Source organism: Neoarius graeffei, chromosome 18, assembly GCF_027579695.1.
Source record: "Neoarius graeffei isolate fNeoGra1 chromosome 18, fNeoGra1.pri, whole genome shotgun sequence".
NCBI classification, from domain to species: domain Eukaryota; kingdom Metazoa; phylum Chordata; class Actinopteri; order Siluriformes; family Ariidae; genus Neoarius; species Neoarius graeffei.
Window position 1 is genome coordinate 5,881,404 of NC_083586.1, and position 144,179 is coordinate 6,025,582.

The 144,179-nt window shown below is 44.1% G+C and overlaps 10 protein-coding genes across 10 annotated transcripts; 5 read left to right on the plus strand and 5 right to left on the minus strand.

The window, feature by feature from the left end:
- Positions 1-21,798: 21,798 nt before the first annotated feature.
- Positions 21,799-23,202, minus strand: LOC132866586 (zinc finger BED domain-containing protein 5-like). Its single transcript, XM_060899394.1, has one exon. It carries the CDS (start codon positions 23,200-23,202, stop codon positions 21,799-21,801), a length of 1,404 nt encoding a protein of 467 aa, XP_060755377.1.
- Positions 23,203-45,748: 22,546 nt separating this feature from the next.
- LOC132866587 (uncharacterized) lies at positions 45,749-46,828 on the minus strand. Its single transcript, XM_060899395.1, has one exon. It carries the CDS (start codon positions 46,826-46,828, stop codon positions 45,749-45,751), a length of 1,080 nt encoding a protein of 359 aa, XP_060755378.1.
- Positions 46,829-56,739: 9,911 nt separating this feature from the next.
- On the plus strand, positions 56,740-57,209 carry LOC132865921 (histone H4). The gene has a single exon (XM_060898426.1). It carries the CDS (start codon positions 56,759-56,761, stop codon positions 57,068-57,070), a length of 312 nt encoding a protein of 103 aa, XP_060754409.1. The 5' UTR covers positions 56,740-56,758; the 3' UTR covers positions 57,071-57,209.
- A 200-nt stretch (positions 57,210-57,409) lies between these two features.
- Positions 57,410-58,126, plus strand: LOC132865908 (histone H2B-like). Its single transcript, XM_060898416.1, has one exon. The coding sequence runs from the start codon at positions 57,694-57,696 to the stop codon at positions 58,066-58,068; it is 375 nt and encodes a 124-aa protein (XP_060754399.1). The 5' UTR covers positions 57,410-57,693; the 3' UTR covers positions 58,069-58,126.
- A 364-nt stretch (positions 58,127-58,490) lies between these two features.
- LOC132866588 (uncharacterized) lies at positions 58,491-59,162 on the minus strand. Its single transcript, XM_060899396.1, has 2 exons — positions 59,152-59,162; positions 58,491-59,070 (listed from the first exon to the last, which is right to left on the minus strand). The coding sequence occupies exons 1-2, from the start codon at positions 59,160-59,162 to the stop codon at positions 58,788-58,790; spliced, it is 294 nt and encodes a 97-aa protein (XP_060755379.1). The 3' UTR covers positions 58,491-58,787.
- Positions 59,163-59,417: 255 nt separating this feature from the next.
- Positions 59,418-59,892, minus strand: LOC132865899 (histone H2A-like). Its single transcript, XM_060898407.1, has one exon. The coding sequence runs from the start codon at positions 59,802-59,804 to the stop codon at positions 59,418-59,420; it is 387 nt and encodes a 128-aa protein (XP_060754390.1). The 5' UTR covers positions 59,805-59,892.
- A 23,876-nt stretch (positions 59,893-83,768) lies between these two features.
- Positions 83,769-84,633, plus strand: LOC132865882 (histone H1-like). Its single transcript, XM_060898395.1, has one exon. It carries the CDS (start codon positions 83,814-83,816, stop codon positions 84,396-84,398), a length of 585 nt encoding a protein of 194 aa, XP_060754378.1. The 5' UTR covers positions 83,769-83,813; the 3' UTR covers positions 84,399-84,633.
- A 181-nt stretch (positions 84,634-84,814) lies between these two features.
- LOC132865904 (histone H2A-like) lies at positions 84,815-85,445 on the plus strand. Its single transcript, XM_060898413.1, has one exon. The coding sequence runs from the start codon at positions 84,870-84,872 to the stop codon at positions 85,251-85,253; it is 384 nt and encodes a 127-aa protein (XP_060754396.1). The 5' UTR covers positions 84,815-84,869; the 3' UTR covers positions 85,254-85,445.
- A 40-nt stretch (positions 85,446-85,485) lies between these two features.
- LOC132865895 (histone H3) lies at positions 85,486-86,320 on the plus strand. The gene has a single exon (XM_060898405.1). It carries the CDS (start codon positions 85,803-85,805, stop codon positions 86,211-86,213), a length of 411 nt encoding a protein of 136 aa, XP_060754388.1. The 5' UTR covers positions 85,486-85,802; the 3' UTR covers positions 86,214-86,320.
- Positions 86,321-86,907: 587 nt separating this feature from the next.
- On the minus strand, positions 86,908-87,871 carry LOC132865911 (histone H2B-like). Its single transcript, XM_060898419.1, has one exon. The coding sequence runs from the start codon at positions 87,399-87,401 to the stop codon at positions 87,027-87,029; it is 375 nt and encodes a 124-aa protein (XP_060754402.1). The 5' UTR covers positions 87,402-87,871; the 3' UTR covers positions 86,908-87,026.
- Positions 87,872-144,179: the final 56,308 nt, after the last annotated feature.

Sequence of the window (144,179 nt, forward strand, 5' to 3'; positions counted from 1 at the left end):
AGTGGGGCAACAATCAGCCACCTGCTCTACATGGATGATATCAAGCTGTATGCCAGGAACGAGTGAGAAATAGACTCGCTGATCCACACCACCCGGATCTACAGCGATGACATAGGGATGTCATTCGGATTGGACAAGTGTGGCCGGATGGTCTCAAAGAGAGGCAAGATGATCCGGACTGAGGGGATTGACCTACCAGAGGGCAACATAGATGATATCCAAGACAGCTACAAGTACCTTGGCATCCCACAGGCTAATGGAAACCATGAAGAGGCCACAAGGAAGTCAACCACAGCCAAATACCCCCAGAGAGTAAGGCAGGTCCTGAAAAGTCAGCTGAATGGTAAGAACAAGGTCCGAGCCATCAACATGTATGCACTACCAGTCATCAGATACCCCGCTGGTATCATAAACTGGCCAAAGGAGGAGATAGAAGCCACGGATATCAAGACTAGAAAGCTCCTCACCATGCATGGAGGGTTCCACCCCAAGTCCAGCACCCTGAGACTATACACTAAGCGGAAAGAGGGAGGCCGAGGGCTAGTGAGCATCAAGACCACAGTCCAGGATGAAACATCGAAAATCCGAGAATACATCAGAAAGATGGCCCCAAAGGATGAACTGCTAAGTGAATGTCTCAGGCAGCAGAACCCTGATGAGAGTGCAGAGGAGGAGGAGGAACAGACAACCTGGAGGGACAAACCCCTACATGGCATGTACCACCATCAGATAGAGGAAGTTGCTGATATCAAGAAATCCTACCAGTGGCTGGATAATGCAGGACTGACAGACAGCACAGAGGCACTAATCATGGCAGCACAAGAACAGGCCATAAGCACAAGAGCCATAGAGCCCAGGATCTACCAGAGTAGATCAGACCCAAGATGCAGACTGTGCAAAGAAGCCCCTGAAACAGTCCAGCACATAGTAGCAGGGTGTAAGATGCTAGCTGGATCAGCGTACATGGAGAGGCACAACCAAGTGGCTGGGATAGTATACAGGAACATCTGCAACCAGTATGGAATAGAAGTACCCAAGTCCCAATGGGCCATATCACAGAAGGTGGCTGAGAACAACAGGGCCAAGGTTCTGTGGGACTTCAGCTTCCAGACTGACAAACAGATCCTGGCTAACCAACCGGACATAGTGGTGGTGGACAAAGAGCAGAAGAGGGTGGTGGTGATAGATGTAGCAATCCCAGCTGACGCCAACATCAGGAAGAAGGAACATGAGAAACTTGAGAAGTATCAAGGGTTGAAAGAGCAGCTGGAACGGATGTGGAAGGTCAAGGGTTGCTTGGTCCCCGTGGTAGTGGGGGCACTTGGGGCAGTAACCCCCAAACTGGGAGAGTGGCTCCAGCAAATCCCAGGAACAACATCTGAAGCCTCAGTCCAGAAGAGCACAGTCCTAGGAACATCGAAGATACTGCGCAGAACCCTCAAACTCCCAGGCCTCTGGTAGAGGACCCGAGCTTGAGGATGACATGGATACCACCCCCCGCCGGGGGTGAGAAGGAGATTATTATATATACAACCCCGATTCCAAAAAAGTTGGGACAAAGTACAAATTGTAAATAAAACAGAATGCAATGATGTGGAAGTTTCAAAATTCCATGTTTTATTTAGAATAGAACATAGATGACATATCAAATGTTTAAACTGAGAAAATGTATCATTTAAAGAGAAAAATTAGGTGTTTTTAAATTTCATGACAACACCACATCTCAAAAAAGTTGGGACAAGGCCATGTTTACCACTGTGAGACATCCCCTTTTCTCTTTACAACAGTCTGTAAACGTCTGGAGACTGAGGAGACAAGCTGCTCAAGTTTAGGGATAGGAATGTTAACCCATTCTTGTCTAATGTAGGATTCTAGTTGCTCAACTGCCTTAGGTCTTTTTTGTCATATCTTCCGTTTTATGATCCGCCAAATGTTTTCTATAGGTGAAAGATCTGGACTGCAGGCTGGCCAGTTCAGTACCCAGACTCTTCTTCTATGCAGCCATGATGCTGTAATTGATGCAGTATATGGTTTGGCATTGTCATGTTGGAAAACTCAAGGTCTTCCCTGAAAGAGACATCATCTGGATGGGAGCATATGTTGCTCTAGAACCTGGATATACCTTTCAGCATGGATGGTGTCTTTCCAGATGTGTAAGCTGCCCATGCCACACACGCTAATGCAACCCCATACAATCAGAGATGCAGGCTTCTGAACTGAGCGCTGATAACAACTTGGGTCGTCCTTCTCCTCTTTAGTCCGAATGACACGGTGTCCCTGATTTCCATAAAGAATTTCAAATTTTGATTCCTCTGACCACAGAACAGTTTTCCACTTTGTCACAGTCCATTTTAAATGAGCCTTGGCCCAGAGAAGACGTCTGCGCTTCTGGATCATGTTTAGATATGGCTTCTTTGTTGAACTATAGAGTTTTAGCTGGCAACGGCAGATGACACGGTGAATTGTGTTCACAGATAATGTTCTCTGGAAATATTCCTGAGCCCATTTTGTGATTTCCAATACAGAAGCATGCCTGTATGTGATGCAGTGCCGTCTAAGGGCCTGAAGATCACAGGCACCCAGTATGGTTTTCCGGCCTTGACCCTTACGCACAGAGATTCTTCCAGGTTCTCTGAATCTTTTGATGATATTATGCACTGTAGATGATGATATGTTCAAACTCTTTGCAATTTTACACTGTCGAACTCCTTTCTGATATTGCTCCATTATTTGTCGGCACAGAATTAGGGGGATTGGTGATCCTCTTCCCATCTTTACTTCTGAGGGCCACTGCCACTTCAAGATGCTCTTTTTATACCCAGTCATGTTAATGACCTATTGCCAATTGACCTAATGAGTTGCAATTTGGTCCTCCAGCTGTTCCTTTTTTGTACCTTTAACTTTTCCAGCCTCTTATTGCCCCTGTCCCAACTTTTTTGAGATGTGTTGCTGTCACGAAATTTGAAATGAGCCAATATTTGGCATGAAATTTCAAAGTGTCTCACTTTTGACATTTGATATGTTGTCTATGTTCTATTGTGAATACAATATCAGTTTTTGAGATTTGTAAATTATTGCATTCTGTTTTTATTTACAATTTGTACTTTGTCCCAACTTTTTTGGAATCGGGGTTTGTAAACAGAGTCTTGAGATATGTTGGTGAGATGTAAATGGAGTCTTGCGATATCTTGATAAACATGTGATGTTGGCTATGGAGTGCTCAATCTCCTTTTGGAATGACAACCAGTCAGCTTTCCGTAGGTTAAACCTTCTGCAGGTAGGGATGGTTGTTGCTTGGAGTGCAGATCTGACTTTGATGGCAATTGGTTGGTGCTGGGTATGAGGGATGGGATCCAGGACTTCCTTCACACTTCTGGAAGTGATTTTGCTGCTCACACAGGCAAGGTCTGGGTTATATCCCCATTTCCATCTGGTGCTGTGGAAATACTTGGATAGTTTGGCATTGTGGATTAGTGTCAGGTGTTTAGACTCAAGCCAGGTTTCAGCTCCATCTTGGTTGTTGCTCTCATAGTCCCATGATGTGCTGTGGGCATTGAAGCCGCTGATGTGGAATCTCCTTTTGCATCTTTCTGGTAGTTCTGTGTGAATAAAGGGGGTTGGGGGTGGATTGTACACAGATGTAACAGAGACGTTTGGGAGGGCAACTGTGATGGTTTCCATGTGCCCCTCTGTGGTGTGGGTACAGACTTCCTCAATCTTGAGGTTTGGTCAGCTGAAAACGGCTGATCCGTGCTGTCTGTATCAGATCTCTGCAACCAGTTTCATTCGAGGGATGACAGGTCGATGTTGTGCAGGGCCGATGTGGGTTTCCTGCATGCACAGTATATCAAAACGGTTGGCCATTGTTGCCAGTATGTCTGCCTTGCATCTGGAGAAACCTTTGATGTTGGTTGAGATGATTGACAGTGCAGGCCCGGTGAGGGGCAGGTGCTTGTGGGCTGTCGGGATTTAGCATGTGTCTTCATCATTTGATTGTGTGGGTAAGTATACAGAGATTGGCCTACTGGCAGTATCAGATTAGAAATTCCTGCTGAGTCCTTCCATCTCATTCAGCCAGCGTTTCCCAGGCTGCACCGCGGGGAGGTTTCTGTATCCGCAGCCCAATTCGGAACTGGCCAAGCACCTCCATAATTCCCTGTGGCTAGCTTCCTTGTCATATTTGGTCAACATATTTGACAGACTGAATAGTTTGAATCTGTCTTTGCAAGGCCAAGATTCCAATATGTTGGTCCTTGCTGACAAAGTGGAAACTTTCATCCAAAAACTTTTCCTGTGGCATGACTGCATAATTGTCTGAAATTGTGATGTTTCCCAGCCTCACAGACTTCATCACTGAGGCATGCAGCAGTGATTTCTCCTCTATTTTTCAATCAGCTGCAGATCACCTGTCTGAGCTTAAAGTGCATATCACAGGTAAATTCAGGAGCAAGATCAATGTAATTCTCCTATTTTATATTAAACTTTGGTCAAATATCTGTAACATTCTGCATTCTCTGCAATATTTTTACCTTGCACAATGCCAGAAAAATTCAGTTGAAATCAAGCCATTTGAGGCAAATTGGTCCGCCTCTGAAAAAACTTGGCATTTGAATTTCCTGGCAAATACTGACTTTTGTGATGCCATCTGTGGGACACCTCCCTCTGAATCCTACGTCAGCGCTGGTTTGTTTATGAGAAAATGACCTGGTGGTTTTCTGCAAATTTCTTCAACATTATCACGTAATTATTAAAATGGTTAACAGATGTATCGTAGGAGGGTGTAGCAACACCAATCTTGATGGGCTTAGTACTCATCGTTTTACAAAAGACTGGGCAATGAGAGAGAAATGGGAGTGCTTGGTCTACACAGGCTGTGCACTTAAACCGTGCAAAGCTCGCGCATCCTGCTTGTGCTTCTGCAGATAACATCATGAATCTGGCTCCAGACTCCCTTGGGATTTTTCCAGGTGCGTTTTGTTATTTATTTTTTTTTCTGCTGTTGACAGATGGCCTTGTGCAAAATTACCCTTCTGGATGAGTGTGTAAAGGGGCATGCTTTCATATAAAAAACACGAAATTGGTCCAGAATATGCCCTTTGAGCAGCAGTTAGTTTCTTATTTCAAGGAGGACTACCGGTCATTTTCATGGATTCGGTACTCATTCGTTTCCACCGCAAACGATTTGTCACTGCAAATGCAACAGCAGCTTAATGAGCTGAAGAGTGACAGCAGGCTGAAGCACCTTTTTAGCACCTGTTCTCTTACATCCTTCTGGGTAACACTGATGCAGGAGTACCCCCAGCTCTGTGACGTTGCCTTAAAAATTCTCCTACCTTTCATGTCAACATACTTGTGTGATGCAGGCTTTTCAAAACTGACCACACTCAAAACTAAGTACTGCAATCATGCACAGATTGAGGATGACCTGAGGCTGTATTTAACTAAAATTGAGCCGAGAATTCGAGAACTCTGCCAAACAAAGTAGGCTCATATGTCACACTGAGACGTTTGTTAACATTACCTCTGGTACTCTGGTAGAGTGTGTTTGTTCGTTCATGTATTTGTTAGCAACTTTGCCGAACAAAATGTACAGACCAATTTTCATGAAAATTTTATGAGATATGTGTCTTGGCCCAGTGAAGAACTTAAATTTTGGAGGTGATCCAGAACCGCATCTGGATCCATACATTTTTAAAAGGATATAGGGCAAAATTGAACATTTTCAGTCTCAGACTGTTGTCTAACATTGTAATAATACAATAATACACAACAATAAAAAAACAGCCCAATAATAATAGCTTATCTATTTTTTTTTGGGGGGGGCTCAAAGTATACTTGGGCGGCATGGTCGTGTAGTGGTTAGCACAGTCGCCTCACAGCAAGAAGGTTCCGGGTTCGAACCCAGCAGCTGGCGAGGGCCTTTCTGTGTGGAGTTTGCATGTTCTCCCCGTGTCTGCGTGGGTTTCCTCCAGGTGCTCTGGTTTCCCCCACAATCCAAAGACATGCAGTTAGGTTGACATGGGGCAGCCTTGGGCTGAGGTGCCCTTACGCAAGGTACCTGACCCCTGACTGCTCCCCAGGTGCTCTGGTGTGGCTGCCCACTGCTCTGAGTGTGTGCATGTGTTCACTGCTTCAGATGGGTTAAATGCAGAGGATGAATTTCACTGTGCTTGAAGTGTGCATATGATGAATAAAGGTTTCTTCTTCTTGCTACAGTCGGGGGGGGGGGGTGTCAAAGTACGCTTGCTACAGTCAGGGGGGCCAAGATCGCAAATGTTTGAGAACCCCGTCTAGACTATTCAGTTCTTTATTTTCCAAGTGTCTGGAAAGTGTGAAAACATTTGTGGGTATTATGATGAGTGTTAAATGCAGAGAAACATATTAGTGAACATAAGAAATCTGCTTTAATTATGCAGCTGACAGAAGCTTGCTTTAGCTGGCACAATCTAGCCTCATCTATGTGTAGACCTTTTCTGAACACACTGTGAATGCACTGTTGCTTTTTGGCAGCTGGCAGTGACAGCAGACCATTACAGATATCACTCACATGCTGTATATTCACAACTTGTCACTATTGCAAATATATTTGTAGTTAATACAAGTATTTTAAATATATTTTATATAAAGCGCATCATAATTTCTGTAATTTTAACCAAGGTAGTTTACAATTCTGTATTGTATACTTTTAAATGATGACCATGCAGAATTATAAATTGTAAAACACAGTTTTGATTCTTCATGATATACATATCCTAGTTTATGTCCTTTACAAACATACAAAGGAACTTACAGCTGCTGTTACACTATTACAATATTTAAATAGTTATATCTCTATTTTAGTGTTGTTTTCAAGTATCTATATCTCTCATTATCTGTAGCTGCTTTATCCTGTTCTACAGGGTCGCAGGCAAGCTGGATCCTATCCCAGCTGACTATGGGCGAAAGGCAGGGTACACCCTGGACAAGTCGCCAGGTCATCACAGGGCTGACACATAGACAACCATTCACACCTATGGTCAATTTAGAGTCACCAGTTAACCTAACCTGCATGTCTTTGGACTGTGGGGGAAACCAGAGCACCCGGAGGAAACCCATGCAGAGAACATACAAACTCCACACAGAAAGGCCCTTGCTGGCCATGGGGCTCGAACCCAGACCATCTTGCTGTGAGGCAACAGCGCTAACCACTACACCACCGTGCCGCCCCCAAGTATCTATATTTCTTTTTAACTATTTTTCTATTGACTTTACTCACTACATTTCAAAATTCTATGATATACATATTTTTTCAAAACTTTACCTAATTTTTTCTCTTCTGATCGCTTCAATCAAATTTTTTAGCTTATGTGAAATCATAAATAAAAGGGTGAAATATTTATATGTACATTTTACATGTGTAAGTAGAGTGTTTACCCTAAATAGCAATATTTTTCTCTCCCAAAAATGCAGCATTGTTTCAAATATATGTTGTGAGCTGTATTTTAAATTTGTATCAGCAAATTTGTATTATAACTGCTTATTACTAGCATGTAAACAAGGCTGTATTGTCAGAATTATTAACAGGCTAGCTAACATTTGAGAGATTACACATCTAGCTTCAGTTTGTTAGTTACTGTTACCCAAAATCTCGGGTAACAAGCTTTCTTTATTCTTGCACTTCAAGGTAATTTAAGGAATTCTTTTTTTATTCTTTAACTGAAGGATTTTTTTTTTTTAAACACAAGACTTAGCACTTTTACTTGGGTATAAAATTGGTCTGCTTCTACCACTTCTGGTCACATGCATGCCACAGAATGAGAATAAATCAGTTGTGTTATAATAATGAATAATACATGCATGCTTACCTTTGGCCCAGGCTCACCAGGGGGTCCTTGTTCACCTTTGTCACCCTGAGATTGCTTTTGAAAATATGTTGAATGATTTATCAGTGAATTGCTTCAATATGTTTGAAGATTCTGGGGTTGTTTCTTTCTCAATAATAATAATAATTATTATTATTATTAGTAGTAGTAGGCGGCATGGTGGCGTAGTGGTTAGCGCTGTCGCCTCACAGCAAGAAGGTCTGGGTTCAAGCCCCGTGGCCGGCGAGGGCCTTTCTGTGTGGAGTTTGCATATTGTCCGTGTGGGTTTCCTCTGGGTGCTCCGGTTTCCCCCACAGTCCAAAGACATGCAGGTTAGGTTAATTGGTGACTGTAAATTGACTGCAGGTGTGAGTGTGAATGGTTGTCTGTGTCTATGTGTCAGCACTGTGATGACCTGGCGACTTGTCCAGGGTGTACCCCGCCTTTCGCCTGTAGTCAGCTGGGATAGGCTCCAGCTTGCCTGCGACCCTGTAGAAGGATAAAGCGGCTAGAGATAATGAGATTATTATTTATTGGGGTGGGGGTTGAGAAAAAGCACATTGGTGTTTAATTATTTCACCATCTGGCATCTACTTGGTTAAAATAAACAGCAACTGTAATGTGCACAGAGTGTATAAAGCACTCCATAGTGTCCTTTTTTTTCTGCCGTTACTCCCAATAGCATTTTTTGAATATGCCACACAATAAAGCAAAATGCCCATTTCCTCTCCATGTTTTTTGAAAGAGGACAGACATTCTGCTTTGAACTGCCCTGAGTCAACAGGAAATGTTTCTGTGAATTATGTGTTATGTGTTTTTATATTTTGTGCTTAAGAACAACATGGTGAAATATGTTAGAAAACCATGAACTCGACTCTGATATTTCCTTATTCACTTACCAGAATCTTTGATACTGAAAATGCTCTGAGTTGGGAGTCTGAGACGAGTAACATACTGTGACAACAAATGGTACTGAGGGTGGGCATTATTTAATTACGATAATGTCTATGTGCTTGTCTATGTGATAGACAGACACTGATCAATGCTAAACTAGTGACAGAGCACTGAAAATCAGGCCTCTTATGGACAATTTTTGAGGTCAGGGAATGGTAAGCCAATGAGCTGCCTTCAGCGAATAAATTTATAGTAAGATAGATAGATGAATTTTATTGCCTCTGCTGGGAATTTTGGGAAGATAACTGGAGAGAAAAAGCAACAGATGGTTTTGATCTCTGGGTTCTGGGCCCAGTGTGTTTCCGGTGCGGCACTCTGTTCACCTCACACCTGAGATAGGACTTGAGCCCACAATCTGTGGCTCATGGAAAACATTGGTGTAAAATCTCTCAGAACTAGCAGAAGACAGTTTCAATCCCTCAACCTCTGGGTTATGGGCCCAGCATGCTTCCACTGTGCCACTCTACTCATCTTACAGCTTACCTGGGACTTGAACCCATAATGCCTGGCTCATGGAAAACACTGGCATAAAAGACATCAGAACTAGCAGAAGATGGTTTTGATTCATCAACTGTTGGGTTATAGGCCCAGCACACTTGTGCTGCACCACTCTGCTAACCTCATACCCCACAAGAGACTTGAGTCCCTACTGCCTGACTCAAGGAAATCATTGACAGAAAAGACCTCAGAACAAGCAGAGAAAGGTTTCGATCCATCAACTTATGGGTCCAGCATGCTCCCACTGCACCACTCTGGTGACCTCACACCTCAGGTGGGACATGAACCCACAATGCCTGGCTCATGGAAAACATTGGCATTAAAGACCTCAGAACTAGCAAATTATGTTTTCAAGCTCTCAACCTCTGGGTAATTGGCCCAGCACACTCTCACTGCACCACTCAGCCCCTGTGGGACTAAAAGGCACAATTCCTGGTTTAAGAGGCTAGTGCCTTATCCATTCGTTCACCACTGTACCCTACTGAAATAGTACAGTCACTCAGAAACTGCTAGGATTGTTCTTCAGATGTTTCTCATCTCGGCTACAGAATCTTCTTTTATGTGTACTCGATTTGCTCAGTTGAAACGACTGTGGGATTTTGATTTGTGTAAAGCTGACTAAGTTTATATTGCAGGGCTTGGTTGGGATTGGGTCACCTTGTGAGAGCCATGTGTCAGAGATGGTGGTGAAGACTGTAGCACACGTGAGAGGTGCATTTTGTGTGTTTGCCTTCGCCACCAGGGGGGGGCCCTACATCCTGACCCTCACCTGCTGTTTCAGAGGGATCTCCTCCCCCTTTCATGAGATCTACTCATGGTTCCTGGCCTAGTCATGCCAGTGGGTAGCTTTTGTCATTTTTCTTGGGCTCTTTGGTTTTATCGGTTGAGGAATTTGACTGTTCCTGTAACAGTTTCCTAAATTCAGCCAAGCAGGCCTTCAAAGAGTCCAGTTCTGAGTGGGACTCATCAGGTTGGTCCGAGTCACTGTGTTGTTCATTTCTACCTCTACGTTTAGTGTTACGGTCAGAACGCTCCTGCCATCTCTGGCCAGAGCGGGGATGATGGTCTTGCTGCCAACCGCTTTGTTCCTTATGACCCTGTTTACATGATGGGCAGTTGCCATAGTTACTATGACCTTGCCATCAGTCTCTCCTGGCCTTACCTTGCTGATTCTCCCACTCACCTTGGTGATGGCTCGGCAAGGATCGGGCTGGACCGGGATTTTTCCAGGTGGGTCCCCCTTTCGGTGCTTCACCTCCTTCTAAGGTTAGCGGGGGCTTGTCCTCACCCTGGAGGCTAAGGACTCTGGGTTCATCATCGTTTCCGTTTACGGTTTTGACAGTGGTCTCCCAGGTCATTTGGGCTCGCTGCCTAGTTTCCTTCATTGAGTAGCAATTTTGTCGACACGTCAGTGTGACTTGATTCCGCACGCATGGGTGGAGGTTATGTAAGAAAAGGGATTTGAAGCCCCTATCTTCTTCTAAACCTGGTGTGTTGCTACCCTGAAAGTAGGCGGTACGTAGCCGTCTATAATACTCACGAGGTGCCTCAGACCGTTTCTGCCTAATTTGTATTGCACACAATGTCGCGGAGGTTTCATCCGTGTACGGCGCATATTCTTCCCGCATGTAATTGCGAAGTTTCGAATAACTATCGCGAACATTTGGTGGTAGTCTCTCTAAAAAGGCATGGACGCTACTACTGAAGGTCTTCCAGACCAGTTTAAGCTTCTCTCGTTGTGGCTCACAGTAGGTCCATCAGGCATCGGTCAATTTCTCGTAAATAATCATTTACGTTGGATCTTTTATTATCGGGATTGAATCGCTCGATATCTTTGGCAAGTAGGTCAATTTGCCATATGTGGAGGTTGATGGAGGTTGGCGGGGCGCCTGGTGCTCGACCAGGTAATCCTCGGTGTCCAGTTCGGACGCCTCTTCCCACTCTAAACTTTGATGCATGGTTGGGGGTCTCTCACACCCCTCGTGCCCTTCTTTGGGGTTCTGCTACTTGGCAGCCCTTACGGCGCCTTTCTCGGCTTTCTCTAGCCTTTCGGTGCACTCATCGAGGGAGTCCTTCAAGAGGCTATGCTCCCTAGATAAATCATTGACCTCGGCTGTCAGCTCGGCGTTGCTGGTTGTCAGCCTGTCAACCTCTCTGTGCAGGGATCTGATCTCTTGATCAGCATCTTGGAAGTGTAACAAGAATAGTTTACTTAGTGCATCTTGGACACTGATTGTTGTTCTCTTTGGATCTCTCATTTGTGTTATTGAGTTGATTATGCTAGCTTGGCACTCATGCCTACTCATGCCCCTAATGGTTGCCCTATCGGAGTCAGAGCAGTGAATGAGGTCTGCAATGACCTCAAAAAGGGACACGTCTTGCTCATTGTCTTCAGTCTCTGAGACACGAGGGGATGCCATTTTACTTAGATTGGATATTGGGTAATTAATCAATCAATGAGTTAATTATTAATCAATTAGGATTAATTAATATTAACTATGTAATTAATTAGTTAACAAGGTTTAATTGTTTGGAGATGTTCTCTTATCCTAAGTTATCAATAGGTTGTTAGAATTTGTGATATGGTTATCACACTCCTGTTTTAACACACCTGGGGATGTACTTTAGCAGTACTGAATCAGTTGGTAGCTGATCTGCTGTAACAATACTCAAGAAGTCGACAAACCAATCGCCTCACACGGGGCATGAATTATGTAGGTGTAATTAATGATTTTGTGTATTCAAGACTGGATAAGTGATCAATCTTTAATAATTACATGAAATCAGTCTCATTAAAATTTGAAGGTTAATAATTAAAATGAATCAATCCTGGCGGCACGGTGGTGTAGTGGTTAGCACTGTCGCCTCACAGCAAGAAGGTCCTGGGTTCGAGCCCTGGGGCCGGCGAGGGCCTTTCTGTGCGGAGTTTGCATGTTCTCCCCGTGTCCGCGTGGGTTTCCTCCGGGTGCTCCGGTTTCCCCCACAGTCCAAAGACATGCAGGTTAGGTTAACTGGTGACTCTAAATTGACCGTAGGTGTGAATGGTTGTCTGTGTCTATGTGTCAGCCCTGTGATGACCTGGCGACTTGTCCAGGGTGTACCCCGCCTTTTGCCCATAGTCAGCTGGGATAGGTTCCAGCTTGCCTGCGACCCTGTAGAAGGATAAAGCAGCTAGAGATGATGAGATGAGATGAATCGATCCTTTAATTTAACTCATTTGAATTGAATCATATCATAGAATCAGTCTCATTTGAATCGTTTGAAGTGAATCATTCAATGAATCGTTCAATGAATCATTTAGTGAATCAGTGAATCATTTAGTGAATCATACCATTGATCCTGGGTAAATTACCAGACACCTAAAAATGGTATCTTCAAATTATTATTGATCACTTACCATATTACAACTTTTCTACACCTTTCCTTGAATTCTTTGCGATTGGGCAACTTCAAAAGTATTAGAACAGCAGATAGACACCACACAATTTCAATAATAATGGAGTTTATTATAAAAAAGATAATAAAAATTTTAATATAAAGAAAAGGAAAAATTGAACAATTTAATAGCAACAGAATTGAAATCTTCTGTAAACAGAGTGTGTGTGTGTGTGTGGGGTGTGTGTGTGCATAAGCAGTTTTAGCTTGTGAGCTATGTGAGACACAGGAATTTTGTTATCTGCAATCTTGGTATGCGTGTGTGCGTGGGGGAAGGCATTAAGTTCAAAGAATTTGGTCCGTGCCAGGACGGGCCAGGGTGTGTTATCTGCAATCTTGGGCTACATCCACACGATAACGGCAATGAGATGTTATTTAAAAATATATCGCGTCCAAATGGGCAACAATCAGTAAAATATCAGGTCCATATGGCAACGCAACGCTTGCTGAAAATGATGCAATACACATGCCACACCTCTAGGGGCGCTGTAAGACGGTCCCTTCAGAGACACCAGAACAATAGAAGTAGTAAGGACGCATGCGCATAAACTATTATGCGTGAGACTTCATATTAGCCACAAAGTCAGGAAAATCTGTTCGTAAAATTACATTATAATGACCAAATACAATGAAAAGTATTTTTCCAGTCTCACCTGTGAAAGGTAATCCCATGTGATCTCGTTTGGACGGCAAACCTGTTGGTACAGTTAAACGCAGCTAATCTTTATTCTCCGCTTTGACCTATCCAATATGTCGGCGAGGATGACGTATGATTCTACGCGGAAGGCGGCGTCTTTAATGGTCCGGAATAAATTGAATGCTACACATTGATGGATTAATTTGTTGTTTCTCACCTGTGAAAGATAATCCCATGTGATCTCGTTTGGACGGTAAACCTGTTGGTACAGTTAAATGCAGCACATGAATCTTTATTCTCCGCTTTGACCTATCCAATATGGCGGCGAGGATGATGTATGATTCTACATGGAAGGCGGCGTCTTTAATGGTCCGGAATAAATTGAATGCTACACGTTGATGGATTAATTTGCTTTTCTATGCCCTTTTTGAGGAATGTATTGTAGGACTTAAACCACCATCTGAAGAGGTGAGATCGCTCCTTTTTTTCCCTATTTTTGCTGGCAGGATTGACTCTGCCCTAAGGGCAGAGTCTCTCTCTCTCTCTCTCTCTCTCTCTCTCACTTTGCACCATTACACAATAAATATTCACAGTGAAAATATTTTGTAAGCGCGTTTCATGAACCAAGTTATAGGATTTGTTTTGAGTTTTTTGTCTGTGTTGTGTGAATGTGTTGATCTTTATGTGTGAGTGTTTGTTTTCATGTTTTGTTATTACAGCATGGCTGTATTCTTTTGTTTCTGAAATTGCATTGCACCCAACAGAGTCAGTGGATGCGGTGCATCATGGTCCTATGTATGTAATTAAATATTGATTTATGGAGACTATAGTCACCATTTCGGTGTGGAGGTGTTATGTCCCTCTTCTACCTCTAGGTGGCTGTAGGTTCTCCCGTATTTTCTTGTTTTGTCTGTTGATTGTCTTCCAGGTGTTCCCTGTTGGTGGGACGTCTCCAATTGGTCTACCTGGCATGTTGTGCACTATAAATGGGAGCTGTGACCAGGAGCAAGAGGGGTTGCCTTCACGCCTGCAGCTGATGCTGTTATTTACCCTTATCATATTTAGTTATTGTCTTTATTTTTATTTGCTATTTTCTTATATTGTAAACTCCTTAGTTGTAATAAATCCCCTAGACTTGAGTCTGTTGGTCTTTTGGGTCATTCATGTGTTACGCTGGTTAGCTGGTTGTAACAGTGACAGACCATAAACTTAAGTATAGAAGAGTTAGGACTGAGGAGGCCATGTTTGCATTAAATAATGATTTATGAATGCAAGATTGGGAATCAGTTTATATAGAGAATAGCATTGATAGAGCATATGATAACTTTTTAAGTATATTCAAATTATTATATGATAAAAATTGCCCACTGAAGCAATATAGTATAAAACAAAATTATAATGACCAACGTTGGATTACTAAGGGATTACAAAATGCCTGTAAGAAGAAAAACACTCTATATAGAGAATTTATTAAATTAAGAACCAAAGAGGCAGAAAATAAATATAAAAAATATAAAAACAAGTTAACGAGTATCATAAGGAGATGTAGGAAGGATTATTATGGTAAATTAATATATAATAAAAATAATATTAAAGGAATATGGAATATATTAAATAGTGTTATTAAAGATGGCTCTGGACAAATACATTACCCTAAATACTTTAATGACAAAGGTATTGAAAATTATAGCATGGATGTAGTTGCTAATAGTTTTAATAATTTTTTTGTTAATGTTGGACCAAGATTAGCTCAAAATATCTCTGATCCGGTAACAAATGATGATTGTATAGATAATATTATAAAGAGGAATTCTTGTTCTATGTTTCTTACACCAGTAGAGGAGAAGGAAATTATTGATATAGTTAATAAATGTAATAATAAAATATCCACAGATTGTAATGATATTGATATGAAACTAGTGAAAACTATTATTGGGGGATTTCTAAACCATTAACATACATCTGTAACTTGTCATTTCAAACTGGTACATTTCCAAGCAATATGAAAATAGCAAAAGTAATTCCATTGTATAAATCTGGGGACAAACACAACTTCACAAACTATAGACCTGTTTCTTTACTTCCTCAATTCTCCAAAATTCTTGAAAAACTATTCAATAACAGATTCGATAAATTCATTGAAAAATACAAACTACTCAGTGATAGTCAATATTGATTTAGAGCAAATAGATCAACAGAGATGGCACTAATGGAATCAATTGAAGAAATCAGTAACTATAGATGATAAGAAATATGTCGCTGGGATATTTATTGATCTTCAAAAAGCTTTTGATACTATTAATCATGATATATTAATTAATAAGATGGAACAATATGGGATAAGGGGAGTTGTATTAAATTGGATAAAAAGTTATTTGAGCAACAGGACACAATTTGTGAAGTTGGGTGACTCTGTCTCAACTCGTTTTAATATTGATTGTGGTGTCCCCCAGGGGTCAGTATTGGGTCCTAAACTGTTTATTCTCTAGATAAATGATATGTGCAATGTCTCATCTCATCTCATCTCATTATCTCTAGCCGCTTTATCCTTCTACAGGGTCGCAGGCAAGCTGGAGCCTATCCCAGCTGACTATGGGCGAAAGGCAAGGTACACCCTGGACAAGTCGCCAGGTCATCACAGGGCCGATACATAGACAACCATTCACGGTCAATTTTAGAGTCACCAGTTAACCTAACCTGCATGTCTTTGGACTGTGGGGGAAACCGGAGCACCCAGAGGAAACCCACGCAGAGAACATGCAAACTCCACATAGAAAGGCCCTCGCCGGCCCCGGGGCTCAAACCCAGGACCTTCTTGCTGTGAGGCGACAGCGCTAACCACTACACCACCGTGCTGCCCTATGTGCAATGTATCAAAGATATTTAAGATGGTATTATTTGCAGATGACACAAATATGTTTTGTTCTGGAACAAATTTACATGAGTTAGAAAACAATCTCTTCAGAATTCTGCAGGTTAAAAAGTTGGTTTGATCGAAATAAATTATCATTAAATCTGTCAAAAAAAATCCTGTTATTTAACAATTATAAAATAAATAGTGCAATAAATGTACAGGTAGATGGTGTTGATATTGAAAGAGTTTCTAACAATAAATTTATTGGGGTAATAATAGATGATAGAATTAATTGGAAATCGCATATAAAATGCATACTAATGAAACTGTCAAGAAGCATATCTGTGTTGAGTAAAGCTAAGCACATCCTGGACTATAATTCACTCCGCATTCTTTACTGTTCCCTGGTTTTACCGTACGTAAATTATTGCTCAGTGGTGTGGGGAAATACGTATAAATGTTCACTTCATGCAATAACTATACTTCAAAAAAGAGCTATAAGAATAATTCATAGTGCTGGTTACCGAAATCATACTAATTCACTATTCTTAAATTCAAAATGTTTAAAATTCAGGGATATTATAGAATATAAAACTGCCTTAGTAATGTACAAAGTAAGGAATTATAAAATACCAAGGAATATCCAAATAATGTTCTCGGATAGAGAGGGGGGCTATAATTTTAGGGGGAAATTGAAATTTAAAATTCGCAGTGCTAGGACAATGTTAAAAACGTTCAGTATTTCTATTTGTGGAGTAAAGCTATGGAAAAGTTTGAATGTGGAGCTCATGAAATGTACAACTATAAACCAGTTCAAAAAAAGGTATAAGGAACAGATCTTTATGAGGTATAGGGAGGAGGAATTAATGTATACAGTATATGTGGGTATGGGTACATACGGATATATTATATAAAAAGTGAGGGTTTGTGTGTGTGTGTATATGCGCATAATTGTATATAATATATATGCATAATTATGATATGGGTGTCTGTGTATGTATGGATATGTATAGTTATAGGTATGTGTATATGTGTATATGTATGTATTGTATATATCTATTGTATGTGTGTATATATGCATAACATAAGTATCTGTATATATGATTTGATTTGGTCGATATTATACCATGTTGGTATGTCTTGGTATGTTGATATGGTTTTTTTTTTTGTTTTTATATCTTCTTTACTGTTCAGAATAAGGCAATCAATCTCTTTTTTTTAATTTAATTTTATTTTAGTTTTGTGCGTGTGGTTGTGTAGTTTGATGTTTGTTTTTGTTTGAGTGTTTTTGTCCACTGGTTGTGGTGTAGCTCCGGACCCAGTTTTGGGCATTGGCTCCCTCCAGGCCTTGGTTCGCCGTGGGTAATGCCTGTGCTCCTAGCTATAGAGGATTTCGGCCTACGTCATTGTTTCCATAGCGACAATATTTATGCCGCCATTTTGACGGTCACAAATATAGCGACTACCGGTAGCGATACACTGTTGATCATGACAAAGTCTCATTGTCGAGTATTTTATCCAGCCTAGATGACGCGAGTAAGAAGCGATATCACCAGAAAATCAATGATGCTGGTGTACGTGATCCGTACACGTTACCAGGCTATCTTTTTCTGGCTTTGCAGCACTGCAGCGTGGGTGATCTTCCTGACCTGCAGTCAGGCGTGTGGGAAATACCAGGGAAAAAACATAAAAGAAAAAGGAGCGAGATGCAGAAAACACCTTCACTATCCAGCGATGTAGGGCATTTACAGGGTGAGCAGAGGGAGAGGTATTTGCAAAAATTGAGGTTAGCAGGCTTAGAGAACCACGTTTACCTGCTTCCACCAGGATTGTTCACTGACGTACGGAAGTACACGAAGCCCTCGTCTTTACCTGACTTCGGCCCACATGATCTGTATACCTATGTCGTTAAAAACCAGGCTGGGTAACATGCCTACATCAGCGGGTCGTCCCTGGAGCCGGTGGTCACCATCTTATTACAGCTAAGGTTTGTTCACATTTTCATTTACTTTCGGTCCTCAGGATAAACAAAATGTTATTAAATGTCATTGAAATAACTTCTTAGTCTGTTGAGACATGGCCCGTTATAAATTTGCTGTTACCAGGCAATGACCAAGAACTGTATTATTAGGGTCGGTGTAGTTGTAGCAGTGCACTAGCAGCTAGCTGTTAGCACTAGCTAATGTCAACAACATAATAGCTGGTATGTTACTGTAGCAATGTTTACATTCAGTCATATGGATGACTGTTAAAACCTTTCAGCCTCAAGTTTTTCTTTTACTGTATTTACTAGTTTACTGAGCTAGTGCGCTTGGGCAGGCTGGGAGCACGCGCGCTAGCTCGGGCAGGCTGGGAGCTAGCGCGCTCGGGCAGGCTGGGAGTGAGCGCGCTAGCTCGGGCAGGCTGGGAGCAAGTGCGCTAGCTCGGGCAGGCTGGGAGGGAGCAAGGGCGCTAGCTCCCAGCCTGCCCGAGCTAGGGCGCTAGCTCCCAGCCTGCCTGAGCTAGCGCGCTAGCTCCCAGCCTGCCCGAGCTAGCGCGCTCACTCCCAGCCTGCCCGAGCTAGCGCGCTCGCTCCCAGCCTGCCCGAGCGTGCTAGCTCAGTAAACTAGTAAATACAGTCAAGGACAAACTTGAGACTGAAAGGTTTTAACAGTCATCCAAATGACTGAACGTAAACATTGCTACAGTAACATACCAGCTACTATGTTGTTGACATTAGCTAGCTTGACCTTCAAAATGGCGGACACCGGGGCATCACGTGACCTGTGACGTCACATCAAAATCCTCTATGGACTGCAGTGAGCTCATTGCTCATTTTAACATTGTGGTTGTCCAGCACTCTGTGCTTTAGTGCTTGGCGTCATGGTCCGAGTGATGTTGCCGGTGGCATCGCGGCGGTGTGGGACTTATTTTCATGCTCCTTTTCATGGGCCTTTGGCTGCTACACCATTGGAATGACATCCTGGCCTCTATTTGGTGGACTTTATTTTTATTTATTTATTTATTTATTTATTTGTTCCCTATAATTATAAAGCCACCTTGGATAAACATTCAGTTTATTTCTCATGTCCATTGGTAATAAAGCACTTCAAATATTCAGTATGAACCTTAATACTTTCTTGAGACCATGATTTAAGTTATGATTTACCACCACTGCTGCGTCACTGGGCTCGTGGTGGTTGTGGCCCCTAGTAGTGGGGCCCTGCTATGATAGGTGGCCTTTATTTTTGTGCATGGAATGGGGCAAATCTAGTGTACATAATCTGACCAAAATAAACTATTAACACATGAAATTGTTAGATTTTGTTATCTGGCAACATTTAGTTGATAACGTCATCAGTTCGGTGTTGGAGTAACATTATGGGATAAAACTTCAATTGGAATTGTGTGTGTGCATGCGCACACGCACACTAACTACCAAGCTTCATTTGGAGTTTACTTCTTTGTCTCTTGATAGTCACTGTGAGGTACTGAAGTGGGCCAAGGCAAAACAGAGTGCCACAACAGGTAGGACATTTTCATTGGATGCGTTTTCAACATAGACTGAAATTAAATGAAATAAATTAATAAATGTATTTATTTATAGTGCTGTAGGACAACTGCGCTATAGTGACAGTAGCACCACGGAAACTACATTGGGCATGTGTGTGTCGATGCTAGGGGGTGGAGTTTCTTTCTAACTAATGCAATGGCATTTAAGCCCAATCAACTGATTCAATGACTGAGCAAGAATGAAATTAATAACCAGGGGTTTGGAGGCAGAAGCCCCCAGTAATACTTGTGGAAAATATACGATTCAGAACACATTACATTAACAGCATTTAAATAATCAGATGAACTGAGACAATCACATTCTGAAGCAAATTAAATAATCTTATATCGGTAACTTAAACACACAGTACAAGTTACATGTATTAATCTAAATGCAGGTAAACAACGTGGTGTTTTTGTTTTTTTATCCAAATGAGAATCGGAGCTTACCCGTCTGTGTTCTCTCTTCTTGAAGGCTGATCTTGTGGCCGATTGTTTTGAAACAATCTGACTTTCAGTTGTCCGTTCAGTTCTCTGTTCATTCACTTCTTCTATGTAAGGGCGAGATGGCAGCAATATCCAATTTAGAAATAAGACAGCTGCTCCACTCATTCTCTCTATACTGTGTATTCCGCCATTACTGCTTGGCTCAGGCAAGTACTAAAACCCGGGATGGAGTGGGATGTCACCGGTTTTAGCAACAACCGCGGGGAGGTCACTGCCCGAGCGATATGTCCCGTCCCGTTCTATCCTGGGTTTTAGCAACAAGCCTTAGCTCACGCTCCAGGAGGACTGGTGCAACTGAATTCACTTTTAAAAAATAAAATTAAATAAATTATTTTCTTGTTCTATTTTTCTTTAATTGTTGGGACTGCACCCTCTTTCAATATGGGCTTATAGCCAACACTCCTCAACAGATCAGAGGTCTCATACAAGTTTGGAGTTCACAAACAACCGACCCCAGGACCTCAGATGGGGTAAGAGAGAGCTAAGTTGAGTAAGCCAGGAGTCCATCCTGGAATCTTCTGCTCTGTCATCAGACTTCTTGTCCCATCATGACACCAAAAGGACTCATGAAAGTGAGAGCCTATGGAATGAAGGTTTCACTCAAGGTCACATGACTTGCAACTGGGGTGGCACAAGAAAGACACATTCCCATCAAACCCAGGCCACCTCAGTGAAATCCAGGAATCCTGACCACTAGACCATATTGGACAGCCTTAAAGTCTAAAGGCCACCTTTAAAATGCTTAGGCCATTGTTGAGAACCCAGAATTTTTCCAGAAAAGTAGATGTCAATTTTCATTTTGTTTAGTTGTGTGGCTAGCAGCTTGAACTTTGTTGTGATTAGAAAGTGCATTATCCAGAACATTGCATGGGATAAAAGAGAGCCATGCCAGCCACAAGCCAAACTTAGAATCTTCTCATCCATAATAAGACACAATATGCACAGGTTTGATTTTTGTTGGAGTTTAAAAGAACTTTACACAGTCCCATTTCTAAGGGGCTGCAGGAGTGATATCGTGACCAAAGCACGCAGGACTGAGTGGAGATGTTATCTGTAAGAAAATTTTCCCTCTCTCAAAGGGTTGCTGGTCATAGCCCATGGTCAGACTGTGAGCAGAAGCTTCGAGCTTTGTCAGAGTTAGCTTTCAGAACACAGGTTTCAGTGGCCTTGTTGAAAGATGTCCTGGCTTCAGAAAATGGTATAGGTCAGGGGTTCCCAACCTTTTCTATGTCAGGGCCCACTTGAAGATCTCACAAATGTCCGCAGCCCACCACTGACCCAATAAATAATACCAAGGCAAATGAATGCATTTTAAGACCAATTTTTATTTTAATATTAAAAATGGAACATTTAGGACTGAATAGAACTATGAGAAATGCAGTAACCACATAAAAGGGTAACATTTTATTATTTTGATGTGAAAATAGAATATTTAGGACTGAACTGAATTAATATGCAGGAAGGTCAGTGTGCATTACTCAACAACATCATATATTCTGTCAAAAAAATAATTGCAATGAAGCAAAACCAATGCATTGCACCTAATGTGAAGGCTGATGTTGCATGGTGCCAACCAGATACTTTATGTCTAGCACAATGGATGACAGTCGAAGTCGAAGATCTGGCTCAACATTCAGTTTATTTCTGTACTTTGTCTTCAGCGCCACTAGTGCAGAAAACCCGCACTCACATAGGTACGTCATCGGAAAAGGCATCAGAAATCTCACAGCTCTGTCGGCCAGATCGGGATACTCAGAAGCAACATGAAGCCAAAAGTTTATCAGGTGCTTCTGTGAGAAGACCAGCTTCAATGCGGTGTCGCAGGAGAGATCCAGAAGACTGTCTTGCTCTTTTGCGCTCAGGGCAGCAATGGCCTTGTCACTGTGAACGCCGAATGGATTTTCAATCCAACTGCATTGTGCATTGAGGGGAGGGAAGTATTCACGCAGCTGTGTTTTCAAACCATGGAGGTCCTCTTTGATTGCGTTAGTCACATGGATGGGAAGCTGCCTCTCTTCCTTTGTCAAAAAATCTGACAAGTTTTCAAAGGAGTCATAATTTGACTGGTCGACACGCTTATCCCACTGCATGAGTTTTCTTATCGCTCCCTCCACTTTGTGCTGGACCTTGAACATGTTAACAGGGGTTCCCTGAAGAGCTAGATTCAAAGCATTTAAGTGGCTGAAAATGTCGGCGAGATAACACAATTTAGCCAGCCATTCAAAATCACTGAAGCAGTGTGCGAGTTCAAACTTTGAGTCGAGAAAAAACACGCGCACTTCATCCCGCAGCTTGAAAAGGCGCGTCAGCACCTTTCCCCTCGAGAGCCATCGCACTTCTGTGTGTAACAACAGCTGCTGGTGATCACTGCCCATCTCTCCACACAGCACGGAAAATAAACGTGTTTGCAGTGGATGGCTTTTGATGAAGTTAACGGCTTTGACTGCCTGGTCTAAAACAGTCTTCAGATTCAGGGGCATTTTCTTTGCAGCCAGTGCTTCGCGGTGTATACTGCAGTGGACAGAGCTCACTTGAGGGGCCACCGCTTTTACACGACTGACAACTCCGCTGTGCTGGCCCAGCATTGCACGCACTCCATCAGTGCTCACCCCAACACATTTGGACCATTCAATACCATTGGAAACTACGAAAGCATTCAAAATGTCAAAAATTGCCTCAGCAGTTGAACGGGTTGGCAGAGGTCTACAAAACAAAGGGTCTTCCTTTATTTCGCCATTCTTTTCGTATCGGATGTAGGCAAGCAGATTTGATACATTGGCAATGTCAGTTGATTCGTCCAGTTGGATGGCATAAAACCGGCTCCCTTTTATGTTCTCTATCAGCTGATGTAGCACATTGTCTGCCATGTCATCAATTCTGCGCTTGACAGTGTTATCCGTCAGTGAAAGGAGTTTGATCGGCAGCACTGCTTTCTCTCCCAACATCACCTCAACTATCTTTTTAGTAGCTGGAAGAATCTAGTTCCCTCCATCAGTGTGTGGTTTTCCCGTCTTAGCGATGAGCTCGGAGACCAGATATGACGCTTCCACAGCCTTTGCATTGTCACTGCCCCTGGCAGTACCTTCCATTATTTTTCTCTTGCTCTGGTATTCTTTGAGCTTGTTCTTAAAGAACTGTAGTGGCTTGTTCGCGTACTCCCCATGCTTTGTCTGGAGGTGACGGCGCAGTTTACAGGGCTTCAAGGCTTCATTCGAAAGTGTTTCGGAGCATACCAGACACAGCGGGAGTTGTTCAGCCTCTGAGCCAGTCCAATAAAATCCAAGACCCAAGTACTCATCACTGTATTTTCTTAGGCATTTTCTTTTCTTTTTGGCAGGGTGATGATCACTTGTAGACTCGCCCTCAGCCTCTGGAATCTCTTTTCTTTTAGTTCTCGCTGTTGCTAACCACCTATCCATTTTGATGCACCTTTTTGGCGCCTAAACTAGCTTAACTTTGTATCCTCACCATGACAACTACCACTGTTTACACTGACTTTGCCACGGATTGTAACAAGTCAACAGCCAATAAGGGGTTGCAACGTTCATCCTTTTACTTTGAAAACCACAAATATAATTCAGGAGATGGTAGCACTTTTTTATTATTTTTGGACACTCAGGCACACACAAATATTATATTAAGATTTTTAGAAAATGATTTGGTGGCACGGTGGTGTAGTGGTTAGCGCTGTCACCTCACAGCAAGAAGGTCCGGGTTCAAGCCCCGTGGCCAGCGAGGGCCTTTCTGTGTGGAGTTTGCATGTTCTGCCCGTGTCTGCATGGGTTTCCTCCGGGTGCTCTGGTTTCCCCCACAGTCCAAAGACATGCAGGTTAGGTTAACTGGTGACTCTAAATTGACCGTAGGTGTGAATGTGAGTGTGAATGGTTGTCTGTGTCTATGTGTCAGCCCTGTGATGACCTGGCGACTTGTCCAGGGTGTACCCCGCCTTTCGCCCATAGTCAGCTGGGATAGGCTCCAGCTTTCCTGCGACCCTGTAGAAGGATAAAGCGGCTAGAGATAATGAGATGAGATGAGAAAATGATTTGATGGCCCCCTTGCAATGCCTCCGTGACCCACCAGAGGGCCGCGGCCCATAGGTTGAAAATCACTGGTATAGGTAACTCCAAGAATGTTGAACCTTGGTCCGATCTACTGAGCTGTGCAGGCTCTAAGGTGAGCTGTCTTGAACCATAGGACATGTATTTTCTTTTAGAACATGAAGCATTTTGACCATCAGGTCAATTGAAAAATGTTACCAGCATGATTCCAGATCAGAAGGTTGCGTGTTCAAGCCAACAAGGTGTCATCTTGTCTCTGTAGAACTCATACAAAACACCTTTTCCAAATGATTGCCCATCATCTGGCACAAATAATGATCAAAAGTACTTGGTTAACCTGCAAAATGATATAGTTAACTCATAGAATTTGAATCTTGGTCCTATCTACTGAGTTGTGCAGGCTATAAGGTGAGCTGTACTGAACCATAGGACATATTTTCTTTTCAAACATGAAAACGTTTGACCATCAGGTCACTTGGAAAATGTTACCATCATGAAGTATGCTTTATGACCATTATTCTAAAGTCTTATCTTGGTTCAAGGAATCCCTTTCTTGTTATGGTATTGGACTCCTTTGACAAGCATCACAATTTTCAACCATACCTGTCTTTTTGGAACAAGGAAACCAATTGACTAAAAAGCAAGTCTGTTCCTCTGACAAAGACAGAATTAAGCATTGGACCATCAGATTAAAACACTGCTGCGCTGCTGAGCTTTCCAGGCTCCATGCTTCTGTTTCTTTAAGGGTTAAAGCATGTCAGGACTTTGGACACACATTTTCAACAGGCTCCTCTGATTCAATTGAAGCCCTGCTCATACCATCTGGTGTTTGTCGCATTCAAAAATGTCGCAATATACCTTTCCTTTGAACCCTCAAACAGGGTACCCTCAAAAACCAACTTTTCCACTGATTGCCCATCATGTGACACAAATAGTGACATAAAGGATTCATATAAAATGTAAAAGTGTGAATTTAACTGAAAGAAAGTTGACACCTTGGTGTTGTCACATTGGATGACAAGTGCCTAAGTTGAGCATCAGTTGTCCACACTTTATATTCACACACTGAGGTGAGAACTGCCATATGATCTTGGAAATATCCATTAATATATTGGGAAGGGAAATCCAGCCTGGTTATGCTTCATATTGAGCTCATCCTCTGTAAAAGCTCAAGTTCAGAGCGATGCAAACTTTGTACCATGATGTAGACCTTTGCGCCTGAGCTAAAAGGTCTACAACCTTTTAGCTCAGGTGCAACGGTCGTGTATCTGACTCCAGATCAGAAGGTTGCATGTTCAAATCACATTGAGGTCATGCACCAACAGAATGCTGTTGGCTTTTTGCAGAGACTTTCAGATGGACTCCAATCTCTAGGATGACTTTAAGGGTTAAAGCATGTCAGGACTTTGGACACACATTTTCAACAGGCTCCTCTGATTCAATTGAAGCCCTGCTCATACCATCTGGTGTTTGTCGCATTCAAAAATGTCGTAATATACCTTTCCTTTGAACCCTCAAACAGGGTACCCTCAAAAACCAACTTTTCCACTGATTGCCCATCATGTGACACAAATAGTGACATAAAGGATTCATATAAAATGTAAAAGTGTGAATTTAACTGAAAGAAAGTTGACACCTTGGTGTTGTCACATTGGATGACAAGTGCCTAAGTTGAGCATCAGTTGTCCACACTTTATATTCACACACTGAGGTGAGAACTGCCATATGATCTTGGAAATATCCATTAATATATTGGGAAGGGAAATCCAGCCTGGTTATGCTTCATATTGAGCTCATCCTCTGTAAAAGCTCAAGTTCAGAGCGATGCAAACTTTGTACCATGATGTAGACCTTTGCGCCTGAGCTAAAAGGTCTACAACCTTTTAGCTCAGGTGCAACGGTCGTGTATCTGACTCCAGATCAGAAGGTTGCATGTTCAAATCACATTGAGGTCATGCACCAACAGAATGCTGTTGGCTTTTTGCAGAGACTTTCAGATGGACTCCAATCTCTAGGATGACCATCATGCAAAAAGGTAATACTGCTCTGCTAGCAACTCTTTCACCAAAGTGCCTTTCATAACTTCGCAACCTAATGTAATATGTTTACAAAATTTGTCCATTGGGCTTGCTCGAAAAAATGCCGCAAAATACTGCTTGAGAAGCTTTCAGAACTCAGGTTTCAGTGGCCTTGTTGAAGGATGTCTGAGCTTCAGAAAATGGTATCGGTAACTCAAAGAATGTTGAACCTTGGTCCTATCTACTGAGCTGTGCAGGCTCTAAGGTGAGCTGTATTGAACCATAGGACATGTATTTTCTTTTAGAACATGAATTTTGACCATCAGGTCACTTGGAAAATGTTACCAGCATGACTCCAGATCAGAAGGTTGCATGTTCAAGCCAACAAGGTGTCATCTTGTCTCTGTATACCTCATACAAAGCAGCGCTCTGCCACCTTTTCCAAGAAGTTTGATCATCAAGTCACTTGGAAAATGTTACCAGCATGAGTCTGCTTTATAACAGTCATGCTAAAGTCTTATCTTGGTTCAAGGAAAACCTTTCTTGTCAATGTATTGGACTCCTTTGACAAGCATCACCATTTTCAACCATACTTGTCTTATTGGAACAAGGAGACAAATTGACTAATAAACAAGTCTGTTCCTCTGACAAAGACAGAATTCATCATTGGACCATCAGATTAAAACACTGATGCGGTCCTGTCTGAGCTTTCCAGGCTCCGCTCTTCTATTTCTTTAAGAGTCAAAGCATGTCAGGACTTTGGACACACATTTTCAACAGGTTCCTTTGATTCAATTAATGCCCTGCTCATACCATCTGGTGTTTTTCACATTCAAAAATGTCTTAATATACCTTTCCTTTGAACCCTCAAAACAGGGTACCCTCAAAAAACAACTTTTCCACTGATTGTCCATCATGTGACACAAATAGTGACATAAAGGATTTATATAAAATTTGGCTACAGGGTACAGATGTAGACTGCCTCCTTAACACCACACTCAAACCACCTGGGGTCTCTGTCTAGCACTTTAACGTCCTCAATGTTGACACTGTGGTCAGGACAGGCCTTGCGTATGTAGTATGACACCTCAAACAGGGGTTCAGGGAGCATAGGCGTCCTAGCTCAGTCAACTCCTCTGAGGTGTCATACCACATACACAAGGCTTGTCCTGACCACAGCGTCAACATTGAGGACGTTAAAGTGCTAGACAGGGACCCCAGGTGGTTTGAGCATGGTGTTAAGAAGGCACTCTACATCCATGCCCTGCAGCTGACCCTCAGTAGAGAGGGGGAGGAGATACCAACTTCCAGAGATCTACACTAAGCTTGTCAGAGCACATCTGTGCACTGACATCACTTCTTAGCCCAGTTCATCACAGCTGAAGAAGGATCCAGCTGGATCCAAAAATTCCCAAGTGAGTTTTAATTTCTTTGTGTTGAGATCAAAATTAAAATAATAATAATAATAATAATAATAATAATTTTAAATCTAAACTGTATATGAGGTTCAGTGTGGTGAAGAGGCAGTTGTACACATATAGGCCAGCAATGTCATACTCAGGCCATGATTTACAACTACTGCAATAATTCCATTTACTATATTCTGCTGGAAACAACACAGCCAAAAAGGGTTCATGGTGACTGATTTATCTTCAATGGTGTGTTTTTTTTTCTTTTTTTTTAAAGTAAAGTTTAGCGTCTAAATAGTTCAATCGGGAGAGCATTAGGCTTCTCATCCATTGCCTTCTTGGATGGAAAAGTCAAAACTTAGCTGAAAAACCGATTAGAAGGCATTCACCTTCTCTGATCCAGCCACTGCTTCAAATCATTCTTTCGCTGTGACATGCTCAAGTACAGAGAGTCTGTTTTGAGGAAAGGTTAGAAAATTGGTTAGATTTTGATGGCATGGTCAAAAGTGTTCTTTGAAAAGAATGCAAGTACAATACTTCAACAAAATCGTCTATGGTTCAAACATTCCCAATTTAGGACATGATTCAGCCAGCCCACTGAAACCTGTGTTCTGAAAACTTTTCCAGCAGTATTTTGAGGTATTTTATTTTCAACAATCCCAATGGACAAATTTTGAAAACATATTACATGAAAGAGCCACTTTTATCCAGGGTGACATATAACAGATCCAGGAAAGCAGCTTGGGGTTTGGTGCCTTGCTTAAGGGTACTTCAGCCATTCCTGCTGATACAGAGACCCAAACCAACAACCTTTTTGTTCCAAAGTTGCCTCTCTAACCATTAGGCCATGACGTCCCCTATTATGCCAGCTTGTTAAGTTATAAAGGGGAATTCAGTGAAAGAATTGTTAGCAGAGCAATCTCATGTTTTGCAGGAGCTTGTCAAGATCCTGGATAGTCATCATCCACCTGAAAGTCCCTGCATTTGACTGTGCAAAAAGCCAACACCATTCTGTTAACACATCTAGATGTAAATATCAGTAAATAAAAGCTGAAATTTTGACCTATCATATCTTCATCTTTTGACCTCAAACACAAATGTCTTCAGTGTGTGGCAAAAAAAGCAACAGAATTGGCCTTGCTGTTCCAGTACTTTTGGCTTTGCAGCTGGAAATACTGTCAGAGCTGTTACTATCAAAAATGAAGTACTACATTCTGAGCAGCACTAAGATATAAGCAGCTTTGAGAGTTGTGTGGTGGTGTAGTAGTTAGCACTGTTGCCACACAGCAAAATGGTTCCAGGTTTGAACTTCATGGCTAGCGGGGGACTTTCTGGGTGAAGTTTGCATGTTGTCTGTGTGGAATTCCTCTGGGCGCTCCAGTTTCCTTCCACAGTTCAAAGACATGCAGATGAGGTAAAAAAAAATAATAATCAGCCGCTGGGGTTGCATAAGCCAGTGCATATTTAGTGCTAGTCCCAACCCTGGGTATAGAGGATGTGCAGTCACGTGACCCACACGTGTGTACTCCGCCCACTCCGTCACATTGGACGGCATCAGGATAGTTTACCTTGCGCGAGCGTAATGGATCCAGGCAGTAATCCCCAAGAAAATTCGGAAAATACCCCATCTACATCACGCGATTACTTGTCTAAGTTTGTTCAGCATCTTGAAGGTGACATGAGGCAGCTTTACATGGAAAAGTGTTCCAGGTTGGGGATTGCAGATCCGTACAACTTGCCGCAATCCTTGTTCAGGGAAATTCGGAGCTGCGGTGCCGGCGATTTGCCCGATCTGGCCTACCACGACATTTACAATTTTCTCATTAATCGTGAATCGTGTTACACTGGCAAAGCCCTCAAAGCTTACAAGAGCCTGGAAGCTTATAAATATTTTGTTGGGGGATGGGTATCTCAACTATACCTCTGGAAGGTACCGAAGAAGAATGTCTACTTGAAAACCTCACGGGTAAGTGGCATTAAGACGTTTATCATAAAGAGACTATGCAGGATGTTTTATCTTAAGAATGTTTGAAATTTAAACTCAGTTCCAGATAATGACAGGGTTGTAAATATGTATGTTTTTGTCTGAAAAACAGTAAATCAAAAAGCTGCGCACATTTGCGCAGCTTCCACGAAAACGTGGGCAGCTTTCTAATTTACTGTTTTCTTCTCATACTTCCTATGTTTCATGGACTGTAACGGCATTTGCTTATTTAGTAATTTTAATACAGAATTTACTCTGATGAAATTATTCAGACACTCCAACGCCCCCCCTAAAAAAAAAAATCGGGTCTGCGCGATCCAGCCATGAAAAAGGCGCATCCGCCATTTGCATCCCTGTTTAAACTCATAGGTTAACCGACTTTAACCGGCTAATGAGGCTCGGTGGTTGGTCAAGATTTTTTTTAGTTTTCGCCATCCCTACTATGGATTGGCCTTTCAAAGGCATATATGAGCCAAAAAGAGAAAACATTGTCATAGACTAGGCCAGGGTAGTAGGGCTAGGCATAGCCATTTTAAACATTAGAGACTGTCTAGTTTCTAAGTATGCAGCTATCATTCAATCCGAAAATCAACTTAACAGATGTACTAGGAGTATTGAATTAGAAGATTACACCTACCTGATATGAAGTGTTCACTACAAATTCGGCTGGTAGAGCTGGGGTACCAGTTTTCTCTTCGCACAGCGGACACCCATTTTGCGCGTCTCTCCTCATCTGCGGGGAATCTATAAAATGACAGGCCCTCCTTTTGGCCCTGTCTATTGGTACAACCAAATGCTGAACAAGATATAACCATTCTCGAAAGATCTACTCCCACACACTTGATAATTAGAACGGGTTCGTCTAAGTTTTATGCGCGACCTTGCCATCCAAAATGACGGATAATGAATATCACGTGACCTCGTGACGTCACGTGCACCCTCTCTATAGTGAGGAGGTTTGCATCTGGTGTTGGGGGGGAAGCTATGCTGAATGAAATATGAGGCTCCTAAACTGATCTCCTGGGGTGACCCCTAATGGGAGCAGCTGAAAGAAGCAGACTCTACTTAATTTTATTGATCTGTTTAAAGGAAACGATTAAATGGGCCAGCTCACTCTTCCCAAAATCCAATTTGTTGTTGTTGTTTTGTTTTGAAAGCAGATGATCACTTCATGCTAGCTCTCTTTGCAGCAAAATGTCCGCAAATTCACTGTTAGTCATCCTTTCAATACCGACCTCAGAACTTTTCTACATCTATGTGTCATACGTGGAAGCTTTGAACAAATTATACCTTTATCATTTCTTTCTTTCGTGGGCACCCACATGATGGCCAAGACCAGTTCGGGTCTATTACTGCGAAATGCAAACACCATTTATTTATAATTATTTTAAATTGAGCAATACGTAGTGACATTTAAAAATATAAATATAGCTTAGATTTGTGAGGAACAAAGGAGAATTATTGATCAGAAAGACCGACAGTAAAACACATGGCAGTCTGACCTGCCATGATATCCAGTGTCATTGAGTTGGACAAACATGGATTTCTTTCATGTTGTCTCTAAAAAAAAAATTTATATATTTATATATATATTATCAGCTGGATAGTACAGTGGTAATGCTCACTGACTACGACGCAGGAGATCCGGGTTTCGAATCCCGGTCGGGGCAAAACATCATCCAGTAAGGGTCCTTAGGCAAAAACCCCTCATGATATATCAGCCTACCTCAGGAATGAGTGAAAACATAACTGAAAGAGTCATACCGGCTCAGACGTTGCCCGGGTCAACAAGGTCTGCGTCAGTTGCTAGGGAACCAGGGCAAACTGATGAGAAATGGGCTACTGGAACAAGACATCGATGGACGAGTACAGAAAATACGGATTTGCTGGAATGCTACTATACAAGCAATCCCAGAGAGAGGGGATACATGCAGAGAATGTGGGACCATTGGATACTTCGAAACCCACAATCAAGGCTAACAAAGAAACAGCTATTAGCCCAGTGTTCCAACATCCATAATCGAAATCTGCTATCACAACTAGAGATTAATGAAATACAACAACGATGCTATGGCAAGGGGGAGCCAGGAAGACAGGTCAGCGGGGAGATGTCATCATCCCCACAACCAGAGATTGGGTACCAAGCCCCAACAGCTAACAGCCTCAACACAAGAGCTGCTGACCTGAGAAGGAAGATCGTGACCCAACTGGAAACCTGGAGCCCCCGACGAATACCGAAGCTGAGTTGCCAAGTACCTTCAGAAGATCTACTAGTAGATGTGAATGCTGCTCTGAAGACAATCTCCACAAGAACCATCACTGAGACCAACAAGCTGATACACAGTACAGCAACAGTAATCATGGAGATGCTTGGACACAAGGTGGGCTCGGGACATAACAAACAGTATCCACCATGGAAGAGACGATTAGAGGCCAAGATAAAGGCAGCAAGGAGAGAAGTTAGCCAGCTAGCTGAACTACAGAAAGGGAACATGGTGAATAAAGGGGCGCCCAGGAAGTACAACTCACTCTCCATACCAGAGGCACTCGAAACTGCCAAACAGCGACTAACAGCTCTGGCCACCCGGTTGAGGAGATACACCAAGGAAGGAGAGGCCAGGAGAATAAACAAGCTGTTCTCCACTGAACCAGCCAAGGTGTACTCTCAATGGCAGGGGAACAACAACCGGTCAGACCCACCAAGAGCTGAGGTGGAAAAATACTGGAAAGACATATGGGAAAGAAAGGCATCACACAACACCGATGCCCAATGGTTAGTGGACCTAAGAGCTGACCACAGCAACCTCCCAGAACAAGAACCAGTAACCATCTCAATGGCAGACGTCCAAGAAAGAGTGTCAAAGATGAAGAGCTGGACAGCACCAGGCCCCGATATGATCCATACGTACTGGCTGAAGAAGCTAACTGCACTCCATGAACGCCTAGCAGCACAGATGAACCAGCTGCTGAGGGATGGAACCCACCCAGAATGGCTAACCCAAGGCAGGACAGTCCTAATCATGAAGGACCCCCAGAAGGGACCCATCCCATCCAACTACCGGCCAATTACCTGTCTCTGCACAACATGGAAGGCCCTGTCAGGCATCATTGCGGCAAAAATGAGTAAGCATGTGGCTCAATACATGAGCGAGGCACAGAAAGGAATTGGCAGTAACACCAGAGGAGCCAAGCACCAGCTACTGGCCGATAGAACAGTCGCCCGAGACTGTAAGAAGAGACAGACCAACCTGTGCACTGCCTGGATTGACTACAAGAAAGCCTACGACTCAATGCCACACACATGGATACTGGAATGTCTGGAACTGTATAAGATCAACAGGAACCTAAGGACCTTCATCCAGAACTCAATGGAAATGTGGAAGACAACCCTAGAGGCCAACTCAAAACCCATTGCCCAAGTCAACATCAAGTGCGGCATATACCAAGGAGATGCGCTATCACCACTGCTGTTCTGCATAGGCCTGAACCCCCTCAGTCAGATCATCACGAAGAGCGGCTACGGGTACCGATTCCGTAGTGGGGCAACAATCAGCCACCTGCTCTACATGGATGACATCAAGCTGTATGCCAGGAACGAGCGAGAAATAGACTCGCTGATCCACACCACCCGGATCTACAGCGATGACATAGGGATGTCATTCGGATTGGACAAGTGTGGCCGGATGGTCTCAAAGAGAGGCAAGATGATCCAGACTGAAGGGATTGACCTACCAGAGGGCAACATAGGTGATATCCAAGACAGCTACAAGTACCTTGGCATCCCACAGGCTAATGGAAACCATGAAGAGGCCACAAGGAAGTCAACCACAGCCAAATACCTCCAGAGAGTAAGGCAGGTCCTGAAAAGTCAGCTGAATGGTAAAAACAAGGTCCGAGCCATCAACATGTACGCACTACCAGTCATCAGATACCCTGCTGGTATCATAAACTGGCCAAAGGAGGAGATAGAAGCCACAGATATCAAGACTAGAAAGCTCCTCACCATGCATGGAGGGTTCCACCCCAAGTCCAGCACCCTGAGACTATACACTAAGCGGAAAGAGGGAGGCCGAAGGCTAGTGAGCATCAAGACCACGGTCCAGGATGAAACATCGAAAATCCGAGAATACATCAGAAAGATGGCCCCAAAGGATGAACTGCTAAGTGAATGTCTCAGGCAGCAGAACCCTGATGAGAGTGCAGAGGAGGAGGAGGAACAGACAACCTGGAGAGACAAACCCCTACATGGCATGTACCACCGTCAGATAGAGGAAGTGGCTGATATCAAGAAATCCTACCAGTGGCTGGATAATGCAGGACTGACAGACAGCACAGAGGCACTAATCATGGCAGCGCAAGAACAGGCCATAAGCACAAGAGCCATAGAGGCCAGGATCTACCAGAGTAGATCAGACCCAAGATGCAGACTGTGCAAAGAAGCCCCTGAAACAGTCCAGCACATAGTAGCAGGGTGTAAGATGCTAGCTGGATCAGCGTACATGGAGAGGCACAACCAAGTGGCTGGGATAGTATACAGGAACATCTGCAACCAGTATGGAATAGAAGTACCCAAGTCCCAATGGGCCATACCACAGAAGGTTGCTGAGAACAACAGGGCCAAGATTCTGTGGGACTTCAGCTTCCAGACTGACAAACAGATCCTGGCTAACCAACCGGACATAGTGGTGGTGGACAAAGAGCAGAAGAGGGTGGTGGTGATAGATGTGGCGATCCCAGCTGACGCCAACATCAGGAAGAAGGAACATGAGAAACTTGAGAAGTATCAAGGGTTGAAAGAGCAGCTGGAACGGATGTGGAAGGTCAAGGGTTGCGTGGTCCCCGTGGTAGTGGGGGCACTTGGGGCAGTAACCCCCAAACTGGGAGAGTGGCTCCAGCAAATCCCAGGAACAACATCTGAAGCCTCAGTCCAGAAGAGCGCAGTCCTAGGAACATCGAAGATACTGCGCAGAACCCTCAAACTCCCAGGCCTCTGGTAGAGGACCCGAGCTTGAGGATGACATGGATACCACCCCCCCGCCGGGGGTGAGAAGGAGATTTTTATATATATATATATATATATATATATGAGTGATTCCATGCTTATGGGTACTGAAATGGGGACATGAACTTATTCACCTAAAACCATTTCTTTTTTTACTATCAGGTCACAAAACATGTAATCTTTAATGAATGATATGTTAAAAGATAACTTTAATTTTCTGAGATGTAATAAAAACATATTTATATGCCAAAGTCAAGCCTATGAGTTCCAAAATGATGTCTGTTACATTACTTCTGTTACGATTGTCCATCTCGCATCTGTTACAAATTAATTACAATCTAGCTATACACCATGTTAATCTTATTGAAAGAATGTGTATGTTTATTCTACTACACATGTTTATTAATTATATTTGCTAAAACATCACCTTCCTATGTTTCAAAAAGTAATTCTACATTGTTAAAATTGAGAATATATATGTCCACAACACTTCTGTTACGTTCTGACTTTGGCATATAAATATGTTTTTATTACATCTCAGAAAATTAAAGTTATCTTTAAACATATCATTCATTAAAGATTACATGTTTTGTGACCTGATGGTAAAAAAAAAGAAATGGTTTTAGGTGAATTTTTAAAAATAAGTTCATGTCCCCATTTCAGTACTCATAAGCGTGGAATCACTCACTCATATATATATATATATATATATATATATATATATATATATATATATATGCTCATCTCATTGACACTCCCGTTTGACATGTTGAGTGTGATCACAAACTCTCTTTGTCACATATTTTTCATTACTGCTAAGCATTATTTCAGTGTTAAAACACCTACTTTCATTTCATTCCTATTTTCATTGATGTAGTCGAGAACACAATTTAAGTAGCAGCTAAACAGTAAACAGCTTGTGGCTTATCAAGTTATTATGGGATATCTGTGACTGTACCTGAAAAACTAAAGCTAATTAAAAACTAAACCTAAATTCCGTAAAATGAAAATTGTAAAATTAATGAGAAACTCAACTGAAATTAAAAAAATAACCTTAACAACTAAAAAACAAAAAAAGAATGAAAATTTAAAAACTATAATAATTCTGGTGAGGATGCTGTATAAAATATAAATAAAAATAGAATGTGTTGGTTTGTAAATCACTGAAACCCTCTCTTTCATTGAAAACAGTACAAAGACAACATATCAAATGTTGAAACGGAGAAATTTTATTGATTTAATTTTTTTAAAATTTAATTTATTTAGCTTTTGCCATAGGAAGATATATATATATATATATATATATATATATATATATATATATATATATATATATATATATATATATCATGGCATGGGAAACCACAACAGCTTGCGCCAATTACAGTGGCCCCATTCTACCGAATTTGCATGTCTTTAAACTTTATTGTCTTTATTGTTGTTTGAAAAATATACACTACCATTCAAAAGTTTGGGGTCACTTTGAAATGTCCTTATTTTTGAAAGTAAAGCACTGTTCTTTTCAATGAAGATCACTTTAAACTAATCAGAAATCCACTCTATACATTGCTAATGTGGTAAATGACTATTCTAGCTGCAAATGTCTGGTTTTTGGTGCAATATCTACATAGGTGTATAGAGGCCCATTTCTAGCAACTATCACTCCAGTGTTCTAATGGTACAATGTGTTTGCTCATTGCCTCAGAATGCTAATGGACGATTAGAAAACCCTTGTACAATCATGTTAGCACAGCTGAAAACAGTTTAGCTCTTTAGAGAAGCTATAAAACTGACCTTCCTTTGAGCAGATTGAGTTTCTGGAGCATCACATTTGTGGGGTCGATTAAATGCTCAAAATGGCCAGAAAAATGTCTTGACTATATTTTCTATTCATTTTACAACTTATGATGGTAAATAAAAGTGTGACTTTTCATGGAAAACACAAAATTGTCTGGGTGACCCCAAACTTTTGAACGGTAGTGTATGCTAATTTGAAATTCAATGCAAGGAACACATTTCAAAAAGTTGGGACAGGGGCATGTTTACCACTGTACTGCATCACCTCTACTTTTAAAAACACTCTGTAAATGTTTGAGAACTGAGGAGACCAAGTGCTGTAGTTTTGAAAGAGAAATGTTGTCTCATTCTTGCCTGATTATAGGATTTCAGTTGCTCAAGAGTTTGGAGTCTCCTTTATCGTATTTTGCATTTCATAATGCACCAACTGTTTTCAATGGGAGACAGGTCTGGACTGCAGGCAGGCCAGTTTAGCACCCCGACTCTTTTATTATGGAGCCATATAGTTGTAATGTGTGCAGAATGCAGTTTGACATTGTCTTGCTAAAATAAGTAAGGCCTTCACTGAACAGGACATTGGCAGTGTGTTGCCCTAAAACCTGTGTATGTCATTCAGCGTTAATGGTGCCTTCCCAGATGTGCAAGCTACCTATGCCATGTGCACAAATGCCCCCTCCCATACCATCACAGATGCTGCCTATTGAACTTTGTGCTAATAACAAATTGGATAGATGGTCCAGCTCATCTTTAGCCTGGAGGATGCAGCATCTGGGATTTCCAAAAATAATTTTGCATTTTGATTCATCAGACCCCAGGACAGTTTTCCACTTCGCTTCAGTCCATTGTAAATGAGCTCAGGTACAGAGAAGGTGGTGGTGGGTCTGAATATTGTTTATATATGGTTTTAACTTCCATTCGTGGATGTATTGATGAACTATGTTCACAGACAGTGGTTTTCAGAAGTGTTCCTGAGCCAATGTAGTGATTTTCACTACAGAATCGTGTCTGTTTTTAATGCAGTGCCACCTGAGGGCTCAAGGATCATGGAGCATCCACGATTAGTTTTTGTCCTTGTCCCATGCATACAGAGATTACTTTGGATTCTCTGAATCTTTTCATGACATTATGTCCAGTAAATGATGTGATCCCTAAATTCTTTGCAATTTTATGTTGAAAGTTATTGTAGCACCATTTATCTTTCACAGACTGGCAAACCCCTCCCCATCTTTACTTCTGAGAGACTCCGCCTTTCTGGGATTCTCTTTTAATACCCACTCATGTTACTGACCTGTTTCCAGTTAACCTAATTAGTTGTGAGATGTGTCAGCAGTTTTTTCAGCATTACACAGTTTTTCCATTCTTTTTTTACACAATCTCAACTTTGTTTGAATTGCGTTGTTGACTTTCCATTGAAAATGATCATGAATTTAAAAAAAATACAATAATACAATTTCAATATTTGACATGTTGTCTTTGTACTATTTTCAATGGATTATGTTGTTTCTGTGATTTGCAAAATTTTGCATCCTGTTTTTATGAACATTTTACACAGCATTCCAATTTTTGGTACCAGGGTTGTACAGAAACATGTGATTTGCCTTGCAGCTGTCAGAGCTGCTGTTATAGAAAATTAATCAGCACCAAGTAACCTAAGCTCTTGACTGAAGAATTCAGTAAAACAATCAAATAACATTATTCATTCAGCTTAAAGAAATGCTGAAATGAGAAAATTTGTTCTCTGCATTGGATCAGACATCTCCTCTTGGAATTGCAGCTGTTGAAAACTTATTCATATTTTTTGCTTACAAAATGAACAATAGGGCATTTGTCCCCTATTTTTTGTTCAACAGCACGATTCAAGGATACAAACCAACAGTTGTCTCTGTATAACTCATAAAAGGCAACTTACTACCACTTTTTCATTGTTTTCAACACTATTTATAAAATGAAGGGGCTTTTGTCATGCACAAACTGGACGAGTGCATTGTATGCATGGATTGGATTGTATGCATACAGTGTGCTGTCATCTTAATTTTAGGGTGTAGATATGGTAAGGCGTCCCAAAGTTCACAGGGAACAGAAAATTTCCATTCTCGAGCGAACCTAATTCAGTCCTTGGGTGCCCAGATTAGCAAGGTGAATTTTTTTGGAAAAATGAACATTTTGACTGTGTACACTAGCATTCCCAAATGCACTTAAGCAAAGTCTTTCCAATGACAATAAGATACAAACCCACATGTGTTGTGCACTGTGGCTTGGAGTCCATAGCCAAAACTTCTTGTTGACCTCGGCCAGCCATTTGACCATACATCCCAGTTACAATCCCAGAAAGCACACGATATTAATGGAAAGACTCTATCACTGAATTTAATGGTGCATTGCCTGTCTTTGGATTGATAAAATATTTTAGTTGTTAATTTATCTTTACATTGCTTTGACTGTATTATTTCTAAAACCTTGGAGTTGAACAGAGATTTATTATATGAAATAATTGCACCTAATCTTGGCAATAGAATTCAATGACTATGAAAAATGACTTCACATCATATTATTCAGTGCAAATGAATCCCAGTGAATATGTTCTGAGAAAAGATTATTTTAATGATGTATTGCTGGATAAACACTTTGGGAAGTGGGAGTGTACAAATATGCTTGCTTTATGCAAATGTACAGTATGTGGCCAGGTCGGGAAGGATAAGGCTGGACACATCAAAAAGTATTTTTTCTGAATGTTTTGAGCATCTGTTTGATTTTTGTAGAATATAGTAAATGGAATTATTTCAGGAGTCATAAATCATGGCCTGAGCAGGGCCGTAACCAGGATTTTTCAAATACCGAGGTCAAGCATGGCTGACAGCACCGAAAGCCCCCCTCGTACAACTTAAATAAATAAATAACAAACCAAGGATAGATTTGGTGGTGGACACATTTATTTTAACAATTCTACAACTGTGGCACCATAACTGTGGTGTTTTATCTGACATAAAAGTAGAAAGGTAGTGAACTCTTGAACTGAGTATACATACCTAAAGTACCAGTTACCTAAAGTATTGGCATTATTTACATTGCAGCATCCACATGACAGAAAGGGTGTGAACTGCTGAATTGTAAGCTTTAGTATTACACCTTATAATAATAGTGTGAGTGTGTGTGTGTGTGAGAGAGAGAGAGAGAGAGAGAGAGACTGAGAGTTTGTGTGTTATTTGTGGGTGTCTGTATGTGTAGAGACATTCTGAGCAGTAATGTAAAGGCAACAGTCTATCTGGCTGTCTTGAATTGAGATCCATTTGCATGCATTCTCTGAAACAGAGTGTTCTCACCATTGCCTGTAATGTAAGTTTGGCTCATAACACATTTACTTCAACAATTCTAAAACTGTGCCATCATAACTGTGGAGTTTTGTCTGACATAAAAGTCAAAACTGAACTGAACTGAGTGTATTGCTCAGCTACCTGAAGTATTGGCATTATTTACATTTCATTATCTTAAATTACATTAGAATGTAGGGCTATTAGTTCTGTGTGAAGACTATGTATTAGAGAGAGTGTGTGAGAGTGTATTATGTGTGTGTGTGTGTGTCTGTGTGAGTGAGTGAGAGAGAAAGAGAGAGTTATGAGAGAAAGAGAGAGAGTTACTCAAACAAGCCCGTTTAGTCAGCCCTGCCTGTGACAACGTAGTTTTGAATATTTCTCGAAATGCTAACTAAATTGTAATAGGCAATGACAATTAAACGTTTCCCCTTGGAAAGTTGGCATGACACCGCTGAACGGTCTGCCACTGCACTGACAATATTTTCTCACCTTCCCTCCTTCTCTTTCCCTGCTCTTCTGTTAGCTGTCCAAACCTTAATTTAGTTTGTTGCAACGTTTTCATTTTGCACTCAGGTAAAGCTCTATAATGCAATGTGACTATTAGCCTATGTTAGGTTAGGTAGGCATATGTGATAGAGCATAGACTACACCCTGCCTGTTTTATCCAAAACCCAACTTCCCCGGCTGACACTAGTATAGGCTACGTCGCGTGACGCTGCGTTAGACATGGCAACGATAGAGATAGAGGCTGAGAGATTTCAGATGACATTAGACAAATGTAAATTTTATTGGGGGGAAATACAGATGACATGTGGATGTGGACGCTGCATTTTACATTGATCACTGCTCAAATTCAGTGTAGACCAATTTTAAATTTCTGAAAAAAATACAGAGGACATGACCTCGGTGTCCTCAATGGTAGTTACGGCCATGGGCCTGAGCATGACATTACTGGCCTATATGTGTACAACTGCTTCTTCACCACACTGAACCTCAAACAGTTTAGAATTTAAATGATTTTTTTTCTTTTTTGATCTCAACACAAAGAAATGAATTACTTTGTAATTCAGTGACTGGAATTTGAATTATGTTCTTCATGGATGACTTCAGAGCCTTCATGGATGGCATGACTATTACAACAAAGTCTGTTCCTGAAGGAAGATGGATGCTGGAGGACATTGGCAGACTGATGACATGGTCAAAGATGAAGTTTAAGCCATCCAAGTCTAGCAGCCTGGCTTTAAAGAAAGACAAACTTCAGGACCGCTTCAGATTCAGGATAGATGGTAAAGACATTTCGACGGTTGCTCCAGTGCTTTTCAATGCTGAACCTCGTCATTGTTACTCTCGACCGTCTGTTTGCCACCATACCGCTGAGGCCATGCTCCCGTCCTTGTGCCAAACGTTTAAGCGTGAGCTTTGCTTTTCTTGAGGCCCAGGCAACAGGAGTTAAATACTCCTTTTGTGGTTTCTGTAGTGTGGTGGATAGCATGTTTAGCTAACATGTGAAAGGTCCCTGGTTTGAAACCAGGCAGAAGCAGTGCTTAGACTGAGAAGTGAATAAATGTTGAGCTGTCATCTCTGCTTAGCCTGTGACTTTTGGAAAAACCTTCAGGTATTTTCTGCTCTATCATGGTTATCCCTTTTCCCTAACAAGCGAACGGAGGCTCCTGAGAAACCTGGCAGGTCCATGCTTTGCTTTCATAAATGTCCAGGTGTCATAAAATCGGGTACTCTCAAAACAGCCAGAAAGACCGACCCTTGTCAGGACTGGACAACTTTTGGTAGATTAGCGGTTGTCATGTTCTCCTCCATGCAAATGGTCATCAGGACAAAACCTGGCTGGAACGGTTTCCCTGCCTTTCTGGTTTTCCATCAAGGGAGATAACAGCTGCTGTAAAAAACAAACAAACAAGCATTCTCTACATTTCCACTGGCTGTGGAAGCATGGAAATTGCAATTCATCATAAGGAGGTGGTGTTCTCAAATACAACATCCTTCCTCATTTATGGAGTGGTGTCAAGTCAAGAGGGCTGCACACAGCATCAGAACTCAGCAAAATGGCACTGACTTTCGATCATGTATCAACAAGTATTTGCTTTAGACCAGCCAACATGTAGACACTTTTGCTTGTTAAATCTAAAACAGTGACTGTACAGTTTCCCATTTGTGGAAAAAGTAGCATGTCGCCAATGAAAGAAAATCACACTCGTGTACTTCACATTGTTTTTCACAGGACAAGTTGGCCCAGGTGAAAACCGAAGTCATTCAGCCCTGTGAACAGCTACTGACACTGCTAGTGGAAAGCAGAAGGAACAGCCCTCAGTCACGTCCAAACAAGGTAGTGACAGGCAACTGATTCCTTCCCAGTGCCTTTCATTGCAGCAATGAGATATTGGCATAAAAGAACATGCTTTGGCTAGGAATCAAACCCAGGTCACCCAATTGGAAGGTGGCTATGCTAACCACAATCCAGCCAACACTGGGGACAAGTGCTTAAGTGGGATTGCTTCTAGTGTTGCAGCCCAGGTAACAGGAAGTTAGCATGCTTGCTGTAGTGTCGTGGTTGTTTCATATGCAAAAGGATCTTGGTTCAAGACCAGGCAAAAACAGTGCTTGATTTCTTGGACTGAGAAGTGAATAAACGTTGAGCTGCCATCGTTGCTCTGTCTGTGACTTTTCGAACAACCGAGAACCTAAAAAACCTTCAGGTATTTTTTCCCCTGTCCCCAAAAACCAATCTTCTTACCGAACTGGGAATCATATTAAACCAATCGTGTTGTTGCACTAATGAAAGCACACAGTTGTTTTGTATCCCAGTGGCCACTGAAAGTGCAGTCATGCTATGTTTCTCTCCTCATTAATTTAAAAAGAGGGACTTGATTCTCATATTCAATCTATTTTCTCTCCCCAACTCCATCTGCTGCCATCTGTTGGTTACACAATGCTCTACAATTACCAGGAGAGATGGAAACAGTTTCAAAGAACTTCCTGTTTCTCCAGTGAACAAAAATATAAATGCAACACTGAAGATTTAGAAACATTTTATGAACCTATGGTTTAATCTAGTGTTGTAGAACTTGAGACTAATCTCAAGACCACTTTTTGAAGGTTTCGGTCATGTCTAGGAATTGACCACATTTTTACTCAATCTTGTCTTGGTCTCAGACATGGAGGACTCAAGATTTTATCTCAAGACCGGTCAAGACCACAACTCTGGGGATTTCACTAAAATTCCTGTGCACTGTCTGATTTATTTGTTAACATCGTTATTGTGATTGGATGTAAAATTTCCTGCTTCAAATGCAACCAATAACTCATTGCGATGTGTTTCGACAAGGAAACACATTACAAACTGTAATGGGGAAGAAAAAAATAGGTACCCTATAGGTCCATGTGGCTACTGCTTACAAATAAAATAGTTTTCTGATCCCCTGTCCATACAGTAAATATAGCATATATACATGTTATCAATTCTACTCACCTCATCTCTTGCAAGCATCACCAAACTGTGAGCAGCATCAGGGCTTGGAGTGTTTTGGTTACCAATTTTGTTTAGTGTATTTTGTTATAAATGCAGTTCTGTGAACTAGATCCATTTTCAAAATAGTACGAAAGCACTTGTTCATGAATTGTCTTCAAAGCATTATTTTGAACTAATGAGCACATTTTGTTTCACAAGTGGAGTGTAAAGACTCTGAAATAAAAAAATACAATTAAAAAATTTATGCTAATTTTTTTTATAGCAGAAGTTTGATATCACCTTCTCAATCTGCCAAAAAACTCAAAAAAACTTACAAAACCTTTCATTTAACCTTTCAGAAGGACCAAACAAAAGCCGTGTTAATCAAAAAGGTAAATTTTCTTAAAATGAACACCACTTACTCAATATCAAATCAGTAGCCTTGGTGAACCACGTAGTGAATTTCGTTTATCTTTTTATCTGCCGATTATCTTACGACACTATGAAGTTATAATGAGGTTTCTCTTATTCCGTTTCTGGTTCTGATTGGTTCTTAAGTTTATCCAGAAGTAGAACGGGTAATCGAACTTGATCAGGATAAGTGCTGATTGGTTATGAAGTTTCGCTATTGTTACACTCATTCTTACAACACGATGACATATGCCCCTTTTCCACCAAAGCAGTTCCAGGGCTGGTTCGGGGCCAGTGCTTAGTTTGGAACCGGGTTTTCTGTTTCCACTGACAAAGAACTGGCTCTGGGGCCAGAAAAACCGGTTCCAGGCTAGCACCAACTCTCTGCTGGGCCAGAGGAAAGAACCGCTTACGTCAGCAGGGGGGCGGAGTTAAGACCAACAACAAAAACAAGACCATGAAAAGTCGCCATTTTTAAGCGACGAGGTATTTTTTAAGCGACGAGATATTTTTAAGCGATGAGATATGGATGCAGTAAAGCAGCAGTGGTCTGTGAAGGAGACAACCTGTCTCCTAGCGATATGGTCCACAGATGAAGTCCAGGCGAAACTGGAGGGTGCTATGTGGACCAAACCCGTATTATACCAAATACAAAAAGAGATGGCTGCGGCAGGATACGAATGCACTCTTGAGCAGATAAGCAACAAATTAAAGAAACTGAAGAAAGACTACAGGGACCAAAAAAAGGAGCTCGGTTGAAGCGGCAACGGGCGGCCGAGGAAGAACCCCCACTTCGATATTCTGGATTCGGTCCTCGGTGATAGACCGGCAAATAACACCACTGGAGCCTTAAATTCAGCGACGGCGATGCTGGAGGTGATGGTGCTGCAATCACAGCCTGGTAAGTTTCTTTTCAAACATTTTTGCCTTGCATAAAGTTTTTTTAGTGAGTGACCATTACTAGCTACTTCAGTTAATGTTTGTTTGTATAATGTTATAATGAAATTTGACGCATAGTTTCATTCACTAGTTCATTTTTGTAACTGTGAACTTAGTTCAAAATTTTTCACTATGAACTAGCTCATTTTAACATTTGTGAACTGAACTTTGAAATAGTTCATGTAGAAGGTGAACTTTCCCAACACTGGCTGTTTTTATGTGGTTTATGGAGTTGTCCAGCATTGGGGACGAGGACCTGATGTCTCCACTCCACTGCAGCTCTCCTGCATCATCCAGCAGCTCAGGACAATCACAGCAGACCAGACCTGGTAAGTTGGTGTGCTGAGTATCCAGCAGTATGTCTCTCATCGGATACTATGCAAACATGGATATATACCTAATAGTGTGACTTTATAATATAAATACATGCTGTAATAAGTGAACAGTCATTCATATAAAATCCCCTACCAGCCGTAAACAGTTAACGAATGCTCTTATTGCTGAGCCGACATGCTTCTTATATTGTATTGCTGAACCTCTGTTAATCTACTTATGACTTAACAAAAACTTTTAAACTCATTATTCTGTTTTTGTACACAGCTAAGAGGAAGCGAGACAGCAACACTGAGCTCCTGGAATACCTTGAGCGGGCGGACGAGAGGTTCCTGCAGCACAGCAAGGAAATGAACGATGCCTTGCACAAGCTGGAGGCAGACAACAGTGCATTCCTCAGCATGATGGGGCGCATGGTGTCTGTAATGGAGGCACAAGCCAGAAAATAATCACACCACTTTTTTTTGCACCCTTGCACTGCTCACGTCACTTTGTTATGTTGTGTTTCCACGCACTATGTAAATAAATATTTTTTCTAGAGACATGTCTGCTTGTATATGTTTTCACTAGTGATGTAAAATTATTTTAACTGTGTAATAAGTACAAGTAAAGCTGGTTAGAGCTTATGAAAACAAATAATGAAAGAACAACAAGCTACCTTTTTCAGTCACATTATTTACAAATAAATGACTCATTTCTATGAACTTATCAAACTGAACAATTAAGCAACATTGACATGAAGTAAATAGCAAAATAACCAAACAAATTACTCATTCCCTCTGTTAAAGTAGGCCATTAAAGTGGCTCTAATGTCAGCCCCTTCTTGACTGCCATGTTCAGGTAATGCCTGAAGAGGAAGCTGGATGTTGGCATGTCTATCTTGGTGCTCCTCAGTGAAATTGTCACCATGTTCCTCACAGATGTTATGAAGGACACAGCAGGTCAGCGCCATTTTCTTGCACAGTTCCAGTTTGCAGTCATTTCTTTTTAGTAGGCACCTCCACCGTCCTTTCAATCTCCCAAATGCCATTTCCACAACCGATCGTGCACTGCTGAGGCTGTAATTGTAGATGTGTTGTTCAGGGGTCAATCTGCCAGTGTCAGAAAAGGGTTTCATCAGCCAGTTCTGCATGGAGTAGGCTGGATCACCTATCAGGTAATGTCCAACCTCACAGCCAGAGATGGTCACTTTGCTTTGACCTAGAAGTTCTCCATCACTTAGGACTTCCCACAAATGTGACTGTTTTAGGACTCTTGTGTCATGCACACTCCCTGGAAAGCCAACACACACGTCCCAGAAAAAAACTCTGCCATCTACAACTGCTTGCAGAACAACCGAATGCCATCCCTTCCGGTTGTAGTAGTCTTGGGGATACTCTTCTGGTGCTATAATGGGAATGTGGCTTCCATCTATTGCACCAACACACTGTGGCACTCTCCAACGACTCTGAAAGAGAGCAGCCATTTCCGCTAACCTCTCAGCATCAGGGCATGTTATGTGGGCAGGGAGCAGCAGCTTGATGACTGCGTTACAGAAATCCTGAATGCAATTAAAGACGGTGCTCACGCTTACTCCAAAAAGATGGCTGATGGTCCTGTATTCACCGCCAGTGGCGAGCTTCCAGATGGCAATAGCCACCCGCTTCTGGATTGGGACACACAAACGGTAATTTGTGTTCCTTCTCCCCAAGACATGCCTCAACCGACTGCAGATATACTCAAACGACTCTCGGGACACACGGAAATTCTGCATGAACTGGTGAGAGGTGAAATCAGGAACAGTTGTGTCCCACCAGTAGCGAGATCTTGGGTGTGCCCAGACAACATGTGATCTCCGCCTTGCCATCAGTTGCAAGATTACCTGTAAAGATAAAAATGTATAGGTAAATAAACATGTTGTGTGGAGAGTCATCGATACTCAAACAAATATTCATCATGGTACTTAACCCTTGTGCCTCTGTTTCCCCTTAGATTAGAGTGGGATGTGTACTGAGAAATAAATGTGCATGTGTGAGTGTTGGAAACATAAGTGTTACATTTACTCATGGAGTTAATGTACAGCACATTTGCCATACTTTATATTCTGACCTTATTATATTTCTATATGTATGAACACAGTCAAAATAATAAAGAAAATTAACTACCGACAAGCCAAAAATGTCCTTAGTGAGGCAAAAGGGTTAAAGAAATGAGGTTAAACATAAATCATTCACTTGTATTTCCATGCAGTTTGTTTACATTCACTTCAGTAAGTTAAGTTCATTACAGAGCTAAGCATCCTCATATCTACCGCTGTGGTAGATATGAGCGGCGACTTAAAAATTGCCAGTAATATGTTTGTGAATTTGTGGCGATTCCAGCAGGGACATAACACTGGCTAACATTAGCTCAGAACAAAGGCTAACATAACCATCTCATGTTCAGTGTAAGTAAGAGTCAAAACGTTATTAGGTTATTACCTGTCTCCTAGAGCGTAATTGCCATCCAATCAAAGTCTGTCGAGCAGCACAAACATATTGGATCTGCCGGTTTCTGATCCCAATGAACCACTGTAAAGCCAGAAGCAGCAGCTGTACAAATGCGAAGTCATCCATTGTTGTTGTTGCTGCTTCTTCTTCTCCGTGTTGTTGTTGCTTGGATGTTCGCGCCAAGTTTTATGCAAACGCAGCGACGTAACTGACGTATACAGTGATGCAATGATGTGGCTCCCCTTAGCACCCGGGCTATGGAAAAGCAAACTGGTTCTCAGCTGGCTCGCAAGTTGAACCAGTTGTGAACCAGTACCATCACTGGCCCCGAACCAGCCCTGGAACTGCTTTGGTGGAAAAGAGGCAATAGTGGCTACTGCCTCGCTTCGCCTTTATGAGGCAGTAGCCACAAAAAACCCCCAAAACAAACAGTGGATTAAATGCTGAGCTGCAGAGCAGGAGTGTCTATGAGCCAGATGTTGGCATGCGGTTTTTTTTTGTGCATGTATGAGCATGCGGTGTTACTGAGTGCTAGCAGGGGTTCCCTGGTGTAAACAATAGCCCCATGGCTATATGCCGGCTGCCCCATTGTGAGCACGAGCAGAAGTCCCCAAACAAGCAGAAAAAACATGAGTGTTCTGAACATAGTTTGTGTAGTAAAATAAATAGCAGTTCAAAGAAACTAAGTAAACTGTGAAAAACTGACTGTGTACCACAGTCACATTGGGATAGGAAGCCTTGACCAGGTCAAGTATTGGGGATAGATGGGTCCATATGGCTGCGGGGCCCTTTTCTTTTGATGAGCTGATTGTGCCAAAGCAGACATGTTCTTCCACTCCACCGACACTTGATGGGTAACACGACATTTCTTTCATTTTAGGCCCTTGTGCTAGCCACTAGGTGCTAAAATGTCACCTCATGACCTTGATCAACATCTGTTTAAACAATCTTTCTCTAAAGTGTTGTAAATATAATATCTAAATCAAGTGCACGTGAACATGTTTATAACACAGTTGACGAGCAATTAACCCACTCTATGTGCAGACAATAATATTGATGAAATATTGAGGAGGAGGAGAAAAGACGGACCACACTGAAGTTAAAATTTCCTCCACTGAAGGAAGTGACATCACGTGCTGTTGGACAGGTGACTTTGGAGCAAACCATTGCTGAGTTAAAGGGGTTTTGCCAATGGCTAACACAGTTGACAGAGATTTCTCGGACACATGCAAAGTGAATAATTGAATATATAGTCGTGAGTCAAATAGATTTAAAAAACACCTTTATCATGTTTTAATAGCTATTTTCAACAAAAAATGATGAAAATAATATACAAAAACATGCATCCTACTGTTAATTTGGAGAACAAACCTTGACCTTTAACAAATAGGACAGCACAAAAAAATTTCCAATGTAGTGTACACAATTTCTGCAAAATAAACTATGGGATTTGCTGACGTTTTGTATTAAATTAAAAAAGAATGTGTACCAATGTAAAATTGATAATTTTTTGAAGTGAATATTTTGTAAAATTTATAAAAACAACCTGTGGACATGACATGTACCCCTAATTATAGAATGAACCGAATAAGTTAGGACAATGGATTAAAAAGATCGGCATGAGTATTAAAATAGAACATCTCCAAAAGACTGCCTTGTTAGGAACAGCGAGAATATTGCGGAAAGTTTTGGAAAAATGAAAATGATGCTTATGAAGAAACAATTAAATTCCTTTGGACCTACGGCTACTAGTTGTAGCTCGCTCCTGAGGACAAATCCGGTTTAACATCTATATACTGAGAAATGTAGAAACACATATAATAATAATAATAATAATAATAATAATAATAATAATAAATTAACTAAGTAGGGAAATACTAGGAGAAATGCTAAAGATTCATGAATAATGTAAATAATAATGGGTGTGTTAGACAGCGCTGTGTATTCTGCGTGGCTCTTGATTGCCATCGTGTGGCCAAGTTTAGGAAGTGCATGTTCCCTTTGTTGATTAAAGTCAGCGTTTCAGCAATAAATCTGTAGGAAATAGCTGGGGGGGGGCTTATCAGTGCGAGGCTTGTTGCCTGTTAGAAAATGTATTTATTAATAATAATAATAATAATAATAATAATAATAACTGATGTTGTACTGGATGGCTGTTGGTTTCCCTCATGTGGCCACATTTGGAAACTTGACTCACTGCATTTTCAGTCAATAAATTGGTTGAAATAATGAAATGATCCAATAATTGTAATGTAGGATATGGATGCATGCCGCTCCCATCCCATTCATCCATGAGAGGTGTGAAGAGCGTGGGTTTATTTGTCACCATTGTGTATTAATGCCTGTGTTCAACCCACTGTACTGCATGGCAGTTTGATCAACACTGGAGTGTGAATTGAGGAATATTGTAGACATGTAATAAATTAAGTAGTTAGATCAAAAATAATCAAAATAAATAATCACAAAACTAAATAAACACATCGATCTGGTCAAAACAGAGTGTATATACATTTACTGTAACCCAGATTGGGAAGATGATGGGCCTTAAACCACGAGCGCAGATAGAGGGGAGGACGGGGGGATTCGTCCCACCCAGATTTAAATTCACCTCGTTCGGTCCCCCCTACTTATAGGGAGGAAAAACGTCTATGCTGTCTTTCTTTGCATAAGGCAAACCTCACGGAAAAATCAAAAGACTAATTACCATTCAGTTTATTAAGGTGCACAGCAGTACAGACATAGTTGCAACTGCTCAGACTGCACAGGTTGCGAGCTCGAGCTTGGTTGCTATGGTTACCCACAAATTTGACAGGCATATCGGGGACAGCTCCTGCTAGTTCAGGACCCCAACACGGCATGATGAAGGGTGCCAAAAGGCAGAAAACAATTGCATCGTTTTTTCAAAAAAAAAAAAAGACTGTAAGTAAACTGTGCCTTACTTTATCATATCACCTTGCAATTGTTTGATAGTCTGTTCAAAGTAATGTCGTAGTGAAAGTAAAATCTTACGGAGTAGAGAAGCCTTTCTGGTAGCCTCCTTCTTTTGGTGGTAGCCTGTAGATATAGTGCTCAGAAGGCAGTTTTAATGTTTAATCTGGCGTTCCCTGCCATAATTTCAGCGAGCATATTGTTTCATAAGGAAACTTTGTGAAGAGTTGTTGACTGACTGCCGCTCACGCAACACACAGGCATAGTTAGAAAGTCAGGATGCGCTGGTTTACACTTTACACACACACACACACACGTAGCCCAGCCTCTCGCTATGTTTAACAGTTGGAACTTAGCGGTTTTAAAACTAGTTTTGCAGTTTTGCAATTTCTGTGCGTGATGATAATGTGTAAACTTTGGATTTCCATAGGCTATGTTAAAATGTTATCATTGTCCTGGCCTGCAGGTAGTTCCTGGTGATGGCAGTGAGGGAGGTGAAATAACATGTATACACACTACCATTCAAAAGTTTGGGGTCACCCAGACAATTTTGTGTTTTCCATGAAAAGTCACACTTTTATTTACCACCATAAGTTGTAAAATGAATAGAAAATATAGTCAAGACATTTTTCTGGCCATTTTGAGCATTTATTCGACCCCACAAATGTGATGCTCCAGAAACTCAATCTGCTCAAAGGAAGGTCAGTTTTATAGCTTCTCTAAAGAGCTCAACTGTTTTCAGCTGTGCTAACATGATTGTACAAGGGTTTTCTAATCATCCATTAGCCTTCTGAGGCAATGAGCAAACACATTGTACCATTAGAACACTGGAGTGATAGTTGCTGGAAATGGGCCTCTATACACCTATGGAGATATTGCACCAAAAACCACACATTTGCAGCTAGAATAGTCATTTACCACATTAGCAATGTATAGAGTGTATTTCTGATTAGTTTAAAGTGATCTTCATTGAAAAGAACAGTGCTTTTCTTTCAAAAATGAGGACATTTCAAAGTGACCCCAAACTTTTGAATGGTAGTGTGTGTATATATATATATATATATATCATCTCATTATCTCTAGCCGCTTTATCCTTCTACAGGGTCGCAGACAAGCTGGAGCCTATCCCAGCTGACTACGGGCGAAAGGCGGGGTACACCCTGGACAAGTCGCCAAGTCATCACAGGGCTGACACATAGACACAGACAACCATTCACACTCACATTCACACCTACGGTCAATTTAGAGTCACCAATTAACCTAACCTGCATGTCTTTGGACTGTGGGGGAAACCGGAGCACCCGGAGGAAACCCACGCGGACACGGGGAGAACATGCAAACTCCACACAGAAAGGCCCTCGCCGGCCCCGGGGCTCGAACCCAGGACCTTCTTGCTGTGAGGCGACAGCGCTAACCACTACACCACTGTGCCGCCCCTATATATATATATATATACACACACACACACACAAAATGGAATCATTTGCTGACAGCTCAGTCCCCCCCAGTTCAAAAATCCTATCTGCGCCCCTGCCTTAAACCCCCATTTACTGTGAGCATTGTGTTTATAGAGAAGAAAAGGCCTGGGAGTAGACAGTGCTGAGTGTGTTCATTAGAGCGCTGGCTTTATTTTGACAGATGGGTTTGATGTTCTGCATGTTGGTTTATTTTGCCCAACTGGTGAAATGAATAAGATTTCCCTGTAAATGAAACTTGGAGTTTAAGAATGAGGTTAGTGTTGGTGAAAATGCAGCGAATTTAGAACTTTATAGATTCTGTATTAAATGTTGCATTTGTGAAAGCTGATAAAGTAAGGTCTGATATTTGTTATTGCATTCCTTTCTGTGCTGCTGCTGGTAACTTAGATAAATTAGTGGCATGTTCATTGATGTTTATATAACTATTTTGTCTATTTTAAAATTATTTTATCTTAACCGTCCCAGGCGGGACGGCACCACTTGGAAATTGAAATTGGCATGTTATGATTGCTGTCTGACTATGTCACATGTGCAGGGTTGAATAGCCGAGTGCAATCCCTTGTACCAGGTCATCTGTGTCAGGGACACCCCCTCCCCCATCTTGGCTATGGACCCTTTTCATGTGACGTCACGACAAACGCGGCCGCCATTTTGGACATGTACTACCAGTAGTTTACCACAGCCAACATTGAGGAACAGCAGCAAAGAAAGTGTTTATTTTCAGCAAGACTTCCATCATGCCACTATATTGTTGTGCACCTGGATGTAGTAACCATCAACAAACAAGTCAAGGGTTATCATTTTATCGGATCCCGGTAGATGCTGACCGACGGAGAAGATGGATAGCGGCATACCAACGCTTGTGTAGTGATTACTTTGTTGGAGGTAAGACGAATAAAATTAGCCAGAAAAGGCATTACATTGCTGTTAACATTCCATTCTAGTTTACTGTAATTATGATCTGGCAGCTATTTACACCGGATCCAGTGTAAATAGCTGCCGGAGCCAACGTCCAAGGTTCCGGAGCGCGCTAGCTCGCTGCCGGCCGTAGCGCGCTCCAGCAAGCTCGGACGTTGGCTCCGGCAGCTATTTACACTGGATCCGGTGTAAATAGCTGCCAGATCATAATTACAGTAAACTAGTAAATACAGTTTTCTGCATCTCGCTCCTTTTTCTTTTATGTTTGTCGCCTTCCTCGCATTCAAACTGATTCGAGCCAAAGTCCACTACATGTCCAAAATGGCGGTCACGTTTACGAAGGTCACGTGACTGAAAAGGGTCTATACACAGGACTCCCCCTCAGTATCATGGAGCTGAAATGGCTATACTGGATCATTTGATATCCTACAAAAACAGTGTTCAGTTTGAGAACGATGCTTAAGAAGGTGTCTTCTGGACAACCTAATCAATGTAAAAGTTCTGGTACAGCCATTTTCACAACACTGAAAATATTCAGATGCCTAATTGGCACTGTGCACCACACATCCGTGTTTTGAAGCGAAAACCAACATATGCTGTTTTATTCACATATTCAGTAGAGCTATTTGCTGTGGTGACATTAGTTACTGACTAATTTTCTGTAGTGTTTTAGAAATTGTGATCGGAGGCCAATTTTGGGAATGAGACTCGCAATGGGGCCCTCATCTAAAAGAAGAAAACTCTCCTCATCTACTGCCTCACCTGAAACACAGAAAACAGCAGTTGTACGTTGTGGGTCTTATAATGGCACAAATTATACAGCTAACCCACTGCCATCCCAGCCCTTATCCACAGACACACAGTACACATTTTACTGTGTATTATATTGTATACTATTGTTGATAAATGTAAGTATTGTAGTTTTCCATTGCAGAAACTTCCAGCAATTACACGCTTACCTCCAAAACCATCTGTGAGCTCGTGAAGCTGCTATTTTGCAAGTTTGTTTTTGACACAGCTGTCTGTTTATATGCATACAAAGGCTGCAGGAAAAACACACATCTGTCAAAACAAAATCAACATGTCTGTCTCAATGAAGAAAAGCAGCAGCAACATGTCATAAAATTTGATGATATCTGTGTCAATACGAATAAGGATTGACATTCACCACCTGTATCACCATGCAAACTGGCTAACTGTGAATACATTTTTCCATGTAATTTTGCTGCCTTTACAGCAGGGAGAGTTTGCATAAGCACATCATAATATTTCAACCCTTAATCTGTGTAGCTTTAAACTGCCCCCTTGCCAGTTGTCGTCTTCCCGGGCACAAAGACTGTTCATTGGGGAAAAAACAGTGCTTTTAAATGTAGTGTGACCCAGCGGCTGGGGTGTTTCGACTCAACAGCAACCCAACAGCTGTGCAAGATTAGAAGTGACCGTACCTGAGCACACTGGACAATGCCTAGCTGTTAAAACTACACAAAACTACACAACATGGTCGTCACAAACAAACCATAGATTTGTTTATGTTAATTAATCAGATCATTCCCAATCATCGCTGAAAATCAGCAGGGGAAGGAGCTTAGAAACAGCTGGTTATGGCTTGCGGCTCCTTGTCCCATTGACTGTCCATTCCCTTCCCTGTCAGTTCCCTTCTGCCTGTGGATCGCCACTCTGCTGATCCGCTGAAACCACTTTGTTTATTGCCCTCCAAAATCAGCCCTTTTCCAGTGCATTTTGAAAGATACTGGACAGGACAGTTGGAAGAATAGATTTTTTTTAAATTGTAATGTAGCACAAATACTATAACGACCGATTTAAATGGATGCAGCTGCTGGGTAGATTGCATCATATCTGACTGTCCTCAACCACTAAGCCAGCAGCTGGGTTATAGACCCTTTTCAGTCACGTGACCTTCGTAAACGCGACCGCCATTTTGGACATGTAGTGGACTTCGGCTCGAATCAGTTTGAATGCGAGGAAGGCGACAAACGAAAAACATAAAAGAAAAAGGAGTGAGATACAGAAAACACCTTCACTATCCAGCGATGTAGGGCATTTACAGGGCGAGCAGAGGGAGAGGTATTTGCAAAAATTGAGGTTAGCAGGCTTAGAGAACGACGTTTACCTGCTTCCACCAGGATTGTTCACTGACGTACGGAAGTACACGAAGCCCTCGTCTTTACCTGACTTCGGCCCACATGATCTGTATACCTATGTCGTTAAAAACCCATCGCCATACACGCCAACATCCGAGGTTCCGGAGCACGCTCCGGCTTGCTCCAGGAGTGCTCCGTCCGAGGTTCCGGAGCGCGCTCCGGCTTGCTCCAGGAGTGCTCCGGCCGAGGTTCCGGAGCGCGCTCCGGCTTTACTGGATTTACTAGTTTACTGTAATTATGATCCAGCAGCTATTTACACCGGATCCAGTGTAAATAGCTGCTGGAGCCAACATCCGAGAATTAAGCAGCACACTCTGGCTTGCTCACCTTCAAATTAAGCAGCGCGCTCCGGCTTGCTCCCGGAGTGCTCCGGCCGAGGTTCCCGAGCTCGCTCCGGCTTGCTCGCCCTCAAATTAAGCAGCGCGCTCCGGCTTGCTCCAGAGCAAGCCGCTTAATTTGAGGGCGAGCAAGCCGGAGAGAGCTCCGGAACCTCGGCCGGAGCACTCCGGGAGCAAGCCGGAGCGCGCTGCTTAATTCTCGGATGTTGGCTCCGGCAGCTATTTACACTGGATCCGGTGTAAATAGCTGCCGGATCATAATTACAGTAAACTAGTAAATCCAGTAAAGGAAAAACTTGAGACTGAAAGGTTTTAACAGTCATCCAAATGACTGAATGTAAACATTGCTACAGTATACAGTAACATACCAGCTATGATGTTGTTGACATTAGCTAGTCAACAATAGCTACTACAGAAGAACAAAGAGGTTACAATGGGTTATTTTAGCCTATTTGGTTACACACTCGCCGCCACAGAATGTTAACAGCAATGTAATGCCTTTTCTGGCTAATTTTATTCGTCTTACCTCCAACAAAGTGGTCACTACACAAGCGTTGGTATGCCGAGGGCTGCCAATCTGTTAATGGCCGCTATCCATCTTCTCCGTCGGGATCCGATAAAATGATAAACCTTGCCTTGTTTGTTGATGGTTATTACATCCAGGTGCACAACAATATAGTGGCATGATGGAAGTCTTGCTGAAAATAAACACTTTCTTTGCTGCCGTTCCTCAATGCTGGCTGTGGTAAACTACTGGTAGTACACGTCCAAAATGGCGGCCGCGTTTGTCGTGATGTCACGTGAAAAGGGTCCATAGAAAGCAACTCAGAATGAGTTAAAATAACCCAAGAATATGACCCCACAGCCTCGACCCAGCGTTTAGGTTGGGAGAGGAAGAAAAACTAGGCAGCGTTTTTTCGAGCTACTTGTGTGGTGAAGCGTCGGCTCTGTTAACAGTGTACACAGACATCGGTGTGGATCAGAGCTGAGTGCCGGGCCGAGTAATAAGGCGATGTTCTGCGTTCTGTGACCTGTAGCTGTAGTGGACCGAGGAGTTTAGAATCCGGGCCTTGAAGCCACAGACGGGCTCAAAAGGGAAGCCCAATGTTGCACAAACACAGAGTGCTTTTACTAACCTCATTACAGTGATGGCTGTTTGTTTGTTTGTTGACAGGGAGTAACTGCGCATGAGCAGACCATGATCTGTCGGCAGTTGTTTGCAGTTCGCTCAGCCGATCAAAACGGCGTAAAAAATAATGTGAATGATAATGTTTCTGTGCACAGAAAGGATGAAGAATGCGCTCGCCAGTGAAAAGCTGTGGCGTTCTGTTTCTTTTTGAATGTGTTTTACTGCGGGACCGTTGTTCTTAGGCCTGAGGCCCGCCCACTCCGGGTCTCAACTCGGTCCTGTAGAGAGTATATAAAGGCTGTGGGCGCTGCGCAGGGGCATGAACTGAGCGGCTTGACTTGGAGAGAGCAGCGCGATGTCTGGCAGAGGAAAGGGCGGCAAGGGGCTCGGGAAAGGAGGCGCTAAGCGGCACCGGAAAGTTCTTCGCGACAACATTCAGGGAATCACCAAGCCGGCTATTCGCCGTCTGGCTCGCCGTGGGGGTGTGAAGCGCATTTCCGGCCTGATCTACGAAGAAACCCGCGGTGTGCTGAAAGTGTTCCTGGAGAACGTGATCCGCGACGCCGTCACTTACACGGAGCATGCCAAGAGAAAGACCGTCACCGCTATGGATGTGGTGTACGCCCTGAAACGCCAGGGACGCACTCTGTACGGCTTCGGCGGTTAAACGCTCCGACACTGAACCGCACCAACACAACGGCTCTTTTAAGAGCCACCCAAACATCCACAAAGAGCTCTTTCTCCATGAGTGTGTGTGAGAGAGGAGAAAAAGAAAAGCAGTCGGTGTGTGCATATATTTTTTTATTTCTCAGGTAATATACTTGCTGTTTCGTTCTGCACTACACTGAGCCACAGCAACGAAATCTCGTTCTAATGTGTATTGTTTGATGCAAATCTGAATGAAAATAAAGTCTATTTAAAATGAAGCAGAGAACAGGAAACTGCAGACACGAGTAACATCAGTAATACTTAACCGTTTCTATATGAAAGCTGTGTGTGAGAGAAACGCTTCAGATGGTGGTAATAGAAATATAAGAATGGAATGAATTCTTATCTATAAAATTCTTCCATCAGTGCTGTGAATATAAAACGGCGGGAAGGGAGACAAAGCGAGGCGGAGGGGAAGGAAGTGGGCGGAGCGGTAGGAGGCGCCCCGTATGAGGAGGTTTGGAACTCTGGCCAATAAAATATGTTCCTGCCTCGTGTCTAATTACACTGCGGACCTGTAAATAGAGCGGCCGCGAGGCGGGCCTTATTCATTCTCTTACAGTTTAGCCGAGGAGCAGCGCCATGCCCGAGCCACCTAAAAGCGCGCCCAAGAAGGGCTCCAAGAAAGCCGTGACCAAGGCGGCTGGTAAAGGAGGCAAGAAGCGCAGAAAGTCCAGGAAGGAGAGCTACGCTATCTACGTGTACAAGGTCCTGAAGCAGGTTCATCCTGACACCGGCATCTCGTCTAAGGCTATGGGCATCATGAATTCCTTCGTCAATGACATTTTCGAGCGTATCGCCGGTGAGTCCTCTCGTCTGGCTCACTACAACAAGCGCTCCACCATCACCTCCAGAGAGATCCAGACCGCTGTGCGCCTTTTACTGCCTGGCGAGCTGGCCAAGCACGCCGTGTCCGAGGGCACAAAGGCCGTCACCAAGTACACCAGCTCCAAGTAAAGCGCGCTGCTGCTGCGGCCGCCTTCAGCAACCCAACGGCTCTTTTAAGAGCCACCCACTTTCTCATAGAAGAGCAAATTCGTGTCTCTCTCTGCTGTTCCCTTGTCTTGCACTAAGTGCAGAGTTGAATAAATATTTACGGAAGCTACATCGAGAAAAGTTGCCACATCAGAGAAACCAACCTCCATCAATGAGTAAATAAAGGAGCTATTTTACTTACAAAGCGAAAATAAGAGTAAAAATTATATGGGTGCTGCGCAATGACTTCTATTGAGTAGTTTTAGTTATTTAAGATGTTTTATTTGTATCTGCGGATAAATAGAAATCTGCCTTGTGGCAATGTCCATTGTGATAAATGTATTGAAATACGCACAAGGTTTTGTCCTTGATACATATAGACTAATTATTAAATACAACATTACCTTTGCTCATTTCCAAGCAGCGGAGAAAACTTTCTGCTTCTCTCTTCTGATTACTGAAGCGGCGCTCAGACACCACAATATCTAAAAGGACAAAAACCTGTCAGTCAAACGGCGAGGAGTTCTAGAACTCTGGCCACTGTGTCCTAACAGCTGTTCTGTTTCACTGCTCCGACTCCACTCGAACCGTGAGCTCAAACAGAACGGTGTTCCGTGCAGGGGATGGAGACGGGCTCGTTTCTGTGAGACAGTGAGGTGGCTCTTAAAAGAGCCTTTGTGTGCGTTAGACGGAGTCGGCGTTTAAGCGCGCTCTCCGCGAATACGGCGTGCCAGCTGAATGTCCTTGGGCATGATGGTCACTCTCTTGGCGTGGATGGCACACAGGTTAGTGTCCTCGAACAGGCCGACCAAGTATGCCTCGCTCGCCTCCTGCAGTGCCATGACAGCCGAGCTCTGGAAGCGCAAATCGGTCTTAAAGTCCTGAGCGATTTCTCTTACCAGGCGCTGGAAGGGCAGCTTACGGATGAGCAGCTCAGTAGATTTCTGATAACGGCGGATCTCCCTCAGAGCCACGGTGCCGGGCCTAATTTATTGCCGCTCGCGCAGCTCCGCAGAGCCAACAGCGCAGCTTAGCACGTTTTGTAGGTTCAATCGCCGCACGGACAGCGCCGTCATAATCTATTTTCACCCATCAGCCTTCCTTTATCGCCAGCACACTACTGTTATTGTTATACTATTACGGCTAAAATGCGTTATAAATAAAATGCATCATTATTAATACCACTTTATATTGTTTATGAATTCCTTTTATACTAGAGCTATGAAATACCCCAAAACCTGGGAAAGGATTAAAAAAACTGCACTTTTTGAGCATAGATGGCGGCTCTTAAAAGAGCCTTTGGGGACTGACGAACGCAGCAGTAGGTGAATTTATTTAGTCTTGCCGGCCTTCTCGGTCTTTTTGGGCAAAAGCACCGCCTGAATGTTCGGCAGCACACCACCCTGAGCGATGGTCACTCTGCCGAACAGTTTGTTCAGCTCCTCGTCGTTGCGCACAGCGAGCTGTAAGTGGCGGGGAATGATGCGAGTCTTCTTGTTGTCACGAGCGGCGTTACCGGCCAACTCCAGGATCTCAGCAGTCAGGTACTCCAGCACGGCGGCCAGATAAACTGGAGCGCCGGCGCCGACACGCTCGGCATAGTTGCCTTTCCGCAGGAGCCTGTGGACACGGCCCACGGGAAACTGGAGTCCGGCTCTGGATGAACGAGTTTTAGGTTTCGCTTTAGCCTTACCACCGGTCTTTCCTCTTCCGCTCATTCTGCTGCTCAGATCTGTTGCAGGAACAACTCTGAAATAAAAAGCGCTGCAGCTCGAGCCCTCTGTGATAAAGACAACACGGCTCTTCTCTGATTGGGTAAGATCGTTGTGGCAGAACAACCAATCACAAACATGCCGTCAAAATCCATGCCGTGTGTGTGTGTGTGTGTCTATGTGGGCGAGTTGTGGTGTTGGATTTGGTGGAATTTGATGTGCCAACAGGAAGACTAGGCCAGGCGGAGACTCTGCTGCAGCCTTTTGGTTATTTTATTCCACACTCCTGGAGCTCTACTCGGACGACATCAAATGAGATGTGAACCCTACTGTGGAATTCCTTCCTGATGCTTTAATCCTAACACAAATCACTTTGCAGAGCTACAACCCTAAAAATAATCACTTTGCATGGCTACAACCCTAAAAATAATCACTTTGCATGGCTACAACCCTAAAAATAATCACTTTGGGCGGCTAAAACCCTAAAAATCATCACTTTGGGCAGATGCAACCCTAAAAATAATCACGTTGCGTGGCTAAAACCCTAAAAATTATCTCTTTGCACGGCTACAACCCTAAAAATAATCACTGTGCATGGCTACATACCCTAAAAATAATCACTTTGGGCGGCTAAAACGCTAAAAATCATCACGTTGTCGGCTACAACCCTAAAAATAATCACTTTGATTATTCATGTTGTTTCAGTGTTCATGTGATTCATGGAAGCTTTATAGCTGCAGAAAGTGATTCATGTTGGGGTTAAAGCTGCACAAAGTGATTCATGTTGGGGTTAAAGCTGCACAAAGTGATTCATGTTGGGGTTAAAGCTGCACAGAGTGATTCATGTTAGCGTAATAGCTGCGCAAAGTGATCCATGTAAGCTTAATAGCTGCACAAAATGATACAGGTTAGCTTTATATCTGCAAAAAGTGATTCATGTAAGCTTTATAGCTGCTCAGAGTGATACATGTTTGCGTTATAGATGCACAAAGTGATTCATGTTAGCTTTATATCTGAAGAAAGTGATTCATGTTAGCTTTATATCTGAAGAAAGTGATTCATGTTAGCTTTATAGCAGGGCAAAGTGATTCATGTTAGCTCTATAGCTGCGCAAAGTGATTCATGTTAGCTTTACAACTGCGCAAAGTGATTCATGTGAGCTTTATAGCTGCAAATCACTTTGTGCAGCTATGAAGCTAACACGAATCACTTTGTGCCACTGTGAATCTCACACGAATCACTCGGTGCAGCTATGAAGCTAACATGAATCACTCGGTGCAGCTATGAAGCACTCGCTGAAGCTATGAAGCTAACATGAATTACTTTGTACAGCTATGAAGCTAACATGACTCACTTTGTGCCACTGTGAAGCTAACACGAATCACTCTGTGCAGCTATCAAGCTAACATGAATCACTTTGTGCAGCTATGAAGCTCACATGACTCACTATGTGCAGCTATGAAGCTAACATGACTCACTATAAGCAGCTATGAAGCTCACATGAATCACTTTGGGCAGCTATGAAGCTAACATGAATCACTTTCTGCAGCTATGAAGCTCACATGAATCACTTTGTGCAGCTATGAAGCTAACATGAATTACTTTGTGCAGCTATGAATCAGTCGGTGCAGCTATGAAGTTAACATGATTCCCTATGTGCAGCTATGAGGCCAACATGAATCACTCTGTGCAGCTATGAAGCTAACATGAGTCACTTTGTGCAGCTATCACCCAAATACGAATCACTTTGTACAGCTAGGAAGTTAACATGAATCACTTTGTGCAGCTATGAAGTTAACATGAATCACTCTGTGCAGCTATGAAGCTAACATGAATCACTTTGTGCAGCTATGAAGCTAACATGAATCAATTTGTGCAGCTATGAAGCTAACATGACTCACTTTGTGCAGCAATCACCAAAATACAAATCACTTTGTGCAGCTATGAAGCTAACATGAATCACTTTGTGCAGCTATGAATCTAACACGAATCACTTTGTGCTGCTATGAAGCTAACATGACTCACTTTGTGCAGCTATGAAGCCAACTTGAAACACTCTGTGCAGCTATGAAGCTAAGATGAGTCACTTTGTGCAGCTATGAAGCTAAAATGAATCACTTTGTGCAGCTATGAAGTTAACATGAATCACTTTGTGCAGCTATGAAGCCAACATGAGTCACTTTGTGCAGCTATGAAGCCAACTTGAAACACTCTGTGCAGCTATGAAGCTAAGATGAGTCACTTTGTGCAGCTATGAAGCTAAAATGAATCACTTTGTGCAGCTATGAAGTTAACATGAATCACTTTGTGCAGCTATGAAGCCAACATGAGTCACTTTGTGCAGCTATGAAGCTAACATGAATAACTATGTGCAGCTATGAAGCTAACATGAGTCACTTTGTGCAGCTATGAAGCTAACATGAATCACTTTGGGCAGCTATGAAGCTAACATGAATCACTTTGTGCAGCTATGAAGCCAACATGAATCACTCTTTGCAGCTATGAAGCTAACATGAGTCACTTTGTTCAGCTATGAAGCTAACATGAGTCACTTTGTGCAGCTATCACCCAAATACGAATCACTTTGTGCAGCTATGAAGTTAACATGACTCACTTTGTGCAGCTATGAAGCCAACATGAATCACTCTGTGCAGCAATGAAGCTAACATGAGTCACTTTGTGCAGCTATCACCCAAATATGAATCACTTTGTTCAGCTATGAAGCTAACATGAGTCACTTTGTGCAGCTATCACCCAAATACGAATCACTTTGTGCAGCTATGAAGTTAACATGACTCACTTTGTGCAGCTATGAAGCTAACATGAATCAATTTGTGCAGCTATGAAGCTAACATGACTCACTTTGTGCAGCAATCACCAAAATACAAATCACTTTGTGCAGCTATGAAGCTAACATGAATCACTTTGTGCAGCTATGAATCTAACACGAATCACTTTGTGCTGCTATGAAGCTAACATGACTCACTTTGTGCAGCTATGAAGCCAACTTGAAACACTCTGTGCAGCTATGAAGCTAAGATGAGTCACTTTGTGCAGCTATGAAGCTAAAATGAATCACTTTGTGCAGCTATGAAGTTAACATGAATCACTTTGTGCAGCTATGAAGCCAACATGAGTCACTTTGTGCAGCTATGAAGCCAACTTGAAACACTCTGTGCAGCTATGAAGCTAAGATGAGTCACTTTGTGCAGCTATGAAGCTAAAATGAATCACTTTGTGCAGCTATGAAGTTAACATGAATCACTTTGTGCAGCTATGAAGCCAACATGAGTCACTTTGTGCAGCTATGAAGCTAACATGAATAACTATGTGCAGCTATGAAGCTAACATGAGTCACTTTGTGCAGCTATGAAGCTAAAATGAATCACTTTGTGCAGCTATGAAGCTAACATGAATCACTTTGGGCAGCTATGAAGCTAACATGAGTCACTTTGTGCAGCTATCACCCAAATACGAATCACTTTGTGCAGCTATGAAGTTAACATGACTCACTTTGTGCAGCTATGAAGCCAACATGAATCACTCTGTGCAGCAATGAAGCTAACATGAGTCACTTTGTGCAGCTATCACCCAAATATGAATCACTTTGTGCAGCTATGAAGCCAACATGAATCACACTGTGCAGCTATTAAATAACACGGATCACTTTGTGCAGCTATGAAGCAAACATGAATCACTTGGTGCAGCTATGAACCTAACATGAATCACTTTCTGCAGCTATGAAGGTAACATGAATCACATTTTGCAGCCATGAATCACTCGTTGCAGCTATGAAACTAACATGATTCACTGTGTGCAGCTATGAAGCAACATGAATCACTTTGTGCAGCTTTGAATCTAACATGAATCACTTTGTGCAGCTATGAAACCAACATGAATCACTTTGTGCAGCTTTGAATCTAACATGAATCACTTTGTGCAGCTATGAATCTAACATGAATCACTCTGTGCAGCTATGAAGCTAATCTCATCTCATTATCTCTAGCCGCTTTATCCTTCTACAGGGTCGCAGGCAAGCTGGAGCCGATCCGAGCTGACTACGGGCGAAAGGCGGGGTACACCCTGGACAAGTTGCCAGGGCTATGAAGCTAATATGAATCATTTTGTGCAGCTATAAAGCAAACATGAATTACTTTGTGCAGCAATGAAGCTATCATGACTCACAATGTGCAGCTATGAAGCTAACATGAATAACTATGTGCAGCTATGAAGCTAACATGAGTCACTTTGTGCAGCTATGAAGCTAACATGAGTCACTTTGTGCAGCTATGAAGCTAAAATGAATCACTTTGTGCAGCTATGAAGTTAACATGAATCACTTTGTGCAGCTATGAAGCCAACATGAGTCACTTTGTGCAGCTATGAAGCTAACATGAATAACTATGTGCAGCTATGAAGCTAACATGAGTCACTTTGTGCAGCTATGAAGCTAAAATGAGTCACTTCGTGCAGCTATGAAGCTAAAATGAATCACTTTGTGCAGCTATGAAGTTAACATGAATCACTTTGTGCAGCGATGAAGCCAACATGAGTCACTTTGTGCAGCTATGAAGCTAACATGAGTCACTTTGTGCAGCTATGAAGCTAACATGAGTCACTTTGTGCAGCTATGAAGCTAAAATGAATCACTTTGTGCAGCTATGAAGCTAACATGAATCACTTTGTGCAGCTATGAAGCTAACATGAATCACTTTGTGCAGCTATGAAGCTAACATGAGTCACTTTGTGCAGCTATGAAGCTAACATGAGTCACTTTGTGCAGCTATGAATCTAACATGAATCACTTTGTGCAGCTATGAAGCTAACATGAGTCACTTTGTGCAGCTATGAAGCTAACATGAGTCACTTTGTGCAGCTATGAATCTAACATGAATCACTTTGTGCAGCTATGAAGCTAACATGAATCACTTTGTGCAGCTATGAAGCTAACATGAGTCACTTTGTGCAGCTATGAAGCTAAAATGAATCACTTTGTGCAGCTATGAAGCTAACATGAATCACTTTGTGCAGCTATGAAGCTAACATGAATCACTTTGTGCAGCTATGAATCTAACATGAATCACTTTGTGCAGCGATGAAGCTAACATGAATCACTTTGTGCAGCTATGAAGCTAACATGAATCACTTTGTGCAGCTATGAAGCTAACATGAATCACTTTGTGCAGCTATGAATCTAACATGAATCACTTTGTGCAGCGATGAAGCTAACATGAATCACTTTGTGCAGCTATGAAGCTAACATGAGTCACTTTGTGCAGCTATGAATCTAACACGAATCACTTTGTGCAGCTATGAAGCTAACATGAATCACTTTGTGCAGCTATGAATCTAACATGAGTCACTTTGTGCTGCTATGAAGATAACATGACTCACTTTGTGCAGCTATGAAGCTAACATGAGTCACTTTGTGCAGCTATGAAGCCAACATGAATCACTTTGTGCAGCTTTGAATCTAACATGAATCTCTTTGTGCAGCTATGTAGCTAACATGAGTCACTTTGTGCAGCTATGAAGCCAACATGAGTCACTTTGTGCAGCTATGAAGCGACCATGAATCACTTTGGGCAGCTATGAAGCTAACATGAATCACTTTGTGCAGCTATGAAGCTAACATGAGTCACTTTGTGCAGCTATGAAGCTAACATGAATCATTTTGTGCAGCTATGAATCTAACACGAATCTCTTTGTGCAGCTATGTAGCTAACATGAGTCACTTTGTGCAGCTATGAAGCCAACATGAGTCACTTTGTGCAGCTATGAAGCGACCATGAATCACTTTGGGCAGCTATGAAGCTAACATGAATCACTTTGTGCAGCTATGAAGCCAACATGAATCACTCTTTGCAGCTATGGAGCTAACATGACTCACTTTGTGCAGCTATCACCCAAATACCAATCACTTTGTGCAGCTATGAAGCTAACATGAATTACTTTGTGCAGCTATGAAGCCAACATGAGTCACTTTGTGCAGCTATGAAGTTAACATGAATCACTTTGTGCAGCTATGAAGCCAACATGAGTCACTTTGTGCAGCTATGAATCTAACACGAATCACTTTGTGCAGCTATGAAGCTAACATGAATTACTTTGTGCAGCTATGAAGCCAACATGAGTCACTTTGTGCAGCTATGAAGCTAACATGAATCACTTTGTGCAGCTATGAAGCCAACATGAGTCACTTTGTGCAGCTATGAATCTAACACGAATCACTTTGTGCAGCTATGAAGCTAACATGAGTCACTTTGTGCAGCTATGAAGCTAAAATGAGTCACTTTGTGCTGCTATGAAGCTAACATGAATCACTTTGTGCAGCTATGAAGCTAACATGAATCACTTTGTGCAGCTATGAAGCTAACATGAATCACTTTGTGCAGCTATGAATCTAACACGAATCAATTTGTGCTGCTATGAAGCTAACATGAATCATTTTGTGCAGCTATGAATCTAACACGAATCTCTTTGTGCAGCTATGTAGCTAACATGAATCACTTTCTGCAGCTATGAATCTAACATGAGTCACTTTGTGCAGCTATGAAGCCAACATGAATCACTCTGTGCAGCTATGGAGCTAACATGACTCACTTTGTGCAGCTATCACCCAAATACGAATCACTTTGTGCAGCTATGAAGCTAACATGAATTACTTTGTGCAGCTATGAATCACTTTGTGCAGCTATGAATCACTCGGTGCAGCTATGAAGTTAACATGATTCACTTTGTGCAGCTATGAAGCCAACATGATTCACTTTGTGCGGCTATGAATCTAACATGAATCACTCTGTGCAGCTATGAAGCTAACATGAATCACTTTGTGCAGCTATGAAGCTAACATGAATCACTTTGTGCAGCTATGAAGCTAACATGAGTCACTTTGTGCAGCTATGAAGCTAACATGACTCACTTTGTGCAGCTATGACCCAAATACGAATCACTTTGTGCAGCTATGAAGCCAACATGAGTCACTTTGGGCAGCTATGAAGCTAACATGAATCACTTTGTGCAGCTATGAAGTTAACATGAATCACTTTGTGCAGCTATGAATCTAACACGAATCACTTTGTGCTGCGATGAATCTAACATGAATCACTTTGTGCAGCTATGAATCTAACACAAATCACTTTGTGCTGCTATGAAGCTAACATGAATCACTTTGTGCAGCTATGAATCTAACATGAATCACTTTGTGCAGCTATGAAGCCAACATGAATCACTTTGTGCAGCTATGAATCTAACACGAATCAATTTGTCCGGCTATGAAGCTAACATGAATCACTCGGTGCAGCTATGAATCTAAAACGAATCAATTTGTCCTGCTATGAAGCTAACATGAATCACTTTGTGCAGCTATGAAGCTAACATGAATCACTTTGTGCAGCTATGAAGCTAACATGAGTCACTTTGTGCAGCTATGAAGCTAACATGGATCACTTTGTGCAGCTATGAAGTTAACATGGATCACTTTGGGCAGCAATTAAGCCAACATGAATCACTTTGTACAGCTATGAATCTAACATGAATCACTTTGTGCTGCTATGAAGCTAACATGAATCACTTTGTGCAGCTATGAAGTTAACATGAATCACTTTATGCAGCTATGAATCTAACATGAATCACTCTGTGCAGCTATGAAGCTAACATGGATCACTTTGGGCAGCAATTAAGCCAACATGAATCACTTTGTACAGCTATGAAGCTAACATGAATCACTTTGGGCAGCAATTAAGCCAACATGAATCACTTTGTGCTGCTATGAAGCTAACATGAATCACTTTGTGCTGCTATGAAGCAAACATGAATCACTTTGTGCAGCTATGAAGTTAACATGAATCACTTTATGCAGCTATGAATCTAACATGAATCACTCTGTGCAGCTATGAAGCTAACATGAATCATTTTGTGCAGCTATAAAGCAAACATGAATTACTTTGTGCAGCTATGAAGCTAACATGAGTCACTTTGTGCAGCTATGAAGCCAACATGAATCACTCTGTGCAGCTATGGAGCTAACATGACTCACTTTGTGCAGCTATCACCCAAATACGAATCACTTTGTGCAGCTATGAAGCTAACATGAATTACTTTGTGCAGCTATGAAGCTAACATGAATCACTTTGTGCAGCGATGAAGCTAACATGAATCACTTTGTGCAGCTATGAAGCTAACATGAATCACTTTGTGCAGCTATGAAGCTAACATGAATCACTTTGTGCAGCTATGAATCTAACATGAATCACTTTGTGCAGCGATGAAGCTAAAATGAATCACTTTGTGCAGCTATGAAGCTAACATGAATCACTTTGTGCAGCTATGAAGCTAACATGAATCACTTTGTGCAGCTATGAATCTAACATGAATCACTTTGTGCAGCTATGAAGCTAACATGAATCACTTTGTGCAGCTATGAATCTAACATGAGTCACTTTGTGCAGCTATGAAGCTAACATGAGTCACTTTGTGCTGCTATGAAGATAACATGACTCACTTTGTGCAGCTATGAAGCTAACATGAGTCACTTTGTGCAGCTATGAAGCCAACATGAATCACTTTGTGCAGCTTTGAATCTAACATGAATAACTATGTGCAGCTATGAAGCTAACATGAGTCACTTTGTGCAGCTATGAAGCCAACATGAGTCACTTTGTGCAGCTATGAAGCGACCATGAATCACTTTGGGCAGCTATGAAGCTAACATGAATCACTTTGTGCAGCTATGAAGCCAACATGAATCACTCTTTGCAGCTATGGAGCTAACATGACTCACTTTGTGCAGCTATCACCCAAATACCAATCACTTTGTGCAGCTATGAAGCTAACATGAATTACTTTGTGCAGCTATGAAGCCAACATGAGTCACTTTGTGCAGCTATGAAGTTAACATGAATCACTTTGTGCAGCTATGAAGCCAACATGAGTCACTTTGTGCAGCTATGAATCTAACACGAATCACTTTGTGCAGCTATGAAGCTAACATGAATTACTTTGTGCAGCTATGAAGCCAACATGAGTCACTTTGTGCAGCTATGAATCTAACACGAATCACTTTGTGCAGCTATGAAGCTAACATGAATTACTTTGTGCAGCTATGAAGCCAACATGAGTCACTCGGTGCAGCTATGAAGTTAACATGAATTACTTTGTGCAGCTATGAAGCCAACATGAGTCACTTTGTGCAGCTATGAATCTAACACGAATCACTTTGTGCAGCTATGAAGCTAACATGAGTCACTTTGTGCAGCTATGAAGCTAACATGAGTCACTTTGTGCAGCTATGAAGCTAAAATGAGTCACTTTGTGCTGCTATGAAGCTAACATGAATCACTTTGTGCAGCTATGAAGCTAACATGAATCACTTTGTGCAGCTATGAAGCTAACATGAATCACTTTGTGCAGCTATGAATCTAACACGAATCAATTTGTGCTGCTATGAAGCTAACATGAATCATTTTGTGCAGCTATGAATCTAACACGAATCTCTTTGTGCAGCTATGTAGCTAACATGAATCACTTTCTGCAGCTATGAATCTAACATGAGTCACTTTGTGCAGCTATGAAGCCAACATGAATCACTCTGTGCAGCTATGGAGCTAACATGACTCACTTTGTGCAGCTATCACCCAAATACGAATCACTTTGTGCAGCTATGAAGCTAACATGAATTACTTTGTGCAGCTATGAATCACTTTGTGCAGCTATGAATCACTCGGTGCAGCTATGAAGTTAACATGATTCACTTTGTGCAGCTATGAAGCCAACATGATTCACTTTGTGCGGCTATGAATCTAACATGAATCACTCTGTGCAGCTATGAAGCTAACATGAATCACTTTGTGCAGCTATGAAGCTAACATGAATCACTTTGTGCAGCTATGAAGCTAACATGAGTCACTTTGTGCAGCTATGAAGCTAACATGACTCACTTTGTGCAGCTATGACCCAAATACGAATCACTTTGTGCAGCTATGAAGCCAACATGAGTCACTTTGGGCAGCTATGAAGCTAACATGAATCACTTTGTGCAGCTATGAAGTTAACATGAATCACTTTGTGCAGCTATGAATCTAACACGAATCACTTTGTGCTGCGATGAATCTAACATGAATCACTTTGTGCAGCTATGAATCTAACACAAATCACTTTGTGCTGCTATGAAGGTAACATGAATCACTTTGTGCAGCTATGAATCTAACATGAATCACTTTGGGCAGCTATGAAGCTAACATGAATCATTCTGTGCAGCTATGAAGCTAACATGATTCACTTTGTGCAGCTATGAAGCTAACATGAATCACTTTGGGCAGCTATGAAGTAAATATGAATCACTATGTGCAGCTATGAATCTAACATGAATCACTCTGTGCAGCTATGACGCTAACATGAATCACTTTGTGCAGCTATAAAGCAAACATGAATCACTTTGTGCAGCTATGAAGCTAACATGACTCAGAATGTGCAGCTATGAAGCCAACATGAATCACTTTGTGCAGCTATGAAGCTAACACGAATCACTTTGTGCAGCGATGAAGCTAACATTACTAACTTTGTGCAGCTATGAAGCTAACACGAATCACTTTGTGCAGCTGTGAAGCTAACATGACTCACAATGTGCAGCTATGAAGCCAACATGAATCACTTTGTGCAGCTATGAAGCTAACATGAATCACTTTGTGCAGCTATGAAGCTAACATGAATAACTATGTGCTGCTATGAAGCTAACATGAATCACTTTGGGCAGCTATGAAGCTAACATGAATCACTTTGTACAGCTATGAAGCTAACATGAATCACTTTGTGCAGCAATCACCCAAATACGAATCACTTTGTGCAGCTATGAAGCTAACGTGATTCACTTTGTGCAGCGATGAAGCTAACATGAGTCATTTTGTGCAGCTTTCACCCAAATACAAATCACTTTGTGCAGTTATGAAACTAATGCCGCTTTTCCACTACAAACGCGGCTGAGTCGTGCCGTGCTGAGTCGGGCTGAGCGAGGCTGTTGGAGTTGCATTTCGACTACAACCGCGCTGAACCGTGCTGGCTGGAAGTGGGTGGACACATTGGGTGGAGTTAGCGAAAGTGGGTGGACGTCAGGTGATGTCGTTAAGCAGCGCAAACAGTGACATCAGTGAGCTTTTAAGCGGTAGTCTCACGACCCGAATAGTAAACAATAAACATGGAGGACATGGAGTCGTTAGTGTTGCTGGTCTTGGTGCTGTGGCTTGTTGTCACCGACAACGCGGACAGATACTGGCAAGAGCGTATAGATGAGGCGAGGCGCATAAGGCTTCAGAAATTCTCATAATTCGTAATTCTTCTCCTTCCGGGTTTGCGGTGTTTACAGATCCCAGCGCGCTCGCGGGGCGTGTGTGAGCATGTGAGGACACTCCTCCTCACCAATCAGTGCACAGGGGAGTGTCTACTCACGCCCCCAGCCTCACTTGGCACGGCTTAGCTCGCTTCAGCCCCACTCCAAAACGGTGCGAGTTTTAGGGGCTAAGCAGGGCTGAAACGAGCTGAGTCATGCTGGTTTTTGGTAGTCGAAACGCGAGCCGTGTTGGGCTGAAGTGAGCTGAAGCGAGCTGAAGTGAGCTGAAAAAGGGTAGTGGAAAAGGGCCATAACATGAATTACTCTGTGCAGCTATGAAGCTAACATGAATCACTCGGTGCAGCTATGAAGCTAACATGAATCACTTTCTGCAGCTATGAAGCTAACATGAATCACTTTCTGCAGCTATGAAGGTGACATGAATCACTTTTTGCAGCTATGAATCACTTTGTGCAGCTATGAATCACTTTGTGCAGCCGTGAATCACTCGGTGCAGCTATGAAGTTAACATGATTCACTTTGTGCAGCTATGAAGCTAATATGAATCACTTTGGGCAGCTATGAAGCTAACATGAATCACTTTGTGCAGCTATGAAGTTAACATGATTCACTTTGTGCAGCTATGAAGCTAACATGAATCACTTTGGGCAGCTATGAAGCTAACATGATTCACTTTGTGCTGCTATGAAGCTAACATGAATCACTTTGGGCAGCTATGAAGCTAACATGAATCACTTTGTGCAGCTATGAAGCTAACATGATTCACTTTGTGCAGCTATGAAGCTAACATGAATCACTTTTGGCAGCTATGAAGTTAACATGATTCACTTTGTGCAGCCATGAAGCTAACATGAATCACTTTGGGCATTTATGAAGCTAACATGAATCACTTTGGGCAGCTATGAAGCTAACATGAATCACTTTGGGCAGCTATGAAGCTAACATGAATCACTCTGTGCAGCTATGAAGCTAACATGAATCAGTCTGTGCAGCTATGAAGCTAACATGAATCACTTTGTGCAGCTATGAAGCTAACATGAATCACTCTGTGCAGCTATGAAACTAATATGAATCACTTTGGGCAGCTATGAAGCTAACATGAATCACTTTGGGCAGCTATGAAGCTAACATGAATCACTTTGGGCAGCTATGAAGGTAACATGATTCGCTTTGTGCAGCTATGAAGCTAACATGAATCACTTTGTGCAGCTATGAAGCTAACATGAATCACTTTGTGCAGCTATGAAGTTAACATGATTCACTTTGTGCAGCTATGAAGCTAACATGAATCACTTTGGGCAGCTATGAAGCTAACATGAATCACTTTGTGCAGCTATGAAGCTAACATGATTCACTTTGTGCAGCCATGAAGCTAACATGAATCACTTTGTGCAGCTGTGAAGCTAACATGACTAACTTTGTGCAGCTATGAAGCTAACATGAATAACTATGTGCAGCTATGAAGCTAAGATGAATCACTTTGGGCAGCTATGAAGCTAACATGACTAACTTTGTGCAGCTATGAAGTTAACATGAATAACTATGTGCAGCTATGAAGCTAAGATGAATCACTTTGGGCAGCTATGAAGCTAACATGAATCACTTTGTACAGCTATGAAGCTAACATGAATCACTTTGTGCAGCAATCACCCAAATACGAATCACTTTGTGCAGCTATGAAGCTAACATGATTCACTTTGTGCTGCTATGAAGCTAACATGAATCACTTTGTGCAGCTATGAAGCTAACATGAGTCACTTTGTGCAGCTTTCACCCAAATACAAATCACTTTGTGCAGTTATGAAACTAACATGAATTACTCTGTGCAGCTATGAAGCTAACGTGATTCACTTTGTGCAGCGATGAAGCTAACATGAATCACTTTGGGCAGCTATGAAGCTAACATGAATCATTCTGTGCAGCTATGAAGCTAACATGATTCACTTTGTGCAGCTATGAAGCTAACATGAATCACTTTGGGCAGCTATGAAGTAAATATGAATCACTATGTGCAGCTATGAATCTAACATGAATCACTCTGTGCAGCTATGACGCTAACATGAATCACTTTGTGCTGCTATAAAGCAAACATGAATCACTTTGTGCAGCTATGAAGCTAACATGACTCAGAATGTGCAGCTATGAAGCCAACATGAATCACTTTGTGCAGCTATGAAGCTAACACGAATCACTTTGTGCAGCGATGAAGCTAACATTACTAACTTTGTGCAGCTATGAAGCTAACACGAATCACTTTGTGCAGCTGTGAAGCTAACATGACTCACAATGTGCAGCTATGAAGCCAACATGAATCACTTTGTGCAGCTATGAAGCTAACATGAATCACTTTGTGCAGCTATGAAGCTAACATGAATAACTATGTGCTGCTATGAAGCTAACATGAATCACTTTGGGCAGCTATGAAGCTAACATGAATCACTTTGTACAGCTATGAAGCTAACATGAATCACTTTGTGCAGCAATCACCCAAATACGAATCACTTTGTGCAGCTATGAAGCTAACGTGATTCACTTTGTGCAGCGATGAAGCTAACATGAGTCATTTTGTGCAGCTTTCACCCAAATACAAATCACTTTGTGCAGTTATGAAACTAATGCCGCTTTTCCACTACAAACGCGGCTGAGTCGTGCCGTGCTGAGTCGGGCTGAGCGAGGCTGTTGGAGTTGCATTTCGACTACAACCGCGCTGAACCGTGCTGGCTGGAAGTGGGTGGACACATTGGGTGGAGTTAGCGAAAGTGGGTGGACGTCAGGTGATGTCGTTAAGCAGCGCAAACAGTGACATCAGTGAGCTTTTAAGCGGTAGTCTCACGACCCGAATAGTAAACAATAAACATGGAGGACATGGAGTCGTTAGTGTTGCTGGTCTTGGTGCTGTGGCTTGTTGTCACCGACAACGCGGACAGATACTGGCAAGAGCGTATAGATGAGGCGAGGCGCATAAGGCTTCAGAAATTCTCATAATTCGTAATTCTTCTCCTTCCGGGTTTGCGGTGTTTACAGATCCCAGCGCGCTCGCGGGGCGTGTGTGAGCATGTGAGGACACTCCTCCTCACCAATCAGTGCACAGGGGAGTGTCTACTCACGCCCCCAGCCTCACTTGGCACGGCTTAGCTCGCTTCAGCCCCACTCCAAAACGGTGCGAGTTTTAGGGGCTAAGCAGGGCTGAAACGAGCTGAGTCATGCTGGTTTTTGGTAGTCGAAACGCGAGCCGTGTTGGGCTGAAGTGAGCTGAAGCGAGCTGAAGTGAGCTGAAAAAGGGTAGTGGAAAAGGGCCATAACATGAATTACTCTGTGCAGCTATGAAGCTAACATGAATCACTCGGTGCAGCTATGAAGCTAACATGAATCACTTTCTGCAGCTATGAAGCTAACATGAATCACTTTCTGCAGCTATGAAGGTGACATGAATCACTTTTTGCAGCTATGAATCACTTTGTGCAGCCGTGAATCACTCGGTGCAGCTATGAAGTTAACATGATTCACTTTGTGCAGCTATGAAGCTAATATGAATCACTTTGGGCAGCTATGAAGCTAACATGAATCACTTTGTGCAGCTATGAAGTTAACATGATTCACTTTGTGCAGCTATGAAGCTAACATGAATCACTTTGGGCAGCTATGAAGCTAACATGATTCACTTTGTGCTGCTATGAAGCTAACATGAATCACTTTGGGCAGCTATGAAGCTAACATGAATCACTTTGTGCAGCTATGAAGCTAACATGATTCACTTTGTGCAGCTATGAAGCTAACATGAATCACTTTTGGCAGCTATGAAGTTAACATGATTCACTTTGTGCAGCCATGAAGCTAACATGAATCACTTTGGGCATTTATGAAGCTAACATGAATCACTTTGGGCAGCTATGAAGCTAACATGAATCACTTTGGGCAGCTATGAAGCTAACATGAATCACTCTGTGCAGCTATGAAGCTAACATGAATCAGTCTGTGCAGCTATGAAGCTAACATGAATCACTTTGTGCAGCTATGAAGCTAACATGAATCACTCTGTGCAGCTATGAAGCTAATATGAATCACTTTGGGCAGCTATGAAGCTAACATGAATCACTTTGGGCAGCTATGAAGCTAACATGAATCACTTTGGGCAGCTATGAAGGTAACATGATTCGCTTTGTGCAGCTATGAAGCTAACATGAATCACTTTGTGCAGCTATGAAGCTAACATGAATCACTTTGTGCAGCTATGAAGTTAACATGATTCACTTTGTGCAGCTATGAAGCTAACATGAATCACTTTGGGCAGCTATGAAGCTAACATGAATCACTTTGTGCAGCTATGAAGCTAACATGATTCACTTTGTGCAGCCATGAAGCTAACATGAATCACTTTGGGCATTTATGAAGCTAACATGATTCACTTTGTGCAGCTATGAAGCTAACATGAATCACTTTGGGCAGCTTTGAAGCTAACATGAATCACTTTGTGCAGCTATGATGCTAACATGATTCACTTTGTGCAGCTATGAAGCTAACATGAATCACTTTGGGCAGCTATGAAGCTAACATGATTCACTTTGTGCTGCTATGAAGCTAACATGAATCACTTTGGGCAGCTATGAAGCTAACATGAATCACTTTGTGCAGCTATGAAGCTAACATGATTCACTTTGTGCAGCTATGAAGCTAACATGAATCACTTTTGGCAGCTATGAAGTTAACATGATTCACTTTGTGCAGCCATGAAGCTAACATGAATCACTTTGGGCATTTATGAAGCTAACATGAATCACTTTGGGCAGCTATGAAGCTAACATGAATCACTTTGGGCAGCTATGAAGGTAACATGATTCGCTTTGTGCAGCTATGAAGCTAACATGAATCACTTTGGGCAGCTATGAAGCTAATCACTTTGTGCAGCTATGAAGCTAACATGATTCACTTTGGGCAGCTATGAAGCTAACATGAATCACTCTGTGCAGCTATGAAGCTAACATGAATCACTCTGTGCAGCTATGAAGCTAACATGAATCACTTTGTGCAGCTATGAAGCTAACATGAATCACTTTGTGCAGCTATGAAGTTAACATGATTCACTTTGTGCAGCTATGAAGCTAACATGAATCACTTTGTGCAGCTATGAAGCTAACATGATTCACTTTGTGCAGCCATGAAGCTAACATGAATCACTTTGGGCATTTATGAAGCTAACATGATTCACTTTGTGCAGCTATGAAGCTAACATGAATCACTTTGGGCAGCTTTGAAGCTAACATGAATCACTTTGTGCAGCTATGAAGCTAACATGATTCACTTTGTGCAGCTATGAAGCTAACATCAATCACTTTTGGCAGCTATGAAGTTAACATGATTCACTTTGTGCAGCCATGAAGCTAACATGAATCACTTTGGGCATTTATGAAGCTAACATGAATCACTTTGTGCAGCTATGAAGCTAACATGAATCACTCTGTGCAGCTATGAAGCTAACATGATTCACTTTGTGCAGCTATGAAGCTAACATCAATCACTTTTGGCAGCTATGAAGTTAACATGATTCACTTTGTGCAGCCATGAAGCTAACATGAATCACTTTGGGCATTTATGAAGCTAACATGAATCACTTTGGGCAGCTTTGAAGCTAACATGAATCACTTTGTGCAGCTATGAAGCTAACATGATTCACTTTGTGCAGCTATGAAGCTAACATCAATCACTTTTGGCAGCTATGAAGTTAACATGATTCACTTTGTGCAGCCATGAAGCTAACATGAATCACTTTGGGCAGCTATGAAGCTAACATGAATCACTCTGTGCAGCTATGAAGCTAACATGAATCACTCTGTGCAGCTATGAAGCTAACATGAATCAGTAGAGTCGCAGGGTTTGGTAGCTTACAGCCGTGCCGCCGGGTCGCGGTGAACCCGGGGGAAAGTTTGGGGGAGGAGTTCGGGCAAAGTTCTTGTCAAGTACAGGTTGCTCACCTGACTTCCTCGAGGCGTGGGAAAAATTGTGCCATTATCCCGTGGAAAGCGTATATCTGACGCACATGATCAGTGTGTGTTCATTGAGTATGGAGTGTGTGAGACTTGCATTTTACCAGTTTCCTGCGCTACGAGTTCGGGCCGCACTTGTGAAGCGTGTGTGATGCATGTGATTAGCACGTTACAATCACTCATAACTTGCATGTGATACAAGCCAGGAGTGGGTATAAAACCAGCGTGTCTGCAGCATTCTGTATCTGTCTTTCGACTGAAGAACATTGAATAATTTGTGGGATTTTTTTTTTTTAAATTCAGTTTAACGTTTAGAAAATGGGACCCAAGAAGCAGCGAGCAAAAGTGAAATAACCCAGCCTGAAACATCAGAGGGGGAGGAGGAGGAAGAGTTTGATGATGATGGTAGCAGCACCGGCGAGCCCTGCACGGACAGGGAGAAGTTTGCCTTCTAGCCGGCAGAAGGCACAGCACCCCGCCAGAGGGATTTTCACAGGTAAATACACATGTTTTAAAATTCATTTCAGTATCTGTATGCTTATGTAATTAATATTATATATGCTGATTTTCATGTATGCTTCTGCTAACGATGCCCAGAAGTGAGGACACTGCAATCCCATCATCGCTGTCAGGCCATTGTGCCATGCTCAGTAATGAGGACGAGGACATCCCGACACCCCGTCCCACCACTCAGCAGGAGCAGGACAGCAGCTCAGAGTCAAAGTGTGTTTCAGTGCTCAAACTGTTGGGCTATTTCGTTGGGATTTTTTACAATGTAATAAAATGTGTTATTCCCTTATACTCATGTTTTATTATTTGAGGTTTGCATGGTAAATTAACATATACTCAAATAAAAACAGCAAATGAGGTGGTCTTCTTCCTTTCAACAATGCTACGCGCTACATCAGGGGTGGGGAACGTCCGGCCTCCGGGCAGTATACGGCCCACGAGACCGTTTGATCTGGCCCGCAAGATGATTTCATAATTACTTACAGGCTCACACACACACACACAAAAAAAAAAAAAAAAATATATATATATATATATATATATATATATATATATATATATATATATAATCAGAAAATAATCAGACTACAATTAATAAAATTGGCGAGTGGTTGTCTTTCCAGGCCAAGGACAGGGTCCTGAACCCCACATGAACAGTTCGTGATCATGCATGGTCACGTCATTTAGCGGGCATAGACAGACTGTTTAACGATTTCACCAAAATGCACCATGGCAAGTCTGAAGAAGAGAAAGGTAGATGCAGAATGTCGTGCTTTTCAGGAAAAATGGACAAAAGATTATTTTTTCGTGTAAGTAAAAGGCAAGTCAGTTTGCTTAATTTGTGGGGAAGCACTTGATGAAAAAGGCTAATCTGGAGCATCATTACACCACCAAACACACCAAGCTGGATGAGCTGAAAGGACAAGTGCATGTGGATAAAATTAATGCTCTTTGGTGGAGTTTGGGCACCCAACAAGCAACATTCACAAGACCTCAAGGTAACCAAGAAAACGTTACACAGGCTAGTTTTGTGGTAAGTGAGCTAATCACTAAGAAACTGAAACCACATTCAGAAGGGGAGTTTGTGAAGGAGTGCCTTGTCGCTGCAGCGGAACTGCTCGCACCAGACAAAGTGACACTTTTCCAAAGTGTCAGTTTGTCTCGAAGAACTGTCTCCGACTGGATTACTGACATGGCACAAGACATTGAGAAAACATTGAAGGATACCATGAGGGATTTTCAGTTTTTCTCATTCGCCTGCGACGAGACAACAGACATCACAAATACCGCCCAACTCGCCATTTTTGTGTGTGGGATTACAGCTGAGTTTGATACATGGGAGGAAATGCTGTCTTTGCAAGCCATGCATGGCACTACCAAAGGTGAGGATTTGTTTGAGCAAGTTCTTTTGGTTATGAACAATTCGACCTGCAGTTTGACAAGCAGGGGTTAAATTGGGCCGGGGCTGTCCGGGGCTGAGCCCCGGCACATAAGCTCGGAGCGGATGGCATATGATCACGCACACATCAAAAGCAACAAACCCTTTTCACGATTTTCAGTTCTGAATAATTAAATATCGTTTTATTAATCAATAAACCCATGACTTTTATGAGATAGATCATAGTTTTCCTGATAACAAGACGACCTGTCAAAGCTATTTAGAACAGAACTTGTGATCAGAGATTCTGGTTTCTGGAACACTGTGTGGGTTGCCAATTCCGCTTTTTATAAGCGACTTTGGGGTTTCTTTTTTTGTGAGCTCGCTTTAAAAAAAATCAGAAGTCGTGGTTTGCGGGTTTTTGGGCTTGTGCTTCAGCGTTGTGACTTGTTTATAATTTTCTCCGTACACCGTCTCCCCTTTTAAAATAGAAGCACAATCATTTGAATGCAGCAAAACTTTTGCTGCATTCAAATGATTGTGCTTCTATTTTGCTGCTATAATATGCTCATCTTATGTATGTTCTAGACAATACAAAAAGTACCACATGCCAAATAAATAATTGAATACATAATAATAACAATAATAATAAATGCTTCCAATGTTATAGTGTTGTTTGTATTTGGTTGCATTCACTGCATGAATATATTTGATTGACAATTTGACTGACAGTGTTTTGGCATATTTAACATTTATCCTCCAAAATAAATCAACTGTTTTGGTTTAAGATTGTGCAAGCCTTCAAATTTTCTCACTGAACATTTCTCCTTCACATTTTTCACCTGTAGGCATGTGACAAGATTTAACATGATATTGCTCAACCTACCTCTGTAAAGTCAGCTAACAACTTATTAAAATGCACCAGAATTCAGCAAATAACATGTATGATAATAAAAAACTTCTGGGGGAGGACCCCCAGACCCCCCACTAATCATTTCCTTCAAACCAATGTACAACAACCTGTACAATCTGTTACATTGGCCAACCAATCTACATTCAAACTGCCATAATGTGTAGGGGGGCACTACAAGATACACATAGGCCTACAACACACAGATAAGGTGTATATCTCTGTGCAATATGATATGGTTATCAAATTAGAGGGTTATTTTCCAAAAAGTATATTGGGGCAGGGCGGCGGGGGCAGGGGCGGGTACAAGGCAGAGCGCCCCCACATAACCAATCCCAATTTAACCCCTGTTGACAAGCTAAGTGGACTGGCTACAGACGGAGCCCCAGCCATGGTTGGTGCGCAGAAAGGATTGATTGCATTGGTTAAAAAAGAAATGAGTCATCTCAGTCTGGATCCAAATGAGTTGATTGTGTGCCACTGTATCATACACCAAGAGAGCCTGTATGCGCATTCCCTGAAGCTCAATAATGTGATGACTACAGTTGTTTTCACCATCAACTTCATTAAAAGCAGAAGACTTAACAGTCTCCAGTTTAAAGAGCTACTGAGTGAGCTTGAGTCAGAGTATGGAGACCTGGTTTACCATTGTGAGGTGCGGTGGCTGAGTCGTGCAGATATGCTTGCACGCTTCTACAACTTGACGGTAGAAGTAAAGCAGTTCATGGAGATGAAGGGCAAACCAGTTGCTGAACTCAGTGATAGCAAGTGGCTGTGTGATTTGGCCTTCATGGTGGACATTACCAGATACCTCTCCGAACTGAATGTTAAAGCATATATGCAGAGCCATGGCCTTACTTTCATTTATAAATGCCTTGAGACCTCAAGAATGGCACAGGAATAGTTTTAAGTGTTAACAATAAATCTAATATCGTAATTTTTATGATTAAAGTGATTTATATTGGTAGCGGTCTGAGTGAATGACCTTGACGTCCGTAATGTCACAACAGGAAGTCTATCGGTCTCATCACCATTTCCGCTATACTGAAACACAGAGCTGACTGCAACTCCGATCATCCATTTTGAGCTAATTTATCGCCATGCCACGTATGGTAGATATGTTTTTGGCTGGTGCAGCAACATGACAGAAGGTGGATTTATGTTGCATTCATGGCCCAAGAATGTTCAAACTGCAAAGATTTGTACGCGTTTTGTGAGAAGTTCACGGGCACATTGGGCGGCTACGAAGTGGTCTCTCCTCTGCTCTGCACATTTTACTGAAGACTCGTACGAGACCTCTGATCTGTTGAGGAGCATTGGCTATAAGCCCGTATTGAAAGAGGGTGCAGTCCCAACAATTACAGAAAACTATGAGAAAAGGAAAGTATTTTATTTATTTATTTATTCATTAAAAGGAATGTGAGTTTAGTTGCACCAGTCCTCCCGGAGTGAGCCGAGGGTTGTTGCTAAAACCCAGGACGGAATGGGACGGGACATATCACTCGGGCAGTGACCTCCCCGTGGTTGTTGCTAAAACCACTGACGTCCCACTCCGTCCCAGGTTTTAGTAATTGCTTGAGCCGAGCAGTAATGGCGGAGTACTCAGTATGAAGAAAAGTGAAAGAGTGGATCAGCCGTCTGATTTCTAAACTGGATATTGCTGCCATCTCGCCCTTACATGGAAGAAGTGAATGAATGGAGAACTGAACAAACAACTGAAAGTCAGATTGTTTCAAAAACAATCAGCCACAAGATCAGCCTTCAAGAAGCGAGAACACAGACGGGTAAGCTACGACTCATTTGGATAAAAAAAAACAAACAAAAAAAACCCACATTGTTTACCTGCATTTAGATTAATACATGTAACTTGTATTGTGTGTTTAAGTTAGCGGTATAAAATTATTTAATTTGCTTCAGAATGTGATTGTCTCAGTTTCTGATTCTTTAATTGGCCTTTTACATTTTATCAGTGAAAATGCATGCATGTACATGTATGTTGCATAAGTTGTAACACCTATCCTGTTTTAATGAGAGTCAACCCACAATCAATGAAGTCAAATCAGTCTTAGTTGAGCAAGTCAGTAACGGTATTTCTTACTTTCATCATAAATTTTTATTTATATGACTTTGGTCTATAGCTGTAAAAGGCCTCAGCCTTAAAACCGGTTCCTGCTGTGATGCACCCAGGGCTGGCTGGCTCAGCGGGACAGCTCCAATGACAACTTTGCAGTCAATTTTCACTCTCAAAAAAATATATATATTTTTTTTTAATTCCCATTTATGCAGCATACAAGAGTCAAGGATGGAGATACTATCCACTCAGAAATGTATTTAAAAATAAAGGCTCTGCGTATCTCCTTTAAGCTCCAAAGTCCCAACCAGCTTTTCAGCTCACTGTTTTCAAATGTGAAATCATTTGAAGCTAAACTGAAGCTGTGGCAAGTGCAACTGGAAAGGGGGAACACTGTGCACTTTCATACTTTGCAAGAACAAAAGCCTGCTGTGACATCTGAATATGCTGGGGAGTGTGCAAAACTACTCCAGGCCTTTGGAGAGAGGTTCCAGCTGATGAGAAGTTACAAGAAGGACCTGAACATATTTGCAACACCATTCAATGTGGAATCAGCTGATGTGCCTGACAACCTACAGCACAAAATAATTGAGCTGCAAAGCAACAATGAGCTCAAAGCTAGGTACATCAACCTTCCTCTGCTTGAGTTCTACAAACTGTATGTGCGTCCTGAGGATTTTCCCACTCTGAGGAGACATGCACTGAAGTTTGCGTCACTGTTTGGGACAACTGACTGCTGTGAGCAGTTCTTCTCAAAACTGACCCTTGCAAAGAATCGCTTCCGCTCAAGACTGACTGACCCAAACCTGGAAAACCAGCATCGTCATCTGTACCATCTGACATCAGATGCCTCACCAAAGAGAAGCAGTTCCAGCCTTCACATTAGGTCAGCCAGATATAATAATAAAAATTGGTAAAATATTATTATATTGTAGCATCTTCATTACATAAAATGCTCAAAGTGCTTTACATCAGTACATATAAAATCAATAAGAACACAAGACTAGAAACAGAGCATTAAAAAAATAAGAGGTGGATAAAATTTAAAAAGAAAATGGGAAGATTAAAAAGGGATAAAATAGAAAGTTACACCAATAAAGTTGCTTTATTTGAATAGCATGAAAGAAAGCTAAAATAAATGGGCTGCATCTTAATTTTCAGCAGAGGTTATGGGTTAAAAAATGTAGTTTGGCCCCCACAGAATGTTATAAAATGTTGACACATCAAATTCCACCAAATCCAACACCACAACTCGCCCACATAGACACACACACACACCCCTGACCCCCAGGCGCGCGCACACTCACTCCAAAGCTGTGCTTTCCACAGCACAAAAGCGGCTCCGTTTCCAAAACTGCACACTACACTCGGACAGTGGAAATCCATCAGGGTCATTGACAGGGCTCTCCTTCCTTCCACTCAGCCCAGAGCGCTTACAGCGGCCACGCCGTTTCTCAGCCCGTTTTTACACACGGCATCGCACAAAGCGCGCAGCCCGCCGGCTCGAGCCGCACCGTGCTGTTTTATGGCCACTGCGCGACACGCTCGGTCTGTACCCGGGCCTGCTGGAGCTCGGGAGGAACGAGAAAGCCCGTTCTCGCTAAACGTGTGCTCGATCGCTTTGGATCTTGTCTTCCGAGTCTTATTTTCGCCGAGAAACGCCGTGAGAAAACACAAGTGCGAGTGTGTGACGGCAACGCGCTCACTCAGCGGCAGCGCGGTTGAGTCTCAAACGTTCTCATGAGCGCTTTTAAGCCCCGCCCCCGGCCTCCGTTTCCCACACAGCGTTTCACTCGCTTCCGCTCCGGAGCTCCGAGACAGATGGCAGAAGTCGCTCCCGCCGCCGCGCCGGCCAAAGCGCCCAAGAAGAAAGCAGCTTCAAAGAGCAAGAAATCAGGCCCGAGCGTCGGCGAGCTCATCATCAAAGCAGTTTCTGCGTCGCAGGAGAGGAGCGGCGTGTCCCTCTCCGCCTTGAAGAAAGCTTTACAGGCCGCCGGATACGATGTGGAGAAGAACAACTCCCGCGTTAAAATCGCCGTCAAGAATCTTGTGAGGAAAAGCGTCCTGGTGCAGACCAAAGGGACCGGTGCGTCTGGCTCTTTCAAGCTGAACAAGACGCAGACCGAAGGCAAGAAAGCCGCGCCCAAAGCCAGAAAGGCGGCCGCCAAAAAGCCAGCCGCCGCTAAGAAGCTGGCGGCCAAGAAGCCCGCCGCCAAGAAGTCTTCTAAGAAGGCGAAGAAGCCCGCCGCCGCCGCCAAGAAATCCACCAAGAGCCCGAAGAAGGCGAAAAAACCGTCGACCCCCAAAAAGGCTGCCAAGAGCGCGAAGAAAACAAAAACTGCCAAGCCGAAAGCCGTAAAGCCCAAAACGGCCAAGGCGAAAAAGCCGGCCCCCAAAAAGAAGTAAACATGATTGTTTGATTGTTTTCTTTCCCTAAACGGCTCTTTTAAGAGCCACCCATGTTTTCGTTGAAAGAGCAGTATTCCATATTCACTCATGATATCAGATGCTGCTGATTGTTGTGGTGGAGTTGATTCCTGCTTTACAAAACGGTGACAGGAGGGCGCTGGGAGAACATGAACTGAGTCAGGGCTGGTGGAACTAATAACAATTTACATTTCTATACATCGATATATAAACTTTATAATATATATGCCTAAATTCCCTTCTTTCCTTTTTCATCTCTCTCACACACACACCCGTGGTATGGTTGTCACGCAGACTGACGCTGGAATTTGACGGCATGTTTGTGATTGGTTTTTCAGCTACAACGATCTTAACCAATCAGAGAATGGCCGTGTTGTCTTTATCACAGAGGGCACGAGCTACAGCGCTTTTCATTTCAGAGTTGTTCCTGCAGCGGATCTGAGCAGCAGAATGAGTGGAAGAGGAAAGACCGGTAAGGCTCGAGCCAAGGCCAAGAGTCGTTCATCCAGGGCTGGACTCCAGTTTCCCGTGGGCCGTGTCCACAGGCTCCTGCGGAAAGGCAATTATGCCGAGCGTGTCGGCGCCGGCGCTCCAGTTTATCTGGCCGCCGTGCTGGAGTACCTGACTGCTGAGATCCTGGAGTTGGCCGGTAACGCCGCTCGTGACAACAAGAAGACTCGCATCATTCCCCGCCACTTACAGCTCGCTGTACGCAACGACGAGGAGCTGAACAAACTGCTCGGCGGAGTGACCATCGCTCAGGGTGGTGTGCTGCCGAACATTCAGGCGGTGCTTTTGCCCAAAAAGACCGAGAAGACCGTCAAGACTAAATAAATTTACTTACTGCTGCGTTCGTCAGTCCCAAAGGCTCTTTTAAGAGCCACCCATCTTTGCTCAAAAAGTGCAATTTTTTTAATCCTTTCCCAGGTTTTGGGGTATTTCATAGCTCCAGCATAAAAGGAATTCATAAACAATATAAAGTGGTATTAATAATGATGCATTTTATTTATAACGCATTTTAGCCGTAATAGTATAACACTAATAATAACAGTAGTGTGCTGGCGATAAAGGAAGGCTGATGGGTGAAAATAGATTATGACAGCGCTGTCCGTGCGGCGATTGAACCTACAAAACGCGCTAAGCTGCGCTGTTGGCTCTGCGCGAGCGGCAATAAATTAGGGGCGGGTGTGGCTGTGTTTCAAACTGTGTCGGCGGGAAAAGACGGTCCAATAGCGAATAGGTGACGCAGCGCGTTCTCTCCAATGACAGGCGACCGCGTTCAAGACGCCCAATGAGCGCAGGGCGCTGTTAGAGTTGAAAAAGCCAGCGTCCGCCGGTGCCGTTTATTCTGTTTCTCATCTGTGAAGCACAGAGCTCTCCGCTATGGCAAGAACCAAGCAGACGGCCCGTAAATCCACTGGTGGCAAGGCGCCCAGGAAGCAGCTCGCCACGAAGGCTGCCCGTAAGAGCGCCCCCGCTACCGGCGGCGTGAAGAAGCCTCACCGTTACAGGCCCGGCACCGTGGCTCTGAGGGAGATCCGCCGTTATCAGAAATCTACTGAGCTGCTCATCCGTAAGCTGCCCTTTCAGCGCCTGGTAAGAGAAATCGCTCAGGACTTTAAGACCGATTTGCGCTTCCAGAGCTCGGCTGTCATGGCACTGCAGGAGGCGAGCGAGGCATACTTGGTCGGCCTGTTCGAGGACACTAACCTGTGTGCCATCCACGCCAAGAGAGTGACCATCATGCCCAAGGACATTCAGCTGGCACGCCGTATTCGCGGAGAGCGCGCTTAAACGCGGACTCCGTCTAACGCACAAAGGCTCTTTTAAGAGCCACCTCACTGTCTCACAGAAACGAGCCCGTCTCCATCCCCTGCATGAAACACCGTTCTGTTTGAGCTCACGGTTCGAGTGGAGTCGGAGCAGTGAAACAGAACAGCTGTTAGGACACAGTGGCCAGAGTTCTAGAACTTCTCGCGGTTTGACTAACAGGTTTTTGTCCCCGTCCTTTTAGATATTGTGGTGTCCGAGCGCCGCTTCAGTAATCAGAAGAGAAGCAGAAAGTTTTCTCCGCTGCTTGGAAATGAGCAAAGGTAATGTATTTAATAAATGGTCTATATGTATTAAGGATAAATCTTTGTGCGTATTTCAATACATTTATCACTTCACACACGTTTTGTGTTTTTAACAATGGACATTGTCACAAGTCAGATTTCCATTTATCCGCAGATATAAAACATTCTAAATATTTCTAATAACACAGACTACTCAATAGAAGTCACTACGCAGCACCCATATAATTTTTACTCTACGTTATTTTCGCTTTTTAAGTAAAATAGCTCGTTTATTTACTTCTTGGATGGAGGCTGGTTTCCCTGATTTGGCCACATGTGGAAACTTTATTTACTCATTGATGGAGGTCGGTTTTCTTGACGTGGCAACTTTTCTCGTTATATCTCCCGTAAATAAATTTTTATTCAATTCTGCATTTGTTATAAAACAAGGGTACAGCACAAAGAGAGACATGAATTTGCTCTTCTATGAGAAAGTGGGTGGCTCTTAAAAGAGCCGTTGAGTTGCTGAAGGCGGCCGCAGCAGCAGCGCGCTTTACTTGGAGCTGGTGTACTTGGTGACGGCCTTTGTGCCCTCGGACACGGCGTGCTTGGCCAGTTCGCCAGGCAGTAAAAGGCGCACAGCGGTCTGGATCTCTCTGGAGGTGATGGTGGAGCGCTTGTTGTAGTGAGCCAGACGAGAGGACTCACCGGCGATACGCTCGAAAATGTCATTGACGAAGGAGTTCATGATGCCCATAGCCTTAGACGAGATGCCGGTGTCAGGATGAACCTGCTTCAGGACCTTGTACACGTAGATAGCGTAGCTCTCCTTCCTGGACTTTCTGCGCTTCTTGCCTCCTTTACCAGCCGCCTTGGTCACGGCTTTCTTGGAGCCCTTCTTGGGCGCGCTTTTAGGTGGCTCGGGCATGGCGCTGCTCCTCGGCTAAACTGTAAGAGAATGAATAAGGCCCGCCTCGCGGCCGCTCTATTTACAGGTCCGCAGTGTAATTAGACACGAGGCAGGAACATATTTTATTGGCCAGAGTTCCAAACCTCCTCATACGGGGCGCCTCCTACCGCTCCGCCCACTTCCTTCCCCTCCGCCTCGCTTTGTCTCCCTTCCCGCCGTTTTATATTCACAGCACTGATGGAAGAATTTTATAGATAATTCATTCTAGTCTTATATTTCTATTACCACCATCTGAAGCGTTTCTTTCTCACACAGCTTTCATATAGAAACGGTTAAGTATTACTGATGTTACTCGTGTCTGCAGTTTCCTGTTCTCTGCTTCATTTTAAATAGACTTTATTTTCATTCAGATTTGCATCAAACAATACACATTAGAACGAGATTTCGTTGCTGTGGCTCAGTGTAGTGCAGAACGAAACAGCAAGTATATTACCTGAGAAATAAAAAAACACACACACACACACACATATATATATATATATATATATATATATATATATATATTTTTTTTTTTTTAGGGGCGGCATGGTGGTGTAGTGGTTAGCGCTGTCGCCTCACAGCAAGAACGTCCGGGTTTGAGCCCCATGGCCGGCGAGGGCCTTTCTGTGTGGAGTTTGCATGTTCTCCCCGTGTCCGCGTGGGTTTCCTCCGGGTTCTCCGGTTTCCCCCACAGTCCAAAGACATGCAGGTTAGGTTAACTGGTGACTCTAAATTGAGCGTAGGTGTGAATGTGAGTGTGAATGGTTGTCTGTGTCTATGTGTCAGCCCTGTGATGACCTGGCGACTTGTCCAGGGTGTACGCCGCCTTTTGCCCGTAGTCAGCTGGGATAGGATCCAGCTTGCCTGCGACCCTGTAGAAGGATAAAGCGGCTACAGATAATGAGATGAGATGAGATTTTATATATATATATATATATATATATATATATATATATATATATATATATATATAATAGCCACAATCTATTATCTATTTTATATATATATATATATATATATATATATATATATATTTTTTTTTTGTTTTGTTTTGTTTTGTTTGTTTGTTTCTCAGGTAATATACTTGCTGTTTCGTTCTACACTACACTGAGCCACAGCAAAAAAAAAAAAGAAAAAAGCAGCATCTGTGTGTGTGTATATACAGATGCTGCTTTTCTTTTTCCCCTCTCTCACACACACACACACACACACACACACTCATGGAGAAAGAGCTCTTTGTGGATGTTTGGGTGTCTCTTAAAAGAGCCGTTGTGCTGGTGCGGTTCAGTGTCAGAGTGTTTAACCACTGAAGCTGTACAGAGTGCGTCCCTGGCGTTTCAGGGCGTACACCACATCCATAGCAGTGACGGTCTTTCTCTTGGGTTTCCCCTTTAAGCGCTCCACTGGACACTTTTTCACACGGAGGAGGCCGACAGACAGGCTGCTGGAGCCGGGATTAATGCAGGGATAGCGCCTGTGGAAAGCCAGTCAGAGCTTGAGGAGCGCGGCTGTGAGGAGCTCCTGAACCCGGAGCTGGAGAAGGAGACCTACGAGCTGCTGAGGCAGTTGTTCCGCTCTCACACGGGCCTTCCGGTGGAACACAGGCGGAATAAAGCGCACTCAGCACTGCCGAGTCTGCAGAGAGTGGTGGGGAAAACCATCTACCGCCACCGCATCGCATACACCGGTGAGCTTTACTGCACTAACAGGGGCTCATGGCCATCTCTGTCTAAGAGTTACTGGCGATTGGCTTTGGGTGCATTAGCCCCGGGGGTTAGCCCCATTTTCAGGGACTTTAGCTTCATCATTGAGTTGAGCAAAGTTTGATCATAATTTTACCTTTTTCAGATCCCAGTAACAGTAATTTATCAGTTTTTAGACTGAAGGATCTGATTCTGAATCATTTGGTTCTCAGAATGCTCTGTGAAACCATTCTGCTGCTCTGTTTAGATTTAAACCCTGATGTGATTCAATTCAAAACACTTTATTTGTTTTGATTTGAACTGAATCCCATCAGGGTTTAAATCTAAACATTCAGCTCGCTACTCAGAGTTTCTTCAGCGTCTGTCAGTTAGTTTACAGAAGCCCAAACACTGCAGTGCAGGATTCTCTATTACAGGGGAACAAGCACTTTAACTCAGTGAAACATTCACTTGGCTCATAAAATAGCCTTTATTTAATAGTGACTTCATAATTTAATTTACGCTGTTTAGATTCCATAAGTTTATTTTTATATCGTTAGAGTGCTTTTTGTGTCAATTGAAGTTCATCTTGCCATACAATTACCCAATCATGACACAGCAGGCGGATATTACTGGCCAATCCTGTTGCAGGAGGCGGGCATTATGTGCCACAGGGACAGTCTGGACTTCAAAGAATTTCCCCACGTTGTTTCCCATAAATGTTAAAGTGCATTATGGATATTCTGTGCTTTACAGGACACAGCATTTAATACTGAATGTTGTAGCACACAGGATCTTTAACTGTGTGCTGTCAGGTGTGTGTGCGCGCACAAGTTGAGTAAAGTGTTGTAGGAGGTGTGTTTTTAAAGTGGAACTGCTGTCTGATTAATACTTTAATTTATCTAGAAGTTTTCTCTATTTTCTGTTCTGTTTACTCTTTAATGATGCTGCTGGAAGTTTTATTTCCCTGAGGGAACCCTCCCAAAGGGATCAATAAAGTTTTATCTATCTATCTATCTATCGTGGAAACTGGGTTCCTGGAACTCTGCTTATTTTTAAACATGCTTATCAAACACCAGCGCACTTTCTCACACACACGGGCAGTGGCAGATAATTCAGTAAGATTAAGGTGTGTGTAAATGATCACATTAGTGAAGGTGAAAATAAAGCACATGAATGGGGGCAAAAAGCATGCAGTAACTGAACACATCACTGCACAGACAGACAGAAGTGCAAAGTAGATTACACACAGACAGGAGGAGACCGAGTCCGGTCCTTTAAGGGGAGTGTCCTAGTGCCCAAGGAACAGAGAGAAAACCGTGAATAAACACACACATGGGGAGATGAAGGGGAAATGAGGAAACCTGGATGCACACACAAAGTAAGGGGAATTCTGGGTAATCTATCCCCATGCTGGGAATTTCAGGGAAAGATATTGTTTTATTTTCCTCAGGACAGAGAGACACTGACTCCTACAGGCAGATGGACTGCAAGAAAAGGCAGCTTTATTGTAGTAAGTACAGTTCAGTAGTTGTGTGTGGTGCAGCCATTCGGGGGACTGGGTGTGGGAGAAGACAGGTCCAGCTGTCGGGTTGAAGATGTTCCGTAGCCTGATAGTCCGTGTGTTAATAGTCCTGTGGCGTTTTCCATGTGGTAGAGGGACAGACAGGTGGTGACCTGGATGGCTCAGGTCTCTGGTGATGGTGCAACGTTCCTCTGTAGTCAACTGGTGTAGATGGAGTGTAGGTTAGAGAGCTCTGTCCCATTGTCTCACTGAGCCACTGGCACCACTTGGTGTAGTTTGCAGTAATGCACAGTAGGAGAGTGTACTCTCTGTGGTGTGGAGGTAGGCGTGTTGTCCTGCGTTTCCTCAAGAATGGTCTCTGCTGGGCTCTCTTCCTGGGGGGGGGTCAGATTTTTTTTTTTTTTAACGTGGAATCTCAGGAACTTGACGCTTTAGATCAAGGGTTGGATGATTATTGTCTACTGACTGTGTGTGTGTGTGTGTGTGTGTGTGTTACAGGCATGGTGCGGCAGCTGTTCGATGAGAACAATAGTCTGGACAGTGTTGGCTCCGTATTGAGCGGTGTGTTTGACGATGGCATGATTTCTTGGCGACGCATCGCAAGTGTTCTGGCTCTAGGTGCTGTGGTGTGTGAGTGGCTGAAGCAGGACTGTGTGAAGGAGCAAGTAGACGAGTGTGTGGACATTGTTGCCTTACAAATCTCCTCCTACCTCACTACAGACCTGCAGCACTGGTTCTTCAACAATGGCTAGGTGAGTATATTGATGAGACTGGTTCAGAACACACACACACAATCCTGCCTTGTGCCCTCATGTTGTTGTGTGTAAGTATAACTCTGGAAGTGTGTGTGTGTGTGTGTGTGTGTGTAAGTAACTGTGTTTTTTCTAATTGTGTGTATGTTGCAGGATGGTTTTGCGGAGTTCTTTTATGTCGAGGATCCTGAGTCCACAGTTCGGAAGGCACTAATGGCAGTGGCCGGATTCGGAATAGGGGCATGTCTCTTAACGCTGATGCGATGAAGTGGGTGGAGGCAGAGGTGGCCACTGTTACTATGGCTACACTGTTGTCTGTCTTCCTAAGGAAACGAGGACAAATGTGCTTGTGCTCTTCTGGGCGATCGCAGAGACACTAATAAATCCGTATGTTTTATGAAGACTGAGCAAAGTTTGTTATGTCACTCAATACTATTATCAGTTTATATTCAAATAAAATTCCCCTCACCCAGAAACTGCCCCTGTCTCCATGGGGAGGTCACTGCGCTGTCCTGCACATGGCAGGATTTCAGCTGTTTAACTTTCAGTGCAAGGTCTGGCATGGTGAGGGCCCTGATTGTGTGAGGAAATTCAGAGCTTTCCTGTTTGGAGAAAGTCTTAGTTTTTAAAATAAACACTTCAGGCACTGAATACTGTGTGATGTGTGTTCATTTCATTGCCCTCTGTGTGTGAAAACATACATTTTGCATGGATTCCAGGTGTGTTCTGCCTGGTTCTTTATTCAGGTGAGAACATGGCAATTGCTAGGTTGCATCCGATGTCATCTTTGCCTCATTAGGTATGCAAGACATGAAGTGGTGGTCAGCTAAAATCACTGTTCAGAAAGCATTACTATTGCTGGGGCTGCTTGCTAGTCATTAAAATGCACTATGCTTGTGTTTTATTCTGCTTGAATCAGACAAACCGTGAAACTGATAAGTTTCTTCCAGGTTCCCAGTGAAGTGATATAGGGTGAAGGAGTAAAGGATTTTACCAAAAGACAATGAGAAGCAGCTCCTGAACCTTTCGCTGTGATGGAAGGGAGCAGAGTCACAGAATGCTCAAGTTTGCAGTGGTCGCTTCAGGAGAATTCCTCTGATTTATTTAGTTTGGATTCGCAGGTCACTTTTCTCACCATTTTCCATTATTTCAGGAGGTGCTTCAGTCCTCATGTGTTTTTTGTTTACTGTTTATCGCCATATTATAAATGCATGCGTATGTTTTCACTTTATCAGGATGTCCGAGTGATCTTTACAGGGATGATGTAGAGTGGGCTCCTACACTGAACTAGAGAGATAAGATAATTGAGACAATCTACGGAAACTAAAACAGAGCTCACGAGTTAACGGCACAAAACTGCTTTCCCGGCCGTGCAGTTGCAGCGAGCCGTGATCACTTCTCTGTCCTGTTTCCCCAGTCCCCAGGTTTTTAAAGGGATTTCTGTGGGTCTTTGTGAATGATTGATTTAGCTGGAAGAGAAGATCAGGAGGAATGGGAATCGAGCAGCTGTGGCTTGTAATCTGAAGTTCTCAGACCATTATCTGATCTCATTCAAACTATATCTGAGTAATAATATATGCACCTCACCACGCTACTGTATTAAACGTACATTCACGTCAACTACTGCACAGAGCTTTATAAATGATCTCCCAGAGTTATCAAATTTGATTGGGTCACTGTCAGCCCCTGCAGAACTTCATCAGGCAACTGAATGCTTAGTCAACGTTCCACCATACTTTAGATAATGTAGCTTCTCTTAAAAGGAAAATGGTCAGAGACAAAAAAATTAGCACCCTGGTATAATGAAGATACTCGCACTTTAAAACAGACCACTTGAAAATTGGAACGTAAATGGCGTCAAACAAAATTGGTAGTGTTCAAATTAGCGTGGTAGGAGAGCTTCCTGAAGTATAGAAAAGCTCTTAGTGCTGCGAGATCAACATATCTCTCCTCCCTAATAGAAGATAACAAAAATAATCCTAGGTTCCTATTTAATACTGTAGCAGAATTAACCAGGAATAAGTCCACTATAGACACATGCACACCTGCAGTATGTAGTAGCAATGACTTCATGAATTTTTTTAATGACAAAATTGAGAATATCCGACAAAAAATTCAAACTACTAATTTAAGGTCAGACAATGTAAGTGACCCTGTAGTTAACAATAGAACTGTATCAGATCAGCAATTAGAATGTTTTACTCCCCTTAAAGAAACTGAATTACTTTCATTAATCTCCGCATCAAAAGCCTCAACTTGTGTACTAGATCCCTTACCTGCACGTCTATTCAAACAGATAATACCTGAAGTAATTGAACCGCTTCTAAAAATAATAAATTCTTCTCTTATGATTGGCTATGTACCCAAATCCTTTAAACTAGCAGTTATCAAACCCTTGATTAAAAACCTGGCCTTGATCCCTGTCAGCTGTCCAATTATTGGCCAATATCAAACCTCCCCTTTATCTCCAAGATCCTTGAAAAAGCTGTGGCACAGCAGTTATGCTCATATTTACATAGGAATAACATCCATGAAACGTATCAGTCAGGATTTAGACCTCATCATAGCACAGAGACAGCTCTGGTTAAAGTAGTAAATCATGGGCGGCGCCACCATTGAATGTGAAGGGGGCATGTCCCCTTCACATTTCATAATTCTTTGTTTGGACCCACCCACATTTAACATAAAATATGAGTCCACCCAGCGCCGTTTCTATTGCTTCGTCAAAGAATCCATTCCACTTGATCGATAAGAGAATACACAGACCACTGAAAATCCACTCCGGGTTTTCCGGGCGTTCCCGACAACAACTCACTGCGCGCGAGTGAATCTCAGCACAAGCAGAGACATGTTGGTGCAGCCATAGACATATAAACATAGACGCCGCATTCTGCGTAGACTCATACGTCATCCTCGCCACCATATTGGATGTGGCAAAGTGGAGATTCTTCAACCGTCTCTGGTGTAGCGTCTAGACAGTAGCCGAGAATAAAGATGCCTCATTCATGTGCTGCGTTTAACTGTACCAACAGGTTTACCGTCCAAACGAGATCACATGGGATTACCTTTCACAGGTGAGACTGGAAAAATTATTTTCATTGTATTTGGTCATTATAGCGTAATTTTACAAACAGATTTTTCTGACTTTGTGGCTAATATGAAGGATTTGGACAGAACAGGTCAGACAGTCAGGATCAGAGAGGGAGCTGTTCCTTCAGTCTTCAGTTTCCCAGCTCATCTCCACCGGGTAGGTGTATAGTTATAAGCAGTGAGAATTAGAGAATACAGTGACACACTATGATGAACGTTTTTGAATGTATGATGAATGTTTTTAACCTTTCTGAATGTGAAGGAATCAGTGATGTATTTTGTTTTGGTATGACGTTAGAACCTGGCCGAACTCAGTTTGGCGGTCATTCAGCTCACTTTATTCAACGAGAGTAGGTCTGTGTGGTGACTCAATAAATAAAACAGTAAATTTGTTCATTCACTATTTCCAGTTTTTCCACTATTTCCATCATTTATCATATTCAGTCTTGTCGGTTGGTTATTGTGGCCTCAGGTTTTGGTAGCTTGCTACGGTATGCTGACTGATTAGCTTACCTGAGCTATCTATCGCATATCTGTCGCTAGTTTGCACTGTACAGGGTATTTCGCACACTATTTATAACCATCACATTAAAAGTTATATGATGTTTTGATGCCTGTTTGTTTCCCAAATATATACGTGTGTGTGTGTTAATGGGTGAATAAAAGGCATCGAGTTAAATATTATTGTAGAAAGGGGCTTTATGAAGTTCAGTCCATTTACTTGCATTGGTTTATGGGGAAGATTTGCCACATCAAATATGGCGGACACTCTGACGTATCCCAGCAACGGGCCACCAGCTCAATGCGGCGTCTATGTTTATATGTCTATGATTTTCAGCAGAGCCGCCATATTGTTTGCATTCAGCTGGATTGGAGTGGATTTCTCGCTGTGGTTTTCGGATCGGGTAAGTCTTATGGCTGTTTTATCAGTGATGCAGTTTCTTGTTTGAAAAAGAGCGATTTTTTTCAGTAAAACACCATGTAATGTGTCGCTGTGTTACTGCAGTCATGGAGTTGCTATCGGTGATGCTATCGCATATCAGATGGAGATAATTATATACCTTTGACTGTAAAAAATAACTTTTATAACATGATTTAAGGGACTCAGATTATCATTGTTGTGTGTAGTATGCTCATGTTGAAGAAATATACCTAATTTTAGTTTCTATTCATGTGGAATTGCGAGTTATGTCTATGCAATTTCATGTACAATTCACAAACAACCATTGGATCATAATTAACTCATTTGGGATGTTTTAGTGCTATTGCTTCGCTTCCCGAGATATGAGAGCACAGCCACTCAGTGCTCCACAGACTAAGTCCTGACTTATTTAATTATTATTGTGGGTGGGAATCAAAAAAGCGTAATCAAAGTGCAGGTGATTTAAAAAAAAAAAAAAGTACATGTGTACTGTGAGGCTCTGTGTGCTGGTGTCTTCACTCCCTGCAATTTTATTTCAGTTATGTAGGTATCCTGACATGTTAGGAATGAATGATTGTTAATGTTAAAGGAGGGAAGGTGCACTGTTTATAACTGATCTTCAAAAAATAAGCTAAAAAAAGGCTTAAAAATTTCCATGATAAAAAAAAAGAATAAAGGTGGGGCTAATTTTCAGCTAAATTCTATTTAACCCATTCAGGAGAAAAAGGGATGATCATTTGGCACTTGAGGAAAGGGTGTAAAAAAAAAATTGGCTTGTCAGTGCCTCAGTTGGCTCAGACCGAGTCATATGCGTGAACTCTGGGCAAAAACAGCCTGCCGGATGGTGTCGGTGTAGCTTCGGTCGCTGTCAGCGACGAGAAGAAAGCTACAGTCCAGAAGGGCTGGACTGGGCCCGTGGTGAATTTTACCAATGTCCAGAAGTGTGTCTTTGCTGTAGGTGATCCTAGTGTACAAGCACTGAGCATTTGTCACAATCAAAATTACTAAAATATACAATAAAGACAATCGGTGTCGGGAGCGCGTCGCAAACATGTTCGCCACGGGGGCGCCATTGTGCAGCTATGGTGGTGATATTGCGGTCGCGGTAGAGTGCTCCATTCACATAAAGCTTGTCGACAGACAATGTAGCTTGTTTACCTTCTTACCCGAGTTGTTTCATTACAGGCAAGAGGGCTGCTCTTCTTTCCTGGATTTCTCGTGGGAATTGGTCATTTAGTCCATATGATGTGCCTTTCAATTCTTTTCCTTTGCTTTTAATAAGTTCTTTGTGCTTGTAGTGTTCAAATTTGGCTATTGTCAGAGGTGGCTTTTTGTTGTCTTTGGAAGTGAGACAATGGACTCGATGAAAGGTAATTCTGTTGACTGCGTCTGATGGGATTTTCAGAGATGACTGCATGAATTCTTTCACAGCTTTCTCAGGATCATCAGGTATAGTTGTTGATAGTGGGATTCCTGAAAAAATGAGGTTGTCATGCATGCTGCGGCATTGGAGGTCTAGTATTTTTTCTTTCATGATTCTATTTTCGCTAGTGAGATGAGTTACCTGGTTGGATAAGTTTGTGACCTTTCCTTTTAGTTCACTGTTTTCTAATATGAGTGTGTCGATCTGTGATTGAGAGAATGCGAGACTGGCTTTTAATTTGAGGTGGTGATGTTACACTGAGTCTATCGCGAGACTTTGGGTGAGATCCAACATGGCAGCGCGCTGAATACCGTTTGTAAACCCAGGATTACAGGAATATTCTTTTCCTTCTGTTTAAACTGGTTATTGCCTCTCAACAAGAACCGGCCAATCTGTTTACCTTTTCCGACGGCCACTTCTTCATTCCGGACACCATGACATCTGAACCCGGCAAGAAACACCCAACACGCGACTGGTCAACTGAGACAGACGAGGCTCCAGAGACTAGGGGTGGGAGATACTGGGAATTTGGGTATCGATCCGATACCAAGTAAATACAGGGCTAGTATCGCCGATACCGATACTGATAGCGATACTTTTTATTTGAAATGTTATGATCATTGAATAATTTTGTGATTTTGCCTTTTTTAGTTGATTATGAGTATGATAAAACACAGGACAAAGATTTTAGGCAAATAAAAATGTTTTTATTAACTAACTACTGCAATATAAAACAATGTAACAGTATATTAATAATAAAATAATTCCCTTATCACCTTCTGCTACACAAAATTGTTTAAGAAAAAAGTCACTAGTGCAAAATAACAAAAAAGCAACAATGTAACAAAAATATAAATATAACAATGTCAACAACACCACAAAAAATACCTTCCAGGCCTAGACATTAATCATTTACCACTGGTGGCCCATTGGACCAGTGGAATTGAAAAGTTCCTAGCCCAAATGGAAAATGTGGTGGCCCGAATGCGTGTGGTACCCGAACCACGGCAGCCGCTGCAAGCACCACAGGCTCATATATTCTCAACATTGTAGATATTGAATTCTCACCACTGTAGATATTCTTATAGAAGTACAATTAACTTTTTAAATACATCTTTATATAATAGCCACAAGACACACACAGGCCAGTCCCAAGTGTGGATGAAAGGTGAGGGTGGCATACTAATCCTTATCATGCTGGATTTAAATGGGCATTTTTATTGCCCATGAAGTTTTATTTCTTAATTAATAAACTATCATGAGAATCACTGACAAACCATACATTTCCTGAAAGGGTGGACTTTGGGGAATAATCTAGTGAGATTTTTGCAAATCCTTACCTGCTCGGGGGTGATTTATAACCCTAATTACCTGTTAATTAGCTAATTAACAGGTATGCTCAGGTGAGCCAAAAAGGGGTGAAATGTATTTTTTTAATAAGACAAGACAAACACTAAATTTTCAGGATATGTCCTTGGGGGAACTAATAGTAATTTTTTTGCAAATTCAGCTCATTTGCATAAACCATTGCCATGGCAACAGCAGATACCCTAGCAACTGGGGGTATACAGGGTTTAACATGGTCTGGTTGTACCAGAGAGAGTCAGAATAGTTTTTTTTTGTAATGAACTAATGTAGACCTAGCTTGGCTATTTTGAGAGATTTCATCATCTTTGGATATTTGAATAATATAATATATGGGATCAGATCTAATTTACCCCATTATTTTATCTGTTCTTCTATTTCAGTCATAGCAACCAACATTTATACTTCATTCTTTAATCACTAAAAGTTGATACACGTGTAGCCATATTTCTTGGCAGTGTATCCTGAAATTTTGATATTAATATACGAAGTCTGAACGATTTTACACCATCTGAAGCTAAAGTGCGTGTGTTGAAATGCTGTTTTACGATTTGGCGCCATATTCGGCGATTTGTAAACAGAGCGTGACGTCGTGTGCTCTGATTGGCTGCCGAGTTCAAAATGAAGCTGTTCGTTAATGCCCGATAGTTAATTTATGCATGATCATATTTATGAATGAATGACACCACTGAACTTTCTAGCGGAAGAGGCAGAAAGTGGTATAAAGATGGTAACAATCGGACAATGAGAAGTTTTTGTTTTTAGCTCAAACTGTTTACCTGGCCTTTGGCCAGGTTGCAGAGCATGGAGTTTGAACATATTTCTATTTGAATTTCACCGTTCTGAAGGTCTCCTTGCCGCAACCATCTTCGTCTACAAGATGCTATTTTCCCACCAAAATGACGCTTCCAAACAGCGCCGAACATCTCCGAAGATGCACGAAGACGACACTCTCCTGCCGCGGAGTGGAGGGTGACGAAAACAAAGATGGCGGACCTCGTATCGAAAAGCTGCATTTTACAAACAATTTCTTCACAATTCTGGGTAAAATATGAGTAATAAAATTGTTAATTTGCATCGAAAACGTACTGCCCCACCCAGGCCACTGTTTGGCCAAATTTAGTGGCCTGAACTGGCCTGAAAGACATAAATAACACCGCCGGGCCATCGGGCAAGTGCTAATGTCGAGGCCTGCCTTTCATTGCACGCAAATATTTGTGAAAAATAAAGTCAGTAATAAAGTAACAAAGTCAGTAGTGCAAAATAAGTAAACAAAAGCAACAATGTAATAAATATAACAATATAAACAACACACAAAAAATACCTTCCATTGCACGCATATATGTGTGAAAAATAAAGTCAGTAGTGCAAATCAGGTGTAAACTACAAGTGCCTTGTAACCTTTGGCTCTTTACGCACAAAGCCCTCCAAGGAAGTATCTCTTGAGGTGCCCTTTTGGCTCTGTTCCCATGTTGATAACAGATTTAAAGGTTTTTGTTCAGGAACAGTAACATGTTTACATTCTTCCCTTTTATTGCACTTCTTCTCTGAGTTATTAACTGTCCCGCCTTAGAGAAAATCCTTTCTTTCTCAGTCAGTGCTCTGACTCTCCGCTCTCTGACAAAGCAGGGAGGGGGAGGGGCAAGGTGTGAGCGGCAGAGAGAGAGAGAGAGGTGCACTGTTTACACAGACAGATTTAGAGAGAAACTACACTTGCATGAACTCTGAGTAAATTCAAGTAATTTACTGGACGTATTGAAGAGAAACTGCGACAAAAGTATCGATGTCATCACGCTAGTATCGATTCGATTCCGATACTCACCTTGGTATCAATACTATCGCTACTCAGATCGATACGCCCACCCCTGCCAGAGACTCCCCCCGCTATCGGTACCACCAAGGTCACATCCATCGAGGTCAGTTTACTGGAATCCATAAACCACAAACTTGATATACTTGAACACCTTCATGAGGACATCAAGGAATTAAAAGCCAGTCTCGCATTCTCTCAATCACAGATATGATTACATCCTTAACAAAAGTGAGATTATTGAAGCTAGATATTACTCTCTGGTGATTTTACGGTAGGTTTGTTTCTATACGAGAACAATAAGCTGAGCTAAAAAGCTAACGATGCTAACTGCCTTTAGACAGAGCTAGGTGAATGGCGCGAAAAGCTGCCATTGTGGTCATGAAAAGCTAATGTGGCTAAATGCCTTTAGACGGAGCTAGGCGAACGGCACGAAAAGCCGCCATTGTGGTCATGAAAAGCTAATGTGGCTAATCGCCTTTAGACAGAGCTAGGCGAATGGCATGAAGAGCCGCCATTGCTCTCACCGACCGCTAGCAGCCTGAACTGTACTGACAAGCAAACAAGCTGAAACAAAATTCAGGTCATTGAAGGTAGACATTACTCTCATGATTTGGGGGTAGAATTTTTTTTTAACTGTTGGTGTATTTCTAAACAAGAAGATTAAAGATGAAAGCTATATATTTATCTATCTATTCAGACTCAGGGTTCCCGCGGGTCCTTAAAAAGTCTTAAATACAATTTTTGGTTTTCAAGGCCTAAAAACGTCTTAAATTGTTTGGAATGACTGGAATTTGCGAAAGGGAGGTATTAAATTTAATATTGGACTGAACGAGTGAAATGTCTCCATCCGGTTTGGCGTATTTTTTTAACTGTAATTTTAAAAGTGACCAGCGTACCTTTTGGGGGCAACATCAGTTCTGTGCATTCTGTAGATCAAGAACTAACATTAGAAGGCTACTGGAGGAAGTGTGGTGTGGTGGTTGTGAAGAGTGAGAGATACGCAGGTAGCTTACGTGGGCACTAGAAAGCGCCCCCAAAATAAGGAGAAGAGTCGTTTGCGATAAAAAGCGCTGGATCGCACAAATGTGTTTAAAGATGGTAATGCAATGCTGGGGACACGGCGGACTGGGAAACTGTTTTTTCACGGACACGAGGCGTGCGCGCACGTGTGTGTGTTGGAGGTCAAGCACTCCGGAGTGAAACGCAGGGGGATTCGCGCATGTGCACAAGAGTCAGGTGGAAAATGGGACTTATAGGACATAATACTACTGCTAATAATAATAATGATTAGCATCATTTTTTTTTACATAATTAAAATTGTTTATTGTACTAAGTTTAATATAAATATATAAACCTTTATTCCAAAACTCAATTAAAAAAAATTACAGAAAATACAATAATTCTAAATGTAGTACAATATAAATAATTTGTACAAAAAGTTTTTTAGTTTTATGACCTATCGTCTACAAGAGTGTTTTGCAAAGTGTGGTCCACGAGAGACCTCAAGTGCAGGGCTCTACAGTGCACACATTTCACTCCCATTTGCGAGCGAATTTTTAGGCATGCTAATGACAAAAAAAAAATGCACATTCGTGCGAGGGCTTCTTGCGGCCAACAATTCAGGAAAGCACTGAGCACAGACGCGACGAGTTTAACATTCTAAAATGTATCAAACGTTAAACTGCAAAGTATGTAAATCCAGCACAGGATAGCCTACCTAATATCATTTTTTACACTAGAGACAAGAAAATTGCATCAATGTGTTCAACAGAGCCTTGTAGTGCTCAATGTGGAAGAATTTTGAGAATATCTCCTTCCGTTTTCGTGTAAATCTCCATTGTTTGGAGGGAGCACTCTGAGAAAATCCTTCACTTTCTGTGTGCCTCTCTGTCTCTGTGCTCAGCGTGCGGGTGGGGGAGGGGATGCTTGCTCTCTCACACACACACAGGAGGGAGGGGCTGCTCTCTCTCTCACACACATGCATGCGAGGGAGGGGCTGCTCGCTCTCGTGTGCGCGAGGGAAGGGCTGCTCGCTCTCTCTCTCACACATGCGCACGTGAGGGAGGGGCTGCTCGCTCTCTCTCTCACACACACACACGCGCATGCGAGGGAGGGGCTGCTGGCTCTCTCTCTCAGACACGTGCGCACGAGGGAGGGGCTGCTGGCTCTGATGCATGCGCGAGGGAGGGGCTGCTGGCTCTGTTGCGCGCGTGAGGGAGGGGCTGCTGGCTCTGTCATGTGCACAAGGGAGGGGCTGCTGGCTCTGTCGCGTGTGCGAGGGAGGGGCTGCTCGCTCTCTCTTGCACAAGGGAGGGGCTGCTCGCTCTCTCTCACACGCACGAGGGAGGGGCTGCTTGCTCTCTCTCACATGAGGGAGGGGCTGCTCACTCTCTCTCGCATGCACGAGGGAGGTGCTGCTCGCTCGCTCTCGCACGAGGGAGGGGCTGCTCGCTCTCTCTCACACGCATGAGGGAGGCGCTGCTTGCTCTCTCTCGCACGCATGAGGGAGGCGCTGCTCGGTCTCTCATGCACGAGAGAGGGGCTGCTCGCTCTCTCTCGCAGGAGGGAGGGGCTGCTCACTCTCTCTCGCACGAGGGAGGGGCTGCTCGCTCTGTCACGCACGAGGGAGGGGCTGCTCACTCTGTCACGCACGAGGGAGGGGCTGCTCGCTCTGTCATGCACGAGGGAAGGGTTGCTCACTCTGTCATGCACGAGGGAGGTGCTGCTCGCTCTCTCACGCACGAGGGAGGGGCTGCTCGCTCACTCACACATGAGGGAGGCGCTGCTCGCTCTGTCATGCACAAGGGAGGGGCTGCTGGCTCTGTCACGCACGAGGGAGAGGCTGCTCGCTCTCTCATGCACGAGGGAGGGGCTGCTCGCTCTCTCTCGCATGAGGGAGGCGCTGCTCGCTCAGTCACGCATGAGGGAGGTGCTGCTCAATCTCTCACGCACGAGGGAGGCGCTGCTCTCTCTCTCTCACACACACGAGGGAGGCGCTGCTCGCTCTTTCATGCACGAGCGAGGGGCTGCTCGCTCTCTATCGCACGAGGGAGGCGCTGCTCGCTCTGTCACGCACGAGGGAGGGGCTGCTCGCTCTGTCACACACGAGCAAGGGGCTGCTCGCTGTCTATCGCACGAGGGAGGCGCTGCTCACTCTGTCACGCATGAGGGAGGGGCTGCTCGCTCTGTCACACACGAGGGAGGGGCTGCTCTCTCTCTCTCACACGCATGATGGAGGGGCTGCTCGCTCTCTCTCACACGCATGAGGGAGGGGCTGCTCGCTCTCTCACACATGAGGGAGGCGCTGCTCGCTCTGTCACGCACGAGGGAGGGGCTGCTCGCTCTCTCTCGCACGAGGGAGGGGCTGCTCGCATGAGGGAGGGGCTGCTCACTCTCTCTCGCACGCACGAGGGAGGTGCTGCTAGCTCTCTCTCACATGAGGGAGGGGCTGCTCGCTCTCTGTCGCACAAGGGAGGGGCTGCTCGCTCTCTCTCGCATGCATGAGGGAGGCGCTGCTCGCTCTCTCACGCATGAGGGAGGGGCTGCTCGCTCTGTCACGAATGAGGGAGGGGCTGCTCGCTCTCTATCGCATGAGGGAGGGGCTGCTCGCTCTGTCACGCACGAGGGAGGGGCTGCTCACTCTGTCACGCACGAGGGAGGGGCTGCTCACTCTGTCACGCACGAGGGAAGGGCTACTCGCTCTCTCTCACACACATGATGGAGGGGCTGCTCGCTCTCTCTCACACGCATGAGGGAGGAGCTGCTCGCTCTGTCACGCACGAGTGAGGGGCTGCTCACTCTCTCTCGCACGAGGGAGGCACTGCTCGCTCTGTCACGCATGACGGAGGGGCTGCTCACTCTGTCACAAACGAGGGAGGGGCTGCTCGCTCTCTCTCACACGCATGATGGAGGGGCTGCTCACTCTCTCTCACATGCATGAGGGAGGGGCTGCTCGCTCTCTCACGCATGAGGGAGGCACTGCTCGCTCTGTCATGCACGAGGGAGGGGCTGCTCGCTCTCTCTCGCACGAGGGAGGGGCTGCTCGCTCTCTCTTGCATGAGGGAAGGGCTGCTCACTCTCGCTCGCACGCACGAGGGAGGTGCTGCTAGCTCTCTCTCACACGAGGGAGGGGCTGCTCGCTCTGTCACGCAGGAGGGAGGGGCTGCTCGCTCTGTCACGCATGAGGGAGGGGCTGCTCGTTCTGTCACGCACGAGGGAAGGGCTGCTCACTCTCTCTCGCACGCACGAGGGAGGTGCTGCTAGCTCTCTCTCACACGAGGGAGGGGCTGCTCGCTCTCTCTCGCACGAGGGAGGGGCTGCTCGCTCTCTCTCGCACGCATGAGGGAGGCGCTGCTCGCTCTCTCATGCATGAGGGAGGGGCTGCTCGCTCTCTCTGGCACGAGGGAGGGGCTGCTCGCTCTGTCACGCATGAGGGAGGGGCTGCTCGCTCTCTCTCGCATGAGGGAGGGGCTGCTCGCTCTGTCACGCAGGACGGAGGGGCTGCTCGCTCTGTCACGCACGAGGGAGGGGCTGCTCGTTCTGTCACGCACGAGGGAGGGGCTGCTCGCTCTGTCACGCATGAGGGAGGGGCTGCTCGCTCTGTCACGCACGAGGGAGGCGCTGCTCGCTCTCTCACGCACGAGGGAGGCACTGCTCGCTCTCTCATGCACGAGAGAGGCGCTGCTCGCTCTCTCTCACACGCACGAGGGAGGCGCTGCTCACTCTGTCATGCACGCGGGAGGGGCTGCTCACTCTCTCTTGCACGAGGGAGGCGCTGCTCGCTCTGTCACGCATGAGGGAGGGGCTGCTCGCTCTGTCAAGCACGAGGGAGGGGCTACTCGCTCTCTCTCACATGCATGAGGGAGGGGCTGCTCGCTCTCTCACGCATGAGGGAGGCGCTGCTCGCTGTCTCTCGCACGAGGGAGGGGCTGCTCGCTCTGTCACGCACGAGGGAGGGGCTGCTCGCTCTGTCACGCACGAGGGAGGGGCTGCTCACTCTCTCATGCACAAGGGAGGGGCTGCTCACTCTCTCTCGCATGAGAGAGGTGCTGCTCGCTCTGTCACGCACGAGGGAGGTGCTGCTCGCTCTCTCTCACACGCACGAGGGAGGCGCTGCTTGCTCTGTCACACACGAAGGAGGGGCTGCTCGCTCTCTCACGCACGAAGGAGGCACTGCTCGCTCTGTCACGCACGAGGGAGGGGCTGCTCGCTGTGTCACGCACGAGGGAGGCGCTGCTCGCTCTCTCTCACACGCATGATGGAGGGGCTGCTCGCTCTCTCTCACATGCATGAGGGAGGGGCTGCTTGCTCTCTCACGCACGAGGGAGGCGCTGCTCGCTCTGTCACGCACGAGGGAGGGGCTGCTTGCTCTCTCTCGCACGAGGGAGGGGCTGCTCACTCTCTCTCGCATGCATGAGGGAGGGGCTGCTCACTCTCTCTTGCATGAGGGAGGGGCTGCTCACTCTCTCTCGCACGCACGAGGGAGGCGCTGCTCGCTCGCTCTCACACGAGGGAGGGGCTGATCGCTCTCTCTCACACGAGGGAGGGGCTGCTCGCTCTCTCTCACATGCATGAGGGAGGCGCTGCTCACTCTCTCACGCACGAGGGAGGGGCTGCTCGCTCTCTCTCGCACGTGGGAGGGGCTGCTCGCTCTGTCATGCACGAGGGAGGGGCTGCTCGCTCTGTCATGCAGGAGGGAGGCGCTGCTCGCTCTCTCACGCACGAGGGAGGCACTGCTCGCTCTCTCACGCACGAGGGAGGCGCTGCTCGCTCTCTCTCACATGAGGGAGGGGCTGCTCGCTCTCTCTCGCACGCATGAGGGAGGCGCTGCTCACTCTCTCACGCATGAGGGAGGGGCTGCTCGCTCTGTCACGCACGAGGGAGCGGCTGCTCGCTCTCTCTCGCACGAGGGAGGCGCTGCTCACTCTGTCACGCATGAGGGAGGGGCTGCTCGCTGTGTAACGCACGAGGGAGGCGCTGCTCGCTCTCTCTCACACGCATGATGGAGGGACTGCTCCCTCTCTCTCACACACATGAGGGAGGGGCTGCTTGCTCTCTCACGCATGAGGGAGGTGCTGCTCGCTCTGTCATGCACGAGGGATGGGCTGCTTGCTCTCTCTCGCACAAACGAGGGGCTGCTCGCTCTCTCTCGCATGCACGAGGGAGGGGCTGCTCGCTCTCTCTTGCATGAGGGAGGGGCTGCTCACTCTCTCTCGCACGCATGAGGGAGGCGCTGCTCGCTCTCTCTCACATGAGGGAGGGGCTGCTCGCTCTCTCTCGCACGAGGGAGGGGCTGCTCGCTCTGTCACGCATGAGGGAGGGGCTGCTCGCTCTCTCTCGCACGAGGGAGGGGCTGCTCGCTCTGTCACGCACGAGGGAGGGGCTGCTCGCTCTGTCACGCACGAGGGAGGGGCTGCTCGTTCTGTCACGCACGAGGGAGGGGCTGCTCGCTCTGTCACGCATGAGGGAGGGGCTGCTCGCTCTATCACGCACGAGGGAGGCGCTGCTCGCTCTCTCACACACAAACGAGGGGCTGCTCACTCTCTCTCGCATGCACGAGGGAGGGGCTGCTCGCTCTCTCTTGCATGAGGGAGGGGCTGCTCACTATCTCTCGCACGCACGAGGGAGGCGCTGCTCGCTCTCTCTCACATGAGGGAGGGGCTGCTCGCTCTCTCTCGCACGAGGGAGGGGCTGCTCGCTCTGTCACGCATGAGGGAGGGGCTGCTCGCTCTCTCTCGCACGAGGGAGGGGCTGCTCGCTCTGTCACGCACGAGGGAGGGGCTGCTCGCTCTGTCACGCATGAGGGAGGGGCTGCTCGCTCTGTCACGCACGAGGGAGGCGCTGCTCGCTCTCTCACGCACGAGGGAGGCACTGCTCGCTCTCTCATGCATGAGAGAGGTGCTGCTCACTCTCTCTCACACGCACGAGGGAGGCGCTGCTCACTCTGTCACGCACGCGGGAGGGGCTGCTCACTCTCTCTTGCACGAGGGAGGCGCTGCTCGCTCTGGCACGCATGAGGGAGGGGCTGCTCGCTCTGTCACGCACAAGGGAGGGGCTTCTCACTCTCTTTCACACGAGGGAGGCGCTGCTTGCTCTGTCACGCACGAGGTAGGGGCTGGTCGCTCTGTCAAGCACGAGGGAGGGGCTGCTCGCTCTCTCTCACTTGCATGAGGGAGGGGCTGCTCGCTCTCTCACGCATGAGGGAGGCGCTGCTCGCTGTCTCTCGCACGAGGGAGGAGCTGCTCACTCTGTCACGCACGAGGGAGGGGCTGCTCGCTCTCTCATGCACAAGGGAGGGGCTGCTCACTCTCTCTCGCATGAGGGAGGCGCTGCTCGCTCTGTCACGCACGTGGGAGGTGCTGCTCGCTTTCTCTCACGCGCACGAGGGAGGTGCTGCTTGCTCTGTCACACACGAAGGAGGGGCTGCTCGCTGTCTCTCGCATGAGGGAGGCGCTGCTCGCTCTGTCACGCAAGAGGGAGGGTCTGCTCGCTGTATCACGCACGAGGGAGGCGCTGCTCGCTCTCTCTCACACGCATGGTGGAGGGGCTGCTCCCTCTCTCTCACATGCATGAGGGAGGGGCTGCTTGCTCTCTCACTCACGAGGGAGGCGCTGCTCGCTCTGTCACGCACGAGGGAGGGGCTGCTTGCTCTCTCTCGCACGAGGGAGGGGCTGCTCGCTCTCTCTCGCATGCACGAGGGAGGGGCTGCTCGCTCTCTCTTGCATGAGGGAGGGGCTGCTCACTCTCTCTCGCACGCACGAGGGAGGCGCTGCTCGCTCGCTCTCACACGAGGGAGGGGCTGATCGCTCTCTCTCACACGAGGGAGGGGCTGCTCGCTCTATCTCACACGCATGAGGGAGGCGCTGCTCACTCTCTCACGCACGAGGGAGGGGCTGCTCGCTCTCTCTCGCACGAGGGAGGGGCTGCTCGCTCTGTCATGCACGAGGGAGGCGCTGCTCGCTCTCTCACGCACAAGGGAGGCACTGCTCGCTCTCTCACGCACAAGGGAGGCGCTGCTTGCTCTCTCTCGCACGAGGGAGTGGCTGCTCACTCTCTCTTGCATGAGGGAGGGGCTGCTTGCTCTCTCTCACACGAGGGAGGGGCTGCTCGCTCTCTCATGCATGAGGGAGGGGCTGCTCGCTCTCACCCACGCACGAGGGAGTGGCTGCTCGCTCTCACCCACGCATGAGGGAGGGCTGCTCACTCTCACACACGCACGAGGGAGGGGCTGCTCGCTCTCTCTCACACACACGAGGGAGGCGCTGCTCGCTCTCTCACACATGAAGGAGGGGCTGCTCGCTCTCTCTCGCATGAGGGAGGCGCTGCTCGCTCTGTCACACATGAGGGAGGCCCTGCTCGCTCTGTCACGCACGAGGGAGGGGCTGCTCGCTCTCTATCCCACGAGTGAGGCGCTGCTCGCTCTGTCACGCACGAAGGAGGGTCTGCTCGCTGTGTCATGCACGAGGGAGGCGCTGCTCGCTCTCTCTCACACGCATGATGGAGGGGCTGCTCCCTCTCTCTCACATGCATGAGGGAGGGGCTGCTTGCTCTCTCACGCACGAGGGAGGCGCTGCTCGCTCTGTCACGCATGAGGGAGGGGCTGCTTGCTCTCTCTCGCACGAGGGAGGGGCTGCTCGCTCTCTCTCGCATGCACGAGGGAGGGGCTGCTTGCTCTCTCTTGCATGAGGGAGGGGCTGCTCACTCTCTCTTGCACGCACGAGGGAGGCGATGCTTGCTCTCTCTCACACGAGGGAGGGGCTGCTCGCTCTCTCTCAGACGCATGAGGGAGGCGCTGCTCACTCTCTCACGCACGAGGGAGGGGCTGCTCGCTCTCTCTCACATGAGGGAGGCGCTGCTCGCTCTCTCACGCACGAGGGAGGAACTGCTCGCTCTCTCACACAAGAGGGAGGCGCTGCTTGCTCTCTCTCACACGAGGGAGTGGCTGCTCGCTCTCTCTCGCACGAGGGAGGGGCTGCTCACTCTCCTTCGCACGCATGAGGGAGGCGCTGCTCACGCTCTCACGCATGAGGGAGGGGCTGCTCCCTCTGTCACGCACGAGGGAGCGGCTGCTCGCTCTCTCTCGCACGAGGGAGGCACTGCTCGCTCTGTCACGCACGAGGGAGGGGCTGCTCGCTGTGTCACGCACGAGGGAGGCGCTGCTCGCTCTCTCTCACACGCATGATGGAGGGGCTGCTCGCTCTCTCTCACACGCATGAGGGAGGGGCTGCTTGCTCTCTCACGCATGAGGGAGGCGCTGCTTGCTCTGTCACGCACGAGGGATGGGCTGCTTGCTCTCTCTCGCACAAACGAGGGGCTGCTCTCTCTCTCTCGCATGCACGAGGGAGGGGCTGCTCGCTCTCTCTTGCATGAGGGAGGGGCTGCTCACTCTCGCACGCACGAGGGAGGCGCTGCTCGCTCTCTCTCACACGAGGGAGGGGCTGCTCGCTCTCTCTCGCACGCATGATGGAGGCGCTGCTCGCTCTCTCACGCACGAGGGAGGGGCTGCTCGCTCTCTCACGCACGAGGGAGGGGCTGCTCGCTCTGTCATGCATGAGGGAGGGGCTGCTCACTCTGTCACGCACGAGGGAGGCGCTGCTCGCTCTCTCACGCACGAGGGAGGCACTGCTCGCTCTCTCACGCACGAGGGAGGCGCTGCTCGCTCTCTCTCACACCAGGGAGGGGCTGCTCGCTGTCTCTCGCACGAGGGAGGGGCTGCTCACTCTTTCTCGCATGCATGAGGGAGGCGCTGCTCACTCTCTCACACACGAGGGAGCGGCTGCTCGCTCTGTCACGCATGAGGGAGGCGCTGCTCGCTCTCTCACTCACGAGGGAGGCGCTGCTCGCTCTCTCTCACACGCATGAAGGAGGCGCTGCTCGCTCTGTCACGCACGAGGGAGGGGCTGCTCGCTCTCTCTCGCACAAGGGAGGCGCTGCTCGCTCTGTCACACATGAGGGAGGGGCTGCCCGCTCTGTCACGCACGAGGGAGGGGCTGCTCGCTCTCTCTCGCATGAAGGAGGCACTGCTTGCTCTGTCACGCATGAGGGAGGCGCTGCTCGCTCTGTCACGCATGAGGGAGTCGCTGCTTGCTCTCTCTCACACGCATGAAGGAGGCGCTGCTCGCTCTGTCACGCACGAGGGAGGGGCTGCTCGCTCTCTCTCGCACAAGGGAGGCGCTGCTCGCTCTGTCACGCATGAGGGAGGGGCTGCTCGCTCTGTCATGCACAAGGGAGGGGCTGCTCGCTCTGTCAAGCACGAAGGAGGGGCTGCTCGCTCTCTCTCACACGCATGAGGGAGGGGCTGCTCACTCTCTCACGCATGAGGGAGGCGCTGCTCGCTCTGTCACGCACGAGGGAGGGGCTGCTCGCTCTGTCACGCACGAGGGAGGGGCTGCTCCCTCTCTCATGCATGAGGGAGGGGCTGCTCACTCTCTCATGCATGAGGGAGGCGCTGCTTGCTCTCTCTCGCACGAGGGAGGGGCTGCTCACTCTCTTTTGCATGCGGGAGGGGCTGCTTGCTCTCTCTCACACGAGGGAGGGGCTGCTCGCTCTCTCATGCACGAGGGAGGGGCTGCTCGCTCTCACCCACGCATGAGGGAGGGCTGCTCACTCTCACACACACACGAGGGAGGGGCTGCTCTCTCTCTCTCACACGCATGAGGGAGGCGCTGCTCGCTCTGTCACACACGAAGGAGGGGCTGCTCGCTCTCTCTCGCATGAGGGAGGCGCTGCTCGCTCTGTCACACATGAGGGAGGCGCTGCTCGCTCTGTCACGCACGAGGGAGGGGCTGCTCACTCTCTCTCCCATGAGGGAGGCGCTGCTTGCTCTGTCACGCACGAGGGAGGGTCTGCTCGCTGTGTCACGCACGAGGGAGGCGCTGCTCGCTCTCTCTCACACGCATGACGGAGGGGCTGCTCCCTCTCTCTCACATGCATGAGGGAGGGGCTGCTTGCTCTCTCACGCACGAGGGAGGCGCTGCTCGCTCTGTCACGCACGAGGGAGGGGCTGCTTGCTCTCTCTCGCACGAGGGAGGGGCTGCTCGCTCTCTCTCGCATGCACGAGGGAGGGGCTGCTTGCTCTCTCTTGCATGAGGGAGGGGCTGCTCACTCTCTCTCGCACGCACGAGGGAGGCGATACTTGCTCTCTCTCACACGAGGGAGGGGCTGCTCGCTCTCTCTCACATGAGGGAGGGGCTGCTCGCTCTCTCTCACATGCATGAGGGAGGCGCTGCTCACTCTCTCATGCACGAGGGAGGGGCTGTTCGCTCTCTGTCACATGAGGGAGGGGCCGCTCACTCTGTCATGCATGAGGGAGGGGCTGCTCGCTCTGTCATGCACGAGGGAGGCGCTGCTCGCTCTCTCACGCACGAGGGAGGCACTGCTCGCTCTCTCACACACGAGGGAGGTGCTGCTCGCTCTCTCTCACACGAGGGAGGGGCTGCTCGCTCTCTCTCGCACGAGGGAGGGGCTGCTCACTCTCTCTCGCACGCATGAGGGAGGCGCTGCTCACGCTCTCACGCATGAGGGAGGGGCTGCTCCCTCTGTCACGCACGAGGGAACGGCTGCTCGCTCTCTCTCGCATGAAGGAGGCACTGCTCGCTCTGTCACGCACGAGGGAGGGGCTGCTTGCTGTGTCACGCACGAGGGTGGCGCTGCTCGCTCTCTCTCACACGCATGATGGAGGGGCTGCTCGCTCTCTCTCACACGCATGAGGGAGGGGCTGCTTGCTCTCTCACGCATGAGGGAGGCGCTGCTCGCTCTGTCACGCACGAGGGATGGGCTGCTTGCTCTCTCTCGCACAAACGAGGGGCTGCTCGCTCTCTCTCGCATGCACGAGGGAGGGGCTGCTCGCTCTCTCTTGCATGAGGGAGGGGCTGCTCACTCTCTCTCGCACGCATGAGGGTGGCGCTGCTCGCTCTCTCTCACATGAGGGAGGGGCTGCTCACTCTCTCTCACACGAGGGAGGGGCTGCTCGCTCTCTCTCGCACGCATGATGGAGGCGCTGCTCATTCTCTCACGCACGAGGGAGGGGCTGCTCGCTCTCTCTCGCACGAGGGAAGGGCTGCTCGCTCTGTCATGCACGAGGGAGGGGCTGCTCGCTCTGTCACGCACGAGGGAGGCGCTGCTCGCTCTCTCACGCACGAGGGAGGCACTGCTCGCTCTCTCACGCATGAGGGAGGCGCTGCTCGCTCTCTCTCACACCAGGGAGGGGCTGCTCGCTCTCTCTCGCACGAGGGAGGGGCTGCTCACTCTTTCTCGCACGCATGAGGGAGGCGCTGCTCATTCTGTCACGCATGAGGGAGGGGCTGCTCGCTCTGTCACGCACGAGGGAGCGGCTGCTCGCTCTGTCACGCACGAGGGACGCGCTGCTCGCTCTGTCACGCATGAGGGAGGCGCTGCTCGCTCTCTCACGCATGAGGGAGGCGCTGCTCGCTCTCTCTCACACACATGAAGGAGGCGCTGCTCGCTCTGTCACGCACGAGGGAGGGGCTGCTCGCTCTCTCTCGCACAAGGGAGGCGCTGCTCGCTCTGTCACGCATGAGGGAGGGGCTGCTCGCTCTGTCACGCACGAGGGAGGGGCTGCTCGCTCTCTCTCGCATGAGGGAGGCACTGCTCGCTCTCTCACGCATGAGGGAGGCGCTGCTCGCTCTGTCACTCACGAGGTAGGGGCTGCTCGCTATGTCACGCATGAGGGAGGGGCTGCTCACTCTCTCATGCATGAGGGAGGCACTGCTCACTCTCTCATGCATGAGGGAGGCGCTGCTTGCTCTCTCTCGCACGAGGGAGGGGCTGCTCACTCTCTCTTGCATGAGGGACGGTCTGCTTGCTCTCTCTCACACGAGGGAGGGGCTGCTCGCTCTCTCACACATGAGGGAGGGGCTGCTCGCTCTCACCCACGCACGAGGGAGGGGCTGCTCACTCTCACCCACGCACGAGGGAGGGCTGCTCACTCTCACACACGCACGAGGGAGGGGCTGCTCGCTCTCACACACGCACGAGGGAGGGGCTGCTCGCTCTCAGAGAGACACAGGCTTGTAGGCTCGTGGTAGTGTAACAAGTAACAGCCTGTATTGTTGTGTGTGTGTTCAGTGCTGTGTACGTGTGTGTGTGTGTGTGTGTGTGTCTGTGTGTGTGTGTTCTGCCTGCGCCTTGCTCCCTGTCTCTAGTTGCATGCAGTGCCTCTGTCCTGCACTTTAGTGGTTCCCACGTTAGCCGGGGGGGAGTGAAAGTTACATTTTTTTGCCGTTCTGCCATGCTAGTGCGTTTTACCGGGACATGAGATTTCAGCATTTTTATTCTTCTCGGTCTGTAGCTTGAATAAGTTTAGGCTACTGAATAACACTTTCAGTTAAAGTCGACTCTGTTGCTTTTGTGCTGACGCTACAATAGCCTACTATCACAATAAATATCCCCGTAACATTTCTCATTTTCTACTCATCTTTCTGTGATTGCCCCTCTTTCCCATGGTTGTATGTTGTGGGTGTGGCATTAGGTGGGAAAAGTGCTTTTTAGGGATTCATCAGATCATTCAACTGAGAGATAACAGAGCTGGTTCGGACCGAGCTGAGAAATATATTTGCTATGCAGAGAATAATGGCATTTTTTAAAAGCAATGATGGTGGAAACAAGAATAAAAGAACGGACGAGGAAGGAAGTGTAGTGAAGAAAGCTAGAATGATGGGAGAAGGTGCAGGAAAATTATATAATGAGATGGAAAGCACACACCCCAGTGCAAACATTTAGATGGGAACATACAACACAGCAGAAAAACAAATAATATACAGTATATACAAATGGTGCATGTCACAACAGAGCAGAAAAACAATATATATATATACAACTGGGCATGTTGAGTTGCAGATGTTAATTGCACATTAGTTATAGAAACTCAGTTCAGCTACAAAACTCAGGATATTGCACTGTATTTGGTATTGCATTGTATTGGGTATGGATGTAAAAGGGTAGAAATATAAAATATACAAAAGCTATAAAAACTAAAAAGTTGCTCTGTGAGGTTGCACTGTAATAAGTATTGCACTGTATCAGGTAAGTGTGAGAATATTGTCCTTTTAGGTCCTTGTTTGTGCATTGTTGCACCTGCCAGAAGTGGCATCAGTCAGTGCATGTAATTAGCCTTTTTCACATTACGTCACTTGCAGAAGAACCTCACATCCGTTTTCAGCCTTTTGAATGGAAGAAGAGGCTGCATGCTAATCTGCTGGCTAACAAGTAGCAACCATAGAAAGTCAGTAAACTTCCTTTCCAAAACAAGGCAGATAGGTGACTGGAATGGTCGCTAACAATACATAATGATAAACAACAATGCGCAATATTATTATCAATCTTATCTGTGAATGACACAGTTTTGTTAACATATGTTGGTGCCGTATACCTCTTCTTCCATTCAAAAGGCTGAAAACGGATACGAGTTCCCCTGCAAGTGACGTAATGTGAAAAAGGCTAATTGTTCAAGGTGGTTATGGCCTGTGGGAAAAAAAATGTTTTTGAGTCTGTTGGTCCTTGCTTTGATGCACCTGTAACGCCTGCCTGAGGGCAGCAAGTCAAAGAACTCAGAGCCAGGGTGGGAGCTGTCCTTGATGATGTTGTTAGCTCTGCTGAGCTCTGCTCTCTGTTTAGCTACTGTTTGTTCATTCATTCAGTTGTTCGTTATTCATTTGTTTGTTCATTCATTCGTTTGTTCATTCATTCATTCATTCATTCATTCTCAATTGAATTTTGCGTTTTATGTGTTGGTGTGTCTAGGGTTTGCACTGCAATAAACCTTTAAAATGAAAACCTGCTTGTGCCCCCATTTTTTTCCTTGTGCTCCTAAAATTTTTAACTTAGGAGCACGTGTGCTCCTGAAAAAAAAAGTTAGTGTAGAGCCCTGCTCAAGTGGTCTGCGAGGTGATCTACAAATGTAGTCCGTGTTTTCAAGATAAGCTAGCGTATGCTTTGTAACATTATTAGAAAGTTACATTTATCCAATCTTGTTTTTAACGGCAATCAAACAGGCCTGTAATTTCATCATTATTATTATTTAAAAAGCGTTCTGCATCTGAATTTGCACCACATAAAACTTGTGTGCATGTGCTTTTATTCTGCCTCTTGTCTCTAGGCAACAGTCACCTCACAAATCTCTGCCTCACAGGCAGGCAGACCTGAAAACAAGCAAACGAACATTCTGAACATAAATAGGCTAATCCTAACTAGCTCGTGTTTGTGGTGATTTTTTTAAATTTACTGAAAGTGAAACAACAAGGATGGAGAAGTGGCTGACAGGTTCAGTTAAGAGGAAAAAAACTGACACTACCGACACAAGCAACAATAAGGAGAAAATGCAAAGAAAAGAAGATTCAGTTAGCACTGAGTCCCCAACACAGGAAGAACAAGAAAAACAAGCTCGGCAGACTAAACCAATGGCAAAGGTGAAAAGAAAATACCACAATGAATATCTAAAGTTGGGATTTTTCTGGACTGGGGATTCTGAAGATCCCAATCCCCACTGTGCCTTTGCTATGAGATTTTAGCCAACAAGGCAATGAAGCCAGCAAAACTCAAGCGCCACATTGAGATGAAACACAAAGAATGCCTTGGCAAACCATTAGCATTTTTCGAGAGAAAATGTGAGGAACTTAGACTACGTTCAGACTGCACCCTGAAACGACCCATATCCGATTTTTTTGCCCATATGCGACCTGTATCCGATTTGTTATTGACAATCTGAACGACACAGATCCGATTTTTTCACATGCGACCCAGGCCGCTTGGATATGTGGTCCTAAATCCGATGCATATCCGATATTTTCACATGCGACTGCAGTCTGACCGGACAGGTTGCATTCATGCGACCTACACGACATCAACAAGAGACAAACGTCACTATTCTGTGTTGGCTAATCCCGCCTCTTTGGTGGAAAACAACAACATTTGTACAGTTTTCAGAATTTAAATAGACTTTTATAGAAGTGATCAAGCTAATGGTGGATTTGGTAGGGACCTGGATGTTTATCTGTTAGCCTGATTAAATAAAACAGTTTCTATAACTGATTTATAACTTAAACCATCCTGTACCACATCGGCAGGTCTTGCCTCATCTCCATCGCAAACTGCACTGGTGTTTCTGCACCTTGAGCCAGCGCTGAGAGAAGTTGCAGAATTCAGCTGGCTATAAACAATCTAAATAAATATTTATAAAAATGTAGAAAAAGTTTATTAATATGACGAAATAAATATGTGCAAATTATTAAGCCTGAATTAAGAGTTTGGTAATACAGCGGCCGCATCCCAAATGACTGCCTACTGAAGCTCAAGTGCACTATATAGAGTTTAAAAATCCATTACTTCCTAGTAACATGTAGTGCACTTCTATAGAAATTAGAGAGACATTTAGGAGTCAACCCTCGTTACCAGGCTACATGTTTTCATTTCAGTTCAGAAACAAAAACACACACGAGACCTCACACTTTAACACTAACCAGATAATTAAACAAACAAACAAACAAAAAAAGAAAATCATTAAACTTGAAGAGTGCGCTTTTTTATTTTTTGTTTACGTATTACGTAGATGTGCTTATTACGTGTCAATTTGCGCATGCGGGACACTTTTGGGTCATTTTCCGTTCATATTGGAGATCGCATACAAGTCTCATATAATTGGTAATGTGAACGGCCTAACAAAAAAATCGGATTTCACAACAAATCGGATATGGGTCGTTTCAGGTTGCAGTCTGAACGTAGTGTTAAATGCCATATGTGAAAGGACACGAAGCAGTACTTCGCCCCTGGAGAAAATGCCAAGGCCACAGAAGCCTTGATATAAAAACATTGATGATATTAAATCATTGATGCTTAGTATGCATCAGCACCACTCCTCCCATTAAGAAAAAAAGTCAGTTTTGAGCAGAAGACAAGTAAGTGTAATCTGTTAAATCTAAAATTTGTTTTGTTCATTTCAGTTCATTCATGTTCCTCCTAATTTTGAACAATTTTGAACGATTGATATGAAATGTTCTGATTAACTGTTTGCTGAATTTTAAACCTCCATACTTTTGCCTTGAAAAACCACGGAGGATATGGAATGGATAGGCCTTTAATGTATTTAGTTAACCATAATTTTTTCAATTAAAAACACCTAATAGTACACATCTCTGTATGGTCTGTGTGTGTGTGTGTGTGTGTGTTTTGCGGGGGGGGGGGGGGGGGGGGGGTGTTGACAGGTGGTCCCTGAAATTTTTTTTGGGGACAAAGTGGTCCTTGGTCTGAAAAAGTTTGAGAAACACTGCTCTAAACACTAAGAGCATCTTAACTAGGACAGTGTTCATTGTGCTGCTCGCTCTGCCATTTAACAGTGATCTTTGTGCTGTGATGCTTTTGAGAAACTCAGGGAGGCCAAATCTGTGCGCATGAATGTCATGTGTCTTTTCAGTACTTTAGCACTGCTAAACATACAGTGGTGCTTGAAAGTTTGTGAATCCTTTAGAATTTTCTATATTTCTGAATAAATATGACTTAAAACATCATCAGATTTTCACACAAGTCCTAAAAGTAGATAAAGAGAACCCAGTTAAACAAATGAGACAAAAATATTATACTTGGTCATTTATCTACTGAGGAAAATAATCCAATATTACATATCTGAGTGGCAAAAGTATGTGAACCTCTCGGATTAGCAGTTAATTTGAAGGTGAAATTAGAGTCAGGTGTTTTCAATCAATTGGGATGGCAATCAGGTGTGAGTGGGCACCCTGTTTTATTTAAAGAACAGGGATTGCTCAAAGTCTGATCTTCACAACACGTTTGTGGAAATGTATCATGGCACGAACAAAGGAGGTTTCTGAGGACCTCAGAAAAAGCGTTGTTGATGCTCATCAGGCTGGAAAAGGTTACAAAACCATCTGTAAAGAGTTTGGACTCCACCAATCCACAGTCAGACAGATTGTGTACAAATGGAGGAAATTCAAGACCATTGTTACCCTCCCCAGCAGTGGTCGACCAACATCGATCACTCCAAGAGTAAGGCGTGTAATAGTCGGCGAGGTCACAAAGGACCCCAGGGTAACTTCTAAGCAACTGAAGGCCTCTCTCACATTGGCTAATGTTAATGTTAATGAGTCCACTATTAGGAGAACACTGAACAACAGTGGTCTGCATGGCAGAGTTGCAAGGAGAAAGCCACTGCTCTCCAAAAAGAACATTGCTGCTTGTCTGCAGTTTGCTAAAGATCATGTGGACAAGCCAGAAGGCTATTGGAAAAATGTTCTGTGGATGGATGAGACCAAAATAGAATTTTGGTTTAAATGAGAAGCATTATGTTTGCAGAAAGGAAACCACTGCATTCCAGCATAAGAACCTTATCCCAGCTGTGAAACATGGTGGTGGTAGTATCATGGTTTGGAACTGTTTTGCTGCATCTGGGCCAGGATGGCTTGCCGTCATTGATGGAACAATGAATTCTGAATTATACCAGTGAATTCTAAAGGAAAATGTCAGGACATCTGTCCATGAACTGAATCTCAAGAGAAGGTGGGTCATGCAGCAAGACAACGACCCTAAGCACACAAGCTGTTCTACCAAAGAATGGTTAAAGAAGAATAAAGTTAATGTTTTGGAATGGCCAAGTCAAAGTCCTGACCTTAATCCAATCCAAATGTTGTGCAAGGACCTGAAGTGAGCAGTTCATGTGAGGAAACCCACCAACATCCCAGAGTTGAAGCTGTTTTGTTCAGAGGAATGGGCTAAAATTCCTCCAAGCCGGTGTGCAGGACTGATCAGCAGTTACCGGAAACGTTTAGTTGCAGTTATTGCTGCACAAGGGGGTCACACCAGATACTGAAAGCAAAGGTTCACATACTTTTGCCACTCACAGATATGTAATATTGGGTCATTTTCCTCAATAAATAATTGACCAAGTATAATATTTTTGTCTCATTTGTTTAACTGGGTTCTCTTTATCTACTTTTCAGACTTGTGTGAAAATCTGATGATGTTTCAGATCATATTTATGCAGAAATATAGAAAATTCTAAAGGGTTCACAAACTTTCAAGCACCACTGTATCTATGTTTGTTTTTAATTTTATTTGGCTTTTATAGGAATTGCCAAAATCTATGAAAGCCAGTAGTAAAAACAGTAACGTCAATGCTGGAAAGGATCCCGGGACTGAAAATTCAGATGAGGTAAAAGCTGATTTTTTTTATTTGAAGTACTGATGAATGTTTTAAAGCAGTGGTTCTCAAACTTTTTTCACCAAGTACCGCCTCAGAAAATACTTGGCTCTCCAAGTACCACCATAATGACCAACATTTGGTGACTGACCCCTTGAAAATTGTTCCTCCAGGAATGATGACGTTTCAGTTGTCAAGACAATGGAAAAACTAAAACTAAAGTTACAACGTTTATCAACAAAACAAGTTACAACAAAATCTTTCTGTTTTGTATTTTAGTTTTTCCGTTGTCTTGACAACTGAAACGTCATCGTTCCTGGAGGAACCATTTTCAAGGGGTCAGTCACCAAAGGGTTAAAATACAGTAGCGTAGTAGACCTAAGTATTCATTAAAAACAAGGCGGAGGTTTTATTTAACAAGTATATTTAATATTGTTGGCCACTGTAACATTACGCACAGTACTTTGAAGAGTAACACTGTGTTTAAATATAGGAAAATAAAACACTGTCCTTAAATAATGAATCAAATAAAATTAATTGCACATAAAAGTGAAATAAACATTGTACTAAAATAAATATTAAAAGACAGTTCATAAAGATTAAATGAAAATGTACTTAAAAGTTAAATAACTGTACTGTACTTAAATGCGGCCTGGGCAGCTCCTCTGTCCCGTTCCAAATGAATCCCAGTTTTATGTATTTTTCGTCATACTTCCTCCTCACTGGTTTCTGCCATTTGCTAGCAGTTCTGGGGCTGGTTTTGCCACTGTTGTTAGCATCGGCGCTTGGCTCACACACGTCCTCTTCAGTTCTCCCTCTTTAATGGTCCACACTCCCATTTGTGGATTTAAAGCGCTGATGACACGTTTTTGACATCTTTGGCGATGTTTTATAACATAAAAAGTAATTCCCGATGATCCATATATTAATTCACGAAGGCGCCTATTTTACAAGTTATGATAAAAAACGTGGCTATCTGGGCAAATTTGACGGGGCTGCAGCACCCAGGAGACGAAGAAGGAGGAGGAGCTATATGACATCAGCGAAAGAACCTTCCTCCTAACTTACCAGTTTGTTGTTGATGCGGCAGGTGTTCAGTTTATCATTATTAGTATTTTTATTATACATACATATATATATATATATATATATATATATATATATATATATATATATAGTTATAGTTATTATGCCTTCGCGTTGTGTTGCCGGCTTTTGCTCCAAAACCCAAGTTTCCCAGAGATCCCGAGCTGCATGCGAAGTGGGTGAAGCAAGTCAGGCACACTCGTGACAAGTGGGAGTCCTCACCAGGGGCGTCAGAAGCATTTTTAATGTGGGGGGGGACACACTGGCGGGGGGGTCCTCCGCCAGAAAATTTTTAATTAATTAGATGCCATTTCCTGCATTCTGGTGTATTTTTAACAGGTTGTTAAACACCTAATTTTACCTACAAAAGTCACTTAATTCAATGACTATTTTAGAGACTCAACAATAAGTCCTCATTCAACTAGTCCATATATTCATCAGCCTGTTTTTAAACCCACCGCTACGCCTAAGATAATGAGATGAATGTGACACAATTTATCACCAACAATGACTTTATGGGTGCATTTTACTTTTTATTTTGTGTTTTCTATTTAGTTTTAGATGTAACACAACATGCCACTGGGCCAAGCAATAGTGACACTCAACTGTATGTTTAAAAATAAGAATATTCATAATCTCACACAATGAACAGGCATGACATGGCATCATGCAAACTTCATAACACAAAGTCACCCTGTGTCAAGCAACGGTGACACATAAAAAATAACTTCACACAATGAACAGGTGCAATTTTGTTCACCACCAACAGTGACTTTAGTGGGTGCATTTTACTTTTTTCCGATTTAGTGATACTCATAACAAAAATGGCACGGCATCATGCAGTCTTCATAACACAAAATTACACTGGGTCAAGCAATGACACATAAAAGAGAACTTCACACAATGAACAAGTGCAATTTTGTCAACCTACATGCAATGGTGGTACTACAGTAGCATTTACAGATTAGTATAACAAATAGATTTATAGATATAAATATCCTCCTTCTTATATTGGTGCCACCACAATTTCTACCACTTCATAACTTTTATCCCCCTTTCCTTCACAATCCACCTGGAATAACATCAATCTCTCTCCATTACTTTCCTTTCTACCATTCCTTCCCCATACACTGATTTCCCATCTTACTTTCCAGAAAACTGCCAAAGACCAGACAAAACAAGTTCTTCAAATCAAACAGGGAATCAGTAAATATCATCAGAGCAGACTTGACCTCATTCTTGGCATTATAGTAAGGCAGGCCTACTGGGTTTGAATTAAATGATAGCTGAGGTTAAGCTGGCTGATACATCTCCTAACATTGACTAGACATTTCCATTGGGACAAAAAAAAAACCCTGTCCTGTGGGGAAATTTTGACTGACTTTCCGCTTCTTTGAAAAGAATGTCCTTATGTCCATTGTGTCTGGGGGGGAGCAAATACTGCAAACAATTCATCATCAACCAAGAATACCCCATTTCATTGTTTAGTTGAATATTAATTTAACGTGTCCTAGGGTTAATTTTGAGGGCACATAACAAAAGAATAAGGTTTTAGCAAAAGCTAGACATTGTGAGGTTGCAATGTGGCTGACGTCACCTCCTCCACTTTCCAGCAGCTGCACCAACATTTCTCTGCTCGCGCTGAGATTCACTTCACTCGCGCGCGGTGAGCTGTTGTAGGGAACGCCCGGAAAACCCGGAGTGGATTTTCAGTGGTCTGTGTATTCTCTTATCGATCAAGTGGAATGGATTCTTTCACAAAGCAATAGAAATGGCGCTGGGTGAACTAATATTTTATGTTAAATGTGGGGGGGGTCCAAATGAAGAATTATGAAATGTGAGGGGGACACGTCCCCTTCACATTCAATGGTGGTGACGCCCATGTAGGGTTGGGCAGTATTACGGTAAGAAGGTATCCCGAGGTATCCAAAAGTACCAACGGTATCGGTCTCATTACCGTCATTTTAAAAAAATATATAATATCTAAATAAATATGGAGTACATGAGGGCATAATATAAAATAATAAATTGAAGATCATCCCGAATAACTGTGTGATCGTATTTTCACTAATTCTATCAATTTCCTAAAGAAGTTTTCATCGCGTGCAGGGTTGTTTATGTCGTTACCATGGCAACCCTGCGTGACATTTTGGAGTCTGACAGAAAGCTTCGCAAGAGACTGAGACCGGGGGTGTCATGGCTCAGATGGCTAAGGCACCATACCATAAATCCGGGGACCCGGGTTCGATTCCGACCCGAGGTTATTTCCCCAATCCCGTCTCTCTCTCCCCCACTCATTTCCTGTCTCTCTATACTGTCCTATCTAAAAAAAGGAGACTGAGACCGCGGTTGAAAGATGGCAAGTCAAGATAATGAGTTAGTGGCAAAAAAAAATACAACATCGGCAGTGTGGCAGCATTTTGGTTTCAAACCAAACGAAAAGGAAGAGCCAGCAATAATGTAAATGACCGCGCAAAATCGAAAAAAATCTAATATGTCCCCTAAGGCACACCATAGCCTGGGGTACTCCACTTCCACGAGATCTCTCCAATGAGTTGTGTTTTGAGTAGGTTACATGAGTAACAACAAGGTAAAATAATATAACGTATGACATTTGGGATGTGGGTAATAAACGTTTGAAATGTCATCTACTGAAGAAACGGAAGAAAACATCGTAGCGTAAACTGTTAGGTTTCTGGTGGGAATTAGCAATGCGCTTGCTATCTTTGTTGGGTGTGTTAAACCGTATGGATTTAAGTGGAGTAATTGTAAGGAGTTATGTGATCAAGACAACGTTTTAAGCAAGGTAAGGCCATTTGATTATTAATTTACCCGCCATGGCATGACGTGGGCCCATATGATTTTGCCTTGTGCAGCTATCACGCATTTGAATTGGGTTCGCCTCATTTGCGCTGAAGAATATGGTTTATCGCGCAGTCTAAACGGACTTGGGTATTGGTTGATTCTTTTTCTTTTTTTTATTTCCCATGCTTGAAAGGGTATGATCCTGCTCATCGTGTACTTTTTTTTGATGGAGTAGGTGAAATAGTGCTGCAAACGGCGTTTCAATGCAGACATGTGTAAACGACAGTTGAATGCTATTTTCAAGATGAAGGAAGAGTTGCGTGATGCTTTGAAATATCTCTTAATCCATTCATCAATGCACAAAATTCGCTTTGCTGCTTAATCCATACCACAATGCACATAATTCGCTATGCTGCTTTTAAATAGTACATTTGAGGCATAGGCGCACGTTACACAGTAGGCCGAAACAAAATATTATTTTTTTCTCGGTAATACCATATACCCCGGGAAAACACAGAGACGGTTTAAAGGTATCAAAATTTGGATACCGCCCAACCCTACGCCCATGGCCCTCACCAACATCCGTCCTGTGCTCTGAACACTTCGATTTGGATTGTTTTGACACCCTTCCCAGCTTAAAAGAATCTCTTGGGTGTTCAGTTCAGCACAAACGTGTGTTACTACCATCAGCAGTGCCTACACAGTGTTGCCAGATTGGGAGGTTTCCTGCCCAGTTGGGCGGTTTCAAGTGCATTTGGGTGGGTTTTGAACATATTTTGGGCTGGAAAACGTCAGCAGTATCTGTTGCCAGATACTGCTGAAGTTTTCCAGCCCAAAATATGTTCAAAACCCACCAAAATGCACTTGAAACCGCCCAACTGGGCGGGAAACCTCCCAATCTGGCAACACTGCTAGTATTCCAGAGGGGGTCTACTAGTAGCTATGCCGGATCCAAAGACAGTCCTCCTGTCAGAACATGTGTTGTGAAACGACATAAGATAAAGGTACGTAGAGCTATAGATTCTACATGATAATCATAAATGTAATCATAAAGTCGGCGTGATATCAGTCATGTATTTGCTTGTGAAAGCTTGCGGCTTTCATGTAACTGCCACCTAGCAACGAGAGGCAAAGGGTAAAGAGGGTAGATTATCATAGATTCTGTTCGGAAGAGATCAACACAATTCTAGACTCCCAGAAGAGGAAGAGCTAGCACTAGAGAGTTCACCGGAGTTTTCATGCGCCATTTCCATTGAGTAGAACCAGAGTAGAACAGCTAGTGAACCTCAGCGTGTTCTTCCGCTGACGTCACAACATGGCCACGAGCCACGAACCCAGTTTTCTTGTGCTGTGCAATTAAAAGTTGGATATTCGCATAACAACAGCTTCTTTTCACATAATTATAACAGAAATCTAACATTTGCCATGTTGTATAGTTTATTTAAGAAATTGCATAGAGTCATGTTCATGTCATCAGCCCTTTAAGCCACGACAGTAATTTTGTCGTACTCGTCATAATTAGCAAAGCCACCTCCACCTTTTCCCATCACAGCCTAGTCTACCAATGGCGGATAACCGTCTGTCAGCAGGACTGGCGGGAATGCGTACGTATGCTACGTATGGCTACCCAGAAGCACTTGCAAACTTTTTAAAATTATTAACTTAATTTGTATCTCCTTTCATTTTCTTGTCATCGGTTGATAAGATATTTTTCATCCATTCGGATATTATGGATAGTATTTCACTTTTTTTTAAATTTTATATTTAATTAAGTGATTCTTTGGCGTACCACTAGAATGGAGCCCGCGTACCACTAATGGTACACGTACCACAGTTTGAGAATCATTGTTTTAAAGATAAGAAGGCCTTTATTATCCCACAGTGGGGAAATTTCCTGTTTATAGCAACAGAAGAAGACACATCAAGCCACACAAATTTGATAAATAAATATATATAGCTGCTGTGATAATCTCCTGGCTTTACTCACAAGCAAATTCTCTGACTGATGTGGAAGACTTGGGTGAGAAAAACAATTAATATTTGTGTCTTTTAAACGTCGTAGCAGTGTTTTGTAAAGTGATTTGTATGGTCTTTCCGGGATAGTGTTTTGAGAGTGCTTCATTTATAATGTTGACAGTAAGAGCCGAATCAGATTACTGAATGCTGATCAAGCTGCATATCTGTAACTGCACACAGAGGACCATTAGAGCACTTGAACTCGATCCAGACTGTAGCATGGTTGGTCAGGAAGGGAGTGGCTAGCTAGAGCAGTTGACCTGTGAAGGAGCTGTTTCCCTATCTCATCTCATCTCATTATCTCTAGCCGCTTTATCCTTTTACAGGGTCGCAGGCAAGCTAGAGCCTATCCCAGCTGACTACGGGCGAAAGGCGGGGTACACCCTGGACAAGTCGCCAGGTCATCACAGGGCTGACACATAGACACAGACAACCATTCACACTCACATTCATACCTACGGTCAATTTAGAGTCACCAGTTAACCTAACCTGCATGTCTTTGGACTGTGGGGGAAACCGGAGCACCCGGAGGAAACCCACGTGGACACGGGGAGAACATGCAAACTCCACACAGAAAGGCCCTCGCCGGCCCTGGGGCTCGAACCCGGACCTTCTTGCTGTGAGGCGACAGCACTAACCACTACACCACCGTGCCACCCTGTTTCCCTATGTACCCCTTTTTTTTTTTAAATAGAAAACCAGTCGCTGCACTTGAACTAGTTATTATAACACAGAGCATAGCTTTTAAATGCTGCAGCATTCATAATTGCTACTGAGCACTGTGTTCGGAGAATGTGATGTATAGTGATGTACAGGATTCAGCAGATTGCCGTTGTGACACAGCGAGGTTCCCAGGATATGCAGAAACTCGGACATAATGTAGACAGTCTTTATTGCCACCTGTTATTGTACATCAGCAGTGCGTAAACTGCCAGAAACAGAGTTTACATCAGTGCGCTCACCTTAACAGTCCTATAGTGAGATCTCTATAATGTATATTAGCAGAGTCCCTTGCACAGAGCGGAGTCCCATACTTATAGAAATGCATTGACCTGATTTTTGATGGCTTGACCGTATGATGTCCGTGCGTCCACTGGGAACCTGATCATAAGTTCAAGGCAGCACTTCTCATAAACATGACCACCGGGCAATGAAATGTCTATCTTTGTTTACATAAGATAGATGGGTGTTTACCTCGTGGTTACTTTTAATTTGCTTTTTGAAAACAATGTGGGATTATTTACTAACACGTTTTATGGAAAATATTCATGACCATTCCATATAAAACTAGTTAAAACAGTTTTATTGGTCTGTTAGCTTGTTGGACAATTGACAGTTTGTCATGTAAGGGTGATAGACGGATGTCAGTGCAGGAAGAGTTTTACTGAAAGCACGTTAGCAAACAGAGACAAAGGCGGGGTCGAAAAACGGGCAGTGGTCGAGTGAGGCACAGACAGGGTCTTGGAGGTAATGCAATACTCCCAGTCCAAAAACACAAACGGGGTCAAAATCAGAAAAATGATGCAAAATACAAGGCTTTTGCAAAGTCTGTCCCTGTGTCTGAACTCGCTCACTATATAGGGAATTTACTATATAGAGGACTATATTGAAAAAACGCTTTCAGACACTACTCCGTCGCACTGGTATTTACGTCATTACTGTCGCACAGTTAAAACGTGCCAGATCAGTCAGCTGGTGGGTTTTCAAAATAATAAATACATGCATGTATTTTTGTGATAAGTACATATACTGAGCGCATTTCCCACGTTAATCAATACAAAGTACCTGCATCTTTCAGCTTTTTTTTTAATCAAGGCTGAGTACTTTCTTCTTTGCCACTGTTTTGTATTAAATCAAATTTGAGACTTAATTTGATTTCTTTCAGCACAACCACAGTGCATGATGGGATATATTGCTTTGGTTAGTGACCATTATTGTACACTACTTGTAGTGATTCATTGTGGGATACTTTGAGTGCACTATATAGGGTGTAAATAATCCTAAGGTTTCGGACAGCGCTACAAAATGGCGTCCCCACTATATAGTGCCCTATATAGTGAGTAGGGAGTGATTTCGGACACGGTGTGTGTTACTGAGACTATATAGTAATGATGTAAAGTGAAAGTGCTGGTTCACTGCTGTCCACCAGGCACCCAGTAGAGTCGCACCATAATAAATGTGGTGTTGTTCCTGGCGCATGGCATGCGGTGTCGAAGAAAGGAATAAGTATGTATTCATAACTGTGATACGTATCTCGTTATTTGCATCACTGTCACAAAACAATGCAGCAATTTACTGATGCAAAACACACGACACAATTTGATGGTTCATATGCTATATTATTATTCTATTCAGGTTGATTTTATGGTGGCATGGTGGTGTAGTGGTTAGTGCTGTCGCCTCACAGCAAGAAGGTCCTGGGTTCGAGCCCCGGGGCCGGCGAGGGCCTTTCTGTGTGGAGTTTGCATGTTGTCCGTGTGGGTTTCCTCCGGGTGCTCTGGTTTCCCCCAAAGACATGCAGGTTAGGTTAACTGGTGACTCTAAATTGAGTGTGAATGGGTGTCTATGTGTCGGCCCTGTGATGACCTGGCGACTTGTCCAGGGTGTACCCTGCCTTTCGCCCGTAGTCAGCTGGGATAGGCTCCAGCTTGCCTGCGACCCTGTAGAAGGATAAAGCGGCTAGAGATAATGAGATGAGGTTGATTTTGTGCCCTTGCAAATATTTTGCTCATACACTCATCAGGAGCTCTGCTTTTAGGCACTGCCTCATATATAAACCTGTAGTATATTGATTTATTCCACAGCACAGTTGAATGTTTGAATCTGATTGGTCAGATGATGTGCATTATTTTTCTCTAACCCCACAGCTCCGACAGTAGTTCTAGCTGTAACATGAACGGTAGGTTATCATCAGTGAGTTCGTATTGTTTTTATAGTAACTGCTCAGACACAGGACCTTATGCGGTGGACTTTCACCATAATCTAATACTAATAATAAATGGAAAAAAGTGGTGTTTGACAAAGAAAAATGTATATCAATGTGGTGAAGTGGGTTTTTTGGGGGGGGTTAGGAGACGTTTCTTTAACTGGAGTCTCAGATGTCGGTGCTTTGTAACAGTCACAATGCTTTGCAGAGCTACTCAGCGCTGGAAAAGTCTTCAAGCTCCTCCATCCTGTACTTTTCAGCTTCTCAATAACATGACAAGCTGTTTTTTGTGTATTTGCGGTATTTATTTATTTTAAATACTGGCCAGGGGGAAGAGGAAGACAGACAGACAAAGGAGAGGTTGTTGAGGGAATGGCTGTTTATCATGGCTATAAGAAGTGTTAACAGGAACTAACTTGTCTCTCAGATGTTCAACATAAAATCAAAACATAAACTGAAATGTCTGATGTTCAGTAATAAATTAAACATTGCAGTTGTTGGAAAGTCTCTGTGGTATATGCAGAATAACATACTCCAGACAGTGCAATTATATGAAAATAATGCACTTTGGTGTGGGCTTTGCGATCACTGTTATGTGCTATGTAATATTGGCAAATTTCAGGCGACACCCCTCTTGCTGGTTTCAAACCATAACTCTAAGTGCATCTGTGAAGCATAGCCCCGTGGGGTGTTTTAGTTGTTTTTGTTACAGCAGTGCAAATAATCCACCAAGTTATCATATAGGTATATTATAGTTATTTTATTTCGTTATTAGCATATGTGACTGGTTGGTTAATTGAATCAGTTAAGTGCAAGCTTTAGAAGCTGCACAGAATATGAAGGCTTATAAATTGAGTTAAAGGGGTCACTGGTTGCAGAAAGTTTGAGAACCCCAGGATGAGAAAAGTGGTCCACCTGAGCAGCAGAAGGAAGAACATGGATTTACTCTTTCTTTTGAATTCACTGTTGCACTATTCCCACTATTCCACTATACCCACTATTCCATCTGTGAGTATCTTGTGGTTTTAAGGCAAGTATGTTCCTGGTATCGCTGACAGGAAACTGAAGACACAGGTTGATGTTGCACAGGGTGAAGTTTATTGGTTAGATCTATTTTGACTCCAAATCAATCACGCAAACCCAGTCACCACAGCCAGCTCTGCCATACCACAGACAGGACTCGGCATGTCTCACAATCAGTGACACATTCTTCACCTGAATTAATTAATAAATCCCAAAGCTGTGTAATGCAACAGTGGGTTGTTTTTTTTAAGTTTGGTGTAAATCAGTTGCTTCCAGGAATACACATACTCATGCATTGACCAATGTTTTATGAGCATCAGAACTTCGACATTCTGCAGTGTGCATATGCTCCTTTTCTTCTCCAAAGCACTGATGAACTTTACCCTACCGTCCCACAAACGGGCAACAGGTCACTCGTGTAGATTGCAGTGTTTCTATTATGGGCATGTAATGACTGCTACTGTTGTCGCATGTGGGTGTCCACTGTCCAGCACTTTTCTGAGTTCTGATGAGAAACAGTCGTAGCTATAATGTAAATGCTTCATAGGCTTACGAGTTAAGCACGAATTAATACTCTACATACATACTCTAACCCAGAACTAGCAGTTTACTTCATTATCTTTGCATGAAGAAATAACACCAAATTCATGGTAAATTGACAAGATGAAGAAAAGTTAAGTTTGCTGATCTCAGTGTAAAATATTCCATAAAGCAAATGTATGTGTGTATTCGACTAACAACACGTACTCAGAGTCGTGTATAAAGACTGCATACATAACTTGTAGGGCTGATATGAGCTATACTTATTTACCTTTTCTTTAGATAATAACCTACAATCCATATTTTTTTCTTTTCTTTCTCAAGCACATTTAATGATGACTGCGTATGATAATGTGTTATATAAATGTTTGATAACAGAACTAGCAGTTGAACTCATTAGTCTTTGCATCAAGTGCTACAAAACAAGTCATACTGTGGATGAACAACTCGGTAGCAATACGACAGTGCTTAGCTTGTCTGTCATACTGTCCGTATCACAAATAAGAAATGAACACATCAAACTGATACAAATTACATCAGAAATATCAGGGGGAAAACATTGTCAGTGACCTATCCTTTAGTCGTGTATGTATGCAAAAGTGGTGAATTCCAAGTTCGTAGGAAGGTAGACACGTTGCTCATCAGTTGTTGATCCTGTGAGGGAAGAGGAGGGGATATATAAATTTAGTAACTATGATAAAATAACCAATAAAACATAGATTAAGTGTTCATTGTGTACAAGTGTCCACATGTGAATAGACTATGGGCTACTTACATAGCTATTACATGCATGTCTGCTCATATCACTGTACCAGGCAGGAACAAACATTTCCATAATGTAAACATAAGCGTCAAACACTTCTGTAATACCCAGAACAATTCACACACACACAAAGCTCTAAACCAATTGAAGACAACACTCAATCACAAAATGTGTAACAAAAACTGTACATGGAGAGTAGAGTCTACTTACTAACAATCAAAGCAGCCGGGAGCACTGCAGTAGAAATGTGGCGACTACTCGCTAATCATCAACAGTAAGTAGCATCTCCAGGGCAAGTGCTACAGTGCTAAGGTTGGTAGGGAATAGAAAGCATTTTAACGCTATACTCATGTAAATTATATGTTAGGGTTTTGCTGGGATTCGAACCTGGTTCGTTGGTGTGATAATCCAGCAAACCCCCACTAGGCCACCAGGGGGATGACTCAAATGCAGAGGCGTGAGGCGGAAGTAGAAAAAGAATCAAAAGGTTTATTTAAACTATATACACTATATACAGGGCAAAACAAAAGACAAAAAAAAAACCAAAGAGTATAATCCAAAAGAAAAGCAAAGTGCAAAAATTCAAAAGCTAAGAAGATCAAAAAACACAGTACAAAGGAAACTGGAGATAAACATAACAGCACAAAGACTCCGTGACAAGAGGACTGAACTCAGGGGTATAAATAGACAAACTAATTAAGGACACAGGTGAAGATAATTAGGCAATTAACACAAACACAAAACACAGGAACAGTGGCGGCCTCTAGAGGCCAAAATAAACACGACATGAAAAGGAAATAACAGCAGCCTCTAGAGGCCAAAACAGTCCTAGTCCTAACAGGACCCCCCCCTCTAGGAGCGTCTCCTGACGTTCCCAGGGCGATCCGGATGGGCCGAATGGAAGTCCCGACATAGTTCTTTATCAAGGACATCCCGAGCAGGAACCCAGCAGCGCTCCTCAGGACCATAGCCCTCCCAGTCCACCAGATATTGCAACCCGCCGCAGACCCGGCGGGAGTCAAGCAGGCGATTCACAGTGAACACAGTCTGCCCCTGGAAGATGCGGGGGGGTGGGGGGTTCCTAGGGGCAGGGGCATACGTAGACGTCAGTACGGGCCGTAACAGGGAAACATGGAAAGTGGGGTTGATCCTCAGAGTCCGGGGCAACTGGAGCCGGTAGGAGACAGGGTTCACCCTGCGCACCACCTTGAAGGGGCCAATGTAGCGAGGAGCAAGCTTGCGGTTCTCCACCCGCAGTGGAAGGTCCTTAGTGGACAGCCAAACACGCTGCCCAGGGCGGAAAGCGTGTGCAGGTCTTCTATGGCGGTTGGCCTGAGTCTGGTTGGTTCTGGAGGTCTGTATGAGGGTCTTCCTGACCTTGCTCCAGGTCTTGCGACACCGTCTCACATATTGGTTGACCGAGGGCACCCCCGCGTCCTCCTCCTGGTCCGGGAACAGAGGTGGCTGGAACCCGAATTGGCACTGGAATGGCGACAGCTTGGTGGCCGATGACTGCAGGGTGTTGTGGGCGTACTCCGCCCATGGCAGCCAGGTGCTCCACGATGTCGGGTTATCCATAGCCAGGCCTCGCAGGGTGGTTTCCAGGTCCTGGTTGAGCCTCTCCGTCTGACCATTGGACTGTGGGTGAAACCCAGAGGAGAGGCTGGCAGTGGCTCCGATGACCTTGCAGAACCCGTGCCACACTCGGGAGGAGAACTGGGGCCCTCGGTCTGAGACGATGTCCTGTGGAAGACCAAAGACTCGGAAGACATGATTAAACAAAAGTTTCGCAGTTTCAAGAGCAGAGGGGAGTTTGCACAGTGGTATGAAGCGGCAGGCCTTGGAGAATCTGTCAACTAAGACCAAAATGACCGTGTTACCTTGTGACTCAGGGAGACCCGTGATAAAGTCGACTGCCACGTGGGACCAGGGACGCCGGGGAATGGTCAGAGGATGCAGGAGACCCTGGGGACGCTGTCGTGGGTTCTTGGTTCTGGTGCAAACCTCACAGGACAGGACAAATGACCTTACTTCCTTCTCCATGTTAGGCCACCAGAAGCGTCTTTTCAGGAAGTCCAGGGTCCTCCGAGCTCCCGGGTGGGCGGTGAGAGGGGAAGAGTGACCCCACTGGAGAACCTTGGCCCGGGCTTGATGTGGGACGTACAAGAGGCCTGGTGGCCCCGTCCCAGGACCGGGGTCCTGGCGTTGGGCTCGTCGGACAGCCTCCTCAATACCCCAGCGGACAGGGGCCACAATCCGGGACACAGGGATAATAGGCCCGACTTCATTCTCCCTGTTAGTGGCAGAGAACAGTCTGGACAGTGCGTCAGGTTTGGTGTTCTTGGAGCCGGGGCGGTATGAGAGGGTGAAGTCAAACCGACTGAAAAACAGGGCCCACCTAGCCTGTCGAGGGTTCAGTCTCTTGGCTTGCTGGAGGTACTCCAGGTTCTTGTGGTCAGTCCAAACCAGGAATGGATGTTGTGCTCCCTCCAGCCAGTGCCTCCACTCCTCAAGGGCCAGTTTGACCGCTAGCAGTTCTCGATCCCCCACATCGTACCGGGACTCAGCAGGACTCAGGCGGTGGGAGAAGTAAGCGCAGGGGTGCAGCTTTCCTTCCGAACGTTGAGAGAGCACCGCGCCGACACCACTGTCCGAGGCGTCCACCTCCACGATGAATGGTTGGGAGGTGTCCGGGAGAACCAGAATGGGTGCCGTGCAGAAGCGGTCCTTGAGGTCTTTGAACGCCTTTTCTGCCTGAGGAGACCAGCCATAAGATCCACCTGTCCCTTTGGTGAGGTCTGACATGGGTGCTGCCACAGAACTGAAGTTCCTGATGAACTTGCGGTAGAAGTTAGCGAATCCTAAGAACCGCTGAACCTCCTTAACGGACTTGGGAGTAGGCCAATCCCGGACGGCCAGGGTCTTGGCAGGGTCCATTTGGAGTTGGCCTGTCCGTACAATAAATCCCAGAAAGGAGACCTCGGGAACATGAAATTCGCATTTCTGGGCCTTGGCGAACAGATTGTTCTGTAGCAGCCTCTGGAGAACCTGGCGGACATGGTGGCGGTGCTCCTGCACGGTCTTGGAAAAGATAAGGATGTCGTCGAGGTAGACAAAAACGTATAGGTTAATCATGTCCCTTAAGACGTCGTTGATTAGGGCCTGAAAAACAGCTGGTGCGTTGGTGAGTCCGAAGGGCATCACCTGGTATTCGTAGTGCCCAGACGGGGTGTTAAAGGCAGTCTTCCACTCGTCTCCCTGTCGGATACGGATGAGGTGGTATGCGTTCCGTAGGTCCAACTTGGTGAAGACGGTGGCGCCTTGGAGCAGGTCGAAAGCTGTGGACATCAGCGGAAGGGGATATCGGTTGCGCACAGTGATCTTATTCAGGCCCCTGTAATCAATACATGGTCGGAGCCCCCCATCCTTCTTGCCGACAAAGAAGAAGCCGGCTCCAGCAGGTGAAGTGGAGGGTCGAATAAACCCAGAGACCAGGGCATCTTTGAGGTATTCCTCCATGGCCTTGCGTTCTGGCTGAGAGAGGGAAAACAGTCTGCCACGAGGAGGGGTAGTCCCAGGGAGCAAGTCGATGGCACAGTCGTAGGCCCGGTGCGGAGGAAGAACGGCGGCCCTGCTCTTGCTGAATACCTCCTTGAGATCCCAGTACTCTGTGGGAACTTGAGATAACTCGGTGAGATCAGGGGGCTCGGCAGGAGACACAGGAGAGCTAGAGAGCAGACAAGAGGCATGGCATGCAGGGCCCCATTCCACAACCTGGCTTGTTACCCAGTCTATGCGAGGGTTGTGGCGAGTAAGCCAAGGAAGGCCTAGAATAACTGGGAACTCAGGTGAAGGAATCAGGTGCAGGGATATTTCTTCCTTGTGACCTTGAGACTGGAGGAAGACTGGAGAAGTAACTTGAGTGACTCTTCCATCACCTAACGCTTGGCCATCGAGGGCAGACACAGACAGTGGGACTTCAAGAGGTGCAGTCGGAATATTGATGCTTTGGGCGAAGTGAATATCCATAAAGTTCCCAGCCGCCCCTGAGTCTATCAAAGCTTGACAAGAGTGGACAGACTCACCCCAGGAGATGGAGACCGGGATGTAGATTCCTTGGCCAGGGAGTCCGGGAGAGAGGGTAGGCCCCGTCACAACCCTCCCTCGGCTGGACGGGGCGGTCCTTTTCCCAAGAGTTCGGGACATGATGCTCGGAAGTGACCAGGCTTGCCACAGTAGATGCAGCACTTGTCCCTCCTTCTGCGCTCCCTCTCAGATGCGGAGAGGCGAGTACGACCCACTTGCATGGGTTCTGGACAGTCACTGAAGGAGGTAGACGGTCTCCAGGTAGAGGTAGGGAGGCTGGGGGGGCTCAAGGCTTGGTGGCGTTCTCTCATCCTGTTGTCCAGACGAATAGCATGTGAGATGAGGGTTTCGAGGTCACTTGGGCATCCAATAGAGGCCAGACCGTCCTTGATGGGGTCAGACAGACCATGGTGGAAGGCTGACACCAGGGCAGTCTCGTTCCATCCACTTACTGCTGCGAGTGTTCGGAACGAGATGGCGTAATCTGCGACGCTTCCTCCTTGCCGGATGGACATGAGCTTTCGGGCTGCGTCGGTACTGATGTCTGCCTGATCGAAGACCCGAAGCATCTCTTCAGAAAACAGCTGGAAATCAAAGCACTCAGGTCCCTGTCTTTGCCAGATAGCAGTAGCCCAGGCTCGCGCCTTACCAGCTAATAAGGTTATCACAAAGGCAATCTTGCGGCGATCCGTAGTGTAGGTGGTAGGCTGAAGCTCAAAGGTGAGTTGACACTGGGTAAGGAACTCTCGGCACTCACTGTGCTTGCCGTCATACCTCTGTGGTGCAGGAAGGCTGGGTTCGCGAGGTGAAGAAGGCAGCATTGCAGGAGGCACTGGAGCAGGAGTGGGAGCTGGATCAGGAACTGGATCAGGAGCAGGAACTGGATCAGGAGCAGGAGATGCAGGCAGAGATGTCAGCTGTGCCAGGGTTTTCCCAATTTGCTGAAGCAGTTCCTCGTGGCGAGCGAGGGCCTCACGTTGGCTGGTGAGTGTACGTCCATGAGCGTCCATGGTCACTCCGAAGCGTGTCAAAGCTGCCATAATTCCCTGAAGGTTGGCCGGGTAGACAGTTGAAGCAGCCTCTGCTGAGTCGGTCATGACGGAGTCTTTCTGTTAGGGTTTTGCTGGGATTCGAACCTGGTTCGTTGGTGTGATAATCCAGCAAACCCCCACTAGGCCACCAGGGGGATGACTCAAATGCAGAGGCGTGAGGCGGAAGTAGAAAAAGAATCAAAAGGTTTATTTAAACTATATACACTATATACAGGGCAAAACAAAAGACAAAAAAAAAACCAAAGAGTATAATCCAAAAGAAAAGCAAAGTGCAAAAATTCAAAAGCTAAGAAGATCAAAAAACACAGTACAAAGGAAACTGGAGATAAACATAACAGCACAAAGACTCCGTGACAAGAGGACTGAACTCAGGGGTATAAATAGACAAACTAATTAAGGACACAGGTGAAGATAATTAGGCAATTAACACAAACACAAAACACAGGAACAGTGGCGGCCTCTAGAGGCCAAAATAAACACGACATGAAAAGGAAATAACAGCAGCCTCTAGAGGCCAAAACAGTCCTAGTCCTAACATTATACACGTGTTGAAAGCATCTCATCCTTCAGTGCAACATCATCTCCTTGATTATTGGCAGTGAGAGCAATGAAAATGATAAATCACAGTTAGTGGACAGTACTACTACAAGGCAGGGTTTTCCATAGTGCGTTATAGTTAGGCCTTGACTACGTCTCTCTGAAAAAGAAAAAAAAAATCCCCATCCCTGCATACAGACAGCAGGCTAAAATAAGGCCGCATCGGATGAGGGGATTATCTATCCTCCAAATGTGCGTGTGTGTTTGTATGGAGCGCACCACAACCGAGTGTCCTTCCTCCAAGTGTGTGTTTGTGTGGGGCGCAGCATAGTCAAGTGTCCTTCCTCCAAGTGAATGTGTGTGGAGTGCACCACAGCCGAGTGTCCTTCCTCCATGTGTGTGTGTGGTGAGGGGTGCACTAAAGTAGAGTGTTCGTCCTCCAAGTACGTTTGTGTGCGTTTGTGTGGTGAGGGGTGCACCAACACCAAGTGTCCGTCCTCCAAGTGTGTTTGTGTGTGGTGAGGGGCGCACCACAGCAAGTGTCCGGGGGGTGGGGGTTAACCATTTAACATGTATGTTCCCAAGCAATGCACAACCCTCCGGTAGATTTCCTTTGCATTGAGGATTATGACAGAATGCCTGGGGATGTCACGTCTCAAAAGGTGTAGGAATCCAGCAGGTGGCCTGAAATGTAAAGTTTCTACTGTCACATTTCCACTGCTCACTTGTGAAGGAGTTGCACTTGTTGAGGGGTGTTGGTGAAGCTCCATCAGATGTAGGTTTGAGTGGTAGAGCTGTAGTGGTGTATAGTGTCCCTCGGTGGATACGCTGTGGTTGTGGTGTGCATTCTGATGTTCATGCAAAATTCTGTTCACCAAATCTAGGTATACCCAATGTAGACAAAAAATGTCAGCTTCATTTTCGGGGTTCAGCAGCCCTTCAGCCTCAAGAGATAAGAAATGCTCTCTGAACTGTGATGACACGACTCTGTTGATGTCTCGCCACAACCTCTCAACCCTCTGGTTGTGGACAGAGGATCCTACTATGACAGCACTTCTAGACTGGTGATGCTCCATCATTGTCCTCCAGACATCAATGTTCTCCCCGCATTTTACTGTCTTCACACCACACCACAGCTCCGATTTCCCAAGCTGAAAAAAAAATAAAAGCAGCCCCAGGTCCGACGCTACTAGTACCTAACCATCGAGCCACCTAACTCATCTCTGTGTGTGCGTGCCACTGACACACATAGACTGACGGACGGGCTGACGCTACCCCCCACCCCCACTGATCACTCTGACAGATCAATCTACCACTACTGTTGTAAACAAAAGAAAAACAAAAGTCCTGCACTCAGCACCTTACCCATTTTGGCCCTTTTTTGGAACATAGCGCCAATATTTTGGGACAAAGTAGCAGCAGATTTCTTGCGTTTTCTGTCTTTATCTTCTTTTATAGAGGGCTACTGCGTGACGTCACCGTACCGCGAGATTGTGCTAGGGCACCATATTGGAAGACCAAGTACATGCATACATACATACTCACAATATAAAACAAAGTACGAGCGAGAGTAAAGTGACACGATGGCTGATAATTCTGGTTATGTGAGTACATTACCAGCTGCAGAAAGGGCACGGTATGTGGAGAAACTGGCTGTGATTGATGGGTTTGACCCATATGATAAGACTCGGGGCAAGGGAGAGTGGATTTTTTTATTTCATAATTTATTTTTACTTTACTACTTATCTGTTTTTATTTATATATATTTGAATTATTTGGACATGGGGAAAAACTATATTTAAAATCCAAAGAGGGATGGAGGGAGGAAAATTAAAACAAAAGAAAGAAATGAAATATAGAGTAGAGTATATTTGATAAAATTAAGGATGTTTTTATTCAGTAAACATTTTTTTAAAATATTCTACAACACTCTAGCCTAGTGACTTACCAGTAACAAAATAGACTTGAAGTATTCAGATCCGCTCTGCATAAAGCAGCTAAATCCTCTCTCTGTCTCCTGGCAGAAAGCTCCTTGGTTTGCTTGTGTCTCAATCACAGCTGGTATTCTGTAGAAAGACTTCTTTTCACCTTTCCCATCAGCTTTGTTAGAACCCTAACACAGCACAAAAGTTTACCATTGTAGGTTTTTGATGAACCAAGTGCCTCGTGGGTTCACATACCGCGCGCTGCCGTTATTTCCCCCTAATCACGAGTTTGTTGGTCTTCCAATATGGTGCAGGGTTTGTTTACTTCCGGTTTCGGGTGACGTCAGTGAAAGGGGTCTAATGGGAGCATTACCGCCACCCACTGGATTGGGGTGTAAAGCAGTCTGAACAAAACGTGTAAACATAAACATAGGAGAAATGAACCCGTTTTTCTAACTCGTCCTCACTTAGTCTACTTTTCTTTTTTGATTAGTCTGGATTTGATATTGTAAATTTAAATGTGAATCAATGTATATTCATCGGACATGAACAAATGAATAAATCTTGAGTAATCTTGAGGGTCATGTGTGTCCGGGGGGGGATCGAATGAACCCTCCGATCCCCCCTGGCTACGGGCCAGATAGAGGCCATCCGTAGCATTGAACTGCCTGGTGAAAGTGGTTCAGCACGGTGGAGGCTCTGTTGTCTGTAGAGCAGTGTAAAAAGGTAATTAAACGACTTTAGCCATCCACAGCACCATGTATGACCAATTTCCACTTCACCAATTTGTGAAGCCCATCAATGTGCCACACAAAATTAGGGCATGGACACCAGTATATGCGGCGTATGATGGTTTGTTCTCTCATTGATGCCTTCCCTATCAAGATCACGGAGGATCACCCGAATCCGTCTCCTCTGGACAAATAGTCCTCGCGATCGCAGATGTCCTGTGATAAAAACTTCTCCTGATGATGGGTGACTTGTCTTTATATCGATCACAGTTTGTCTCAAATGGTCCTCTGAAATATCAGAGTAACGATGATGAGGGATACCATACTGAGCAATCTTCTGGTATACTGTCTGACGACTGACACCAGTAGCTCTGGCCACATCAGCGACTGTCATTGAGTGACAGCATGGTTTCAATTCTTTGGATTAGTTCTTCTTCCTGACGGTCCTGAAAAAAAAAAGGAAAAGAAAAAAAAAAGAGTTTTCAGTGCTTGTACACCAAACTATGGTTGGATCTACATATTTTTTCCAGGCCTGCATCCTGGAAATCATGAATAGTCCTAATTTAGTTTGAAATTTAGGCTAGGACCCTAATCGAGATATTAAGCCTGTGAATGCTTTGATCCACCCCAGGAGTTCTAACAATTAGCAGTAATTAGTTAGCTGTAAGTGTGGCTTCACCAGCAGCCATGTCATGTCAATAAAGTTAAAAGGTTAAAACCATCTTTAAATAAAACAAAACATACATCTGGAAACCAAGGGTATGAAGATATGATCACTGGTTTCATATCAAAATCAGTCATGTTTGCTGGTTTTGATAGCAGAAAATACTCTACATCAGGGATGAGAATGGGACATTTAAAAAAAAAAAAAAACTCTTAAATGTCTGCCAACTTTCCCATATTTTATTTTTATATATTATATAGTGAGCGATAATGGAGGTAACCGTAATGGTATATTAGATTCCTCCTGACTATCTTTGACAATTTAAGTAAAACATACCTTTGTGCTTTTTTTTGTTTTGATGTGCTCCTTCTAGCTCCTCTGTTTCCATAATTGATCATATCTGAGCACAGAATACACAGAACCTTTCCCGGCACGTCCACTTTTCAGATATGTTCCATCAGGCACGTCGTCACAGTTTGTGTCCCTATCTGCACGGTAACGCTATCGAGCCATGCCCATCTGAAACAGTTCTTTATCCCGTTCGATTTATCGATTTCCCTGGCACGATCCTCATTTTTGCAGTCCAAAACTTTTGCCATATTGGCAAAGTAACTTTGAAAACTAACCAAAATAACTAGAACTTAAGAAGTGATCAAAACCATGTACGTATAGCTTGTTTCTCCGTGAATTGTAGAAGTGAGATGAAACTAGCGCCAAAACGTTGCCGGAAATCGTCATGAGTTGTCGTGAGCATAAATATTGAAGAAAGCAATGACGATTTCTGTTATCACAGCTGCAACTAATTTTGCGATGAGCGTTGCCAAAAGATGCCACCACAAGCCTCCAGGGTATCTGCACATTTTTCAAGTACAAATTTAAAGACTTTTAAGACCTTTTTAAGACCTCTAAATGGAAAAATTAAGACTGTACCATGGCAAAGAAAAAAAGATAAATACGACAACTTAAAACTGTTTTCTGCAATAGTTTTTTTTTTTACTAACTTTAAGAATGCACACAATTGGTGAACAACAGGGTGCATCAATGGCAACTGTTAGACATGCAAACAGCTGAAGCAAAGTCATGTGTTTTGGGCCTGCAGAACTACTGTAGCAGCAAGAAGACTGGAGTTTACTGGAGAAAACACCATGAATCATTTCAAAAACGAAAACAATAAACGGCAAGTAGAACCAGCTGAACAACCTTAGCCGGCATTATTTCAATCCCCAAAGATTATCTTTGATGTGTGATTTTGTGCCCGACAGCAAAATCTGTCTGAGTGTGGTACAGTATACAGCTGGCTGAGGAAGTTCTCGAGCATCTTCTGCATTATAGCAGGTAACAACATAAACCTGTTTATGCAGTCATACAATCAGAGCGTTACATTAAACACAGAAAAACAACTCACCTTTCATAACCATTATCAATCAATGTGTTGTAATAACTAAACTAATCATCAGTGCAATTGTTAGATCAATGTTCATTATTCAAAATGAATCATTATCTATAATCCATGAATAATTGTATTACTACTACTACCACCTACTTTAATAATAAAAACTCAATTTTATAACATTAATAATTACTACTTATTAGCTATATTAATTAATAATTAATAGAGTAACAATTATTATAATTCAGTATTAATTGCTACTTAATAAGCAGTGATTATCAAAATGTAATTTAATAATTAATTAGTAATTATTATCAACTACTACTTAATTATACTAATTAATAAATTGATTATTAAAATGCTATAAAATTGAGTTATAAGATTAGTTAAAATTATTTAAAAAGTAGTTTATTATTATTATTAGTAGTAGTGATACAAACAATTATTCATGGATTATAGATAATTTGTTTTTAATAGTGAACATTGATATAGCAATTGTACTGATAACATTAACAACAAGTATTACTAGTAGTGTTATTGTTTATTATTATTATTATTATTAGTAGTAGTAGTAGTAGTAGTAGTACAGTTATTTTATATCAATGTTCACTAATTTGTTTGTATTCTACCAATTACTACTTTAATAATTTGTAATAATTTTTAATAACTTAATTTTATAACATTTAATAATCCCTAGTACTTAATCACTAATTCATAAGTAGTAATGATAATAATTACTATTACTACTAATTATTAGTGGTTGTTAATATTCTTATTATATTAAAAACACTGTTGTAGACAATGAGTAATAAAACTAAAAAACTTTTTGTACAAATTTATATTGTACTATATTTAGAATTATTGTATTTTCTGGAGTTTTTTAATTGAGTTTTGAAATAAAAGGTTGTTTATATATTTATATTAAACTTGGTACAATAAACAATGTTAATTATGTAAAAAAAATATGCTAATCATTATTTCCTATAAGCCCCATTTTCCACCTGACTTGTGCACATGCATGAACCCCCCTGCATTTCACTCCAGAGCGCTTGACCTCTAACACGCGTGCGCGCCTCGTGTCCGTGAAAAGCCAGTTTCCCAGTCCGCCGTGTCACCAGCACTGCGGTACCGTCTTTACACACATTTGTGCAATACAGCACTTTTTATCGCAAACGATTCTTCTCCTTATTTTGGGGGTATTTGTCATCCCCCAACCACTTGTCAGTAAACAGACATCTTCCCATAATTATCAATGCTTTCTAGCGCCCGCGTAAGCTACCTGCGCATCTCTCACTCTTAACCACCACACCGCCTCCACAATACACCGCACCACACTGCCTCCAGTAGCCTCCTAACGTTAGTTCTTGATCTACAGAATGCACAGAACCAATGCTGCCCCCAAAAGGTACGCTGGTCACTTAAAATTACGGTTAAAAAAAATACCCCAAACCAGATGGAGACAGACATTTCACTCGTTCGGTCCAAGATTAAATTTAATCCCTCCCTTTTGAAAATTCCAGTCATTCCAAACAATTTAAGACGTTTTTAAGCCTTGAAAACCGAAAGTTGTATTTAAGACTTTTTAAGGACCCGTGGGAACCCTGGCCTCGCACCGACCCCTACCCCCCGAAATTTTCTCAACAGATTTATACGTTTCACAAAAATGACGACATTTTCAATGGGAAAAACTCGGAATTCCGCAGATCCACGGAAAATTCTCATCCCTGTCTGCATAGAGCGCCCCCCCCCCCAAATCAGGACACCTGATTCCGCACAGTAACAGCAACGCACGAAAATTGTTTGTCGGCGTAAAGAGAAACGGGAACTCGAGGAGAACTCGATCGAATGCTTCACCGCCTTTTTAAGCAACTGGGCAAGTTGCTACAAAAAGGCAATAAAATATATGTCATTGTTAGAAATGTCTAACCACCTATTATATATGCATGCAAAGTTAACGGGACGTTTTTCAGAGAGAGAGAATTCTAAAGAGTCGTATAATAAGTAGCCTAAATTAAAAAGCAGGAAAACACTAAAGCCACGATCTTGGATGCAGCAATGACCCGACAGACTATAATAGATATACAGACTAATAGCTAGAAGGTAGCATTTGTGGATGGAGTTGGCAAAATCTGCCAGAATACCAGAAGGACAAAGAAAATAGCAGGGGAAAAAAAAATCAGATTGCTGAGCAGTGGGCCCAGTCGTTCAATTCCAGCAAGAATCATTGTGGTTTGCAGTTCCATCATTCTGAGCTGCTATGCCACTTAATGACTCAACGAGCACATTCACGTTATCTAAAACTTGATGAATTACATTGCTGACATCCACCAATCCACCATTATACACCCTTTAGCTTCGACCAGCACAAAATCTACATTTTCTCGACTGCATACCCAAATACAGCTGCACCGCCTTCCTTGCGAGAAAATGGCACCACCATGTAGCCTAACCCCTAGAAGTTAAGGTGCCAATGTGAATGAGTGAACTATGACCCATAGACCTACGTTGACATTTTTTAATAGGTTTATATTTTTGGTATTGACAGTCACAAGAGGATTACAATAATCTCTTTATATTTAATAGCCTAAATCTTTCCCAAATACCATCTTCATTTACACACGAGTGGGTTTTCTACTCTCCATGTACAGTTTTTGTTACATGTTTAGTGATTGAGTTGTCTTGAATTGGTTTAGAGCCTTGTGTGTGTCAATTGTTCTGGATATTACAGAAGTGTTTGACGCTTATGTTTATATTATGGAAATGTTTGTTCCTGCCTGGTACAATGATATGAGCAGACATACATGTAATGGCTAAGTAAGTAGCCCATAGTCTATTCATGTGTGGACACTTGTACACAATAATGAACACTTAATCTATGTTTTATTCGTTATTTTATCATACAATTACTAAACTTATGTATCCCCTCCTCTTCCCTCACAGGATCAACAACTGATGAACAACGTGTCTACCTTCCTACGAACTTGGAATTCACCACTTCCACCCACACACCCCTAAAAGATAGGACACAGTTCCTAGTCACAGAGCACTGAACACAAGGCCATTCATGAGGGCGTCAACAAAGGCAACTGCAAACTGTTCCCACGACACACTATCATTGACAAACACATGTAGCTCATTAGAGCAGGTATGGGCTATAGGATGGACCTTGGTGTCATCATGTACGAAAACGATTTTTGGGCTCGGAGTGAATCCCATGGCTGGTGGAACACTGCTCCCAGTGGCAAAAATTAACACATGACTTGGGGTTAAGGCAGCGATGATGAACTTCTGTTTCTCACTGAGGTCTTGGTCCTCCAGTAGATCCAGGAGTTCATGGTCTACAGAGAGGAATAATTGTCAGCGTGTGTCACATTTATAACTGAAATCACATAGGTACACTACCAGTCAAATATTCCAGATAACACCCACTTCCTTTCCTTTTTAATAAAAACACAGTCAAAGTTTAAGTTAAAATAGCT

Coding starts and splice junctions, on each gene's coding strand:
- LOC132865904 (XM_060898413.1), top strand. CDS start 84,870: ATGAGTGGAAGAGGAAAGACCGGTAAGGCTCGAGCCAAGGCCAAGAGT.
- LOC132865908 (XM_060898416.1), top strand. CDS start 57,694: ATGCCCGAGCCACCTAAAAGCGCGCCCAAGAAGGGCTCCAAGAAAGCC.
- LOC132865882 (XM_060898395.1), top strand. CDS start 83,814: ATGGCAGAAGTCGCTCCCGCCGCCGCGCCGGCCAAAGCGCCCAAGAAG.
- LOC132865911 (XM_060898419.1), bottom strand. CDS start 87,401: ATGCCCGAGCCACCTAAAAGCGCGCCCAAGAAGGGCTCCAAGAAAGCC.
- LOC132865899 (XM_060898407.1), bottom strand. CDS start 59,804: ATGAGCGGAAGAGGAAAGACCGGTGGTAAGGCTAAAGCGAAACCTAAA.
- LOC132865895 (XM_060898405.1), top strand. CDS start 85,803: ATGGCAAGAACCAAGCAGACGGCCCGTAAATCCACTGGTGGCAAGGCG.
- LOC132866586 (XM_060899394.1), bottom strand. CDS start 23,202: ATGTTGGGAGAGAAAGCAGTGCTGCCGATCAAACTCCTTTCACTGACG.
- LOC132865921 (XM_060898426.1), top strand. CDS start 56,759: ATGTCTGGCAGAGGAAAGGGCGGCAAGGGGCTCGGGAAAGGAGGCGCT.
- LOC132866587 (XM_060899395.1), bottom strand. CDS start 46,828: ATGGCAAGGCGGAGATCACATGTTGTCTGGGCACACCCAAGATCTCGC.